A 144,179-nucleotide genomic window follows, 5' to 3' on the forward strand; every position below is an offset into this window, starting at 1 on the left:
TCGCTCTCCTTCACCCTCAACTAGTGATAACCTGATCGCAAATCAATCTTGGAGTAAACGCTTGATCCTTGAAGTTGATCGAATAGATCATCAATCCTGGTAAGGGGATACCGGTTCTTGATTGTCAACTTGTTTAGTTCACGATAATCGATACACATACGGAAAGATCTGTCTTTCCTCTTTACGAACAAAACGGGAGCGCCCCAAGGCGAAGAACTTGGTGGAATAAATCCACAGTCTAGAATTTGTAGTTGGCTCTGCAACTCTTGCATTTCGGTTGGTGCAAGTCGATAAGGTGCGTGAGCTACAGGTGCAGCTCCTGGCACTAGATCAATCTAGAATTCCACTGATCGCGGTGGGGGTAATCCCGGCAACTCTTCTGGAAAAAATTCGGGGAATTCGTTTACAATCGGTACATCCTTCACGCTTTTTTTCTCAGTTTCCAACTTCTTCACATGCGCCAAAATAGAAAAACGCTCTTTTCTCATGACCTTCTGTGCCTTCTTACAACTAATAAGATTCAGCTTTGGGCTATATCTCTCCCCGTAAACAATTAATGGCACACCATCTTCGTGAGGTATACGAATAATCTTCTCTCCACAGATAACTTCTGCTTTTACCTTGGGCAGCCAGTCCATGCCGAGTATCACATCAAAGCTCCCCAACTTAATGGGTATCAAATCAATCTCAAAATCCACACCAGCTAGGTCTATTATGCCTCCTCGGCCAATTTGGTCAACTTTCTCAAGTTTTCCATTGGCCACCTCAACAAGAATACTCTCATCCAAAGGAATTAATGACCAATCTATCTTAGAAAAAAATGTCTACATACATAACTCCTATCGGCACCAGTATCAAACAAGACAGAAGCTAATAGTTTATTAACAGTGAATGTACTTGTAACCAAGTCAGGATCCTCGCGGGCATCTCTGGCGTTCAAGTTGAAGACTCTTCCACGTGCAAGCCCACCATCCTTCTTCTTGTTAGGACACTCATTTGTAAAATGACCCTGTTGGCCGCACTTGAAGCACTTCCTTGGCGCATTCGAATTTGATCTCATAGCCGGAGTGTTGATCCTACAATCCTTGCTGATGTGTCCCGTCCTCTTACATTTCTCACACACCACATTGCAGTACCCAGTATGATACTTATAGCATCTCTTGCACTGAGGAAGGCTACCTTTGTAGTTTGGATTAGGGTTCCTCCAGTCATTGTTTCCCTTAAAGTTCTCGTGCCTCTTGGCTGGATAACCTGATCCATCAAGGTGTGCACCATGCGCATAGCTTCCAGGATATTCGCTGGTTTTGAAGAAGTGACATTCCCTTGGATGTCTTTGGGAAGTCCCCACAGATACCGCTCCATCCGTTTGTACTCAGGAGTAACCATTGTGGGGCACATTAAGGCTAACTCCAAGTATCTGCGATTATAACCATCAATATCAGTTCCTACAAGTTTCAATACCCAAAATTCCGCCTCCATCTTCTGAATTTCGGTTCTAGGGCAGTACTCCTCTATCATCGCCCTCTTGAACTCTTCCCATGGTGTTGCATATGCTTCGTCAATTTCCTGAGCCTGGGCGAGCGTATTCCACCATGTCAGAGCACCATCTGACAGTGTGCAGGATGCGAACTTGGTTTTGATCGCGTCATAGCAGTTGCTAACACGAAATACCAATTCACGAAATACCGATTCTAACTTTACAAATTATCTTGTTAACCCAACCTGCCCTTCCGTTCCACCGAAATTGTGTGGTTTGCAACTCTGAAAATTCTTTGTAAGTGAACCCATTCTGAACATTTTGATTAGCCGGCGAAGTTTGTGCAGGGCTGGCATTCACCATAGCTATGGCCACTCGAGCAGCTATCATTTCCTCAATTTGCGATGCTGTGGGTGTTCCTCTCGTCATCGATCTTCCAAACAAAAATTTTGAATTAAGTCAAAATGCATTATTCAATAATTAATAATTTCATAGTGTATAGTAATCAATATGGAATCAACATGATACATGTTAACTAAGTATAGCAACTAGTTACAGATATCACAAAAACCATAATACAATATCTTAAAGAAAACGTCGTACATTAATTCAAACAACATTAAGTTCCATTCATAATAAGAAAAAGTTGCATACAACTTCATACGTTTTCGTACAATACTCTAATGAAAACATGAAGCCACTAATGAAAATACATAAAGAAATCTAATACGAAGGTCCTATGGTGATGGAAGGTAAATGATGTCCATTATGTGGGACACTTGGTCCTCAAGCTCAGTCACCCGGGCACGTAGGGCACGGACTTCCCTCATCTGCTCCTCAATGGTGTGAGGTGCCAGTGGGGCAGGTGGTGCAAATGATACAGATGGTCCAGGTGGTGCAGATGTAGCACTAAAAGTAGATGGCACAGTACGAGCGACTTTACGCATAAATGGATCAGCAGGTATTGGCACAACCCGCTTAAGAGCGGTAATCCTAACCAACTTTCCTTGTACGTTCACGAACGGCTTGCCTCTATTTACCCCTGGAATAATGGTACCATCGTAGTGTTAACGCTTCTTCGGCGGGGTAGAAGGTGGCGGTACAGGCTCCTCCTCGGAGTCCTCCTCAGAATCCTCCTCGGGATCCTCCTCACTAATCTCGTCTGGAGATGAACTGTCTGAGTCGTCTGAAGGTGGTGCAGGTACATCACGTGCGCGAGAATGTTTCTGGCCGGTGGTCATGATCCGATGTCTGCCAGGTGGAACCGGAACAACCCACCCGTCGGCGGTGTGTCTGACCCAATGTTCACGCTCGTTAAGATATAGACGGGCACCGTTTACCCAGGGGTCACGGTACCATTGGAATGATACTGTGGCCCTGGGAGCCTAGGGCTGGGTAGAGCTGGAATCTCCTCGAGATCCTCATTACTGTTAGAGATGACCATCAGGTCCGGCGAGTGACTACTATCCCCAGAAGACGAGTCGCCAGAGCCATCAGAGGGTAGTGGTGACGGAATAGGTGAGTCAGCAACAACAGTTGGCGAAATAGCGGACGAGTCCGAATCACCCTCCAAGTCAATGATCATAGGCGGTATGTCCGACATCTGAACAAGGAAAGATAAATTTTTCCATGTCAGTAAGACATATAGCAAGCATGTAATCAGGTATAATAACAACATCAGCCTAGATCATCTACAGCAGCACATAGCATGGCAACAATAGTATCATAAAAACAAAAGCATATATTAGTAATATGCAGTAGCGGGAATAAACAGTAGCATAAAGCTGATAGTGCTCCAAATGATCATATATTTAGTCGTAATATCCTTCCAATATGTAAAGTTTTTAATTATAATTTCCTTATTTTTAAGTGTAATCGTTTAAATAAATAAGTGTGAAGACGAAAGACGAAGATCGCTCGAAAATGAAGATTTAAAGACGAAAATGAGGATTTGAAAGACGAAAACGTCGAAAATGCTCAAACGTACAAGTTACACTCCAAGTGATTTAAATTATCGATGAATAACGTCTAAAAATTGACAAGAGTACAAGTCGCGAAACGCAAAGTACAAGTATTTAAATCACACGAAAAGACGTTCGAGAAATCGGAATCGAGACATAAACCGGACGTAAATGTAAAAGTCAACGGAGCTAAAATTACAAGTCAACTATGCACAAGAATATAATATAATATATATAAAATTAATAATAATAATAATAATAATAATAATAATAATAATAATAATAATAATAATAATAATAATATAATAATAATAATAAAACTATAATAACAAAATCATTCACCGTGTGAATGAATTGCAAAAGATGGAATCAATTAGTCAACAAATTTCGGCCAGCTAAAAAGTTGCAATAGTATTCCAAATATGCCTATAAATACAGAGCTTCATTCACTGATTAAAGATGCAGCATATCAATATCTCTCTACTCCCTCTGTAATATAATATATATATATATATATATATATATATATATATATATATATATATATATATATATATATATATATATAATATATACATACATATACATATATATACATACATACATACATACATATATATATATATATATATATATATATATATATATATATATATATATATATATATATAATAGTTTAGTTTTATATTAGGTTAGCTTGGGTACTGTAAATGTTATTTTACTGGTTTTGAAGTCGAAGTTCTGTCCGTGTAACACTACGCGATAAATAATCATTGTAAGTTATGTTCTCCTTTTTAAATTAATGTCTCGTAACTAAGTTATTATTATGCTTATTTGAGCCGAAGTAATCGTGATGTTGGACTAAATATTAAGATGGGTTTATTGGACTTTGGACCATAATTAGGGTTTGGACAAAACACCGACGCTTGTGGAAATTGGACCATAGGCTATTAATGGACTTTATATTTGATTAATATAGAGATTTACAATTTGACGTATCTATAAATAACCATATACGCTTGATCGGGTATGGTGGGCGGGATATTTATAAATACTAATAATTGTTCATTTGACCGAAAATGGGGATGGATTAATAGTCAATGGACTCACTAAAACAGGGGTGGATTATATTCAAGGGTAATTGGTGTAATTGTTAACAAAGTAATAAAACCTTGGATTACACGCAGCCGATAACCTGGTGTAATTATTAACAAAGTATTAAAACCTTGTTACAGTTTGAATCCCTAATTAGTTTAAATATTTGACTTCAGGAATAAGGTTAATTTGATGATCATTTTATAATTATGACCGATGGACTATTATGGGCAAAAACCAGATAGGTATCAAATAAATCCAGGACAAAGGACAATTAATCCAGGGTAATAAATTAAAATCAAAATGTCAAACATTATGATTACTGAAGTTTAAATAATGATAAGGCTAAAAAGGAACATATATTTCATAGCAAAATCCCCCAAGAAAGACAAGATTTTAGTTGCAATTGTTCCATTTTCGAGTAATATTCGTTTATTTTAAATAAGTGCGAAGACAAAAGGCGAAAACGAAGATTTGAAGACGCAAAGGTCCAAAAAGCTCAAAAGTACAAGATACAATCAAAAAGGTTCAAATTATTGATGAAGAACATCTAAAAATGACAAGAGTACAAGTTACAAAACGCAAAGTACACGATATAAAATTGTACGAAAGGACGTTCGAAAATCCGGAACCAGGACATGAACCAACTCTCAACGCTCGACGCAACGGTGTAAAAATTACGAGTCAACTATGCACAAGAATAAAATATAATATTTAAATAATTCATAATAAGAATAATATTAAATAATAAAAAGTTGTTAATTGAGCATAGTTCAGGGGTCGTAAATGAAAATTCAATTTCTAATTTCGCCTATAAAAGGCTATGTAATGATCAATTGAAATATACATTTTTTCTATCCTAAATCTATATATCGATCCATCTATCTATTATCAATATCTATATTCTATATCTCTATCATAATGTTAACTTAATAAGATATAACAATAATCTTAATTTTAATTTTAAATTATGATAATAATAAGATTTATGATAGAGATCGTTTGAGTGTGTAAGTCGAAATTCTGTCCGTGTAACGCTACGCTATTTTTAATCATTGTAAGTTATGTTCAACCTTTTTATATTAATGTCTCGTAGCTAAGTTATTATTATGCTTATTTAAAACGAAGTAATCATGATGTTGGGCTAATTACTAAAATTGGGTAATTGGGCTTTGTACCATAATTAAGTTTTGGGCAAAAGACCGACACTTGTGGAAATTAGACTATTGACTATTAATAGATGGGGGGTATTGTCTAATTGAGTGACAACTCATTGGAGTCTGTCGAACCTATCTTCAAATTAATTATCCTAATAATTAATAATGATTATGGTTGTCCTATTTAGTGACGTTCATATGGAATCTATTATAATCATTTGATTAATTATTCGGGTTGGGTAATTGATTATTCAAACTGATCAAGTGGGTAAATTAATATTCATATCTAATCAAAACAGGGGTAGATTACATACAGTGATAACTGGTGTAATTGTTGACAGAAGTGATAACTGCGTCACAGTTTAAATCCTTAATTAGTTGGAATATTTGACTTCGGGTATAAGGGTAATTTGACGAGGACACTCGCACTTTATATTTATGACCGATGGACTATTATGGATAAAAACCAGATAGGTATCAAATAAACCATGACAAAGGACAATTAACCCGAGTAACAATTAATTAAAATCAAAACGTCAAACATCATGATTACGGAAGTTTAAATAAGCATAATCCTTTTATTTCATATTCTATAGCAATTTTATTTATTGTTATTTTATTTATCGTCATTTATTTATTTTACGCACTTTAATTATTGTCATTTATCTTTACGCTTAAAAATATAAAATCGACAAACCGGTCATTAAACGGTAAAAACCCCCCTTTTATAATAATATTACTACTTATATATATATATATATATTTACATAAATATAGTTTTATAAAAATATAGTACGTAATCACTAGCTCCCTGTGGAACGAACCGGACTTACTAAAAACTACACTACTCTACGATTAGGTACACTGCCTATAGTGTTGTAGCAAAGTTTAGGTATATCCCATCCGTAAATTAATAAAACTTGTGTCATATTTTGTAGTATTTCCTAGTAAAAATAATTCTATTTCGTACCCTCACGCTACATCAAGTTTTTGGCGCCGCTGCCGGGGAGCGCTAAAACGCTATATTTTTAATTATAATAATAATTTAATAAATATAATAATATAATAATATTGAAATAAAATATAATAATATAATAATATTGAAATATAATATAATAATATAATAATATTTTAGAATATATTTTGAATCGTAAAAGTTTTAAAAAGTCGTATTTATTAAATACTTCAGGGGTATATTTAATTTCTATCATGTCGCTTTCATGTGAATAGTAAATTAATTAATTTCTTTTCATTTACTATTCATGAATAGTAAATGAATTAAAAAAAAGTTTTGAAAAAAAAATAATAATTATAAAAAAAGTATTAATTTGTAAAAAAAAATTCATTTTTTTTAAAAAAAAAAAAAATTGTAAAAAAAACGTTTTTTTTTAAGAAAAAAAAAATTCGTTTTAAAAAAAAAAAAAAATTTAAAAAAAAAAAAAAATTGTAAAAAAAAAAAAACGTTTTTTTTAAGAAAAAAAAATTCGTTTTTTAAAAAAATTAAAAAAAAATTAAAAAATTTTTTTTTTTTTTAAAATATAATAAATTATAATTTTTTTTTAAGTTTTATTAACTTTATATTTTTAGACTATAGTTACAATTTTTAGTATTAAGTTTAGTTTTGCCATAGTTATTTTTATTTCTAGAATTTTTAGGCTTTGCCGTAAAATCCCTTAAGTGCTTATTCCTTAGACTAAGATTTAGGTGCTTTAGAATTTTGCGACGCCGTATTTCGCACTACTTTCTTATTTTTATTTTTCGACGCCTATTTTTCGACCTTTTTATTTTTCGACACTTTTCGACGCGCAATCTTTTTCTCTCTTATTTCTCGCCATTCTAGTTTTTAGGACATAGAATTTTTTCTACTTCTTCTCTAAATTTCTTAAAATTACGAAAATTTATTTTAAGTGGTTAAATTGATAGACATCAAAATTTTCTGGTTCGTAGTAATAGTTGGATTTGTACGTGGACCGGGTTATTGGAGCCAAACAGTACTCAATTATATTGAGACCAAACGAATCCTGCCCCTCTGCTGCATCTTTTGGCTATTCGAAACGTGGGCAAAATCAGAAAAGTCTATTGATTGGATAACTTATTATAATTTTTCTTTCTTTTTAAAAACTAATAGGATATTCAGTGAATGCACCGAGCAAGACGTTCACCACCTTTTGTACGTTCACCACCTGTAACTAGATCAAGACATTTAGCAAATATAACCGCCGTTGATTTTTCTTTAGAATCGTCATCTAGTCGACCAAGTACTCCAATTCAAATTTTCGATAATCCATCTTTTGAACCCGATTTCACAACTAAGAACCCGGAAGATATTCAAGGACAATTCCAAGATCCTGAACCCCAAACCGTTAAATCAGAATCGACTAGTGATTCGGATACAACAAATCCAATCATGGAAAATCTAGAACCTCTAAGTATGGAAGATCGAATGAGGGCTAAACGCACGAGCCAAGGTCACGCCATTATTAAGCCAGAAGTTAATGCGCCAGATTATGAAATCAAAGGACAAATTCTACACATGGTAACTAACCAATGCCAATTCAGTGGTGCACCGAATGAAGATCCTAACGAACACCTTCGTACGTTTAAAAGAATTTGTACACTATTCAAAATCCGAGAAGTGGAAGATGAGCAGATCTATCTCATGTTGTTTCCCTGGACTTTAAAGGGAGAAGCCAAAGATTGGTTAGAATCGTTACCTGAAGGGGCGATTGATACATGGGATGTTTTAGTTGAAAAATTTCTTAAACAATTCTTTCCGGCATCTAAAGCCGTGAGACTTCAAGGAGAAATTGTTACGTTCGCGCAAAAGCCAAATGAAACATTATTTGAGGCGTGGACAAGATTCGGAAGGATGTTGAGAGGATGTCCTCAACACGGATTAGATACTTTTCAAATAGTACAAATCTTCTATAAAGGCGTAGACATCGCCACACGAAAAGACATCGACATAACAGCTGGTGGTTCCATTATGAAGAAAACCGCAACTGAAGCTTACAAAATTATTGATAACACAGCCTCCCACTCACATGAGTGGCATCAAGAAAAAGATATCTTTCGATCATCTAAAGCGGCTAGAGCCGATTCTAGCCATGACTTTGACTCCGTTTCCGCAAAAATAGATGCTTTCGAAAGACGAATGGAAAAGATGAATAAAGATATTCACGCAATACGAATCATTTGTGAGCAATGCGGTGGACCACACTTATTGAAAGATTGTCACATTTTACTAACGATGGAACAACGAGAGAATGTTTCCTATATGAACCAAAGGCCTGGAAATAATTATCAAAATAATTATCAACCGCCAAAGCTAAACTTCAATCGAAATCAAAACATTCTTTACAATCCAAAAGGACCCGAAAATAACTGGTATAACCAACAAGGTCCGAATAACCAACCAACTCAAAACAACACTTTCAATCAACAAAGACCTGGCTTATATAAACCACAACAACAAACCGAAGAGAAAAAGTCAAATATGGAAGACGTGGTATTCAAGCTAGTTGAATCTCAAACACAATTTATTGAAACTCAAACCCAAACGAACGAGAGATTTGATCAGTCATTAAGAACTCAACAAGCTTCCATTTTGAATCTAGAAAAACACGTAGGTACTCTTGCTAGCATGATGAGTGAGAGGGAACAAGGAAAGCTACCGAGTAATACTGAAGTAAATCCTCGGAATGAGAATGTTAATATGGTTTCAACGAATTCTGAAAAACCAGCACCAGAAGATGGGAAGGTTTTAGATGAGAGTAACAATGAAGAAGTTACACCACCACCACCAGAGTATGTAAAGCCAGTGGTAGCACCATATAAACCACCCATCCCGTTTCCAAGAAAAGGAGTTGAGTATGAGCAAGTGATAGGTAATAAAGATTGTGATACCTCTGGAAAGAAGAAGAAGAAAAAGAATAAGAAAGTGCAAGAAACAAAAGCCGTAAATATAAACCCGGTGAATACAGTTCCACCAAAACCTCCACCTAGGGTAGGTGATCCGGGTGAATTTATTGTTCCTTGTCTACTTAGTGATTGTGTCATGTATGATGCACTAGCAGATTTAGGTGCAAGTGTAAGTGTTATGCCTCTTTCCTTATATAAGAGATTAGGTGTAGGTAAGTTAAGTCCAACGGATATGAGTGTTCGACTCTTTGATCAAACCATTAAGCACCCAGTTGGAATTGCTGACAACCTACCCGTTCAAGTAGGTAATTTAACCTTTCTAGTCGAATTTATTGTCATTGATATAGAAGAGGACCCAAACGTTCCTCTAATTTTAGGTCGACCATTCTTTGCGTCCACCGGGGCGTTATTTGATGTAGGAAATGGAAGAATGACACTTAGCAGTGGTGACAAATCGATCACCTTTATGATTCGAAAGTCTAAATCTCCACCAGCCAAAACCGTTGAACCAGCAAAAGCGATTGGTAAGAACCATGTTGTTTTACCAACTCCAACGGTAATACTTAGCAATAATGAAACGCCTAAGTGTGGGGAAAATGAAGTAACACCTAATGATGACATGATAACAAAGAACCCCGTTGTTGATACGAAATTAAATGATCCCGTTATTAATAGTTCAATGAAGAAACTTATTAAACGGATTCGCGATGCTAGAACCAAGGGGAACTTTAAGTTATGTAACCGGTTAGTATCCAATCTATCACCTAAAGAAAAGGAGAAACTAGTTGAAATTGTGGATATTACACAGGAATCCGACCAATGGCTTAAAGAAAAAGTCACGGATATGCAAGTTGATTATGGACCAAGAGAAATTAACGATGAAGTTAATCACAATTTTGACACCACAGCTACCTAAGTGTGGGGAGATTCAAATGTTCTAAAAAGAAAATGCTATCTAGAGTTAGTTGTTCTGTTCTCGTGTAGTTCCGAGAATGGAATCAGATTGGTCTTTTCCGCTAGCAGACACTAAAGAACTAGTTTTCTCCCTCCATTCTGAATTTTTGTCTTGTAGGTTTTATATAAATTTTTATGCTTTTTAAATTTAAGTTTTGTGTGTTTTTAAAATAAAATTTTACTTTATTTCTTTAAGTTGAAAAAAAAAAAGATTTCTAAAATTCGTCGTGAGTTAAAGACTAGGTCGTTGAGCCGAAATTGCTTTACCTGAGGACGGGGCGACAAATTTTGTTATCATTATTTTTAATTTTATTGATTTAAAGTATGCCAAAAATATTATATTTTATAAATTTTTGAACGTGGGGTAATATACCAAACTTCAAAAATATGTATATATGTTTGTATTGTATCATGAACATTTCAGGGTAAAACAGCGCATTTTCAAAGACTAGCATTAAGTTCAGCAAAAGCTACTAATTTTGACGACAAGACGCAAAATATCAAATGTGATATGACAACAACATGTTTGCAAACTCGGTATTTTTAATCACTTTTCTACACTAATCACCCTCGTGAATTTATAATTAGAGTCTGATTTCATGCAAATGAGGGCATTGCATGATCTTAAGTGTGGGGAAGGGTTATAAATTCTCTCGGGTTTATACTTGGTTTATTTGCCAAATTTTGCGAAAATTTGAAAAATTTTCAATTAAATGAAGTCAAAATCATGTTTATACATATTTATGAACGGTGAAAACTAGGTGTTAATACCGAAATTATCGTTACCTCGGAAAGGACATAAATTGAGAAACAACCTAAAACGCTTGAATTCATTTAAAATGGAATAGAAGAGAATAAAAAGGCAAAGAAAGAAACTAAGTGTGGGGAGAATATACCAAGTTATTCAATTAAAAACTATCTATCACATGTTTCTGTAAAGTTATTGCAGGTACTTTTGTTTTGAACGAAACTAATCAGTTTTACCCGATTTATTGTAATACTTTTGAATGAAAGATGGATCTACACGATGAATCAATTCCATCATTTAAAAGGAAGTAAAGTCTTCCGAAAAAGACACGCGCTTCTTGATTTAGGTCATGAAGTTGTCGTCCAGACCAGCTGTAGGTTGACGAAAAATCTAGAAAAGTCATCTCTAAAATCAGCAGGAAATCCACGGACCTCAGCATCAAACAGGGTTGCCAAGTGGTCATATTTATCCTAACCATGAGAAGGATTTATCTCGTACAATGGGGAGGCACCGTGCAAATTAGCTTGATAAGACTAATGAATCAGATCCCCAGAAAAGGATAATCTCCTTAAAGATTAAAAATCAGCTTTTAAGACTGATAATACTCAATCCTAGAGATTGACCTTAAAGATTGAGAATTCAAACTCATGGAATTCGATGATATCTAAACTCGAGCATGAACGAGAAAATATTTTGATCAAAAATACAAACCGATTTGTTTTCTGAAAAACCATTTTCAATGCGTTCATTACCATTGAACGTAAAATCCTAAGAAATTCACCTTGAATTCATTAGGTCACCTGAACAAAATCGGGTGTCAACCGTAAGAACGGTGGTTGCATAGCATGGTCGGAGACAGGACCTTGTGCCAGACCGAAAAATTATAGGATGATCTTTACTATCGCTCCTACCAAGGATAGTTCTAGCATCCGACACGTTAATAAGACCATAATCATCTGCATGTCACGGGACATTTCCTTAACAGTTTCTTGTTCATCGCTTTCCTTTACAACCGGACGGTAGTTTACCGAAAGGTAATATACGGAACAAGTAAATTGGATGTGTGCTTTCCGATACCGGGATAGCAGTGGATTACACGAACCTAAAAGTTTTAGCCAAAATATTGATCCATCAACACCGATAGTGGGTCAAATCAGAAAACTTGTCTAGGGTAAAATCTAGCTTGAATTTTCAAAAGATCAAATGTTTTCATAAAGATCCAATTTCTTTACGGATCTAAATTTTCATAAGTCATGTGGGACTGTAAACCGCCTTTCAAATGTGCACTTTGCTTTGGAAACCGAAAGTAAATCGGCTATTTGATTGCAAGTGTCGTTGACCTAAACCCAAGGCAACTGTGGATGGCACAACCACCTTTAACCATGGTTCTATTGTTAATATCATTGTTTATACCGCTCTATCAAAATCACTGATGTACAAAGTGTGAAGAATAAAGAAGTGATTCGTGTGATGTATTATATTATTTCAAGACTGTATTGCTTGAGGACAAGCAACGCTCAAGTGTGGGGATATTGATAAGGCTAAAAAGGAACATATATTTCATAGCAAAATCCCCCAAGAAAGACAAGATTTTAGTTGCAATTGTTCCATTTTCGAGTAATATTCGTTTATTTTAAATAAGTGCGAAGACAAAAGGCGAAAACGAAGATTTGAAGACGCAAAGGTCCAAAAAGCTCAAAAGTACAAGATACAATCAAAAAGGTTCAAATTATTGATGAAGAACATCTAAAAATGACAAGAGTACAAGTTACAAAACGCAAAGTACACGATATAAAATTGTACGAAAGGACGTTCGAAAATCCGGAACCAGGACATGAACCAACTCTCAACGCTCGACGCAACGGTGTAAAAATTACGAGTCAACTATGCACAAGAATAAAATATAATATTTAAATAATTCATAATAAGAATAATATTAAATAATAAAAAGTTGTTAATTGAGCATAGTTCAGGGGTCGTAAATGAAAATTCAATTTCTAATTTCGCCTATAAAAGGCTATGTAACGATCAATTGAAATATACATTTTTTCTATCCTAAATCTATATATCGATCCATCTATCTATTATCAATATCTATATTCTATATCTCTATCATAATGTTAACTTAATAAGATATAACAATAATCTTAATTTTAATTTTAAATTATGATAATAATAAGATTTATGATAGAGATCGTTTGAGTGTGTAAGTCGAAATTCTGTCCGTGTAACGCTACGCTATTTTTAATCATTGTAAGTTATGTTCAACCTTTTTATATTAGTGTCTCGTAGCTAAGTTATTATTATGCTTATTTAAAACGAAGTAATCATGATGTTGGGCTAATTACTAAAATTGGGTAATTGGGCTTTGTACCATAATTAAGTTTTGGGCAAAAGACCGACACTTGTGGAAATTAGACTATTGACTATTAATAGATGGGGGGTATTGTCTAATTGAGTGACAACTCATTGGAGTCTGTCGAACCTATCTTCAAATTAATTATCCTAATAATTAATAATGATTATGGTTGTCCTATTTAGTGACGTTCATATGGAATCTATTATAATCATTTGATTAATTATTCGGGTTGGGTAATTGATTATTCAAACTGATCAAGTGGGTAAATTAATATTCATATCTAATCAAAACAGGGGTAGATTACATACAGTGATAACTGGTGTAATTGTTGACAGAAGTGATAACTGCGTCACAGTTTAAATCCTTAATTAGTTGGAATATTTGACTTCGGGTATAAGGGTAATTTGACGAGGACACTCGCACTTTATATTTATGACCGATGGACTATTATGGATAAAAACCAGATAGGTATCAAATAAACCATGACAAAGGACAATTAACCCGAGTAACAATTAATTAAAATCAAAACGTCAAACATCATGATTACGGAAGTTTAAATAAGCATAATCCTTTTATTTCATATTCTATCGCAATTTTATTTATTGTTATTTTATTTATCGTCATTTATTTATTTTACGCACTTTAATTATTGTCATTTATCTTTACGCTTAAAAATATAAAATCGACAAACCGGTCATTAAACGGTAAAAACCCCCCTTTTATAATAATATTACTACTTATATATATATATATTTACATAAATATAGTTTTATAAAAATATAGTACGTAATCACTAGCTCCCTGTGGAACGAACCGGACTTACTAAAAACTACACTACTCTACGATTAGGTACACTGCCTATAGTGTTGTAGCAAAGTTTAGGTATATCCCATCCGTAAATTAATAAAACTTGTGTCATATTTTGTAGTATTTCCTAGTAAAAATAATTCTATTTCGTACCCTCACGCTACATCATCAAATAAGCATAATTATTTTATTTTATTTCTTATAGCAATTTTATATATCGTTAATTAAATATCGTTATTTAATTTACGCATTTTAATTATCTACATTTATCTTTATGCTTAAAATATAAAATCGACAAACCAGTCATTAAACGGTAAAACCCCCCTTTTATAATAATAATAATTATAATATATATATTTTGTACAAATATAGTTATATAAAAATATAGTGTAAAATAAATCGTCTCCCTGTGGAACGACCCGGACTTACTAAAAACTATACTACTCTACGATTAGGTACACTGCCTATAGTGTTGTAGCAGGGTTTAGGTATATCCCATTTGTAAATAAATAATTAAAACTTGTATAATTTGTATCATATTTCCTAACAAAAATATATAGTATTTCGTATACCTCCGCTGCACACATCAACAGCAATAACATATAGCAGTGATAGTAAGTAGTAGCATACAGTAATTCTGCAGAAACAAGTAAATGATCAAGTTGTAGATTAGTCCTATTAGTGAATCCTAATCGACTCGGTCAAGACGCACTAATGCAACCTAATTCCCTACAACCGATGCTCTGATACCAAATGTGATGCCCCAACCAAAACCATCGTGGTACGGATCATCAACCACAGGTCCATTACACGGTATAACACTATATGCTGTTTTAAAACAAAGTTTTGCATTCATAAAAAGATAACGTTTTTACCAACGTCGAATGTTTTACAAAAGATAATGTGCTTCTACAAATAGAAGTCATTAACATACGTACATGACGCTAAGGTCATTACAAAACCATAGTTCGAAAATAACATAAGTAACGAATGCAAAGTAAAAAGTTCCATGATTGAGACATCTCTAACAATGCAGCGGAAGTCTAACACAGCAAGTCTATAACAGCGGAAGCAACAAACGTCTAAGCACCTGAGAAATAACATGCTTTAAAAGTCAACACGAATGTTGGTGAGCTATAGTTTTATTGTAAACAACAATGTAATGTAGACCACGAGATTTTGTATTCAAAACAGTATGAAAAGTATATGCTTAACCGTGGGCACTTGGTAACTAACTTAACGTAAAATAATATATCATCCCCTAAAAGTACACTTGGCGAGTGCGTTAAAACAGACGAAGTATTGGGGATGTCAAACCCTATGGATCCATATCTAAGATTCGTGTTCACCGGTTCATAAACCAATGACTAACGTTACCGAGCTAAGGGGAAAATTTGTGCCGTTATGTCACCCACACATATATAAAGTTTAAGTACTCGTGTCTAGTATGTAAAACATAAAAAGCGCATGTATTCTCAGTCTAAAAAATAGTTAAAGTAAAAAGGGAGCTATAACTCACAGTGAATGTGCGGTAAAGTCGATACAAAAATGTAAGCAAGTAGTAAGTTGGTCCAAAAGGTCCTCAACCTAAGTCAAAGGTTACTAAGTCAGTAAATTGTCCCAAAAGTTATTAAAAGTAAATAGGTTAAGTCCTAAGCATCATCATTATCATCATACGTAAAAGAAAAAGTAAATTTTCAACAAGAATAAAGGTCTAAACGAAAGGCTGAATTCGATCAGTTTCTACGACCTCTGTACAAAATGAAATAATGCACAGTCAGTGGCCAAGGCTTCGTTTGTGAGTCCTCTTACGGCTTTCCAATTTTCAGATCCTAACTCGATGTCGTTTGATCGTGGCGACAGTTCAAGCGCGAGTAGGTCAGAAATTTCAGCACGTCGTTACGAAGGCGTAGTGATTCTCGAAAGGCTATAAATCCTAAACCGTATATCGGATTTAGGCGAGTCTTAAACAAAAAGTCATCTAATCGAACTGAACTCTCTGGAAATAAACTTTTCAGAAGTCCCAGGAGTCTGATCAGACTCTGAAAAACAGAAACAAATGCTCCGGTGGGTTTCTTGGTGCTTGATGCTTATCACGGTTCTCATCCTTGATGCGTATAAGCCTCAAGTGTACAACTCTTTGATGTTTTAGCATCATTTTGACCAAGTTTTAACCATCAACACATAATGTCAAGACTAAGAAAAGAAATACAACTCATTTAAGAGTTTGAGCAAGATGATGAATCAAAGTTACATCAAGTTCTTAGTTTCAACACAAGTACAAGTTCTATTAAGCTATAAACTTTGATTTAAACTAAACAAGCAAGACCTTAAGCTATAGAACTTAGATCTTAGCTGAATATTGAAGACCTTAGACTAGAAAATCTAGATCTTATGTTTTAGGTGAAACCCTAAGTTATAGAACTTAGACTTTCAACCTACAAAATCTTAAGTTATAAAACTTAGATTCTTACAAAGCAAAATGAATGTAAGCTTATGAGCTTTTGTTTAAACAAGTTACATGATCATAAGTTACATAACTTAGATCAAACCAAATAATGAAACCCTAAGCTAGAAATCTTGGATTCTGATATTGCTCTAAACATACATATTATTCGACGCAATATCACTTATATTTCATAGGTTTTTATCATCTACAAAGACATTCAATGCGCATTTCACGAGAAAAACGACAAAAGTGGATAAGAGCTTGCTATTTGAAGATTCGACCATAAAACGATAGTTTTAACCAGATTTATATCAAGAAACGTTTATCCGAATGAAAGTACAAGATAGATGAAGAAAAGAGTTCAAATGTAAAGTGCCAAGTCAGTACACGTCAATACGAGGTCATCAAAGAACAAACGAAAAAAGAAAAGTAAAGAAAACTGCTTTTACTCTTACACGAATAGTGTAGGTCTACACGAATAGTGTAGAATGTTTGTTCTTACACGAATAGTGTAGGTCTACACGAATCGTGTAGAATATTTGTTCTTACACGAATAGTGTAGCCATACACGAATCGTGTAATGTTAGGCCGAATTAATCATTTTGTCAGACATGGGCGGCTGGCTTTTGAAGTTTTAAAACAATTCTTTTCATAGTGCTGTAGCAAATGGATAGCACTTTTGACTCAACAACTACTTCACAATATCAATGTTAAATACGGAGTACGTTCAGAAGATTAGAGAGAGACACATATATTACACACAGAGAATACACAAGTTTACATAATAATTACTATAGTTAAAATATATTGTCAATTTTATTACGCTGTAAAAATAGTTTCAACTATTAAGGGGGTATTGTACGTGATTAAGGGTGTTATTGTACGCGTGAAAGGGGTGTTATTATTGTAATTTTTCTACCGTTTGAAGTTAATGCAAGTGAAGATATTTTAGTAAGTTTACTCTATTAAAATTAGCGTTGTTATTATGTTTGCATATCTATATTTTTATGTCTACCCTAGTGTAATGAATAGCTAAATTTCCCTAGTGTTTGCTTAAATGTAGAGCCCCTAGTGAAATGGATTGTTACCATCTGTAAAAGTTAAAATGTAACTTTAGTATTTTTAATATTGAGCCTAGTTAAAAAGAACCATTTTTATGTAATTAGGTATTTAACCCTTGCCACTTAATTTATTAAATTCAAATAACGAAAGTTATTTTTATTTACATAAATTAAGCTTCAACATTAAAAGTGATCTAGACGAATTTATGGATAATTTATTAACACCAATTTAGAAATAAACTTCGGTGGTTTGGGTGATATCAATAAATTACATGACAGTGAAATTATAAAAAGGGAAACCGTTATAATTTGGGTATTGGCGAAGGTCAAAACTAGGCTAGGTCTCAATTTAAATACTTGGGGAATAGTAGCTTTCTAAAAAGAATCCGATGAAAATTAGATTTTATTTAGTTAAGTTGTAACCTTATGTTTATTCGAGAGAAAAATGTAAAGTTTGATACTAGAACATTTTAATAGGGCGTAAAACTTAAAACAATCCATGGACCTAGGGGTGACACAATTAAGTAAACACTCCCATTTATCTTATTTATATTTCTTATAAAAGTATTATCATTATTATTTACGAATTATCTTTTTAAAATAAAAAAATACATAAAAACAATTATTTTTCGTAACAGTAATCTGTCACATATTTTTACACGTACACGAATCGTGTATCATCACACGAATCGTGTAAGGCTAAAACGCGGCTACAGTACAGCTAGGTTAAAATTAGGGTTTTTGTTATTTAATTATATTTATATTTAGGTTATTAGTTATTTTAGTTATTTTAATTAAGTTAATTAGTTAAAGTTATTTAAAATACTTAAAATACATGTTTTAATCCTAAAATTAGTATTACTTATTATAGGTTTATAAATTGTAATTAGTTTATAATTAGTAAATTAATTAAATTCCTTTTAATTTGTATTAGTTTTACTAAAAATGCATTTTAGTTAATTTAAATAAGTTTCTATTGTAATTGCTCAAAACAAAATTCTAAATATATAGTTTCATTAAAAATTACTATTTTACTAATTACCATTTAGTAACATAATTAATGCATCATAATTAGTTTATTTTCATTTAGTTCCTTTTTAAGTTAATTTTTGTAATCTTGTAATTTTATTTAGTAAATTAGTTTTAGTTATTTTCTTTTACTGTTATTTTACAATTGCCTAATCCAAAACCCCCTTTAATTAAGTTTGACATCAAAGACTATTAAAAACCATTAAACACTCCATCTCCCTGTGGAACGAATCGGATTTACCAACAAACTAAACTACACGGATAGGACTAGTTGCCTATATATATGTGTGAAATCAACCTGAAATCAATAAAATACCACATATACAATAAATCAATTCGTGTAACAAAACAACTCAAATCCGTTCATAAATAAAGGTTACGTTTCAGCACATCAACTTTTTGGCGCCGCTGCCGGGGAATTGGCAGTAAATAAATAGATAATTTTTCTGGTTCGTAGTAATAGTTGGATTTTTACGTGGAACGGGTTGTTGGATCACCAATTTTATTGGTCTTTGAAGGATCCTGCCCCTCTGCTGCATCTTTTGGCTATTCAAAACGTGGGCAAAATCAGAAGAAAAATCTGTTGTTTAAGGGTTTTTATCATTGTTTTTATGTTATTCGATCCTCTCGAGGAAATTCATTTCCAAGAAAGTTCAAAGTTTTTGAATAAATCCTTTAATTCTTTGTACAATTTCCCAAATTGTATGATCCGTTCAATCCTAAACTCGTTAAACTTAATCCGGAACCTCAAAGAATTAATAAAGGACAAAAACAACAAAAAGAAATAGGAAGTACTAGTAATTTTAAAACACCGAAAAACACTAAAAAAAAAAAAGAGAAACAAGTAGGTAACCCTAGATAAACCTTTAGTGAAGTGATCTCATAATAGAAATTAATGTATGAACTTACGTTCCTCCAACGCTGAATTAACTCCCTCACATCCTGAACCCGAAAGAAAATTCCACGAACGCTTAAGAGCTCAAGAAGTAGAATCTCTTGCTAAAAATTTAGAGTCACTTTTCTTAGAATCCGACTCTGAACCAATAATTCAACCAATCATAGAGCCGATTATTAAAGAAGAAGAAGAAATGGCTGATACAAATCAAACGATGGAAGCATTAATGAAGGCCACAAGAAAAGGTCAAGGCCACGCAATCATTCAACCCACGATGAGTGATGGCTTTGAAATAAAAGGTCAATTTTTACACATGGTAACTAATACATGTCAATTCGGTGGAGCCCCAAATGAGGATGCTAACGAGCATCTTCGTAAGTTTGTAAGCATTTGCAAGCTTTTCAAAATCAAAGATGTCACCGATGAAGTTGCATGTTTAAAAAACTTTCCATGGTCATTAAAAGATGAAGCTAGAGATTGGCTAGACTCATTACCTGAAGGCTATATTGAAGACTGGAATGATATGATGGACAAGTTTTTGTCAGAATTCTTTCCTGCTTCAAAAGCAGCAAAATTACAAAGTGATATAAATCACTTTAAACAAAAACCTAATGAAACTCTTTATGAAGCTTGGACTCGATTCAATAAAATGCTTCAAATATGTCCTCAACACGGGTTGAGTACATTCCAAAAAGTCTGTGTATTTTATAAAGGAGTCAATGTTGCAACTCGAAAAGATATAGATGTTGCAGCCGGAGGTTCAGTTATGAAGAAAACACCTGAAGACGCTCATACAATCATTGCTGATTTAGCGTCCCATTCTCATAACTGGCATCAAGAAATAGAATTTTCTAGATCATCAAATGTTGCTAGTATTGAAAGCAATGATGAAATTGCCTCTTTAAAAGTTCAAATAGCAAATCAAGCAAGGCAAATCGAGAAAGTAACCAAGGAAATGCATGCCATCAGAGTAGGATGTGAACTATGCCAAGGTCCTCATCTTACTAGAGATTGTGATCAAAGTACAATGGAAGAGCAAGCAAATTTCTTAGGTTATTTACGAAAAGGTGAAATGAACTTTAGCGATTTTCCAGCCATAGAAGCAAACAACCGAAAATATCCTCCTATAAACAGCTATCAAGTAGGAGGACCTTCAGGATCAAATAATAATAACTATCAAAATAACAATAACTATCAAGTAGGAAATCCAGGTTACCAAAACAACCGGAATTTCCCAAATCAAAATCAAAGAAATCCGCCACCAGGTTATAATAACCGAAATCAACCTCAACGAAATTATCAAAATAATTTCCAACATAATCAACCACAACCTCTAGCACTTATGCAACCACAACCATTAGCAATTATGCAACCTCAACCCGAGAGGAAATCTGGTTTAGAAGATCTCTTAAGAGATTTTATGGTTAAGCATGAGCAAAATGCAGAGCTCCAAACTCAGCAAATTCGAAATTAACAAGCCACGATTCAGATTTTAGAAAGAGATGTTGGAAGGATCTCACAGTTACTAGCAGAGAGACCACCAATTGCAAGTAACCCTCCGTTTATACTAAAGAAGAATGATCCTCAAGCCCCAGCATATTCACAAATGAATGCTATTTATAGTTTCTGTGAGGATGAAGCAAGTTTCAAAACACCGGAGCATAGTCCTATTTTTACTCTTGGGTGTGAAGATGATGATGAAGAGTGTGATGAGTTTATATTTTCTGATTTATCCAATATGGCGGATTACACTCCTTATCAAGAGATGGATGATACCCGAGTTGAAAGTGTGAAAAGTATAACATGTGAAGATGAAGAGATCCGAGTTGGTGACATAACTCCCGAGTATGGTGATTATTTGATGAGGTTGATGTCGGGAAATCATGCGGAAGTGCAGAAAATTGAAACCACCGAGCCTTCCGAATTTAGGGTTGATGATGATTTGAAGATGATCAAAGAAGAAGCGGAAGATACGGTGAAGCAAGCACCTAAAGTGGAAGACTATAAAGAACCCATTCCATACCCACAAGCACTTGCATCCGAAAAACCAAAGGAGAATCATTGTAAGCCTTTAAATACGGATAATATCTGTGTAAATGTACCTTTGGTTGATGTTGTTGCAGGTATGCCAAACTATGGGAAATTCTTGAATGATTTGATGGCAAAAGAAGGAGTGTGTGAGCAGGCATCATCTGCGTTTCTTAAAGCAGAATGTGCTGCTATTGTGAAAAAGAATGAATTGCCACCTAAGTTAGGTGATCCTGGACCGTTCATAGTACCTTGTAAGCTTAATGAATCTGAAATTCTTAGATCATTAGCTGACTCAGGTGCAAGTATAAATCTCATGCCTTATTCCATTTACTCGCATTTGAACTTAGGTGAACTTAAACCCACCAATTCAGGCATTAGATTCATTGATCAGTCGGTTAATAAACCTATAGGGATTGCTGAAAACTTAGTAGTAAAAACAGGTGAACTTGAGTTTCTAGCTGACTTTGTAGTTGTAGACATGAAGAAAGATAAGTTTGTACCTATTATTTTAGGTAGACCATTCTTAGCAACTGCATGTGCTTTAACAGATTGGAAAACAGGAAAACTAGTTTTGAAGGATAGAGGCAAGAGTGCAACCTATCAAACTGAGTTTAGTATGAACCCACCACCCACACCGATAGTTTCAGTGAATATTGTTGACAATGTCAAACCCATTAGTCAACAAGCTAAGTGTGGGGAGGGTGATGAGGAGAAACTAGATAGTAAACCGCCCAATGATAGTGTTGTTGAGAAAACCATGAAGAAGTTATATGGTAGGATTAGAAATGCTATGTCGAAAAAAGATAAACATTTGAGAGAGAGATTGATTTCAAACCTATCAAAACTTGAGAAATATAAGTTGAAAAAACTGGTTGAAGAGTCAAGATTTTCGGACTCTTGGTTATTATCAAAAATTAGTGGTAAGAATGGTTGCAGTAATGGTTCTATTGGAGTAAAGAAGGGTGATGTTTATCACCCCGACGTTAGTTAAAATTAGGGTGGAGTAAGGTGAACGACTCGCTAATAAACTTCACAAATTGTAAATAGTCCCATTCGTGTGTCTCGTTTTTATTTTAAATTCCTTTTTATTTGTATTTCTCATATACTTGTTTTAAAATTTAAAAATGTTAATCTTTTTAACACAAAAATAGAGTGTTTTTATTTTATTTTAAATTTGTTTTCGAAAAATATTAAAACTTTAACTTTTAATGAATTGAATTTTATAAATTGAATTTAAAAATTTATAAACGGATTAAGATCAGGTATAACAACCGAATTTCCGTTACAAATATAAATTTATAAAAGATATTTTAAATTTAATTGATTATAAGTTATATAAAAAAATATAAAATGAAAAAAGTAAAAAAAAATTTTTTTTTTTAGTTTGTAATAACATAATTTTTTGGTGTGTATTGAAACTTATTATGTTTTTATTTTTTATATTAGCAAGAAAATATAGTGTGGGGTAAAAAAATGTGTTGTACGATTGAATTAAAACCCCATATTTTGTGTGTTTTTAACATGGTTTTGACAGGTACAGACGAAAATGCAATTAGACGAAACGAAACATCAAATTACATTGTGATACAAACATTGGATATGATCATAGGTAAAACAATTTGAAAATCCAAATCGGTTAACAAAGGAAGTTCCAAATACTCTACACTTTTTGTCCTCTCAAATTTATACATTATTATCTGATTTTATGTAATGAGGGCATTACATAATCTTAAGTGTGGGGTGGGAATATATAAATTCTCGAGAACTAATAAGTTATTGGTTTTTATGAAAATTTGAAAATTTTTAAACAAATGTATCTAATCAATTTTTAAGGTAACTACGAGCAATTAAAGATCAGGTGTAAAAACCGAAATTGTTGTCTCCATACATTAAAAATACATAAGTTTATTTGTTTAAAACCTAAAAAAAAAAAAAAAAAAAAAAAAAAATTATAACAAGAATTTATAAATCCTTATGTTAAGAACCATTTATCACATGTTTCTTTGAAGTTTATTGCAGATATCATTGCTACAGAATGTATAAACCTGAATATTCCATTATCACGAGTAATAGAGGATGAATCAAATCCATCCCGTAAGGAAGTAAAGTCTTCCGAATTGACACACTTGCTAATTTATGTTAGAAGATGTAGTCCAGAACAGCTGTAGGTTGACGAAAAATCTTGAAAAGTCATCCCTAAAATCAGCTGGAAATCCACCTAACCTCAGCATCAAACAGGGTTTTTGGTGGTCAGACTTATCCTAACCATGAGATGGATCTGTCTCGTACAATGGGGGGGCACATTACAAATTAGCTTTTAAGACTAATGAATCTAATCCCCAGATGGATAATCTCCGTAAAGATCAACTGCATCTATGTTTGACCGCGGTCAACATACATATGCCATAACAAATTGAGGTGTGCAAACTCATGGTTCACCGATGATATTTGGACACGATATAATTTTGTTCTAAAACTTATGCTATTTTATGAATTATATTTGTGTAAAACTATTTTTGGACATTTGGCTTCAAGTTCCATGATACTACAATCATGGGGGCGAATAGCTTGCTAATCGCCGACTGAGACTTCGGTTTTCAGTTACCCTCAACCGGAATTTGAGGTTAAAACCGGAAAACGTGTCTAGTGTAAAAACTAGCATGACATTTTATAAAATCATAAAACGTTTTCATAAGGTCCAATTTTCCCTAAGGATCCAAATTTTTAAACCCTAATCACGAGTTTCATGTTTGTTTCTGTTGTCAGAATTTCATTTCGTGTGGTGTACGTGTGATCCAATAAATACTGTGTTGTGTAATATATTTCATATAGCGTGTGTTTCATTTCGTGTAGTGTGTGTTGTGTGATCTAAATGTTCGATAAAGAAAAATATATAATGTTCTAACTCTGTTAAAAGATGTAATTGCTTGAGGACAAGCAACGTTCTAGTGTGGGGCATTTTGATATTGCTCTAAACATACATATTATTCGACGCAATATCACTTATATTTCATAGGTTTTTATCATCTACAAAGACATTCAATGCGCATTTCACGAGAAAAACGACAAAAGTGGATAAGAGCTTGCTATTTGAAGATTCGACGATAAAACGATAGTTTTAACCAGATTTATATCAAGAAACGTTTATCCGAATGAAAGTACAAGATAGATGAAGAAAAGAGTTCAAATGTAAAGTGCCAAGTCAGTACACGTCAATACGAGGTCATCAAAGAACAAACGAAAAAAGAAAAGTAAAGAAAACTGCTTTTACTCTTACACGAATAGTGTAGGTCTACACGAATAGTGTAGAATATTTGTTCTTACACGAATAGTGTAGGTCTACACGAATCGTGTAGAATATTTGTTCTTACACGAATAGTGTAGCCATACACGAATCGTGTAATGTTAGGCCGAATTAATCATTTTGTCAGACATGGGCGGCTGGCTTTTGAAGTTTTAAAACAATTCTTTTCATAGTGCTGTAGCAAATGGATAGCACTTTTGACTCAACAACTACTTCACAATATCAATGTTAAATACGGAGTACGTTCAGAAGATTAGAGAGAGACACATATATTACACACAGAGAATACACAAGTTTACATAATAATTACTATAGTTAAAATATATTGTCAATTTTATTACGCTGTAAAAATAGTTTCAACTATTAAGGGGGTATTGTTCGTGATTAAGGGTGTTATTGTACGCGTGAAAGGGGTGTTATTATTGTAATTTTTCTACCGTTTGAAGTTAATGCAAGTGAAGATATTTTAGTAAGTTTACTCTGTTAAAATTAGCGTTGTTATTATGTTTTCATATCTATATTTTTATGTCTACCCTAGTGTAATGAATAGCTAAATTTCCCTAGTGTTTGCTTAAATGTAGAGCCCCTAGTGAAATGGATTGTTACCATCTGTAAAAGTTAAAATGTAACTTTAGTATTTTTAATATTGAGCCTAGTTAAAAAGAACCATTTTTATGTAATTAGGTATTTAACCCTTGCCACTTAATTTATTAAATTCAAATAACGAAAGTTATTTTTATTTACATAAATTAAGCTTCAACATTAAAAGTGATCTAGACGAATTTATGGATAATTTATTAACACCAATTTAGAAATAAACTTCGGTGGTTTGGGTGATATCAATAAATTACATGACAGTGAAATTATAAAAAGGGAAACCGTTATAATTTGGGTATTGGCGAAGGTCAAAACTAGGCTAGGTCTCAATTTAAATACTTGGGGAATAGTAGCTTTCTAAAAAGAATCCGATGAAAATTAGATTTTATTTAGTTAAGTTGTAACCTTATGTTTATTCGAGAGAAAAATGTAAAGTTTGATACTAGAACATTTTAATAGGGCGTAAAACTTAAAACAATCCATGGACCTAGGGGTGACACAATTAAGTAAACACTCCCATTTATCTTATTTATATTTCTTATAAAAGTATTATCATTATTATTTACGAATTATCTTTTTAAAATAAAAAAATACATAAAAGCAATTATTTTTCGTAACAGTAATCTGTCACATATTTTTACACGTACACGAATCGTGTATCATCACACGAATCGTGTAAGGCTAAAACGCGGCTACAGTACAGCTAGGTTAAAATTAGGGTTTTTGTTATTTAATTATATTTATATTTAGGTTATTAGTTATTTTAGTTATTTTAATTAAGTTAATTAGTTAAAGTTATTTAAAATACTTAAAATACATGTTTTAATCCTAAAATTAGTATTACTTATTATAGGTTTATAAATTGTAATTAGTTTATAATTAGTAAATTAATTAAATTCCTTTTAATTTGTATTAGTTTTACTAAAAATGCATTTTAGTTAATTTAAATAAGTTTCTATTGTAATTGCTCAAAACAAAATTCTAAATATATAGTTTCATTAAAAATTACTATTTTACTAATTACCATTTAGTAACATAATTAATGCATCATAATTAGTTTATTTTCATTTAGTTCCTTTTTAAGTTAATTTTTGTAATCTTGTAATTTTATTTAGTAAATTAGTTTTAGTTATTTTCTTTTACTGTTATTTTACAATTGCCTAATCCAAAACCCCCTTTAATTAAGTTTGACATCAAAGACTATTAAAAACCATTAAACACTCCATCTCCCTGTGGAACGAATCGGATTTACCAACAAACTAAACTACACGGATAGGACTAGTTGCCTATATATATGTGTGAAATCAACCTGAAATCAATAAAATACCACATATACAATAAATCAATTCGTGTAACAAAACAACTCAAATCCGTTCATAAATAAAGGTTACGTTTCCGCACATCAGATTCCTTAACATTACTTATGAGATTTCAAGCTAGAAAGCTTGTATCTTTGTTTAATGAAAACTAAAGTAACAAAATTAAAGTACAACAAATTAAAGAAGATCATAAGTTAATAAACTTGATCTTAAAATAATCTTTTTGTAGAAACCTCAAGCTAGAAAGCTTGGATTTCTAATGTTCTTGAAAATCTTTAAAGCAAAAAGTTAGATCTTCAAGTTACATGAAGATCATAAACATAGGTTTTGATCCTTTAACATAAATAATGAGATCTTAAGCTATAAAACTTAGATCTAACAAAGTAATGAAGATTCAAAGTTACAAAACTTGAATCTTTGATCATGATGATGATGATTTACGAATTAAGGAAAGAAAAGAAAGAAAAAAGAAGCCAAGATCTTACAAGTTCTTCAAAGTTTTAGTGTGAGAAAACTTGAGAGAAAACTTAGAGAAAAGTGTGTGTGTTTTGAGAGAAATGATAGTGAAGTAAAAAAAATGAAATGGTGGTGATGGTGTACATATGGTCGACGGTTTCGAGGCAAGCATGGGGGACCATTTGCTTTGTATGGGTGGTGGTACAAGGTGATGCTAGCATGTTGGGTGGCATGGTGTATGGAGTTAAAATGTTTAAGTAGTAGTACATAAGCATGCTTAATCCTTGTCTTAATACTAAATGGGTTTTGTCTTATGTTACATGGGCTAACTAATCCATTAACTAGCCCACTACAACTAGTTCATTAACTTGAGTAGGGTGGGCCTTTAATAAGCTAAGTCCAATAAGGTGTTAAGTCCATTATGACTAACTAGTGTGCATTAGTAAAACACTAAGCGTAATTAAGGAACCAACAAGCCAAGTAATTGTCATTAAGAAATAACAATTAATATTAAGTAATCATAACGCTCCAATTATGACAAAAGTTTAACGTGTACTAAGTACATAGCTTGTTTTAAATGACAAGTGACACTAACGATCGTAAAAGCATTCGAGGATCAAGTTAAGTGATTACGCACTTAATAGCACGTTGTAAGATATTAACGAAAGTAATTAACATGAATGAATATCCCAGAATATAATATAGCTCAGTACACACAAATACGCAGTTTCGTGAAAGTAATAAGTATAAATATAAGTCGAAAAAGTCATGTCGTTACAAAAGAGATGTTCAGGGATTCTTTGATCGTCCAAAGCAAATCAGCGGGACGAAGCGAGAATCTTTCGAATTCGCTCAAAAGTTGACATTCACGTTTTTGAAGATCATCGATATTGTCCATAAATTTAACGAATGCCCTTCTAACCTTTTTGATGTTCGAGATTCCATTCCTTGGTCCGTCGTCTTTGAAATTCAGATCGTTCAGAAGTTTGAACACTACCAGTTTGAAATTCATAGTCTTCCTCAGGATCTCCAATAGTGAGTTTGAAAGTTTTGGATATTTTTTTGGATAAGTGATTGCTGAGGGGTAGTAATTGGAAATTTCAACGTAGTCAAGATTCTCACGAATTCGGAACAGATTCCCTTTCTCTTTTCAAAGAAATTCGCCTCTATTGTTTCTTTGGTTGAATCCGAAAATACTTGCATCAATTTTTGAATAAGGAATGACGCGGGATAAAAGTAGAAATAGTCTCGATCTCCATATTTTGAAATGGGGTTAGGAACTTTCTTTTCAGTCCAATACTCTAATTCCACGACCATCATTGCAACATATCGATTGAGACGAATCGGTGAAAATTCTTCATCTTCGATATACGACAAGCAGTCCAAGAATATTTCGAGGTCATCTTTTGTGTCGATTTCTTCATTACGATACTTGAAAAAGATTTCTTCCCCACATTCTTTTAAGAGATTGTGGAGGGAACGGACATGATTACGTAGATTATGCATTTCTTGCATTTGGCGTTTAGAAAATGGAAAATCTGAAATGTAAAGATGTCTGACCAAATTGCGGTAAACATCTAGTCTTCATTTAGGATTTCGCAGATTTTTGATGAAGGGGGCGTTTGGATTATCTATGTAACGTCCTTTTTCGGAGTCACACTTTATCAAGAACGAATATTGAAAAAAGGTTGGATATTCTTCCCGTATTTTATCTTCCAAGTGTAGGAGTTCATTGAGACTGAACCCTCCTTTTGGATCGTGAAAAGGGTCGAATCCTGGTTCGTTTGAATAAAATTTCTCTAATAGAAATGAAAACTTCGGGTTAGACGAAGTTTTTCGACCTCTTGGGTTACAAGAATCAGAAACTGGAGGCTTCTGACGAGACTCATTAGGGTTTAGGTCCATTATTGTTGAAACTGTTATTATCTTTTGGATTTTATAGACGATACCTTCTCCGGTTTCCAAAGTTAAAGTAGGATAAATATATTCCAAATCTTCTTCGTAGTCGGTTAAGTTCCTCATGGATTCTACTAGAAAATAATAATAATAGTATTATCAATTTAGGTTTTTTATATTTTAGATAATTAGGGTTTCTCTAAAGGTGACTAATAATCCTATACCATCAAACTTTATGATTGTTAAGCATGAGTGTTTTAGTCAATCTATCTTTGAAACGAGTGGCCAGGATGACTACGGAGAGGCAAGATCCTTTTGTCCCAATATAATTGGAGACTATTTGGAAAATCCAACAACCAAGTTCGTGTAATAGTCATGTTTCTAGAAACCACTCAAGAATCTCATATGTCTTGATAGAATCACAGATTACCTTAGCAAACAGAAAATTTGATCCCCGACAACGGCACCAAAAACTTTAACTACCTACTGATATATGCCTAAAATGGACGATTTAATTTATGCGGTGTCGTTAGGTCGCATGAACATCTATTCAGGTACCAACAGGAGCTAATGGTTCTATGATTTATATATAGCTGGGGTTCCTAGCCATAATCCACATACTTGCTTCTTTCTATAACTAGTAAAGGATAAGTAAAACATAGGTTCGTATTTGTGTACGTTTGATAGTAACGTGGGATCGTAGTACGTCTAAAGATAACCCTATAGCAAGTGAGGTGTATTTAATAAACTACAGATAGATATGCTACAAATAAGATAAAAGACAGATAAAGTAAAGGGTTGAATGTAATATTTAGAGCTATAGGAAAACTACCTATAGAGTTCTACTTCCTAGAATGAGCACTAGACCTTAATCAAAAGGAGGTAACCTAATTGACTTGTCACTAAGAGACTAGACTTTAAAGATTCTGGTCAGTACAGCATATCCTACTCCCAACGCTAATCTAAAAGATTGAAGCGACCTTCCTTGGACGGAGTCCTAGGTTCATGAACAGAGTGATATACCTAAGAAAGGTTCTGACTTTTCTTAATCCTAGTTGGTATTACTACTATACGAATCTACCACTTAATACTATAGCTATGCCTTAACATTAACAGATGTGCAATCTTAGATATTCTAAGGTACTGCTAATTGGATTGGAAGTCCCTCCTTTGCAATCAATTACTCAACCCCGGATCATTAGACAACATCACTAGGACACTGCTTCTGACGCGAATCATGCATTTGACTAGATCAGTATTCATAAGAATCCTATAATCCTAACCTAATCACAATCTTAAGGCGGGCGGCTCTTCTCTGATAGATAGTTACCTTATCAATACGTAGGTACTAAACCCTATTGTGACTTTAAGCACATATAACTACTTACCATGTATCCTAGGATTGATCAGTTCCTAACACTAGGTTATAGCCACGTGGGTAATTAGAAAGGGTGGTCCGTAAATTAGACTGATGTGTCAAAAGTGTGTGCAGTAGTGCTTAATCTTTTATTTCAAATTTCAAATTTATAAAATCTTTATTTTACTTTTAACACCCTAACGAGCAACAAGACCCGATCAGATGTAGTATTTAGGTTATCGTCCCAAGAGAGCGTAGATGTGGATAAGAGTTGTTTATTATATAGCTTAGCTCTTATTAAAGAACTAAAGATAGATTTTTATGTGTTTTATAAGATAGATTCTTATCTCTTAGGAAATAGACGATTTTAAAGATAAACAAAATAATAAAACAAAACAAGAAATTGAAGATTCAAAATAAACAGATATAAATAAAAGCAATAACATGAACGAATAACTCATACGGGAATCATATTAGGCAAGTTTCATAACTTATATTAACACAAAGCAAAATAATAATCATAAACCAACTATTATCCCTTAATAGGCTAAGCTAAGTGTTGCATATCATTCAATAGGTAGGACTTAAAGCATATGCTAGATGCGTGATGATACATATTAATCTTGTGATGAGGATCAACATGCAAATAGACTAACAAATTATATAAGCTATTAAACACCAAGTAGATCAACTCAAGTTACTAGTTGAAAGTCAATTACTACTAAGTTCTCCTGCAATCATTAATGAAATAAATCCAAACAAAGGATCTTCGATTAAGCCTAACAATATCAAACTCTATTATATAAGCGTAATTCAAATTAAACAACTCTATTTTAGAATCATACCTTAAAAAGGTAGACGAAAAGAACTTGAATAATTAACTTGAATGATTCTTGATTACAATGGAAAATAAACGTAATCTAAGGGTTTTAGAGAAAACCTTAAAAGAAAAAAGGAACTAAACAGAATTGTATTGAGTTGTACATTGAAAACTGCCCTCTATTTATACTGTTTAAAATCAGCGGCAAAGCCGGCGGCTTCAGATGGAAGCCGGCGGCTTCAGAGGGAAGTCGGCATCTTCAGAGGGTCGGTGACTCCTTTGCAAGTTAACCTTGATCCGCAAGGACAAAATGCGTAACCATCATAATTAAGCTGGCGGCTTTGATGGCAGGCCGGCGGCTTCAGTGATCCAGCAATCTTTTTGATTTTGTTTTCATTATTACTTGAACTTGGTCGACAAGTCGAGAAATCGTGTCCGTTAGGCCGGCGGCTTCAGTGTGAAGCAGGCGACTTTAATTGTATTTTACTTAATCAACATGTTCATCCAATTCTGCGAGCAATTCTAGAATACTCTGACACATTCACTCCAAAGCCGGCAGCTACCTTGAATCCTGGTCGGCGGCTTCATAGCCTTTTCTGCAGTTTTCTTTGTTTTTGATCCTGTTTGATACATAACTTTGATAAAATCATTAGAATTACCTTTTTTCCATTTTACCCATTTTAGTGTGTTTTAGGATTAAAATGTTTTTAAAATACTAAGATAACTCCTTAAAATGTTATCAAAAAACTGTATAATTTAGAAGTTATCAAATTCTCCACACTTAAACCTTCACTTGTCCTCAAGTAAACCTTATAAATCATATTACTTTTAATGGGTATAAAGCTTGAAATAAAATACAAATTCAAAAATATGTCTTAATAAGAAGTTAGTTTTTATTATTTGTAAGAACTAGTCTGAACCAGACCAAGGATTACAAGTAGTCCTAATGTTTATTAAGTAAAATTTATACAAGTTGGTCATCTTTGGACTCTTTTGTTTTCTAACTCGAGCTTTTATAAATGTATGGTTCTCATTGGAACTCCTTTTTTTTGTTGGCCTTCATTGGGCTCTTTTACTTTTTTCATTTCTTTTGCTTTCATGCTTAGCATTTGCTTTACACTTAGCAATTTTTTTAAATTGGCCCTTATTTGGACTCTTTTGCTGCCTCAGTGGTCCATGCTTATTATGCCATATGGTAGTGGCTATAAGTTTTCAATCATTTCACAATTTTTGGCTTTTCTTTCATATCTTAAACAAGTAATCAGATCTCAAAATTGAGAGTAGTTCTATTATTACTTTAAAATTAAATTAAAAAGACATAAGTTTGACAAAGAATTTATACTTCCTAAAAAAAATTAATTTGTACCCATTTTTCAAATTTTTCGAAATAATTAGTATCTTTCAATAAATTTAAGTGAGTAATCACTTCCCTCCCCACACTTAGATTTTGCAATGTCCTCATTGCATTTATCATAAAAGATAAAAATAAATGAAAGACATAATTGAGAATAAGGGAAAGAGTGATATTACTTGATTGTAGGATCATAGAATGATTGCGGAACACTTTACGGACTTCTTGTGATTTGAATATAAATAACCTAACAAGATTTTATTAAACAATGCAAAATATAACACAAACATAATATTTTATTAATAACTTTCATCACTTAAACAATGTAACACTTAGGAGCTATATTGCTCTTACATCTATAATTGAATAAATAACCAAATAAGAAAACACTTAGAGAACATAATCCTAATAAATATATATAAGGATAGGTAGGGTTGATTATGAAGTCGGTTGCGTGACTCATTCTTCTGACGGGATCACTCCTTAGGCTTATTTTCCCCAAACCTATTCTTCTCATACTCATTTAACATCTTAATTTGTTACAAAAAATTCAATGTGTTGTCAAGACCCCTACGAAACGACATTTCAAATTTAACATTTAACTCATGGATTTTCTTTCTCACTTCGGTGCTAAGCTTGTATTGTTCTTTTATGAATTTGGTCACTATTTTATCAACGGTGAAATCATCATCATCTTCCTTCTCAGTTTTAACCATTTTCACATTTGAGCGAGGAACTTTAGATCTCGGAACTAACGGAATAGATTCAAATATGGCAGCATAACGAATGATTAAAGTATTATTAGCATAGTTAATGGTGGTACGAGCAGTAGCTAGAAACGGAGATCCTAGGATTAAAGGAGTTATCGGTGTAAAGACCCGTCCTAATCCATAAGGATGAATACAATAACATATGGTTACATTGCGAGGTTTTGACCTCTATATGATACATTTTACAAACATTGCATTCGTTTTCAAAAGACAACCTTTCATTACATTGAAAGTTGACAGGTATGCCTACCACTTCATAATATCCGAACTATAAATGACCTAATCTGTCACTTACTTAATAATAATCTTTATTGAACTCAACGACTTGAATGCAACGTCTTTTGAAATATGAAATGAATGACTCCAAATAATATCTCTAAAATGAGCAAATGCACAGCAGAAAATTTCTTTAATAGTTGATGATAAACATGTTTTCAAGTGTCAACCAAAAGGTTGGTGAGTTCATTAGTTTATCGTAATCAATCATTTCCATAATTTTAATAGACCACAAGATTTCATTTATCATAAACATCATTCTCATATTTGGCATTTCGCAAACTGCATAGAGATAAAAAATATTCAAATAGATTGAACACCTAGTAATCGACATTCACAAGATGCATATAGAATATCCCCATCATTCCGGGACAACCTTCGGACATGATAATTTCGAAGTACTAAAGCATCCGATACTTTGGATGGGGCTCGTTGGGCCCGATAGATCTATCTTTAGCATTCGCATCAATTAGGGTGTTTGTTCCCTAATTCTTAGATTACCAGACTAAAAGGGGCATATTCGATTTCGATCATTCAACCATATAATGTAGTTTCAATTACTTGTGTCTATTTCGTCAAACATTTATAAAAGCAGCGCATGTATTCTCAGTCCCAAAAAAATATATTGCAAAAGCATTTAAAAAGGGAGCAAATGAAACTCACAAAACTGTATTTCATAGCAATAATGCATATGACGGCACTGAACAAGTGCAAGATTGGCCTTGGATTCACGAACCTATATTAATTTAATTATATATATTTATATGTTGGTCAAAATTTGTCTAACAATTTAGGTTAAACCGTAGTGTATCACAATCCTAATGCTCGAGAGTAATATGCAAAAGTCAACAAAAGTCAACTTGACCCAAAATGACTTCCAAAAATCTATACATGATTATTATATATAGTCGCTTTATATATTTAATATATTTACATATTTTATTAGAGTAAATAATATAATTCATTTATTAATAAATAAAATTTATTATTAAAATATACTTTTATATATCTTAACTAGTAAAATTTATAAAGTTCATTTAATATCATAAAAATATAATGATAGGTATTATTAATGTAATTAAATTACATGTAGTAAAATATCTTTGTACCACATATTTATTTGATAAAATAATATCGATAATAAAAATAATAAGTAAAAGTTGTATTATTTTGTAATAATTATTATTATTTTACTAATAATAGTAATAACAATATTTATTTACTAATGATGATATTAATTATAAAATGATAATTTTTAATAATAATAATACTAAAATGATAATAATAATGACATTTTATAATAACAATGATATATCTATTAAAAATGATAATTTTAGTAAAAATGATAGTTTTAATATTAATAATACTTTTAATAATAATAATAATAACAATAATGATAAAAATACTGAAAACGATATTTTTATCTAAATCAATATCCTACAATATTTTAATTTCATCATGATACTCATACTCATTATTTCCTAATCGATTTGTTTAATAGTTTTTAGTTTCCTTTTATATCGCATTCATAATAATGATAAAAAATATTAATCACAATAATTAGTTGATACTAATATCGGTTTTTATGATAATGGTACTAATTATAATAATACTAATGATAATACTAATAATTATTTTAATGATAATAATAATAATAATAACAATAATAATAATAATTATTATTATTATTAGATAATAATAATAATAACGACGATAATAACGACGATAGTAATAATAATAATCATTTTTAATATAAAAATTCAGTTGACCATATCTTTTAATCCGTTCATCGAAATCACACGAGTTCTAAATGAAAAGTTCTTAATTTTTTGTCAGCTTTCTAATGACATGCATATCATATACCTTACCTCAATTGCATATGTATAAAATTCATGATTTATTATAACTATCTAACGACAAAAATTAAACATACAAGCATGCATAATCCTATACACTAATATGTAAAAGTTAAGTTATGAGTGCTCACGTATCAATATTGAGATTCAATATTGCAGGAAAGTACGTAGACGCAACGGAGACGATAAACACTAGAATGACCTCACGAGCATACCCACGAACTATACCCATAACCTCCATAGTTATAACCCATAATTTTCTTAGTCCTATCCCACTCGAAAAACCCGTCTTGAAATAATTCGCTCATGACCTTGTCGTAGTATTTTATGTATAATACTACTAATAATATTACTCTTAGTGATAATAATTAGATTAATAAAAATATTAATCTTACTAATAATATTTATAATATAAATATATGTGTGTATATCGTGAGAGATAGATAGAGTGAACACTGGAACCAGGATAGGGTTGATTTTATAGATGTATGCTACCACCGACACTCATGCGATCGCATGAGTGTCTAGTATCATATTCATGCGAGCGCATGACACAACAAATACTGGCACACGGTTTTGTTTTTCAATAACAACGTGTTTTATTAATTAATATAATATAAATATTATTTAATCTATAGAATTAATTAAATATTATATTATATTCTCGTGCATAGTTGATTTATAATTTTAGCACCGATGCATTGTTCGTTGACGCTCGACTTACGTGCCAGTTTCGGTTTTTCTAACGTCCTTTCGTACGCTTAGAAAACTGATACTTTATGTTTTGTGTAATGTATCCTTATACATAACTAGACCTATTTTACTGAAAAACTATTCCACTCAAAATATAACTTATTCATTTGAGTGTTTTGGTCATTTGCTTCTATAATTCAAGATCTCGTTATTTATCAAAGTATGTTTAATAATTTTATTTTAAATCCAAATCGTTTTATGACCAAGTTAATATTATATTTCATCTTTTCGTAAAATATAAATATATTTTCATATAATTTATACATAATATATATGTTTGAAATATTTATCTAATAATATAATTTTTAGTTTTCCCAAAATAATTATATTTCAGAGATTATTACATATAATAGAATTTATTATGTCGTATTACGTTTACGTTTTTGAAACACTATAATATAAAGCTTAAGTTCTTCTAATTCTATATATTCAATTTATCTTTATAAAATAATAGATTACAATAACACAGTTTTTGAAATCGTTTTCTTAAGTTTGAAAATAGATCAGTCGAATATTATGAAATCCAATTTTCCACTATCTTTTGTCTAACGTTCGTCAATTGACACATTTGTTCTTACATGTAAATCACTTTACCAAATATTCCGAATACCGTTAAAAAGAAAAGGTTTCCTAAATCAAAGTGAACCTCTCAACAGAGACTCGCCATCATAAAATATATCTGACAAATCAATCATTTGATATCATCTTCTAATTCCATCGATAAACGTATTGAAACAAATACGTTCATGTAAAGTATTATACATTTAATACTTTGTTAATATTCTTAAGTTATAATATATACATATATATTTATAATCATATCCACTTACATAATGGTTCGTGAATCGTCAGAATTTGGTCGAGGTTAAATGAATGTATGAACATAGTTTAAATTCTTGAGATTTAACTTAACAAACTTTGCTTATCGTGTCGGAAACATATAAAGCTCAAAGTTTAAATTTGGTCAGAAATTTCTGGGTTGTCACAATCAGATCTTCTTTCATGTCCATAACCACAAAATCAATTCTATAGAAAGCATAACCGACGATAACTTAAACTTCTTTAACAACCCCCAATGGTTCATGTAAGCAACTATCAGCAAAGCACACATTCCCTTTGATAGGTTCCAACGATGGCAATCCTAAGCGATTGTGGATAGAGAATGGCATAACATTAATGCTAGAACCAGTATTGGCTAATCCAATAATAGGAATGGGACCATGAATTAAGCAAGGAACTTGGAATTCCCCTGGACCAGTACGCATAACAGGTTTTTTAGGTGATGCATATGGGTCGACGGGATCAATTGTGAATGAATAAAGAGGGCGGAAACCTTCTTTTCTTCTTTCTTCCAACTGTTTCATAGTATCAGCTAGTCAATCATCTTTATTTACACACTCCGATTTTTCAGAATTTTCACTAGTAACTTCATCACTTTCATCAGCCTTTTTATCAACCTGTTCTTCCTTCTCATCAAATAACTCATGCATAAAGATTACCTCATCACGATCAAGACCTCGAACTTTAGCATCTTTTGACTTATCTTCTTCATTAACAGTCAACATCTTAATTTCTTGATCATATTCTTATTCTACCATTTCAAACTCCCATAAGTACCTTAAACCAGGTTCATAAATATCAACCTTATTCACTTCTATAATCATTTTTACCTTTTCAAAACGAACTTCCTTAGAAACTTCAGATTCAGCAGGAACTTTACCCTCGACAAGTTTGAACAACTTAGTAACATTGCGTTCTAAGCTTTGGATGGACACTTGATGATTATTTTGCACTAGGGAAAGTTGAGGCTTTATGTTATCATTAGCTTCATTTTGATTCTTGATGAAAGTTAGGATGCTTTCTTCAAGATTAGACTTCTTTTCAGATTGAACATTAGGAGACGAATTCGGAATGAAGGGTGCTCTAATAGGAAAGAAACCAGGTGGATTTTTATTATTAGTAGGATAAGGTGTAGTATAATTATTATGGTAGTTTGGGTTTCCTTGAAATTGATTCACATAAGAGACGTTCTCAACTTGCTCCTTAGTAAGACTAGCAACACAATCTTTTGTAGCATGAGGACCTTAGCATTTTTCACAACCTACCTTAATCATATGCATTTCTTTGGTAAGCTTTTCAATTTTCCTTCCTAAATTACCCAACTGCACATTCATACCCTTAACCATATCTTCAGAATCATAACTAACAGATATTACCGAACGAGAAATGTCTAAGATGCCATTCGTGGGAATGAGCAGCTAACTTATTGATTAATGTTTCAGCTTCTTCGTAGTTTTACTCATGATATTTCCTCCAACAGAAGTATCAATCTCTCTTCTCGTAGCTATATCATAACTTTATAGAAAGTAATTCCTTTTTTAAACTTATCCAAACCATGTTGTGGACAACCCCTAAGCATTTGACCAAATCGAACCCAAGCAGAATAAAGAGACTCATTAGTTTTCTGATGAAAATTAGCAATTTTTGTTTGAAGGGTGACAGTTTTGGATGCGAAAAAGAAACGAGTTAGAAATTTTTCAATCGCAATATCCCAACTAGTAATATCTCCTTCGGGCAACGAATTTAACCATTCTTTGGCTTCATCTTTTAATGACCATCGAAACAAACGAAGATAGATGACATTACTCTCCACATTATTAATGTTAAACATATTATAAATGTCTTTAAAATTCTGAATGTGAGCATTAGCATCTTCTTTTTCAGTACCCCTAAATTGGTTATCCTTAAGTAAGTGAAATATAGGACCCTTAATATCAACGTTTTCTTTTATAACTGGCTGAGTAATAGTGTGATCTAATCCTTCCCGACCTGCTTCCATTAACGCTTCCATTGAATTTTCAGTAGTCATTTCAGTTTCTGAACCAAAAAGAGATCTCAAATTAGAATCAGGACTAGACGGTGGACTAGATAATGAGTTATTATTAGAAGTAGTTCCTTCATCGAAATTTGATTTCTTGACAATATTCGGCTCTTTAGAAGATTTAAATAATATATCGGGATTTGGTAACATGTCTTGTAAGACTGGTTTCTTGGATCGAGTATTCATGTGAGCTAAAATCATAAAAAGAAATATTTTAGTAGAAAATGTTTTAGACCTACAAGGACATATGTTGGTTGAATGTTGGTTAATGAATTAAACGACAAAGTTAAGCATTATGATTAACCAAAGAATATGTTTTGATGATGACACATACATATGCATAAGTGATGACTGACATCTTAACAAAAAACACTCAAGGTCACTAATCCATACTTTATCTTGCAAATGACCAAGCTAAATGTTGCTCAAAGAATGAGATTAAAGATCAGAAAAATACACGGTCAAGGTACGATCGACTGTACACCTAGCCGTAGAACCCCAAACTGAATTATAGCGCAGTTTTATGAAAACAAGTTGCACGGTCGCCACCACGGTCAACCGTAGTGCGATCGCAGTTTTCTCTGTCACCAATTTTGAACAAATTAAGTTTGACTAGTTCCCAACATCTATAATTCATGAAACCTTTCTCGACATGCTTAGAAAAGATGCCCTCTCCATACTCAATCGAGTTTTGGTCATAAAAACACTAATCGTAGTTAATTACACCTAATGATGTCTTAATGACAAATTAACCAAGATTAGGCATAACACATAAGTGTTAAACAATAACTTGTGATCTTAAATCTTATCTAGACATCCTTAGTATGATCATCAAGTACCAATACACTTAAGCTAATATCACTAGAACAATAATTATTATCAAAGATGACTTAGCGATTAATTAAGGCTAAATAAAGAACAATGCTTTCAAGTGTAACTAGTAAAGACTTGTAATCCTAAAATACACTTAGATACATTTAGGATGGTCACCAAGTCCCAACTAGAGATTTCTCTTCCCTTGTGCATGTGTTGGACATTAATGTGTGCTTACACATTAATCATGCAATATGTTATATTGCAAGTAAGCTTGCTAAAAGCTTAAATTATAAGTTGTGCAAATTTCTATATGATTGATCTTAGTGTAACTATCTCTTGCTATGTGTGAGTATTACTTGCTACTTGCTAATATGTTTAATACTCATAAATTTGTCAACTTAATTAATATGCATGCTATGTGCTTACTAGTTAGGATTCAAGTAATTAGCCTACTCCAATAAATTAAGTGTAAAATTGTTCACAATGAAATTATGGTCAATTGTTTATTTGGTCTTGTCTAAGTAACAAATTGTGATTGCTTGTTCAAGTATGAGTTAACCTTAATGTCTCTACATACTTAATGATTATCTTAGAAAGACATCATTCAATTAATCTCTACCTAAACTTACAATGAACATGACTTGTGATTAACTGGAACTAGGAAGTTAATGACATATTGACTAGTCTTTAGAATTGAACTAAATGCATTAAAGTGACTAACTAAGTCTTGACCAAACTAAGATTTCCCAAAATATCAATCAAGACACTTCTCCAAGAATGTTGGGTTTACAACTATTGGAGTGTTATGTCACTCTCACACAATAAGACCAAATCTCACATACTTAATTGAAAGGACCCGTTCATATACATTATAAACGATTCACAATAGTTGATTACATCGCGAGGTATTTGACCTCTATATGATACATTTTACAAACATTGCATTCGTTTTTAAAAGACAAACTTTCTTTACAACGAAAGTTAACGGCATGCACACCATTTCATAATACATCCAACTATAATTGGCTTAATAATAATCTTGATGAACTCAATAACTCGAATGCAACGTCTTTCAAAATATGCCATAAATGACTCCAAGTAATATCCTTAAAATGAGCTAATGCACAGCGGAAGATTTCTTTAATACCTGAGAATAAACATGCTTTAAAGTGTCAACCAAAAGGTTGGTGAGTTCATAGGTTTATCATAACAATCATTTCAATATATTAATAGACCACAAGATTTCCGTTTATAAATATATGTACACTCGCAAGTGTATAAAAGTATTCTATAAGTTGTAGGCACCCGGTAACAAGCCTTAACGTTCATGTTTTACCCTCTGAAGTACACCAGATCAGGTGTGTTTAAAATAACCTCGAAGTACTAAAGCATCCCATAGTCAGGATGGGGTTTGTCAGGCCTAATAGATCTATCTTTAGGATTCGCGCCTACCGTACATAGACAAGTAGTTTAATGTTACCAAGCTAAGGGTATATTTCTGGTTTAAACCCACGTAGAATTAGTTTTAGTACTTGTGCCTATTTCGTAAAACATTTATAAAAACAGCGCATGTATTCTCAGTCCCAAAAATATATATAAAAAGGGAGCAAATGAAACTCACAATACTGTATTTCGCAGTAAAAATACATATAACGTCATTTAACAAGTGCAAGGTTGGCCTCGGATTCACGAACGTATCAATATTGAGATTCAATATTGCAGGAAAGTACGTAGACGCAACGGAGATGATAAACACTAGATTGACCTCACGAGCATACTCATGAACCATACCCATCACCTCCATAGCTATAACCCATAATTTCCTTAGCTTCGACTCATTCAAAAAAACTATTTTGAAATCACTCGGACAGTACTCCGTCGTAATATTTTATGTATACTAATAATATTTTGAAATAATACAGAGCAAATATATATATATATATATATATATATATATATATATATATATATATATATAAATCGATTGAGAGAGTTTAGAGAAATATATTTTCAAGTTTCTATGAAATAATGAAACCTATTGAATTCTATTTATAATAGATTTTTAAATTATTAAAGTGAATTATTAAAGTATGAATTATTAAAGTGAATTATTAAAGTATGAATTATTAAAGTGAATTATTAAAGTATGAATTATTAAAGTGAATTATTAAAGTATTAATTATTAAAGTGAATTATTAAAGTATAAATTATTAAAGTGAATTATTAAAGTATGAATTATTAAAGTGAATTATTAAAGTGAATTATTAAAGTATGAATTATTAAAGTGAATTATTAAAGTATGAATTATTAAAGTGAATTATTAAAGTTAAAGTAAAGTAAAAGTAAAAGTAAAGTAAATGTATAGTTAAAGTATAGTAAAAGTATAAAAACTATGTATGTATAATACGCATATAAATATATATAATATTAATTTAAATCGTTATATATATTTAATGAAATAAAATATAAATATCGTTATATTTATTATACTGGTTAAGTAATGAGTTGTCAAAAGTGATTCTAGATATTTATAAAAGTTATATACGTTTTAATAATAAAGTTCTTTTTAAACTGAAAACGTCTTTGTACGTTTAAAAATAGATTAATAGAATATTATGGAAACCAATTCTCCACTAACTTTTGTTTAACTTTCGTAAATGACACTTTTTGTTTTTATTTATAAATATCTTTACAAATTATTCTGAATATCGTTAAGAGGAATAGATTTTCTCAAATCATAGTGGACCTCTCAACAGAGACTTGTAATCATAATTCAATGTTTCTGATAATTCAATCATTTAATATATATATATATATATATATATATATATATATATATATATATATATATATATATATATATATATATATATATTTTAATTTCGTGGAAAATCATATTGAAACAAATACGTTCGTGTAAAGTATTATACGTTTAATACTTTATTAATATTCTCAAGTTATAATATATATTTACATAACATATCTATTTATATATAACGGTTTGTGAATCGTCGGAATTTGGTCGAGGTTATAATGAATGTATGAACACAGTTTAAAATTCTTGAGATTTAACTTAACAAACTTTGCTTATCGTGTCGGAATAATATAAAGATTAAAGTTTAAATTTGGTCGGAAATTTCCGGGTCGTCACAATACCTACCCGTTAAAGAAATTTCGTCCCCGAAATTTGATAGAGGTCATCATGACTAACAATGAGAATGTTATTATAACGATTATAGAGTTTTATCATGTTCAAGAAGAATGGATAAAATAATTCGATTACTCGAAGCGTGTGAGTGAAGTTATCGTGAATGAAATAAGATAATAGTGATTCGTTGTATCTTTTAACGTCATCACGATTGATCTCCGAAAAGAAAATCTTTGTAATCTATATTGGATTTGATTATTCGGCGATTAAGGAAATTATGATCCTCTTCGAATTAATGCGATAATCTATTTTGATTTCTCTGTCGGATATTTCACTATAAATCCACCTCATTTGTTTTCTTACAAATCACACCTTCTCAACTCATATTTTAAAGTATTTGTCAATATGCTTCATCCAGTGCTGATTCTTGATATACTCCTCACTTTCATATCTGTCGCTCTTCTTTTTCATCTGCCTCCGGAAGAATCTATTTACTTCTACTATACTCTTGGTTTTATAGTGTTTTTAGTTCTCCCGTGTCTTTATATTGCTATATGCATTGATATATACGGTTTGTGATTTCTGGGTTGTTGTTGGGTTTTATATCTTCCCTTATATTTCAAAGTCCTTACTTCTTCTATAATCATTGTCATCCACAGTTAATGCTCTCTTCTATTTGCTATGATTTATACTCCCATTTCTAGTTCGGAGCTTTGTCCTTTCGTTTCTTCTTCTTGCGATTAAGCACCATTTTTAATGGTCCAGAATTCGCAGATATAAATTTCGGAATGAACATTGTTAATGTTCTAGGAAGGAAATTGTAATGACACGATCTTGACTTGTCAAATTACCAGAATACCTCGGAAAAGGCCGAATTATCAAGAAATATTTTCTTGATATATAGAGATCAAAGAGAATACAAGAGTCGTGTAACATAGCACATGATGACGTTATGATCTGTGAATCATCATGTTCCATTTAGAAACTCAGCATGAATTACTGTAATATAATCACGTTGATCAAGTGTCATTATATTATACTAACTCAGGCTTCAGCTCCCAACACTTCTTCAAGAATATTCCTATTTTAAACTCGAATGTTTCAGAATTTAGAAACTAAAATAGTTTCTTTTATGATATAATACAGATAGCGCAAAGAGGTAAATGATTTCAGATAAGAATAATTATAAAAATATCTTCAGAAGTATGGATGATATTTATAATGAAAGATATGATGATATCTTAGAATGTCTAATATCAGAGGATGATGAAGGATATTATTCGCAGGGATTTAGAGTCAGGAGCAAGGTATTCGTTAATGACTTCAGCAAGTACTGAATCATTTGGATTCTTTGAAGGCAGGTTCAGCCTTTGTGATTTGTCCACAGCCTCCTTCATACTTTGCTTAATCCGTTTTCCAGTTCCAAAGCTTCTCTTTTTCTGAGCTTTGCCAATATACTATCCTTTATCATCCAACTTTTTACTGTTAAGGTCGTTTACAGTTTTTGATGCTTCATCAGCATTTTTCAAAATTTCGAGAACTGGTTCGCAGTTTAGGGTGTTTTCAGAAATTTCTCATTCAAAGAATGTAAGTCTTGGAGGTAGACGTTGTGTGTATATGTAATTGTTGATGTAGACATGCTGCGTGGTTTCAAAATACTGATTGCTGATTCTTAATAATTGGTATGGCAATTCTTGTTATAATGTACGAATGAGTATATGATAGGGTTTCGATAATTATAATGATTTTTTTTTTAAAGTCAAAGATCAGTGAAGTTGTTGGTAAGTTTATTGCTAATGTGGTGAATATAAACGATTCCCCGGTAACGTTGGCGAAAGGGCAACGTATCTATTGAGGTTATAATAAGACTGTTTTGATTGAGAAGTCAAAGTTGACTTGCTGGAGATGTGACAAAACTGTCTATTTTGAAACGGAATTGAAAAGTTATTTTAGCTAGTAAATGCCAAAGGGTCTAACACGGATACGTGTCGAATTATGACTTGGGTTTTGAGAGTTTTTCAGGTGTATAACTGTGGGTAACATGTGGTTGGATCATCATCTCGATTGTTCCTTAGTTGAAGTGTCTTCAGGAATTTCGAAGGGTTTGAGCACATATTGTAATCGTTAATACATATGATGTTCTAACACAGTTTTGAAGTCAAAGTATAGCTTTGAAAGATATAGGAATCTAAGAGTGATGATACTGGTTATATTTCGAATTGAATTATGCGATTTCAAAATCAGAATATGTAATTGAATTTGAATGAGTATGATTGTTTTGATTTATATGAAAGAATGGATATTGTTGTGAAAGTAGGGAGTATAGTTGATGATTGCTGAATCAGTTTCAAAAAATGTAATATATTAATTGTGAATTTATATATCTCTCGGGTATTACCTACCCGTTAAAAAATTTTCACAATTAATATTTTGTACAAAAGAAGTTTATTACAGTCTTTATGAAAATATATGTGTATATTTTCTTTAGATGTAATATAGATTTAATGAGTTAATATTAAATTAAACTCATTTGTTTTATGGTTGGAACTAGAATTGAGTAATCCCTAAAACTTTATAAATTGCATAAGTATTTCTTCAATAATATTGAAATTATGAGTCATTACTTTGTTATTTGTTAGTTTTCGTGAAATTCTTGTGAACTTCGCAAGGTACGAATGATGTTATTTGAAAAGTTTCTAGTACATCGATGATGAAAGTGTAAAATCAAACATATATTCGAATAATACACTTGATTTATTATGAATTGGATTTTTATTGAATTGAGACAGAGATTGTAATTAACGATGGTTAAGGTGCGAACGAAGGACGTACATCATTGCATATTTGTAATATGAATTAACTGAGTAGTTAAGATTCACACATAATAGCTTAGTACGGGAAGATTTATTATGGTTTAAAAATTTATACATATAAAATATACATATAAATCTTTCGATTGGAAATGAGTTAATACTTCATAACTCGTTGATACAATATATTTATTGTTGATTCGTAATGATGTCCACAATGATTCTTGAACTGACAGAGTTTGTGATGTTACAGGTGCTGTTGATTCTGACGATACTGACGGCACTGACTGTGTTGATGATGCTACAGTCCTGTTGATGATGTTGGTAAAACAAATCTAGCTTGTAAATCGTACACCATTTTCGATCAAAGTTTCTACTCTACCATCTCCGTTCATTCATCCGATTTACGGATTTTGGAGATTACATAACTGCCGCAGAGATATCTCTTCAATGAAGTTTATGAATTAATACTTCATCGTTTGTTGTTGTTGATATTCCTGGATATTTACAGGGGGTATGACGTTGATGTTTGAGATACAGATTGTGATGTTGCGGTGTGGGATGTGGATGTTGTTATTGGTGGTGGTGATGGTACTGTTGGTGTTGCTGATGGTGGTACTGTTTATGCTGCTGGTGCTGCTGCTGGTGTTTGTAACCTTTGCACCATATTCTCCAAAGCCACTACCCGAGCGCGAAGCTCGTTCACTTCTTCTATTACACCGGGGTGATTTTCGGTTCGGACGAGCGGATAAATAAAATCTAGAATTTGGTGTAGTATGTAATCGTGAAGAGATACTCTAGAAATAAGAGAGAAAATGGTGTTTCGGATAGGTTCGTCGGTAAGTGCTTCAAGTTCTTCGCCAAGAGGGCAATGTGGTGGATGGAAGGGATCACCTTCTTCTTGTCTCCAATGATTAAGGAGGCTACGAACCCATCCTCAATTCATCCAGAATAGATGATGACTAATTGGTTGATCCATTCCGGTCACACTGCTTTTGGAACTTAAGTGGGATTCCATTTCGGAATCCGAGGGACTTGAACTAATGACGAATTCCATTTCGTACGATTGAATAAAGAATTTTTCGATATGAAATGATTTTCCGGCTATCGGGTGGTATTCTAATTATATAGAGCAAAAGGTTTCGTAGATTACGGAGGAATTTACGGAATATGTCAGGCAAAGTTTACAGTAATAGATACGCTAAGATATGAATTAGCAAAGACGCTAAGATATGAATTTTGTCTATACACTATTCATGCAATCAATGCAATAAGATGTGTCTGGACTAAGAATGATAAGCAGGTAATTTTCGACAAGAATGATGAGCAAAACTTTTGAAATGCAGGCACGGTCGAAGTCCAGACTCACTAATGCATCCTAACAACTATCAGTTAGACACACTAATGCAGACCTGGTTCGCTAAGACCACCGCTCTGATACCAACTGAAAGGACCCGTTCATATACATTATAAACGATTCACAATAGTTGATTACATCGCGAGGTATTTGACCTCTATATGATACATTTTACAAATATTGCATTCGTTTTTAAAAGACAAACTTTCTTTACAACGAAAGTTAACGGCATGCACACCATTTCATAATACATCCAACTATAATTGGCTTAATAATAATCTTGATGAACTCAATAACTCGAATGCAACGTCTTTCAAAATATGCCATAAATGACTCCAAGTAATATCCTTAAAATGAGCTAATGCACAGCGGAAGATTTCTTTAATACCTGAGAATAAACATGCTTTAAAGTGTCAACCAAAAGGTTGGTGAGTTCATAGGTTTATCATAACAATCATTTCAATATATTAATAGACCACAAGATTTCCGTTTATAAATATATGTACACTCGCAAGTGTATAAAAGTATTCTATAAGTTGTAGGCACCCGGTAACAAGCCTTAACGTTCATGTTTTACCCTCTGAAGTACACCAGATCAGGTGTGTTTAAAATAACCTCGAAGTACTAAAGCATCCCATAGTCAGGATGGGGTTTGTCAGGCCCAATAGATCTATCTTTAGGATTCGCGCCTACCGTACATAGACAAGTAGTTTAATGTTACCAAGCTAAGGGTATATTTCTGGTTTAAACCCACGTAGAATTAGTTTTAGTACTTGTGCCTATTTCGTAAAACATTTATAAAAACAGCGCATGTATTCTCAGTCCCAAAAATATATATATAAAAGGGAGCAAATGAAACTCACAATACTGTATTTCGCAGTAAAAATACATATAACGTCATTTAACAAGTGCAAGGTTGGCCTCGGATTCACGAACGTATCAATATTGAGATTCAATATTGCAGGAAAGTACGTAGACGCAACGGAGATGATAAACACTAGATTGACCTCACGAGCATACTCATGAACCATACCCATCACCTCCATAGCTATAACCCATAATTTCCTTAGCTTCGACTCATTCAAAAAAACTATTTTGAAATCACTCGGACAGTACTCCGTCGTAATATTTTATGTATACTAATAATATTTTGAAATAATACAGAGCAATATATATATATATATATATATATATATATATATATATATATATATATATATATATATATATATATATATATATATATATATATATATATATATATATATATATATATATATATATATATATATATATATGTATATATATATATATAAATCGATTGAGAGAGTTTAGAGAAATATATTTTCAAGTTTCTATGAAATAATGAAACTATTGAATTCTATTTATAATAGATTTTTAAATTATTAAAGTGAATTATTAAAGTATGAATTATTAAAGTGAATTATTAAAGTATGAATTATTAAAGTGAATTATTAAAGTATGAATTATTAAAGTGAATTATTAAAGTATTAATTATTAAAGTGAATTATTAAAGTATAAATTATTAAAGTGAATTATTAAAGTATGAATTATTAAAGTGAATTATTAAAGTGAATTATTAAAGTATGAATTATTAAAGTGAATTATTAAAGTATGAATTATTAAAGTGAATTATTAAAGTTAAAATAAAGTAAAAGTAAAAGTAAAGTAAATGTATAGTTAAAGTATAGTAAAAGTATAAAAACTATGTATGTATAATACGCGTATAAATATATATAATATTAATTTAAATCGTTATATATATTTAATGAAATAAAATATAAATATCGTTATATTTATTATACTGGTTAAGTAATGAGTTGTCAAAAGTGATTCTAGATATTTATAAAAGTTATATACGTTTTAATAATAAAGTTCTTTTTAAACTGAAAACGTCTTTGTACGTTTGAAAATAGATTAATAGAATATTATGGAAACCAATTCTCCACTAACTTTTGTCTAACTTTCGTAAATGACACTTTTTGTTTTTATTTATAAATATCTTTACAAATTATTCTGAATATCGTTAAGAGGAATAGATTTTCTCAAATCATAGTGGACCTCTCAACAGAGACTTGTAATCATAATTCAATGTTTCTGATAATTCAATCATTTAATATATATATATATATATATATATATATATATATATATATATATATATATATATATATTTTTAATTTCGTGGAAAATCATATTGAAACAAATACGTTCGTGTAAAGTATTATACGTTTAATACTTTATTAATATTCTCAAGTTATAATATATATATACATAACATATCTATTTATATATAACGGTTTGTGAATCGTCGGAATTTGGTCGAGGTTATAATGAATGTATGAACACAGTTTAAAATTCTTGAGATTTAACTTAACAAACTTTGCTTATCGTGTCGGAATAATATAAAGATTAAAGTTTAAATTTGGTCGGAAATTTCCGGGTCGTCACATTAATGCATATAGTACTTGTATGCAATGATTGGTTTCTTTTGCAGGTGCTAAAAGGAGTAAAGGTGCCAGAATGTGGTGTTCAAATTTGAGTCAAACGGCTATACAATGGATACCAATTTTGGACTGGAGCACGCACGATCGAACCACGGTCGACCGTGCTGGCAACCGTGTGTCAACGACTATTTTTTGAATCCTACTATTAAAGGCAAGCATTGAAGATCATTTGAAGCTGACCCTCTTGCATATTTCAAAGGCTTATTTCCAGAGATCACAAGGGCTTTAATTACTACTCAAATGTGATTAAGCAAGAGAAGATCCTATGATCTTATAGATATAGAATTTGGTTGTTGTAAACTTACTAATCAAAATCATTAATCTTGTGAGTTTACTTAGTGTAATGTATGTCTTAGTATTGTCTTAGGATCATCATTTCAAAGTGTATAAGTCTTGTAACTTCAATTAGTGGAAGCATAGGCTAGCTTAGTGATCTACTTCCTTAAAGGGACTTAGGAAGTTGATTAATCTTATTTGGAGATTAATACTTGTCCAAGGTGAAGACAAGTTGATCTAGGTTGGAGTTGATATTTCAAAGGGATAGAAAGATTAGGTTTGTTGTCTACCAAAGAAGTTGAAGACTTGTAAATCGGATCTCCACCGGGTTTGGAGAAAAGTGCTTAGTGAAGCAACAAATCCCGATTAGTGTAATCGGGGAGTAGATTAAGGTGGATTAGTTAACATCCACCCGAATCACTATAAATCCTTGTATCTATGTTCTTTACATTACTTTATTCATCATTTTGAACATATACACTACACACATCAAGTTTGAGTTGAATTGGTTGATCATAGTTAATCGAATTTGGTGATCAATCGAAAAAGTGTTAAAAACGTATTAAGTAACTATTCAACCCCCCTATAGTTGCTTACAATTGGTATCAGAGCGGTTGCCCAAATCATTGCTCTATAAACGTTTTTGAAAGTGTCAAAATTCGTTTTGTGCATAAACTTGAGTCAACGATTCTCGGATCAACTCAAACGATGGGATACTTGGAAAAATTGGTGAAAGAAGCACCAATCTTTGATAAGGTAGATATTGATGTGTGAAAATTGAGATTTGAGACTTATCTCAAATCCAAAGATTACTACTTGTGGAGAATAATCAAAGTAGAAGACTTTGTTCCACAAGCAAGTTCAAGACTAGTGAAGTCAACACTTCAAAACAATGATGTTTTGAAACAATTTGATGCAATTTCACTAGTTCATGGAGTTCTTCCTAATAAAGAAAGAACAAAGATAATTTCATGTGAAAGTGCAAAGGAATGTTGGGATTCACTATGCTCACAAGAAGAAGAAAACTCTAGGAGTTTAAAGGGTAAAGGAGTAAGGAAGAATTTGGAGAAGCTTGAAGATTTTCAAGAAAAAGGTTTGGATGGAAATGAAGATTTTTGCTTCATAAGTTCTTGGGATGATCTAAATCAAGATGGTCAAAGTGAAGAAGTGGTTGAATCTCCCTTCAAAGAAGATGATGTATCAAGCATGGATTGCAATGAGGTACATGTATTCTATCCTTCTAATTATGAAGAATTGTTAGATGATTACAAAACTATTAAATTTGTGTATGATAGTAGTCGTGACAAAGTAAAACTTTTAAAGAAAGAATTACACAATGTTAGATAACTTAACAATGTTTTAATTGATGAAAACAATGCTTTGAAAAGAAAACTTGAAAGAATGATTATTTATGATTCATCAAAAGACAAACATGAAATAAATGTGTGTCACGACTCTAGCAAACACAAATCATGTAATCAAAGTCCATTGTCTATTATTAGAAGAATTGAAAACATGGGGAAAATGGATCAAGCTAGAAATTCAATGGTAGGGATAAGTCAAGGATAGGGTAATCTTAAAATCAATCAAAACCAATGATCAAAATGCTAATGAGAATAACCTTCTCAAAAAGACTTTGAATTAATGAAAGTTTTTTTTCTTACAAATGCAAAATTCTTTTTGAAAAAATGATTTTAAAAATTTATTGTAGGAAGATTACTTTTATTAGGATTGTGTGTTTGTGTGAAACTATGAATTGCATGATAAGTACAAGATTGATGCGTTTTGTGTACAACCCCTAAGCATTTGACCAAATCGAACCCAAGCAGAATAAAGAGACTCATTAGTTTTCTGATGAAAATTAGCAATTTTTGTTTGAAGGGTGACAGTTTTGGATGCGAAAAAGAAACGAGTTAGAAAATTTTCAATCGCAATATCCCAACTAGTAATATCTCCTTCGGGCAACGAATTTAACCATTCTTTGGCTTCATCTTTTAATGACCATGGAAACAAACGAAGATAGATGACATTACTCTCCACATTATTAATGTTAAACATATTATAAATGTCTTTAAAATTCTGAATGTGAGCATTAGCATCTTCTTTTTCAGTACCCCTAAATTGGTTATCCTTAAGTAAGTGAAATATAGGACCCTTAATATCAAAGTTTTCTTTTATAACTGGCTGAGTAATAGTGTGATCTAATCCTTCCCGACCTGCTTCCATTAACGCTTCCATTGAATTTTCAGTAGTCATTTCAGTTTCTGAACCAAAAAGAGATCTCAAATTAGAATCAGGACTAGACGGTGGACTAGATACTGAGTTATTATTAGAAGTAGTTCCTTCATCAAAATTTGATTTCTTGACAATATTCGGCTCTTTAGAAGATTTAAATAATATATCGGGATTTGGTAACATGTCTTGTAAGACTGGTTTCTTGGATCGAGTATTCATGTGAGCTAAAATCATAAAAAGAAATATTTTAGTAGAAAATGTTTTAGACCTAAAAGGACATATGTTGGTTGAATGTTGGTTAATGAACTAAACGACAAAGTTAAGCATTATGATTAACCAAAGAATATGTTTTGATGATGACACATACATATGCATAAGTGATGACTGACATCTTAACATAAAACACTCAAGGTCACTAATCCATACTTTATCTTGCAAATGACCAAGCTAAACATTGCTCAAAGAATGAGATTAAAGATCAGCAAAATACACGGTCAAGGTACGATCGACTGTACACCTAGCCGTAGAACCCCAAACTGAATTATAGCGCAGTTTTATGAAAACAAGTTGCACGGTCGCCACCACGGTCAACCGTAGTGCGATCGCAGTTTTCTCTGTCACCAATTTTGAACAAATTAAGTTTGACTAGTTCCCAACATCTATAATTCATGAAACCTTTCTCGACATGCTTAGAAAAGATGCCCTCTCCATACTCAATCGAGTTTTGGTCATAAAAACTCTAATCGTAGTTAATTACACTTAATGATGTCTTAATGACAAATTAACCAAGATTAGGCATAACACATAAGTGTTAAACAATAATTTGTGATCTTAAATCTTATCTAGACATCCTTAGTATGATCATCAAGTACCAATACACTTAAGCTAATATCACTAGAACAATAATTATTATCAAAGATGACTTAGCGATTAATTAAGGCTAAATAAAGAACAATGCTTTCAAGTGTAACTAGTAAAGACTTGTAATCCTAAAATACACTTAGATACATTTAGGATGGTCACCAAGTCCCAACTAGAGATTTCTCTTCCCTTGTGCATGTGTTGGACATTAATGTGTGCTTACACATTAATCATGCAATATGTTATATTGCAAGTAAGCTTGCTAAAAGCTTAAATTATAAGTTGTGCAAATTTCTATATGATTGATCTTAGTGTAACTATCTCTTGCTATGTGTGAGTATTACTTGCTACTTGCTAATATGTTTAATACTCATAAATTTGTCAACTTAATTAATATGCATGCTATGTGCTTACTAGTTAGGATTCAAGTAATTAGCCTACTCCAATAAATTAAGTGTAAAATTGTTCACAATGAAATTATGGTCAATTGTTTATTTGGTCTTGTCTAAGTAACAAATTGTGATTGCTTGTTCAAGTATGAGTTAACCTTAATGTCTCTACATACTTAATGATTATCTTAGAAAGACATCATTCAATTAATCTCTACCTAAACTTACAATGAACATGACTTGTGATTAACTGGAACTAGGAAGTTAATGACATATTGACTAGTCTTTAGAATTGAACTAAATGCATTAAAGTGACTAACTAAGTCTTGACCAAACTAAGATTTCCCAAAATATCAATCAAGACACTTCTCCAAGAATGTTGGGTTTACCACTATTGGAGTGTTATGTCACTTTCACACAATAAGACCAAATCTCACATACTTAATGCATATAGTACTTGTATGCAATGCTTGGTTTCTTTTGCGGGTGCTAAAAGGAGTAAAGGTGCCAGAATGTGGTGTTCAAATTTGAGTCAAACAGCTATACAATGGATACCAATTTTGGACTGGAGCACGCACGGTCGAACCACGGTCGACCGTGCTGGCAACCGTGTGTCAACGACTATTTTTTAAATCCTACTATTAAAGGCAAGCATTGAAGATCATTTGATGCTGACCCTCTTGCATATTTCAAAGGCTTATTTCCAGAGATCACAAGGGCTTTAATTACTACTCAAATGTGATTAAGCAAGAGAAGATCCTATGATCTTATAGATATAGAATTTGGTTGTTGTAAACTTACTAATCAAAATCATTAATCTTGTGAGTTTACTTAGTGTAATGTATGTCTTAGTATTGTCTTAGGATCATCATTTCAAAGTGTATAAGTCTTGTAACTTCAATTAGTGGAAGCATAGGCTAGCTTAGTGATCTACTTCCTTAAAGGGACTTAGGAAGTTGATTAATCTTATTTGGAGATTAATACTTGTCCAAGGTGAAGACAAGTTGATCTAGGTTGGAGTTGATATTTCAAAGGGATAGAAAGATTAGGTTTGTTGTCTACCAAAGAAGTTGAAGACTTGTAAATCGGATCTCCACCGGGTTTGGAGAAAAGTGCTTAGTGAAGCAACAAATCCCGATTAGTGTAATCGGGGAGTAGATTAAGGTGGATTAGTTAACATCCACCCAAATTACTATAAATCCTTGTATCTATGTTCTTTACATTACTTTATTCATCATTTTGAACATATACACTACACACATCAAGTTTGAGTTGAATTGGTTGATCATAGTTAATCGAATTTGGTGATCAATCGAAAAAGTGTTAAAAACGTATTAAGTAACTATTCAAACCCCCTATAGTTACTTACAATTGGTATCAGAGCGGTTGCCCAAATCATTGCTCTATAAACGTTTTTGAAAGTGTCAAAATTCGTTTTGTGCATAAACTTGAGTCAACGATTCTCGGATTAACTCAAACGATGGGATACTTGGAAAAATTGGTGAAAGAAGCACCAATCTTTGATAAGGTAGATATTGATGTGTGAAAATTGAGATTTGAGACTTATCTCAAATCCAAAGATTACTACTTGTGGAGAATAATCAAAGTAGAAGACTTTGTTCCACAAGCAAGTTCAAGACTAGTGAAGTCAACACTTCAAAACAATGATGTTTTGAAACAATTTGATGCAATTTCACTATTTCATGGAGTTCTTCCTAATAAAGAAAGAACAAAGATAATTTCATGTGAAAGTGCAAAGGAATGTTGGGATTCACTATGCTCACAAGAAGAAGAAAACTCTAGGAGTTTAAAGGGTAAAGGAGTAAGGAAGAATTTGGAGAAGCTTGAAGATTTTCAAGAAAAAGGTTTGGATGGAAATGAAGATTTTTGCTTCATAAGTTCTTGGGATGATCTAAATCAAGATGGTCAAACTGAAGAAGAGGTTGAATCTCCCTTCAAAGAAGATGATGTATCAAGCATGGATTGCAATGAGGTACATGTATTCTATCCTTCTAATTATGAAGAATTGTTAGATGATTACAAAACTATTAAATTTGTGTATGATAGTAGTCGTGACAAAGTAAAACTTTTAAAGAAAGAATTACACAATGTTAGATAACTTAACAATGTTTTAATTGATGAAAACAACGCTTTGAAAAGAAAACTTGAAAGAATGATTATTTATGATTCATCAAAAGACAAACATGAAATAAATGTGTGTCACGACTCTAGCAAACACAAATCATGTAATCAAAGTCCATTGTCTATTATTAGAAGAATTGAAAACATGGGGAAAATGGATCAAGCTAGAAATTCAATGGTAGGGATAAGTCAAGGATAGGGTAATCTTAAAATCAATCAAAACCAATGATCAAAATGCTAATGAGAATAACCTTCTCAAAAAGACATTGAATTAATGAAAGTTTTTTTCTTACAAATGCAAAATTGTTTTTGAAAAAATGATTTTAAAAATTTATTGTAGGAAGATTACTTTTATTAGGATTGTGTGTTTGTGTGAAACTATGAATTGCATGATAAGTACAAGATTGATGCGTTTTGTGTATATTATGTGTATAATTGAATATATATATATATATATATATATATATATATATATATATATATATATATATATATATATATATATATATATATATATATATATATATATATATAGTATATTACGTGTCATTGATGATTAAACATCGGGAGGATGTGATCATTCAATGTTAGGAAAAGAAAACTTGTCCTCAAGTATTCTATAGAACCTAAGTCGTCAAAATGCGCTCAAAAGAAGAAGAAGTGAAGAAATTGGTGATCAGAAGAATCCACGGCTGAATCACGGCTGACCGTACACACGACCGCAGATTCCTGTTTTGTACGTCTGGAAATTTCTTCACGGCTAACACCATGGTCGACCGTGCTTCGACCATGCGTGGTCTGATTCTATTTTAAATTAAATAAAACCCTCACTTTTATTTCATTCAAACCCACTTCAAAACACACACACATTGCACACGGCTAAGGAGATCGACCGCACGAAGAAGAACACGCATTCCTTCCATCTCAATTCCTACTTTTGGTATGATTAATCCTTGCTTTCCTAGCATTCAATTGTGTTTGTATGATGAATTAGGGCCATGAAGAAACCCTAAGTAGAATAAATCAAAACTTAAATTGATGCAAACAATCAAAATTGTTCTTGAAGAACAACTTAGAAACGATTGTAGTAGTCTATCTATGCATTGATTTAACCTTGAACAATTCTAGGAATCATTATACATCTAGGTTAGATTTTCATAAAATCATTGTTCATATGATATAAATGACATTGTTGCAAATTGAGTGTAATAATGTTAGATGTCAAAACATGTGTTAATGATGATCTCAAAAGTCTAGAACACATATGAACTTTGTGAAAATCTTAATCTTGTTGCAAACTCATTGACACTAATGAAGAGTAAAAATGTGAAGAACATTAACATCAAAACATCTAAGTATTGATGGTAATAAAAGTTTGCAAAATATGTTGCCCACAATTGAACTATACATACACTTTGAATTAATTTGAAGTGTCAATGTGCAGAAAATGGCCAATCAAGGAGAAAGCTCATCTAACTTTTGTCCACACCAATCAACGTTCAACAGAGAAAAAGTGAGAAATTGTAAAATAGCAGAAGGAAGAAGAATTGAAGCAGAAGATTTTCCTGATATGGTAGCAGCTTTCTCAGATTTAAATTGGGATGTATTTCTTGATTTAAACGGACCAATTTATCCATCACTCATTCGAGACTTTTACTCTAGCTTCGTCTATACCAATGGATTAGTTACCTTTAGGCTGAAAGTAACAAGAACAATGATAACACTTCAAGAATTCGGAAAACTCTTAGGAGTTCCAGCAAGTGGACAAAGGTTCTTCCACACAGGACACAGTCTGACCTATCTTCCAGAATTCATCAATAAAGATGTTGTTATTTGAACACTGTGTGAAGACAACACTCCAAGAGAAGAAATTCTCAGTCGAGGAGTATTGGGCAAACACCTGCGAAAGAAGTTCTGCACATGGAACACAGTGATCAACTACAATGTTTACTGTAAAATGGGAAATCATTCACATATTCACGCTGTTCAGATGGCTCTCCTTTGGTGTCTAGAAATGCAAGAACCAGTGAACATTGCTTATATTATGGCCATACGAATGAGGAATTTACCAAAGGACTCAACAAGAGCTCTTCCTTATGGAATGCATCTTAAAAAGTTATTAGGAAAATTAAGAATAACAGATGACATTCATATAAATCCAACCAATCAAATATTTAATCGCCATACATTAACATTGATGGGATGCGATGATGAAGATGACTCTGATGAGATTGAAAGGGTGTATGAAGCCATGACCAACTCACAAATCAACTTGGAAGATATATCTAACAGTGATGAAGAACTGTTTCCGGATGAAGCTAATGATCTTTTTTATGGCATGGATCGTGATTCAAAAGCTGAACGAATCTACCTGAATCAAGCTAAGATAAAGAAGTATCAATCCAAGATTCGACTGCAGTTGAAGAAAGCGAAAAGGGCCTTCTCGTGTCGAAGTAGCAGCGATGTGAGAAGTAGAGGTGAAGGAAGTGGGAGAAGATGAATTTACTATAATGTTGGCTGAATAATGTGTTTTGTAATAATTGAATGTGTGACTATTTAAATATTTCTTGGATAATATCTGTTTAAATGAATTAAATTGGGCTGTTAAATTAACACAGATTTTTGTCAAATCTCACACGGCCAACCACACGGTCGACCGTAGAATTGACCGTGTACTAGTCTGACATTATTTCTTCTCTCTCCTTGAAAAATAAATGCACATTGAATCTTTCAAAACTAAATGGATCTGTTTTCAAAGCATCATTCACAAATTAGCATACTTGAATATGATTCAATTTCTCAAAAGATTCAATTACTCCAAAAGGGAATGAAAGATTAAATGAAGGTTCATCTTCCTCCCTTTAAATTGAGAAGATCTTGATGCAAAACTCACTACACCACTTCACTCAAAATGAGTCAAACAAACAACTCCCCTAACAATCCTTTTGTAAATGACATATCCTCTTCCGTTTCTGACTCCTTTGACAATCACTTTCCTAACTCCCAAGAAGAACGGGACATTATCAATCACAACCGAAAAATGGTTAGCACCAGACCAATTGTCGAAGGTTGTATGGTCACTATTAAGCACTTTCCCGAGGAGCTTCTCGAGAATTTTTCTCACATAAAGTGGGATTCATTCTTAACCTTAAAAGGTCCCATTCACTCCACCCTTGTTCGTGAATTCTATGCTAACTATGAATTCACTCCCCCAAACAACGTCAAATTCAGATTGTTTGATAAAGGGTTTTCCATGTCTCTCAAAGACTTCAGAAAGTTTATGCATGTTCCTGACAAAGGTGTGGAATTTTTCACCTATAGTCCATACCTCCTCTGTCTTCCCGAATTTGTCACAAAAGGTGACATTATCAACACCTTCTGTCAAAGGCCCATCAATCACATTGAAATCCAAAACGATGGTCTTAAAGCAAATCATCTTGCACCGAAGTTTGACCTTTGGCTCAAGGTCATAAATCAAAACATCTACTGCAAGGTGGAAAAACTCTCCACAAATGTCCATACCTGTGAAGTCTCCTTACTCTGGTGTCTTCAACACCGAATTCAAGTCAAGATGGCACTGTTCATGGCAAAGAGGATGAGTGGATTGGTGTACAATGAATCACTCTCCCTTCCTTATGGGGCACACCTAACGAAGCTCTTCACACAACTGTGTATTCGAGATTTACATCCTGTTGGTCTAACCACCCTCCCAATCAATTACGATTCGGTTAGACCTTTTAATGAAGAAACAGAAGGTGAGAACACACCTATCTGGAGTGTTACGGGATCTGATGATAGTGTTGAGGATGATCAGTTCATTGCAATATTATCTTCCACTCAAATATCCATCCTTCATTGTCAGAATCGTCGAACTCACAAGATCCTGCAATGTTTTCTGAACAATCTTGTTTGTGGAAAATGCTCATCTCAGTCAAGCACCTCTCGCCACATGTAGAACGAACCTAGGATTGATCTATTGTATTTTCCATGCATATTTTCATATATGCATTACTATGTTTCGTGGTTACTTCGAATAAAATGTGTGCTTGTTATGTTTTAATAAATATTTTCCAACGTGCACAATTTAAGAGGGAGCTTTGCTCTAAGGGCGAGCTTAGTTCTAGGGAGAGCTAACGTTTTTGCTTTGACAAAAGGGGGAGAAAGATGGATACAAGTGATTGTTAACACTTGCGTATTTTTAGCTAAATGTCCCTCATCACTTGTATGTTTGTCATCATCAAAAAGGGGGAGAATGTTGGTTGAATGTTGTTAATGAACTAAACGATAAAGTTAAGCATGATGGTTAACCAAAGAATATGTTTTGATGATGACACATACATATGCATAAGTGATTACTGACATCTTAACATAAAACACGCAAGATCACTAATCCATACTTTATCTTGCAAATGACCAAGCTAAACATTGCTCAAAGAATGAGATTAAAGATCAGTAAAATACACGGTCAAGGTACGGTCGACTGTACACCTAGCCGTAGAACCCCAAACTGAATTGCAACGCAGTTTTATGAAAACAAGTTGCACGGTCGCCACCACGATCAACCGTAGTGCGACCGCAGTTTTCTCTGTCACCAATTTTGACCAAATTAAGTTTTACTAGTTCCCGACATATATAATTCAAGAAACATTTCTCAACATGCCTAGAATAGATACCCTCTCCATACTCAATCGAGTTTTGGTCATAAAAACACTAATCGTGGTTAATTACACATAATGACGTCTTAATGACAAATTAACCAAGATTAGGCATAACATATAAGTGTTAAACAATAACTTGTGATCTTAAATCTTATCTAGACATCCTTAGTATGATCATCAAGTACCAACACACTTAAGCTAATATCACTAGAACAATAATTATTATCAAAGATGACTTAATGATTAATTAAGGCTAAATGAAGAACAATGCTTTCAAGTGTAACTAGTAAAGACTTGTAATCCTAAAATACACTTAGATACATTTAAGATGGTCACCAAGTCCCAACTAGATATTGCACTTCCCTTGTGCATGTGTTGGACATTAATGTGTACTTACACATTAATTATGCAATATGTTATATTTCAAGTAAGCTTGCTAAAAGCTTAAATTATAAGTTGTGCAAATATCTATATGATTGATATTAGTGTAACTATCTCTTGCTATGTGTGAGCATTACTTGCTACTTGCTAATATGTTTAATACTCATAAATTTCTCAATTTGATTAATATGCTTGCTATGTGCTTACTAGTTAGGATTCAAGTAACTAGCCTACTCTAATAAATTAAGTGTAAAATGGTTCACAATGAAATTATGGTCAATTATTTATTTGGTCTTGTCTAAGTAACAAATTGTGATTGTTTGTTCAAGTATGACTAAACTTTAATGTCTCTACATACGTAATGATTAACTTAGAAAGACATCATTCAACTAATCTCTACCTAAACTTACAATGAACATGACTTGTGATTAATTGGAACTAGAAAGTTAATGACATATTGTCTAGTCTTTAGAATTGAACCAAATGCATTAAAGTGACTAACTAAGTCTTGACCAAACTGAGATTTCCCAAAATATCAATCAAGACACTTCTCCAAGAATGTTGGGTTTACCACTATTGGAGTGTTATGTCACTTTCACACAATAAGACCAAATCTCACACATTAAATGCATATAGTACTTGTATAGGATGTTTGGTTTCTTTTGTAGGTGCTAGAAGGAGTAAAGGTGCCAAAATGTGGTGTTCAAATTTGAGTCAAACGACTATACAACGGATGCCAATTTTGGACTGGAGCACGCACGATCGAACTACGGTTGACTGTCCTGGCAACCGTGTGTCAACGGCTATTTTTTAAATCCTACTATAAAAGGCAAGCATTGAATAGCATTTGAAGCTGACCCTCTTGCATATTTCAAAGGCTTATTTCCAGAGATCACAAGGGCTCTAATTACTACTCTAATGTGATCAAGCAAGAGAAGATTCTATGATCTTATAGATATAGAATTTGGTTGTTGTAAACTTACTAATCAAAATCATTAATCTTGTGAGTTTACTTAGTGTAATGTATGTCCTAGTATTGTCTTAGGATCATCATTGCAAAGTATATGTCTTGTAACTTCAATTAGTTGAAGCATAGGCTAGCTTAGTTATCTACTTCCTTAAAAGGACTTAGGAAGTTGATTAATATTATTTGGAGATTAATACTTGTCTTAGGAAGTTTGTTGTCTACCAAAGAAGTTGAAGACTTGTAAATCGGATCTCCACCGGGTTTGGAGAAAAGTGCTTAGTGAAGCAACAAATCCCGATTAGTGTAATCGGGGAGTGGATTAAGGTGGATTAGTTAACATCCACCCGAACCACTATAAATCCTTGTGTCTATGTTCTTTACATTACTTTATTCATCATTTTGAACATATACACTACACACATCAAGTTTAAGTTGAATTGGTTGATCATAGTTAATCTAATTTGGTGATCAATCGAAAAAGTGTTAAAAACGTATTAAGTAACTATTCACACACACCCCCCTCTCGTTACTTACAACATAGTTAAATTAATTTTAAATTTATAATAATTCCTTTTCTGATTATGGATTTCATGTTTATGGGGATATTTAGGAAATATGTTAATATATTAATAAAATTTAAATTGATAAATATAATAATTAATATTAATGACATAATTAATAATATAAGAATTAAATAACAACTTTTATCGCATAACAACGAATAATCAAACATACACGGTCTATTGAATCTTTCAATACTTATGTGACCTGTCAGCGTCTAGGTTCAGGCAAAGCCCTTTAAATTGTAGTGACCCGTCCTAATCCATCTGGACGAATACATTACATTTGGTTACATCGCGAGGTACTTGACCTCTATATGATACATTTTACAAACATTGCATTCGTTTTTAAAAGACAAACTTTCATTACATTGAAAGTTGACGGCATGCATACCATTTCATAATATATCCAACTATTATTGACTTAGTAATAATATTGATGAACTCAACGACTCGAATGCAACGTCTTTTGAAATATGTCATGAATGACTCCAAGTATTATCTCTAATATGAGCAAATGCAAAGCGGAAGATTTCTTTCATACCTGAGAATAAACATGCTTTAAAGTGTCAACCAAAAGGTTGGTGAGTTCATTAGTTTATCATAATCGATCATTTCCATCATTTTAATAGACCACAAGATTTTCATTTTCATTTCTCATAAATATACATCCCATACATAGAGACAAAAATCATTCATATGGATTGAACACCTGGTAACCGATGTAACGACCCGGATTTTTCCAATCATTTTATACTTATGAGATTAATATTTACATAAATTAAACCTTACCAACATGATAAGCAATCCAAATTGTTGAGACTTGTGTTTTTGAAAAGAGTTTTACACAATGTTTGACCGTCCAATTTGACCGATGATATCACGAACTATATAACATACGATAATTATACGTTTGTGTATATATATGTATCTATATATAATTAACATGATCTAAGGATGGTTTAACATCTCATTGTGTACTAATGACAATGAGTTATAAGTATATTTTGAAACTACTAACTTAAGTTTTCAAAACGATAACTATACATAACATTCTTTGATATATATACTTATAACCTATAATGCTTATACATGTATCATATATATAATGTATTTAATCACTTTTTTTAAGGACTTAAATACATAAAACAATATAAGTATATTCACAAAAGATAGACATATTTGAATTCTCATTCCGTTTCCTCAAGATTTCTATACGTATATCTAGGGTATATGTACCCGTATCATACCCAGCTTCTATACATATTTACTATTGGTATATACACATCAAATCAACATCCTAATCAACATTATTAATGCCCTAGATATGAGGTAACTAGGATTTTTCAAGTAGCGTAAATTATTAGTAAGAAAACAAAATTAGGAATCCTTTTCTTTCTTTATAAACTAAAAACGTTTTTATGAATGAACACCATTTCTTCACTCCATTTTCTCATACCTACACCCTCATTTCTCTCTCAAAATACTCCTAACTTCATACTTGATCATCTCCAAGCATTTTGCCCATCATTTAGCTTCAATTACAAGCCTTAAACACCATAAGAAAACTCTTTCAAGAACATATCAAAATAACCACCCATTTGAAGAAGTATACTTCCAACCTTTTGATCTAACTCCACCACTCTTTGATTCCAAGATTTTTTTCTTATCTCTTACAGTAACTTTGTCCAAGTAACTTGAGGTAGTAACCTTTTTCATAATCTTGTTCGATCCATAATTATATAGCTATCTTATTTTATGTTGTAAAATTTTAACAACAAGAACATAGTTTGAATGATTTCAAACTTGTTTGCAAACTAAATAGATCCTTCTAACTTAACTTTTAAAATACTTCAAGACCTGTAATATATCATAATGATATGCTAACTTAACAAGATATAACTTGGTTTTACAAAGAACACCTTAAAAACTGAATCTACGTCGTCGGAGTGCAACCGGGGGCTGTTTTGGGTTGGATAATTAAAAACCATCTTGAACTTTGAATTGGAAGTTCATGTTCTGGAAAAATGATAATTCTTATGAATATGTTAACACATAAAAATTTCATGGTTTAACTCAAAGTGTAAGTATTTTTAGAAAAATGATCATTAAATGTTGTTTTTATGGTGGAAAATGATCACTTTCATAAGTTTCACCAAAGTTTGACCTATAACCTGTGATTTCGAACACAAAATAAGGTATTTTCAGTTCATATTCTTAAAATTTAACTCGATCCAAGGAGGTGGCAAGTTGAACCAACAAAAACAGAGTTGTAATGAAGAAACTACGACTAAAACAAGATTGGGTATCCGAAGCTAGTTTAGCTACGAAAATATTTGGAGAAAAAGTAAATTAATCATATCTTTTCTAATTAATATGATATTTTATATATAAATACTTATGATTTAATTTTATATATTTCAGGACCACCCATAAACAACACGAGAAGATTAATCATAAGACCTCATGATTGTACGCAACACGTCATTTGACAACACGGTACTTTATGTACGCAACACGTCATTTGACAACATGGTACCATGGGTCGAGATTAATTCTGATCAATACGAATACGATGGGGTCTTTATTTATTTTATTGAGCAACTAATTGTGGACCACTAACATCGGACTGCTAACTACGGACTAAGAAAATATTAAAAGTATTAAAAGTATATATATATATATATATATATATATATATATATATATATATATATATATATATATATATATATATATATATATATACGATTACTTAAAAACAAAATATGTTGATATATTATATATATGGTTAGGTTCGTGATATCTATCGGAGACCAAGTCGAGTTAAATATCTTCAAGGCAAAAGTGAGTATATAGTCCCACTTTTAAACTCTAAATATTTCGGGATGAGAATACATTCATTTTATGATTTACGTTATGGACACAAGTTATTAAAAATATATATTCTACGTTGAGTTGTACCACTGGCATACTTCCCTGTAACTTGGTAACTACTATTTACATGAGGTATTGTAAACGCGAATCCTGTTGATAGATCTATCGGGCCTGACAACCCCAACCGGACTGGATGACCAGTATTCAACAGTTGCACAGTACTTCGTTTCGGTGACTACACTTGGTACGGTGTAGTAAGATTTCATAATAAAGGGAATATGCGACGTTGATTAAATGTTAAGTATGGTTATCAAGTGCTCAACAACTTAGAATATCTTTATTAAAACGTTTATATATGAAATCTTGTGGTCTATATTTATAACGCTGCCGGAATTAACCTATATCTCACCAACTTTATGTTGACGTTTTAAGCATGTTTATTCTCAGGTGATAACTAAAAGCTTTCGCTGCAACATGTTGAATTTAAGCAAGATCTTGAGTATGCATATTTGCGTCAAAAATAAAACTGCATATTGGAGAATTTGTAATGGAAATTGTGTTGTTATCATCACATGTAAAGTTTGTAAGGCTAAGATTATCGCTAAACGATAATCATTATTATGTTGTTTAAACCTTGTGTTTGTAATAAAAGCTATGGTTTGTATTGTAAAAACGAATGCAGTTTTTGAAAAACGTCGCATATAGAGGTCAATACCTCGCGATGAAATCATATGTTATTGTATTCGTCCTTATGGTTAAGGTCGGGTTATGACAACCGACATTAACAAGATGCATATAAGAATATCCCCATCATTCCGGGACATCCATCGGACATGATAAAAAAACATCGAAGTACTAAAGCATCCACAACCATGGATGGGGTTTGTTAGGCCCAATAGATCTATCTTTAGGATTCGCGTCAATTAGTTGATCGGTTTACTAATTCTTAGGCTATCAAGCAAAAAGGGGCATATTCGGCTTCGATCATTCAACCATAGAATGTAGTTTCAATTACTTGTGTCTATTTCGTCAAACATTTATAAAAGCGCATGTATTCTCAGTCCCAAAAATATATATTGCAAAAGCATTTAAAAAGAGAGTAATGAAACTCACAATACGATATTTTGTAGTAAAAATCTTCATACGACGATACTGAACAATGCAGGGTTGGCCTCAGATTCACGAACTTATATCATTTGTATATATATTAAAATAAATAATCATAATTAAACAAATGTATACATATTATTTTATGTATTAAGATTATTATTCTTATATATATGATTTTATTAATACTCATATTACATTATGATACTTATTTGATTTTTAATTAATGTTATTAGTTAAAAATGAAATTTTAAGTAGTATTAGTATACTTTATATATAATATATATATATATATATATATATATATATATATATATATATATATATATATATATATATATATATATATATATATATATATATATATATATATATATCTTTTGTTTTGTAAAATTATTACTTGTAACAATACTAGTTTAAAGATAATAATAATACTGATAATAGTAATTTTAATAAAAATGCTAATTTAACTAATAATGATAAAGCAAAAATAATACTTTTAGCAAAATTAATTGAAATGGTAAGTTTAATAATAATTATCATTTTAATAGAAATTTTAATGATCATATAATTAATAATACTAAAATTAATGTTAAATGGTATTTATAATAGTAATATTAATGATAATGATACTTAATGATAGTAATGACAATAATAATTATACATGTGATAATAACGCTAATATTAATGATAATAATAACATAACAATAACAATAATACTAATACTGATAACAATAATAACTTTAATAATTTTATTGCTAATGATAATAGTGATAATGATAATACTAATAATAATAATAATATTGTTAAGAATGATATTTATGTTAATAATAATAATAATACTAATAATGATAATAATAATAATAATAATAATAATAATAATAATAATAATAATAATAATAATAATAATAATATTATTATTATTATTAGTGATAATATCAATTATATTACTAGTCTTAGTATATATAATAATAATTACTAATAATAAGAATAAAAATAACAATAATAATAACAATAGCAATAACAATAATAATAATAATAATAATAATAATAATAATAATAATAATAATAATAATAATAATAATAATAATAATAATAATAATAATAATAATAATAATAATAATAATAATAATAGAGTCACTACCTCACTAAAATAGGATTTAAAAAGAATAGGTGCCATCGCCCGGGCTCGAATCCGCGACCTCTCGCTCACCCGTAACACCATCTACCACTCATATGATTAAGTTTTCCTGTATCTAATCATAACCTAAACATACTTAAACATGTTCCTTCTGTTTCTATTTCTCCTTCTTCTTCTAATAAAAAAAATATGCCACAGACCAGGATTGAACCTGTGACCTCTTGATAACCCAACGCTCACTCAGACCACTCCTCTAACTATTTCATTTCTAGATTAATTCACAGACCAGTTTCATTTAACCCATATATTCGTCCGACTTCTACTTCTCCTTCATTAATTCGATCAGACAATCATCATCATCATTTTTCTTAACTCTCGGCCCAACTTCTGTAGTGACCCGAACTTTTCCAAGTTTATATATATATTAAATGAAATTGATATTTACATGATTAAGTGTTTCCAACATGTTAAGCAATCAAACTTGTTAAGACTTGATTAATTGAAATAGGTTTCATATAGACAATTGACCACCCAAGTTGACCGGTGATTCACGAACGTTAAAACTTGTAAAAACTATATGATGACATATATATGATTATATATATAGTTAACATGATATTATGATAATTAATTATCTCATTAGGTATTTTAACAATGAGTTATATACATAAAATTGAGTTTATTAAATTAAAAAAACCGAAAACGATATATATAACGATTATCGTTATAACAACGTCTTACTAGGTACATATGAATCATATTAAGATATTGATACACTTGGTTAATTATGTTAAATTATAAATAAATATATTATTAAGTGTATTAACAATGAACTAGATATGTAAAAATAAGACTACTAACTTAATGCTTTCGAAACGAGACATATATGTAACGATTATCGTTGTAACGATATTTAACTGTATATATATCATACTAAGATATATTATTTATCATAATATCATGATAATGTAACAATTTAACATCTCATTTGATATAATAAACAATGGGTTAACAACATTTAACAAGACCGTTAACCTAAAGGTTTCAAAACAACATTTACATGTAACGACTAACGATGACTTAACGACTCAGTTAAAATGTATATACATGTAGTGTTTTAATATGTATTCATACACTTTTGATAGAATTCAAGACACTTATCAAAATACTTCTACTTAAAAAAATGTTTACAATTACATCCTCGTTCAGTTTCATCAACAATTCTACTCGTATGCACCCGTATTCGTACTTGTACAATACACAACTTTTAGATGTATGTAATATTGGTATATACATTCCAATGATCAGCTCTTAGTAGCCCATGTGAGTCACCTAACACATGTGGGAACCATCATTTGGCAACTAGCATGAAATATCTCATAAAATTACAAAAATATGAGTAATCATTCATGACTTATTTACATGAAAACAAAATTACATATCCTTTATATCTAATCCATACACCAATGACCAAAAACACCTACAAACACTTTCATTCTTCAAATTTCTTCATCTAATTGATCTCTCTCAAGTTCTATCTTCAAGTTCTAAGTGTTCTTCATAAATTCTACAAGTTCTAGTTTCATAAAATCAAGAATACTTCCAAGTTTGCAAGTCTACTTCCAAGCTTTCTAATCCATTCCAAGTAATCATCTAAGATCAAGGAACCTTTGTTATTTATAGTAGTTTATCTTTCTAATTCAAGGTAATATTCATATTCAAACTTTGATTCAATTTCTACAACTATAACAATCTTATTTCGAGTGAAAATCTTATTTGAACTGTTTTCGTGTCATGATTCTGCTTCAAGAACTTTCAAGCCATCCAAGATCCTTTGAAGCTAGATCATTTCTTGTCACTTCCAGTAGGTTTACCTACTAAACTTGAGGTAGTAATAATGTTCATAACATCATTCGATTCATACATATAAAACTATCTTATTCGAAGATTTGAACATGTAATCACTAGAACATAGTTTAGTTAATTCTAAACTTGTTCGTAAACAAAAGTTAATCCTTCTAACTTGACTTCTAAAATCAACTTAACACATGTTCTATATCTATATGATATGCTAACTTAATGATTTAAAACCTAAAAACACGAAAAACACCGTAAAACCGGATATACGCCGTCGTAGTAACACCGCGGGCTGTTTTGGGTTAGTTAATTAAAAACTATGATAAACTTTGATTTAAAAGTTGTTATTCTAGAAAAATTATTTTTCTTATGAACATGAAACTATATCCAAAAATTATGGTTATACTCAAAGTGGAAGTATGTTTTCCAAAATGGTCATCTAGACGTCGTTCTTTCGACTAAAATGACTACCTTTAAAAAAATGACTTGTAACTTATATTTCCAACTATAAACCTATACTTATTCTGTGTAGATTCATAAAATAGATTTCAATATGAAACCATAGCAATTTGATTCACTCAAAACAGATTTAAAACGAATAAGTTATGGGTAAAACAAGATTGGATATTTTTTCTTGTTGTAGCTACGTGAAAATTGGTAACAAATCTATATTAATCATATCCTAGCTAACTTATATTGTATTATACATGTATTCTAATATATTATGTAATCTTGGGATACCATAGACACGTATGCAAATGTTTTGACATATCATATCGACCCATGTGTATATATTATTTGAAACAACCATAGACACTCTATATGCAGTAATGTGGGAGTTAGCTATACAGGGTTGAGGTTGATTCCAAAAATATATATACTTTGAGTTGTGATCTAGCCTGAGACGTGTATACACTGGGTCGTGGATTGATTCAAGATAATATATATCGATTTATTTCTGTACATCTAATTGTGGACAACTAGTTATAGGTTACTAACGAGGACAGCTGACTTAATAAATTTAAAACAGTAAAACGTATTAAAAATGTTGTAATTATATTTTGAACATACTTTGATATATATGTACATATTTGTTATAGGTTCGTGAATCGACCAGTGGCCAAGTCTTACTTCCCGACGAAGTAAAAATCTGTGAAAGTGAGTTATAGTCCCACTTTTAAAATCTAATATTTTCGAATGAGAATACATGCAGTTTTATAAATGTTTTACGAAATAGACACAAGTAAATAAAACTACATTATATGGGTGAATGATCGAAGCCGAATATGCCCCTTTTGCTTGGTAGCCTAAGAATTAGTAAACCGATCTACTAATTGACGCGAATCCTAAAGATAGATCTATTGGGCCTAACGAACCCCATCCAAAGTACCGGATGCTTTAGTACTTCGAATTCATTTTTATCATGTCCAAAGGATTTCCCAGAATGATAGGGGATATTCTTATATGCATCTTGTTAATGTCGGTTACCAGGTGTTCACCATATGAATGAATTTTATCTCTATGTATGGGATGTATATTGAAATATGAAATCTTGTGGTCTATTATTATGATTTGATAATATATAGGATAAACCTATAACTCACCAACATTTTTGTTGACGTTTTAAGCATGTTTATTCTCAGGTGATTATTAAGAGCTTCCGCTTTTGCATACTAAAATAAGGACAAGATTTGGAGTCTATGCTTGTATGTTATTATGTAAAAACTGCATTCAAGAAACTTATTTTTGATGTAATATGTTCTTATTGTAAACCATTATGTAATGGTCGTGTGTAAATGGTATATTTTAGATTATCATTATTTGATAATCTACGTAATACTTTTTAAACCTTTATCGATAAAATAAAGGTTATGGTTGTTTTAAAAATGAATGCAGTCTTTGAAAAACGTCTCATATAGAGGTCAAAACCTCTCGACGAAATCAATTAATATGGAACGTTTATAATCAATATGAACGGGACATTTCAGTTGGTATCCGATCGTTGGTCTTAGAGAACCAGAAAATTGCATTAGTGTGTCTTACCGAGTTTGTTAGGATGCATTAGTGAGTCTGGACTTCGACCGTGTTTTTCTTCAAAAACGATTGCTTAACATTTTTGTTGTTGGAAACTATATATTATTAACATGTAAATATTATGTGATATATTAATCTCATAACGTGTTTGATATTGTGTGATAGATGTCTACCTCTAGTACAAATCCCATTGATTCACCTAATAATAATGAAGAGTCATATATATTTTGGGAAGATTCACAAATTCCCGAAGAGGAACCGGAAGAGGAGGAACCGGAAGAAGATGAACCAGAAGAGGAGGAATCGGAAGAGGAGGAACCAGAAGAAGAAGAAGAGGTTCCGGAAGAAGAAATATTGATACCTATAGTAAATCGATTAAATAAAAGAAAATCCTCAACCAACGGACCAAAGTTAATAATGGTCAATGGTGTTTCCGCCGAGGAAGCAAAATATTGGGAAGATTACCAATTTTCCGATGAATCGGATCCCGATGAGGATTCCGATGATGTTATAGAAATTACCTCGACCCAATTTAATAAAGCGAAAGAAAATAATAAGGGAAAAGGTATAAAAATAGAGAAACCCGATTCCAACCCCGATGAACTTTATATGTATCGGCAACATCCGTATTTTCTAAAATGTAACAATGACCCGGGAACCTCTAAACCACCAGGTTTTTCTAAACCATTATGGAAAATGATGGCTCGTATTAGAGGAACACCATATATTCCTAGAAAATTAGGAAAACGAACCAAGTCCGAAGAAGAAGAAACCAGTGATTCAGATTAGAGGGTTGTAATCATGTTGTGTATTATATGTATTGTACTGTGCATGTACTTTTATGTTCTATGTAAAAATTTCTTGTATTGTTTGTTAATTATCTTTTACGAATCTAATCCTTGTCTATTTTACAGTATAAAAACAAAATGGACGTTAAGGGTAGATGACCGAATATTTTAGAAGACCTACCAGAGGATATGATTGAGGAAATCTTGTCTAGAGTCGGTCAGAATTCATCAGCACATTTAGTTATGGCAAAATTAACTTGTCAAACATTTGAAAGACTTTCTATAAATGCCTTAGTTTATAAAAGGCTTTCCTTTGATAGGTGGGGTATATCACATTGGGGAGACCGTAAGTTACGCCGTGTTTTCTTTTAAGCATTAAATGCGGGGAACCCAAATGCAATTTTACGCTACGAGTTAAGAACCTATTTTGACTCAACATATCCCAACATAGGATTTCGTGAATTAGAAAGAGCTTCTAACATGCAACATAAAGAAGCATGTTATGCTTACGGGTTAGTGATGTTCGCTTCTTACCAAAGTGAGAAAAAGAATATCGGATTGCAAATTTTAAATAAAACCTTCCCACAAGTGACGGATTCAGTAGTTGGGGTGAGAAACAATGTTTTTAGATTATTACGGGGCTGTTGGACATTACGAAACCCTCGTCCTTTTGGCGACGTTGCAACATGCTTCCTAGCCAATGGTCATAACGGTTATTTTCCACAAGACCAAGGATGGGAAGTTGTCTTAGTAAAACCAGAATTCATGACTTGTTTCTGGACTTATGAATTACGTGTCTTTATTTCCTTTGCTGAACAACTTGCGTATTAACTATATTTATCTTCAAAACTGTCCTGTATCATAGTGTACTATATTTCATGTTATATGTAATATAGCGAAGTTGTAAGTTTGAAGAATATTTGTATGTGATATATTATTATAATCAGTTTTTCATATGGAATTGTAGTAGTTGAATTGTATATTAGCTAATAAGTATGAACTTAACGGGTAGGTAGTACCCGAATTTAAACTTATAAAACGCTAATATGAAGAAAAAGCTTTTATAAATGAGTTCATATTATGCTACGAAATACTATTAACTACTCTTAATATTCTGTATGATTAACTCGATTCAGTTGTCTAGTTTGAAAGAAATGGCACCGACTACTCAACACACCATGAATATAAATCATCATCATATATATCTCTTTCGTTTTATGCCTGCATCAACATATAAATATCATATCGTCATCATCAAACTCGTTACTATTCATGTTCTTCTTCATGTTATCGTTTGAACAGTGAATAACAACAAAAAAAATAAATAAATAGCATTAGATTCAGTGATGGTTAGACGATGATTTGAATGTTTATTACGTGGTTGTCGTCTGGTAGAAACAAGGTGACGGTTTTGTGGCTACATGTGACTGGAACAGAATAGTATACACTTGTAGTAGTTTGTCAATTGATTGGGGTGGTTTGTGATTGAATGGTGGTGGTGTCTCGGAGAAGAAGCAAGAATTGGGTTCTCAGTGGTTTCATGGTGACAATCAAATGGTTGATAAAAGAAACCGATGGTTTGCGGTGTTGAAGAAGATCGTTGTAGGTTTCATCAAATAAGAGATGGTGGTGGTTCTTGGTTAAATGGTGATGATTCAAAGGGTGGTGGAAGCTCACGGTGGTTGATGATGGTGGTGATGGGTCTCGTGAAAGTAATGAGCAAATGATGGTTGAGTAACTGAATCCATATGCATAGATATGCATATAATATATATAAAATTTTTAATATATATGATATAATAATAAATATAATATAAAATAGTAAAAGTAATTCAATGATTCAGAGACTTAATCACTATGTTACAGTGAGCCATCGGACATATTTTGGATTCTAATTACCGACAGTTTTTCACGGAATGCTATATCGTACTCCGTTGTTACTCAGTGGCGGATAAAAAGTATTCGGAAAATTCCAAAATTTTAAATTAACTATATTTATTTATTTTGGTCATTATGGTATAAAATTCGATTATTAATTTATTAAATAAAAATTACGTCAACTATCCCTCTCATTTATGGGTAAAATATAAAAAGTGTTGAAATTTATTAATTAGCTTCTAAATATATTTTTAATAAACCTAAAATTTATATAGCTCATTTTCGGATCACCGTTTATTTTAAAATTACATAAGTTTGAATTTAACTTGCTTAATATCAATCGAAACATCAAACGAGTGTTACAATCATTTAATATTTATTTTTAATATACTTTATTTATATATAGAGATATATTTTAAATAATAATTATTATAATAGCCTATTTTTATTTTATTATTTTTTAATAACAACATCATATAATACTTCAAATTATATTTCAAATTATTATTATTTATATATATACACACATATCTAATTACAATTAATTGTTCGTGAATCGTCCAGAGCAGTCGAAGAACAATTGAATATATGAACATCGTTTCAAAATTTTCTAGACTCAGCATTACACACTTTGCTTATTGTATCGAAATCATATAAAGATTAAGTTTAAATGTAGTCGGAAATTCCCGGGTCGTCATAGTACCTACCCGTTAAATAAATTTCGTCCCGAAATTTGATTGAGGTCGTCATGGCTAACAATAAAAATGTTTTCCATGACGATTATGAGTTGATAACTAGAGTTTTATCACCATAGAGTAATAAGGATAAAATAATTCGAGTATTCGAAGAGTACGAATGAAGTTATCACAAAAGAGTGAAAATGAGTAAATGAAGATTTGACTTAACCGGTGACGTAGTCACGGTTGATTTCCGGAATTCAAGGAATTTAAAGAAAATCTTCGAAATCTAAAAGATTTGATTCTTCGGTGAATAAGGAAATTAAGATCTCTATAATTAAATACGGTGATCTGCCTCGATTACTCTGTTTGATATTTCCATTATAAATTAAACTTTTTCCGTTCCATTATCCTCACCATTTCTATACTTTCTTTCTTAGTTCATACATCCTAAAGACTGTGAAAATACTTAATCCCGTTCTAATCCTTGATATTTTCCTAATTATCATTTCTGTCATCCTTCTTTTAAGTCTTCCACCAGAAAAAATCTGTTTACTTCTACTATTACCTTGGGGTGATACTATTCTTAATTCTACCGTGTCTTTATATTGCTATTCGTATTAATATCCACAGTTTGTAACCTCTGTGTGGTTATTGGGCTTTATATTTTCTCTTATATTTTGGAGCTCTTTGCCTTTTTATTCTCTTCTCGACCTCTAGTAAAGCGAGTAATGGTCCAGAATTCGTAAGTATGGAGTTTCGAATGAACTTGACTAATGTTCTAAAAGAGAGATTGTAATAGCATGATCTTGATTGGTTACATCACCAGAATTCAAGAGAAAAGATAGAAATATCAGATATAAATGTTCTTGATATGTTTAGAGATTAGGTATAATGTAAGAGTCGTGTAACATGCCACATGATGACGTTATGATCTGTGAATCATCACGTTCCATTAGAAACTCAGCATGACTTACTGTAATATAATCACGTTGATCAAGTGTCATTATATTATACTAACTCATGCTTTAGTTCCCAACACTATTTCAATATCATTCATATTTTAAATTCGAATTTTTCAGAATTTAGAAACTAAATAGTTTCCTTTATGACGTAATACAGATAACGCGAAGAGATAAATGATTTCGAATAAGGATAGTTATGAAAATATCTTCAGAAATATCGAGGATATTTATAATGAAAGATACGATAATATCTTAGAATTTTAGAATCAAATTGTGATGAAGAAATTCATTCACGATGATTTAGAGCGAATAAAGAGCAAGGTATTCGCTAAAAATTTCATCAGAATCAAAATCAGCAGGATTCTTTATGTACAAGTTTAGTCCTTGTGATTTGTCCACAGTCTCCTTCATAATTTCGCATAATCCGCTTTTTGGTACTAAATTTTCTATTAAGCATTTCCAACACTCCATTCTTTATCATCAACCTTTAGATTGTTATGGTCGTTTACAGTTTTTGCTGCTTCATCAGAAATTTTTAAAATTTGGAGTATTGATTCGTAGACTGGGTGCTTTTCAGAATTTCAGAATTGAAGATCATAATTCTAGGAGATAGATGTTATGTGTATACCCATAACTATTGCCGTAGAAACGCTGCGAGATTCTAAATACTGATTGCTGATTCCCGGAAATTGGTATGGCAATTCTCGTTACAAGATACAGACGAATATATGATAAGGTTTTAATGAACAAATATAATGGTTCTTCGAATATACTTAAGCCAATGAGTAATGAAGTTGCTGGTAAGTTTATTGCTAATGTGGCGGAATATAAAAGGTTCCCCGGTAACGAAGGCGAAAAGATAATGTATATATCAAGGTTATAATAAGGCTAGTTCGACTGGAAAGTCAAAGTTGACTTCCTGTAGATGTGACAAAATTGGCTAATTTGGAAAGAGATTGCAAAGTTATTTTCGGCAATAATAACGCTAAAGGAATTAGCACAGCTACGTGTTAAACGTTTACTCAGTTTTCGAGAGTTTTTCAGGTGCATAATGTAACCACCCAACCCGTAATCCATACGATAAAATTTTTTTTATACAACACAATTACACGCCAAATAAATTTGTAACCCATTTCACGAGTTCCATTTAAAACGCACAATAATTAATTGTTTACAAAAGGCACGAGGGCCACGAATAAAGTTTAGTACAAGTTTGACCCATTACAGATGATAGTTTACAATCCAAACGACACTTCGAGCATGGTTTGGGACTAAACTATTCAAAACGTTAGGCCAACATCAAAACTCCAACAAAGCATCATCATGGGACAACTAATGTCCGATAATCCCCTTGCCCTTAACTGCGCCTGGATCTAAAAAGATAAACAACGAGAGGGTAAGCTAACGCTTAGTGAATGCAATAATTATACACATACATATATAACCTACTTACATGCAATCACATTCACAATTACCTCATACACGCTAGCAAATTAAAAGACATACAAACGCAAAGCATAACGCTAAATCTCCAAGACCACAAGCTAGCACAACGATAACATATATAACTCGAATAATGTGAAAACACCACACAACAAACACATAGCCATGGTTAACCAATAGTATAAGGAATGGTACTTCGAATTTCCCATTAGTGTTCCCAACAACCGTTAGTGCCCAATAAATTATAACACTAACCCCGGAGTGGTATCGATCGCCCGAACTTTAAACCCACCCGTCACGTGTAATGTGGTATCGAACGCCCGAACTTTAAACCCACACTACATGCCCACACACATATATGACATGGTATCGAACGCCCGAACTTAAACCCATATCATATATTGACCCGATGTGGTATCGACCGCCCGAACTTAAACCCACATCGAATCTCGTACAAGTATATACATTATATACACATATGCATAATCATTCCACTCACCTCAAGACTCTTGTGGAAGCTAACCGAGCTTGCAAACCTTCAATGTAACATACCTATTACATTATGCATTTTATTAACATACAATCTAGTTGAATTAAATGCCAACTTCTAACCCTTGAGCATTTAATGACCCGATTGCATTAAATGACTCAACTACCCAAAACTGCCAATTAATGACCATTCCTTGTCATAAATCACTAAAAGCTAGTGATTAGGGTCTATTAACATCAACTAACCTAAACTTGGTGTATTTCATAACCATTTCACCCGATTAGGTCAACTAGTGCTCTTTTGACTCTTTGACTCACAAACCAAGTCCAACTTACACATTAAAAATTCTTTCATCCTTTTAAAAGTGCATTAGTGACTAACAACATTACTTAGCACTTACAACCTCAAATCACAAGACCAAACCCTAGATAATAGCTATTTAGGGTTTCCTTTTAACAATCCAACCCAAAATCCACCCATTTAACCCTCAAATGGGTCACACAAGTTCCATATGAACCAAACCCTAGCTTAAACTAAATGAAACTCAAAACTTAGAGTTGAGACTTACGAAAACTATCCTCTTGTAGCTAATAACAAGGAGAGCAACTTTAATTCTTGCTTCTAGGATTGATTCACAAAACTTCACCTTCAAATCTTGAGTTTAATCTAAGTGGGTTTTAGGATTTAAGAGGAAAATGGAAAAGAAATAAGAAATGGAGAACAAGTGGCTGATATTAAAAGCTCCAAATAGATCTACACGCAAAAAGACCAAATTGCCCCTAAACGCTATTTAATTTGAGCAGAATTCAGAGTCTGATCTGCAGGAATGCCGCGGCGCGGCGCCATTCATCGCGGCGCGGTGGTATTCGTCGCGGCGCGATGAATCGAAGGAAAAATGATCACTCTTAACCCTCTTTCTGATCATGGTTTGCTTCAATGGTCGCGGCGCGGACCCGTTTATCGCGGTGCGGCGTTAGCCTAGGTATGGTCACTTCGACAATTTAACATGAATCAAGGGTTCAACAACTAGCACACCTCATTCGCCCTTCCTATGCACTTCTAAACTTCAACCTTAAGTCTCACACGACTCAACGCCATCACGTCACATTCATATACGCGTACACGCACGCATTCGAATATACCCATATATATATACACACATATAGATATATGCACTTACACCTAACTAACACTTTAGTTCATTTAATCACATAACGAATAAGTTAGATTAAACTCATTTAATCACATAACGAATAACTAACACTTTAGTTCATTTAACTATAACCATCTCGTTCCTCGTCATCATCAACAACGTCACAGATAACTCATCATCATATATATCTCTTTCGTTTTATACCTGCATCAACATATAAATATAATATCGTCATCATCAAACTCGTTACTATTCATGTTCTTCTTCATGTTATCGTTTGAACAGTGAATAACAACAAAAAATAAATAAATAAATAGCATTAGATTCAGTGATGGTTAGATGATGATTTGAATGTTTATTACGTGGTTGTCGTCTGCAATGGTAGAAACAAGGTGACGGTTTTGTGGCTACATGTGACTGGAACAGAATAGTATACACTTGTAGTAGTTTGTCAATTGATTGGGGTGGTTTTTGATTGAATGGTGGTGGTGTCTCGGAGAAGAAGCAAGAATTGGATTCTCAGTGGTTTCATGGTGACAATCAAATGGTTGATAAAAGAAACCGATGGTTTGCGGTGTTGAAGAAGATCGTTGTAGGTTTCATCAAATAAGAGATGGTGGTGGTTCTTTGTTAAATGGGTGATGATTTAAAGGGTGGTGGAAGCTCACGGTGGTTGATGATGGTGGTGATGGGTCTCGTGAAAGTAATGAGCAAATGATGGTTGAGTAACTGAATCCATATGCATAGATATGCATATAATATATATAAAAATTTTAATATATATGATATAATAATAAATATAATATAAAATAGTAAAAGTAATTCAATGATTCAGAGACTTAATCACTATGTTACAGTGAGCCATCGGACATATTTTGGATTCTAATTACCGACAGTTTTTCACGGAATGCTATATCGTACTCCGTTGTTACTCAGTGGCGGATAAAAAGTATTCGGAAAATTCCAAAATTTTAAATTAACTATATTTATTTATTTTGGTCATTATGGTATAAAATTCGATTATTAATTTATTAAATAAAAATTACGTCAACTATCCCTCTCATTTATGGGTAAAATATAAAAAGTGTTGATTTATTAATTAGCAACTAAATATATTTTTAATAAACCTAAAATTTATATAGCTCATTTTCGGATCACCGTTTATTTTAAAATTACATAAGTTTGAATTTAACTTGCTTAATATCAATCGAAACATCAAACGAGTGTTACAATCATTTAATATTTATTTTTAATATACTTTATTTATATATAGAGATATATTTTAAATAATAATTATTATAATAGCCTATTTTTATTTTATTATTTTTTAATAACAACATCATATAATACTTCAAATTATATTTCAAATTATTATTATTTATATATATATACACACATATCTAATTACAATTAATTGTTCGTGAATCGTCCAGAGCAGTCGAAGAACAATTGAATATATGAACATCGCTTCAAAATTTTCTAGACTCAGCATTACACACTTTGCTTATCGTATCGAAATCATATAAAGATTAAGTTTAAATGTAGTCGGAAATTCCCGGGTCGTCATAGTACCTACCCGTTAAATAAATTTCGTCCCGAAATTTGATTGAGGTCGTCATGGCTAACAATAAAAATGTTTTCCATGACGATTATGAGTTGATAACTAGAGTTTTATCACCATAGAGTAATAAGGATAAAATAATTCGAGTATTTGAAGAGTACGAATGAAGTTATCACAAAAGAGTGAAAATGAGTAAATGAAGATTTGACTTAACCGGTGACGTAGTCACGGTTGATTTCCGGAATTCAAGGAATTTAAAGAAAATCTTCGAAATCTAAAAGATTTGATTCTTCGGCGAATAAGGAAATTAAGATCTCTATAATTAAATACGGTGATCTGCCTCCATTACTCTGTTTGATATTTCCATTATAAATTAAACTTTTTCCGTTCCATTATCCTCACCATTTCTATACTTTCTTTCTTAGTTCATACATCCTAAAGATTGTGAAAATGCTTAATCCCTTTCTAATCCTTGATATTTTCCTAATTATCATTTCTGTCATCCTTCTTTTAAATCTTCCACCAGAAAAAATCTGTTTACTTCTACTATTACCTTGGGGTGATACTATTCTTAATTCTACCATGTCTTTATATTGCTATTCGTATTAATATCCACAGTTTGTAACCTCTTTGTGGTTATTGGGCTTTATATTTTCTCTTATATTTTGGAGCTCTTTGCCTTTTTATTCTCTTCTCGACCTCTAGTAAAGCGAGTAATGGTCCAGAATTCGTAAGTATGGAGTTTCGAATGAACTTGACTAATGTTCTAAAAGAGAGATTGTAATAGCACGATCTTGATTGGTAACATCACTAGAATTCAAGAGAAAAGATAGAAATATCAGATAGATATGTTCTTGATATGTTTAGAGATTAAGTATAATGTAAGAGTCGTGTAACATGGCACATGATGACGTTATGATCTGTGAATCATCACGTTCCATTAGAAACTCAGCATGACTTACTGTAATATAATCACGTTGATCAAGTGTCATTATATTATACTAACTCATGCTTTAGTTCCCAACACTACTTCAATATCATTCATATTTTAAATTCGAATTTTTCAGAATTTAGAAACTAAATAGTTTCCTTTATGACGTAATACAGATAACGCGAAGAGATAAATGATTTCGAATAAGGATAGTTATGAAAATATCTTCAGAAATATCGAGGATATTTATAATGAAAGATACGATAATATCTTAGAATTTTAGAATTAAATTATGATGAAGAAATTCATTCATGATGATTTAGAGCGAATAAAGAGCAAGGTATTCGCTAAAAATTTCATCAGAATCAGAATCAGCAGGATTCTTTATGTACAAGTTTAGTCCTTGTGATTTGTCCACAGTCTCCTTCATAATTTCGCATAATCCGCTTTTTGGTACTAAATTTTCTATTGAGCGTTTCCAACACTCCATTCTTTATCATCAACCTTTCGACTGTTATGGTCGTTTACAGTTTTTCCTGCTTCATCAGAAATTTTTAAAATTAGGAGTATTGATTCGTAGACTGGGTGCTTTTCAGAATTTCAGAATTGAAGATCATAATTCTAGGAGATAGATTTTATGTGTATACCCATAACTGTTGCCGTAGAAACGCTGCGAGATTCTAAATACTGATTGCTGATTCCCGGAAATTGGTATGGCAATTCTCGTTACAAGATACAGACGAATATATGATAAGGTTTTAATGAACAAATATAATGGTTCTTCGAAGATACTTAAGCCAATGAGTAATGAAGTTGCTGGTAAGTTTATTGCTAATGTGGCAGAATATAAAAGGTTCCCCGGTAACGAAGGCGAAAAGACAATGTATATATCAAGGTTATAATAAGGCTAGTTCGACTGGAAAGTCAAAGTTGACTTGCTGTAGATGTGACAAAATTGGCTAATTTGGAAAGAGATTGCAAAGTTATTTTCGGCAATAATAATGCTAAAGGAATTTGTACAGCTACGTGTTAAACGTTTACTCAGTTTTCGAGAGTTTTTCAGGTGCATAATGTAACCACCCAACCCGTAATCCATACGATAATTTTTTTTTTTTATACAACACAATTACACGCCAAATAAATATGTAACCCATTTCACGAGTTCCATTTAAAACGCATAACAATTAATTGTTTACAAAAGGCACGAGGGCCACGAATAAAGTTTAGTACAAGTTTGCCCATTACAAATGATAGTTTACAATCCAAACGACACTTCGAGCATGGTTTGGGACTAAACTATTCAAAACGTTAGGCCAACATCAAAACTCCAACAAAGCATCATCATGGGACAACTAATGTCCGATAATCCCCTTGCCCTTAACTGCGCCTGCATCTAAAAAGATAAACAACGAGAGGGTAAGCTAACGCTTAGTGAATGCAATAATTATACACATACATATATAACCTACTTACATGCAATCACATACACAATTACCTCATACACGCTAGCAAATTAAAAGACATACCAACGCAAGGCATAACGCTAAATCTCCAAGACCACAAGCTAGCACAACGATAACATATATAACTCGAATAATGTGAAAACACCACACAACAAACACATAGCCATGGTTAACCAATAGTACAAGGAATGGTACTTCGAATTTCCCATTGGTGTTTCCAACAACCGTTAGTGCCCAACAAATTATAACACTAACCCCTGAGTGGTATCAATCGCCCGAACTTTAAACCCACCCGTCACGTGTAATGTGGTATCGAACGCCCGAACTTTAAACCCACACTACATGCCCACACACATATATGACATGGTATCGAACGCCTGAACTTAAAACCATATCATATATTGACCCGATGTGGTATCGACCGCCCGAACTTAAACCCACATCGAATCTCGTACAAGTAAATACATTATATACACATATGCATAATCATTCCACTCACCTCAAGACTCTTGTGGAAGCTAACCGAGCTTGCAAACCTTCAATTTAACATACCTATTACATTATGCATTTTATTAACATACAATAGTTTGAATTAAATGCCAACTTCTAACCCTTGAGCATTTAATGACCCGATTGCATTAAATGACTCAACTACCTAAAACCGCCCATTAATGACCATTCCTTGTCATAAATCACTAAAAGCTAGTGATTAGGGTCTATTAACATCAACTAACCTAAACTTGGTGTATTTCATAACCATTTCACCCGATTAGGTCAACTAGTGCTCTTTTGACTCTTTAACTCACAAACCAAGTCCACCTTACACATTAAAAATTCTTTCATCCTTTTAAAAGTGCATTAGTGACTAACAACATTACTTAGCACTTACAACCTCAAATCACAAGACCAAACCCTAGATAATAGCTATTTAGGGTTTCCTTTTAACAATCCAACCCAAAATCCACCCATTTAACCCTCAAATGGGTCACACAAGTTCCATATGAACCAAACCCTAGCTTAAACTAAATGAAACTCAAAACTTAGAGTTGAGCCTTACCAAAACTATCCTCTTGTAGCTAATAACAAAGAGAGCAACTTTAATTCTTGCTTCTAGGATTGATTCACAAAACTTCACCTTCAAATATTGAGTTTAATCTAAGTGGGTTTTAGGATTTGAGAGGAAAATGTGAAAGAAAATGGAAAAGAAATAAGAAATGGAGAACAAGTGGCTGATATTAAAAGCTCCAAACAGATCTACATGCAAAAAGACTAAATTGCCCCTAAACCCTATTTAATTTGAGCAGAATTCGGAGTCTGATCTGCAGGGATGCCGCGGCGCGGCGCCATTTGTCGCGGCGCGGCGGCATTCGTCGCGGCGCAATGAACCGAAGGAAAAATGATCACTCTTAACCCTCTTTCTGATCATGGTTTGCTTCAATGGTCGCGGCGCGGAACCGTTTGTCGCGGCGTGGCGTTAGCCTAGGTCTGGTCACTTCGACAATTTAACATGAATCAAGGGTTCAACAACTAGCACACCTCATTCACCCTTCCTATGCACGTCTAAACTTCAACCTTAAGTCTCACACGACTCAACGCCATCACGTCACATTCATATACGCGTACACGCATGCATTCGAATATACCCATATATATATATACACACACATATACATATATGCACTTACACCTAAATAACACTTTAGTTCATTTAATCACATAATGAATAAGTTATAAGCATACTATTGAATAAGTACGTACCTTTAGACGCGCACGAAAAAATGGGGTGTTACAACTCTCCCCCACTTAAATCGGAGCGCGTCCTCGCGATCCAAGCCGCATGACACGAGGGAAGGTAAACCAACACGAATTTTTTGGGCTCCCAAGTAAACTCGGAACCTTTACTACGACGCCATTGGACCTTAAAGGTCCTCACCTCTTTGTTACGCAACATTTTTACCTTCTCATCGAGTATAGCAATCGGCTCTTCAACGTATTCTAACTTGTTGTTTAGCTCAATTTCGTCTAAAGGCATCCACGAAGAATCATCCGCAAGACACTTACGGAGGTGGGAAACATGAAATGTGTTATGGATCCCCGCAAGTTCTTCGGGTAATTCCAAACGATACGCGACTTCACCAACACGAGCTAAAACCTTAAACGGCCCAATAAACCGAGGAGCTAACTTTCCCCGTTTTCGAAACCGAATGATACCCTTCCATGGCGAAACCTTGAGCATCACCATATCACCTTCTTGGAATTCGATCAAACGTCTACGCTTATCGGCGTAAGACTTTTGCCTATCTTGCGCCTTTTTCAAATGTCCCCGAATCATATCGATTTTATCATTTGTCTCCAATACCAAGTCGGAGCTCCCGACTTCCCTTTGACCCACTTCGCCCCACCAAATCGGGGTTCGACACCTTCTACCATACAACATCTTATACGGTGGCATTCCAATACTAGAGCGAAAACTATTATTGTATGAGAATTCCACCAAAGGTAAATGTTCATCCCAACTACCACCGAAGTCAATGATACACGCACGTAACATATCCTCCAATGTTTGGTTCGTACGTTCGGTTTGACCATCCATTTGAGGATGGTACGCCGTACTCATATTTACCCTCGTACCCATATCTTCATGTTACTTCTTCCAAAATCGAGAAGTAAAACGCGTGTCCCGATCCGAAACGATAGACGCGGGAACGCCGTGTCTTGATATCACCTCCTTAATGAACATCTTCTCAAGTGCCTCCGATGTAATCGCTTCTTTTAATAGGAAGAAACAATGCACTTTTCGTCAATCTATCAACAATCACCCAAATAGTATCAAATTGGGTTCTTGCCGTTTTTGGTAACTTGGTAATAAAATCCATGGTAATATGCTCCCACTTCCACATCGGAATTTCTAGCGGTTTCAACTTACCATACGGCTTTTGGTGTTCGGCTTTAACTTGCAAACACGTGACGCATTGCTCAACATACTTAACAACGTCGCGTTTCATGCCCGGCCACCAATAATCTTTCTTCAAATCATGGTACATCTTCGTCTCACCCGGATGTATGGAATACTTAGACTTGTGTGCCTCATCAAGAAGCACCTTTCGGAAATCCCCCATCTTAGGCACCCACACTCTTTCTTGAAAAGACAATAAACCACGCGAACCCATCATAATGAATTCCAATTACCCCACAATTCGTTCCGCATGCTTGTTGTGAACGTAAGCCTCTATTTGAATCACACCAAGTTTTTTCAAGAAAATCGTTAGTAATAATCATACGTAACAATCCCAATTGTAAAGCCGGGTGGTGACTCTTTCAGCTTAACGCATCCGCGACCACATTCGCTTTGCCCGGATGATAAAGTATCTCACAATCATAATCCTTCACCACATCCATCCATCTACGCTGACGATAATTCAAATCCCGTTGATCAAAAAGATGTTTCAAACTCTTGTGATCCAAATAAATCGTACACTTGACACCATACAAGTAATGGCGCCAAATTTTCAAAGCATGGACCACCGCCGCTAATTCGAGATCATGAGTCGGGTATCTCTTTTCATGTTCCTTTAATTGGCGAGAGGCGTAAGCGATGACTTTACCTCGTTGCATTAGAACACACCCGAGCCCATTCAAAGAAGCATCACAATAGACCGTCATATCATCTACACCTTCCGGTAATACTAAGATCGGAGCTTTACACAATTTCTCTTTCAACAATTGAAAAGCGATTTCTTGCTCGTTCTCCCAATTGAATCTCGTATTCTTCCTTGTCAACTTAGTTAATGGCGAAGCAATCTTGGAAAAGTCTTGGATAAACCGACGATAGTAACCGGCCAATCCGAGAAAACTTCGAAGTCGGTCGTCCCCAATCCTTCACCGTCTCTATCTTCCCCGGATCCACTTGAATACCATCCTTGTTCACAATATGGCCAAGGAATTGAACCTCCCTTAGCCAAAATTCACATTTTGAGAATTTAGCATACAACTTCTCTTTTCTCAACATCTTCAATACTTCGCGCAAGTGGTGTTCATGTTCCGTCATGCTCTCAGAATAGACAAGAATATCGTCAATGAACACAATTACCGACTTGTCCAACATAGGTTGGCACAGTCGGTTCATAAGATCCATGAATGCCGCCGGTGCATTCGTAAGACCAAAAGGCATAACCACAAATTCAAAATGCCCGTAACGCGTTCGAAAGGCCGTTTTCTCAGTATCTTCCTCACGAACCCGCATTTGGTAATAGCCGGACCGTAGGTCAATTTTTGAGAAATACGTTGCACCTTGGAGTTGGTCAAACAAATCGTCAATCCTAGGCAATGGATAACGATTCTTGATCGTCACCTTGTTCAACTCCTGATAGTCGATACACATCCGCATACTTCCATCCTTCTTTTTCACGAATAAAACCGGAGCACCCCATGGCGAAGCACTAGGTCGAATGAAACCCTTATCAAGTAACTCTTGAATTTGATTCAACAATTCTTGCATTTCCGTCGGTGCTAAACGATAAGGAGTTTTAGCATTGGGAGTAGCTCCCGGAACCAACTCAATGCGAAAATCGACTTGTCTTTCCGCCGGAACACCCGGTAACTCATCCGGAAAAACATCTTCAAACTCACTTACCACCAGAATTTCACGAATGGGTGGTGGCTCATCACGAGTATCAACAACATGGGCAAGAAAAGCCATACCACCACTAACAAGGAAACGACGTGCCCGTGCAAAAGTGCATCCCGGTACAAGTCTTCTACGTTTATCACCATGAATAATTAACTCTCCCCCACTTGGGGTCTTCACACGAATAGATTTTTCATGGCACGTAATATCGGCTCTATTATGATCGAGCCAATCCATACCAACCACGATATCAAAATCACCCAACGTCATCGGAATGAGATCAATATTAAAGTTCTCGGAACCAAATACAACATTACAATTCTTACACACATCAACCACTAGCTCCGCCTTGCCATCCGCTATTTCGACTTCTACCGGACGACTTAACTTAGCTTACGGTTTATTAAGTTTAGACACAAATTTTGGAGACACAAACGATAAATTTGCACCACTATCAAATAAAATCCTTGCCGGATTAGAGTTAACAATGAAAGTACCTGAAACGACTTCATTGGATTGCTTGGCTTCGTCAATGGTCATCAAATAATTACGTCCCCTAGCCGACCCCGCCGCCTTCTCCATTCTCTTAACTTGATCATTTCGGAGTTCGGGGCACTCCGACTTTCGGTGCCCTTCTTGTTGACAATTGAAACATGTGATCACATTAGTACGCGGTTTTGGGCAATCACGAGAGTAGTAACCTTTTTGCCCACAATTGAAACAAGTGACCATGTGACCACTAGAAGCACCCTTCTTCACGCTACCGACACTTTCGGATGCTCCTTTACTCTTCTTATTCGAAAAATTAGAAGCTTCAAACTTTCGTTTACTTCGCGCATAACTAACCGGACTAGGAGCTTGCACTTCAAACCCCTTCGCCACCGCCAAAAGCTTAGCAAAGGTCTCAACATGGCAAATACTAATTTTACCCTTCAAATCATCTCTAAGGGTCGCATGAAAGTCTTCCATTAACAATTGATCATTCCCCACATACTCGGGGCAAAAACGCGCCTTAGCGAGAAAGTTGGTTTTAAAAGTGTTTAGTTCCAAAGACCCTTAACGCATGTTCCTTAACTCGTTGCGCAATTTGGAAAGATCCGCTTGCGTACGATATTCAAGGAAAAACTCCTTCTTGAAATCCCCCCAAGATAACCCCACAAAAGCCGCATCACCCACCATATCAATGTTGCCATCGAGCTAATCTTTAGCATGGCCCCTTAACAAACTAGTAGCAAGCCTTGTTTTCTTTTCTGGAGGGCACTCGGTCGTGCAAAAACAACCTTCAACATCGGAAATCCAAGCCGCACTCTTCATGGGGTCGGGATCTCCGTGAAAGTGAGGAGGCTTAGTCGCCAAGAAGTTCTTATAGCTAAACTCCAACTCACCCACATTTTGAGGTCTAGGAAACCTCCATTCAACTTCTTCTTTAACGGCATTAGTCATCCGTTCTTGAATCATATCGACAATTTGTTCCGAAACTGACTCTTCGAATATTTGTTTAACCCTTCGTGAGAAAACCGAAAAATAGTTTTCTAAAGCGGTCTCAATCTTGGTAGTCATCTCATCTTCCTCCTCATGAGAGGGACCACCATTGCCATTCGTATTCGTTCCGTTTCTCGTCTTCATTCTAAAGATTAAAAATGGATTAGACATCACCAACAATTTAATACACATATATACCTATGCATATGACCGCGCATACACCACATCTAGCTCGATACTTGTCGCACATCCTTGCTTGACTTGACTTGCAACCGTAATAGTGGCCGCGACTCACTGTTACGTTCACATGTCGTGCCATGATCAAACGTGTCACAACCATCCTGCTCGATGTTCAAAACAACAATACATGATTAGTAACATCATAACATAGCATTGTTGTCCACTTATGCATCAAAGAACTAATCAAACCGCGCACTGACCCGTAGTCCTACAAGTCCCGCATATAATTCCACAACACAAAAGTCTAAGTCTAGGCACCTATCTCAAGTCACCTAAATCCCTTAGACCATGCTCTGATACCACTTGTAACCACCCAACCCGTAATCCATACGATAATTTTTTTTATACAACATAATTACACGCCAAATAAATATGTAACCCATTTCACGAGTTCCATTTAAAACGCACAACAATTAATTGTTTACAAAAGGCACTAGGGCCACGAATAAAGTTTAGTACAAGTTTGACCCATTACAAATGATAGTTTACAATCCAAACGACACTTCGAGCATGGTTTTGGACTAAACTACCCAAAACGTTAGGCTAACATTAAAACTCCAACAAAGCATCATCATGGGACACCTAATGTCTGATAATCCCCTTGCCCTTAACTGCGCCTGCATCTAAAAAGATAAACAACGAGAGGGTAAGCTAACGCTTAGTGAATGCAATAATTATACACATACATATATAACCTACTTACATGCAATCACATACACAATTACCTCATACACGCTAGCAAATTAAAAGACACGCCAACGCAAGGCATAATGCTAAATCTCCAAGACCACAAGCTAGTACAACGATAACATATATAACTCGAATAATGTGCAAACACCGCACAACAAACACATAGCCATGGTTAACCAATAGTACAAGGAATGGTACTTCGAATTTCCCATTGGTGTTCCCAACAACCGTTAGTGCCCAACAAATTATAACACTAACCCCGGAGTGGTATCGATCGCATGAACTTTAAACCCACCTGTCACGTGTAATGTGGTATCGAACTCCTGAACTTTAAACCCACACTACATGCCCACACACATATATGACATGGTATCGAATGCCCGAACTTAAACCCATATCATATATTGACCCGATGTGGTATCGACCGCCCGAACTTAAACCCACATCGAATCTCGTACAAGTAAATACATTATATACACATATGCATAATCATTCCACTCACCTCAAGACTCTTGTGGAAGCTAACCGAGCTTGCAAACCTTCAATGTAACGTACCTATTACATTATGCATTTTATTAACATACAATCTAGTTGAATTAAATGCCAACTTCTAACCCTTGAGTATTTAATGACCCGATTGCATTAAATGACTCAACTACCCAAAAACGCCCATTAATGACCATTCCTTGTCATAAATCACTAAAAGCTAGTGATTATGGTGTATTAACATCAACTAACCTAAACTTGGTGTATTTCATAACCATTTCACCCGATTAGGTTAACTAGTGATCTTTTGACTCTTTGACTCACAAACCAAGTCCAACTTACACATTAAAAATTCTTTCATCCTTTTAAAAGTGCATTAGTGACTAACAACATTACTTAGCACTTACAACCTCAAATCACAAGACCAAACCCTAGATAATAGCTATTTAGGGTTTCCTTTTAACAATCCAACCCAAAATCCACCTATTTAACCCTCAAATGGGTCACACAAGTTCCATATGAACCAAACCCTAGCTTAAACTAAATGAAACTCAAAACTTAGGGTTGAGACTTACCAAAACTATCCTTTTGTAGCTAATAACAAGGAGAGAAACTTTAATTCTTGCTTCTAGGATTGATTTACAAAACTTCACCTTCAAATCTTGAGTTTAATCTAGGTGGGTTTTAGGATTTGAGAGGAAAATGTGAAAGAAAATGGAAAAGAAATAAGAAATGGAGAACAAGTGGCTGATATTAAAAGCTCCAAACAGATCTACACGCAAAAAGACTATATTGCCCCTAAACCCTATTTAATTTGAGCAGAATTCGGAGTCTGATCTGCAGTGATGCCGCGGCGCGGCGCCATTCGTTTGCGACGCGACGAATCGAAGGAAAAATGATCACTCTTAACCCTCTTTCTGATCCTGGTTTGCTTCAATGGTCGCGGCGCAGACCCCTTTTTCGCGGCGCGGCGTTAGCCTAGGTCTGGTCACTTCGACAATTTAACATGAATCAAGGGTTCAACAACTAGCACACCTCATTCACCCTTCCTATGCACGTCAAAACTTCAACCTTAAGTCTCACACGACTCAACGGCATCACGTCACATTCATATACGCGTACACGCACGCATTCGAATATACCCATATATATATATATACACACATATACATATATGCGCTTACACCTAACTAGCACTTTAGTTCATTTAATCACATAACGAATAAGTTATAAGCGTACTATTGATTAAGTACGTACCTTTAGACGCGCATGGGAAAACGGGGTGTTACACATAACTACATGCATAAATTTTTCCTTCCGTAGATGAAGTGTGGTTGGTTCATCCTCTCGATCGAGGTGTTTTCAAGAATCATGAAAGGTTTGAACGCAGATTGTAATCGTCAAGATACAAATGAGGTTTAGGATGAAATCAAGTGGCAAACTTGAAGAATTGTTTAGTTTCATATGTTATAATCAATATTTTAATTCATTTTTAATTGTCCAATGTTGGTAGTCCACAGTTAGTAATTCAATAATTCATATATAATATTCAAATTAATTAATACGTATCGTGACCCATTGTATACATGTCTCAGACTCGATCACAACTCAAAGTGTAAGACCCTAATATTTATTATACGGAAGTGTAATTATGCTACATAAAGTGCAGGAAGCATTGCGTAATTAAACAAAGCTCAGATTCTGCCCAGACATGTGTGCGCGCCGCGCACACCCATGGGTGCGCACCACGCACTAGCCCAACGACAGAATCCTGCTTTTTCTATTTTGAGTTTAATGAGGGGCTTTTTGGTCTTTTCACTTGAGGCCGGATGAGAGGCCATATCAGCTGGTTGGATTCAGTTTTGGATCACATTTCACATCCATAAACACTCTCAAACTATTCTAGAGAGAGGGGGAGAAATCTAGAGAGAGATTTGGGGTTTTGGTGAAGAAGGAGCTTGAATTGTTCAAAGTCTCGGGTGTTAAAGTTGTTCACCTCATTCCTAACTTCGTTTTGGTTGTTGTGGTATGTTCTAACTCCGAATTTCATTGTTTGATTTTGATATTCAAGTTAGGTTTTAAACTAAAATTGTTGATAAACCCATTTAAACTCATGAAGTGAGTTTAGTGTTGCTTGTAATCGGGTTTATTGTTATTGTTGGTGGATTTTGGGTTGGTGAACAAATTGGCTATGATTAGAACTTGAATTTGGGTTTAATCACTAGGTTTAGTGATTATGAAAGTGTTAGAACCCATTTTATGTATTTGAAAGACTAATTTTGGAATTGAGTCAAAATTAGGGTTTATGGGTAATTTTGAGATTGATAAGTGTTTAACACTTAAGATTGGGTTCATTTGGTTTATTAGGACCATTGTCACTAGTGTTAGTGATTATTGGTTAGTTTGGGCGCATTTTGTGCTTGGAAGTGCATTTGGGTCAAAATGGCACTAAGTGTCGAATTGGGTTGGTTTGTAAGTCAACCCTAATTGTGTATTGTTGTATTTGTGATAATGGAATAGGTACTTTCCATTGACGTGTCGCGGATTATTTGGAAGCATTCATCAATACGACAAGGTGAGTGTTAATATCCTATGTGCATATGTATGTGTAGGATGGGTGCGGGTCGGGTGAAGTGGTTCTCGGTTATAGAGCTCACTTCACATATAGGTGGATTTGATGGACTTGTGTATAGGTCCAATTGTCACGGTTGTGCGTTTTGGTTGACCACCTTTGGCGAGGTACACATTTTGTGTGTACGATATCACACGTGTTTGTGATGTGGAGTATATAACCCAAATGGTTAAGGGTTGATATTGTCGTGATGTGGATGACCCCGATGTAGTGGATTTTATAATCCCGTGATCGTGGGTTTTGAGTTGGAGAAGCGAATCTCGAGTAGTGCGGATTCATGATGACTCGGGTTGTTTAGTCATCTTGTGATGAGGTAGTGAATCTCGGGTTGTGAGAATTCACTAAGGCTCGGGAAGTTCGGCCAACCTCAGTTGTTGAATTGGTGAAGAAGTGAATATCGGGTTGTGCGAATTCACTAAGGCTCGGGTTGTTCGGCCAATCTTCATTGTGGTGTTTGGTATTCGGTAATGGGTTAAGGGGTTAAACTTATTCGTTTATATATTGTAATATATATATATATATATATTGTTGTATTGTCATGATGTAGCTAACCCTCTGGGTGTAGCTTCTTGGCGTTGTTCACGTCGTCGTTGGTGAACTTATGTTTGTTGATGCATATTTTGCTTGTTGCTTAGTGATCGTAGGGTATGCTTAGACTATCTTGCCTTTATGCTTGGATGCTTCGGTATGCGGTATTTGATTATTTGTGTGGCGTGTCCATTTTATGCATATATATGTATGTAGTATATTTTCACTCACTAAGCGTTAGCTTACCCTCTCGTTGTTTACATTTTTATAGATTTGCTTGGAGACGGTGGCTCGGGTAAGCGTGGGGACTAGTGGACTCACATATTTGCTTTAGAAGATCCGGCTTTTGGATTGATTAGGATTGGGTAGCGTATCCCCAATCGCCATGCTTGGCTTTATTTTGTATTAGAAGTCGTGTGGTCGAAAACTTTTATTTTCTACGAAAGTCTTAAAACGGCCGATGTGGGCCCGGTCCCGTAAAACTCATTTTATTATTGGAACGTGTTAGTTTTAACTAATATAAAATGTTGTGAAAAGCGTTTGGTCTAAATGTGTCGGGAAGTCGAAGATCTTTTCGCGTAAAACGGAATTTTTGGAGAGCGGGCTGCCAGGCCCTGTGCGCGCCGCGCACAGGTGAGTGTGCGCACCGCGCACCTCATCTGGTCCGCCCAGTTTTAATTTTTTTTTATGTTGCGTTTTTGGTTGGTAAACGGGTTGGGTTGTTACAAGTGGTATCAGAGCATGGTCTAAGGGATTTAGGTGACTTGAGATAGGTGCCTAGACTTAGACTTTTGTGTGTGCTTAATTTGTTGCGGGACTTGTAGGATTACGGGTCGAATGGGTTATGGTTAGTGCCTTGCTTGTAGGTGGACTAACGTTTATATTAGTAATGCAGATATTATTAATATATTATTTGTGTGATGGTGTAATTCTCGCGTGTGTTTGTATTGCGTAGAATTTTGTTTGTGTTGTTTCTATCATCGAGCGAGGCGGTCGTTGTACTAACGAGTTGATGCGGCGTGTGTGCGTAATAAGGACTTGCAAACCTTATTACGGGTGCAAATCGTGTCTAACAAGTGATGTACGACGAGTGTTTAGCAAGATGGGGCGGTGTGGTGCGTATGGTTTTATACGTTCATGGACTAATCGTTTTGCATTCTTTAGAATGGCGACGAGAAACGAGATCGAGACGAATGACGAGGAGTTTAATACTAGAGTTGCGGCCGCCGTTGCGGAGCAAATGGGTGCGTTGGAAGAAAGAATGGATAGGAGGTATTCCGAATTTCGTAGTAGCGGCGAAATGAAGCGTTGTCTTAAGAGCTTCATGAGGACTAAACCTCTGATGTACGATGGGAAACCGGATCCCTTGGTAAGCACCACTTGGATCTCGGATGTCGAAGGGTGTTTTCGTACGATCGAATGTCCTCCCGAGAAGAGGACAAGACTCGCTACTAGCTTGTTGCGGGGTAGAGCAAAGGATTGGTTGGATGGTAAGATTGATCTTGTCGGTGGTGAACTGTTTATGGCGTTATCATGGGATGAGTTTAAGAGGGAATTCTTCGAGGAGTTCCGGACTTCAGCTGATTTGTCGGAAATGCGAAATGAGTTGCGAAATTTGCAACAAGGGTCGATGGACTTGAATACTCTAAAGACGACCTTTATGTCAAAGGCTCGTTTTTGCCCGGAGTATATTGGGAATGATCGGATGTTGATGGAAGATTTCTATCGGACTTTGAATGATGAGTTGCAGGGCAAAATTAGCGTTGGCTAAGTGAACTCATTTGCGGAGTTATTTAACATGGCTAGGGGTTTCGAATCACATTCGCGATCGAAAGCTAGGGAGCTTTCAAGTAAGAGAAGGGTTGATTCGTATGGTGTTCCAAGTAAGAAAACTAAGGGCGCAAGTGCGAGTATGGGTAATGTGGAGAAAGGTTCGACGAGTTCTCGTGCGCCTAGATGTTTCAATTATGGTGTTAGGGGCCACAAGTTATGGGAATGCACAATGCCGAGAAGTAATGACGGAATGTGCTACTATTGTCATAAAGAGGGACATCGCAAGCCGAATTGTCCCGAGTTAGCGGCGGTGAATGCCGCAAGGAGACGTTGAGGTACGTTTCATTTTAATAAATATGTCCGTTGAATATTTATTTATGTGTCGATGCATTCGGGTTTGTGGGTTGCATAGTGTTTTGCATGTTATTGTTATGGGTGACGTTCCTAATGGAAGTACCCTATGGTGACGTTTTGATTAATGGGCGAAGGGCGTAAGACTTGGTGTAACCAGGCATACCTTAGTATTGAGAAATGTTCTAGCAAGCCTTGGGAATGGGCTTTGGTGTTCGGATGTTAGAGCGTGTTCGCTCTCGTGTTGAAATTGATGAATCATGAGGTTCGTCGGGTGGATTGAAACTCTTGAAATCGAGTGTTGATCTCGATGCATGTTGGTAAAGGAGTCTACGTGACGCGACATTAGGTGCCTTTTTATACCTACTAGAGTGGTGTTCGACTCCGATTGTGTTGCGGTTACATTGTACTTAGGGTACCGAAGTGAAACCCTTAGGTTCATGAGCGATCGGGTGAAATTCGACAAACTAAAGCAATTGGATGATTGCGAGTGTATAGTTCGTGTAATTTGTGGTACACTTTTTGTTCGAAGTGTTTAAGGATAGGTTAGGATCCTTGGTATGCTCAAAGTTGAAGCAAGACGTGGTGATGGGCCGTGTGAACCCAATTATTGGTAAAGTCTACCTTTGATAGCAATGTGCGGGTGTACGAGATGCGGTTATGAAACGTAGTTCCAAGTGGGGGAGTTACACTCCCGCACGAGGAGGTTTTAGTGTGAGATTTCGGACAATGCTTTTGGTAGATCCGAAACTTGTGTTGGGACCTAGTTTTGGTCGATTTGTGGTAGAGTACAATTTCAGTGAATTGTACTTCTGATTTTAGATTTGAAATTATCACCGAGGTGATAATGTGTAAATCTCGTTGAGAGATAATAGATGTGTTTGGCAAGCAAGGTGAAGTCCCTCGGTTAGGGGATGTGCGTGGTGGATTCTCTTGTAGAGAATTATTGTTTTGTGCCTATGTTAGATATAGGTGGTTCTCACTCGATTGTGTGGATGGCTAGTGGTATCTGTTAGGGTTCACTATAGTGTAGCAGAGCGCGATGTTGCACTACTCGTTGTTTGATGCCAAAAGTGCGTATGAGATTGGTGAAGCATGACCTTCGGGGTCCGCTGACTTCATCATGGTATTGTTGATTGGTGGAGCATGACCTTCGGGGTCCGCTAACTTCATCATGGGAGTAGTGTTATATCGGCATGGTATAACATTATCGGGAAATGCGAGTACCGGTGGGAAATGCGAGTACCATTCCTTGCGTGTTGTGTTGTGGGACGTGAATATCGGGTTGTTCGTATTCACAATATTTCGGGTAGTACGATTATCCCTGTTGGTTGGACTCATAGTTTGAGGTAGTGAAGGTCGAGTAGTTCGGATTCACTAAGGCTCGGGTTGTACGGCCATCCTCGGTTATACTATGTGGTGGAGGTAGTGGATATCGGTTTGCGCGTATTCACGATGACTCGGGTTGTGCGGTCATTTCGTTGTGGGAAATATGGATAGGGTTGGTGAATTTCGGGTTGTTGCGAATTCACTAAGGTTCGGGTTGTTTCGACCATCCTCCATATGTGTTTAGGCTCGGGTTGTTTCGGCCATGTTGTGTTGTGTGATCTATCGGTTGTTTTGTACACCGATGGTGGGGTCGTAAGGACCATGTGGTGTGAACTATCGGTTGTTTTATACGCCGATGGTGGGGTCGTGAGGACCGTGTTGTATGATTAGTGATGCGATAGCCGTGTTTCGCTCACGTGTTGTTACGGGTGTGACAATAATCGATTTTGTACACCTTGGGTTTAGCGTTGCCATAGTCGTTTCGGGCGCTATCAGTTTTAGTCGTTGTTATGATGTTACGGTAGTTGCATATTGGTCGTGTTGTGCACTACAAGGGATGTTTCGTGATTGGTGTTATCCTTAGGGTTTCTTTTGGTTCGGTCTTCATCGTTTCGGGTTGTTGACCTTAGGTTGAGACTTGGTTGCTTTTAGCATTGTACTCGGTAAGGGTACGCTAAGGGATTGATATCTCGATTCGAGATTGGTTGAGTTTTTCCCGATGTGAGGGATTGAGCATGGTTTTAGTGTTCGGATTGGTGGATTTGATAATTCGCGAGTGACGATTTTAGTTGTTAAGGCGATTCATTGGGAAGAGTTGCCTAGGAAAGTCGGTTTGGAACTTATGTTTGAGAACCGTGGAGTGTGATCCGTTTGGTTAAGTGACAAGGATCACGAGGACGTGATCGATTCTAAGTGGGGGAGAGTTGTAAGACCCTAATATTTATTATACGGAAGTGTAATTATGCTACATAAAGTGCAGGAAGCATTGCGTAATTAAACAAATTTCAGATTCTGCGCAGACATGGGTGCGCGCCACGCACTAGCCCAGCGACAGAATCTTGCTTTTTCTATTTTGAGTTTAATGAGGGGCTTTTTGGTCTTTTCACTTGAGGTCGGATGTGAGGCCATATCAGCTGGTTGGATTCAGTTTTGGATCACATTTCACATCCATAAACACTCTCAAACTATTCTAGAGAGAGAGGGAGAAATCTAGAGAGAGATTTGGGGTTTTGGTGAAGAAGGAGCTTGAATTGTTCAAAGTCTCGGATGTTAAAGTTGTTCACCTCGTTCCTAGCTTCGTTTTGGTTGTTGTGGTATGTTCTAACTCCGAATTTCATTGTTTGATTTTGATATTCAAGTTAGGGTTTGAACTTAAATTGTTGATAAACTCATTTAAACTCATGAAGTGAGTTTAGTGTTGCTTGTAATCGGGTTTATTGTTATTGTTGGTGGATTTTGGGTTGGTGAACAAATTGGCTATGATTAGAACTTGAATTTGGGTTTAATCACTAGGTTTAGTGATTATGAAAGTGTTAGAACCCGTTTTATGTATTTGAAAGGCTAATTTTGGAATTGAGTCAAAATTAGGGTTTATGGGTAATTTTGAGATTGATAAGTGTTTAACACTTAAGATTGGGTTCATTTGGTTTATTAGGACCATTGTCACTAGTGTTAGTGATTATTGGTTAGTTTGGGCGCGTTTTGTGCTTGGAAGTGCATTTGGGTCAAAATGGCACTAAGTGTCGAATTGGGTTGGTTTGTAAGTCAACCCAAATTGTGTATTGTTGTATTTGTGATAATGGAATAGGTACTTTCCATTGATGAGTCGCGGATTACTTTGAAGCATTCATCAAGGCGACAAGGTGAGTGTTAATATCCTTTGTGCATATGTATGTGTAGGATGGGTGCGGGTCGGGTGAAGTGGTTCTCAGTTATTGAGCTCACTTCACATATAGGTGGATTTGATGGACTTGTGTATAGGTCCAATTGTCACGGTTGTGCGTTTTGGTTGACCACCTTTGGCGAGGTACACATTTTGTGTGTACGATATCACACGTGTTTGTGATGTGGAGTATATAACCCAAATGGTTAAGGGTTGATATTGTCGTGATGTGGATGACCCCGATGTAGTGGATTTTATAATCCCGTGACCGTGGGTTTTGAGTTGGAGAAGCGAATCTCGAGTAGTGCGGATTCATGATGACTCGGGTTTTTTAGTCATCTTGTGATGAGGTAGTGAATCTCGGGTTGTGAGAATTCACTAAGGCTCGGGTAGTTCGGCCAACCTCGGTTGTTGAATTGGTGAAGAAGTGAATATCGGGTTGTGCGAATTCACTAAGGCTCGGGTTGTTCGGCCATTCTTCATTGTGGTGTTTGGTATTCGGTACTGGGTTAAGGGGTTAACCTTATTCGTTTATATATTGTAATATATATATATATATATATATATATATATATATATATATATATATATATATATATATATATATATATATATATATATATATATATATATATATATATATATATATATAAATATATATTTTTGTATTGTCATGATGTAGCTAACCCTCCGGGTGTAGCTTCTTGGCATTGTTCACGTCATCGTTGGTGAACTTATGTTTGTTGATGCATATTTTGCTTGTTGCTTAGTGATCGTACGGTATGCTTAGACTAGCTTGCCTTTATGCTTGGATGATTCGGTATGCGGTATTTGATTATTTGTGTGGCGTGTCCATTTTATGCATATATATGTATGTAGTATATTTTCACTCACTAAGTGTTAGCTTACCCTCTCGTTGTTTACATTTTTATAGATTTGCTTGGAGACGGTGGCTCGGGTAAGCGTGGGGACTAGTGGACTCGCATAGTTGCTTTAGAAGATCCGACTTTTGGATTGATTAGGATTGGGTAGCGTATCCCCAATCGCCATGCTCGGCTTTATTTTGTATTAGAAGTCGTGTGGTCGAAAACTTGTATTTTGTACGAAAGTCGTAAAACGGCCGATGTGGGCCCGGCCCCATAAAACTCATTTTATTATTGGAACATGTTAGTTTTAACTAATATAAAATGTTGTGAAAAGCGTTTGGTCTAAATGTGTCGGGAAGTCGAAGATCTTTTCGCGTAAAACGGAATTCTTGGACAGCGGGCTGCCAGGGCCTGTGCGCGCCGCACACAGGTGAGTGTGCGTGCCGCGCACCTCATCTGGTCAGCCCAGTTTTAATTTTTTTTTATGTTGCGTTTTTGGTTGGTAAACGGGTTGTGTTGTTACACAAAGTATATATATTATTGTAGAATCAACCTCAACCTTGTATAGCTAACTTAAGCATTACTGCATATAGAGTGTCTATGGTTATTCCAAATAATATATATAGATGCATCGATATTATATGTCAAAACCTTGTATACGTGTCCCGATATTTAAAGTGCGTAAAATAAATAACTGAAATTAAATGACAATAATTAAAATTACGAGAATATAAATTGCGATAATTAAATTGCGATAAATAAAATGTAATCAGTTAGCTAGGAACAGTTAGCTAGGATTCTTAACAAAATTTCTCATAGTTAATTTGTTTGTTTCTAACAAATTTTATTTTTGTCCAATGTTTTCTTCATTATGCCACTTGTTGGATTCTGATAGGTCAAAATCCAAATATGAAATTGAATGAAAATGGTTATTCTGCTGTGAACGGATTCGTATCTCTGTAGATGTAAGTAGGAGAGTAAATGAGTGTTGAATCAGATTTGAAGAATGTACAGTGTAACTTATTAATGTGAAATCTAAATATTTCTAGGGTATTACCTACCCGTTAAAATATTTTCACCATTAACAGTTTGTACAAAAGAATTTTTAATTACAATCTTTATGAAAATATACTTACATATATATTTTCCTTAGATGTAATCATGGATTTAATGAGTTAATATGATATTAACTAATCCGATTTACCATTAGAACAAGAATATATAATCTCTAAAACATTAGAGATTACATAATCGCCATGTCGAATGAAGATAAATGATGTAGAACGATATGTAGAATGATAATTATACTCAAGGTACAGAATGGGATGCTGAGGCGTGTGTTGTTGTAACAACCCAAACTAAACCACGAACAACCCACGTTAAATGTGAAATAAAAAAATTTTATGATGTTCAGTTGGTGGCGCGGCGCGCCAGGTATTCGCGCGGCGTGCAGAATCACCTGGACAGCCCGATGTCTCCGGAAGTCAATTACACGAAAATGTTTGACCTTTTCCCGACATAATTAGACAAAATGCTTTCAACCACATACTCATACATGTAAAACTAACACGTTCCATTAATAAAATTAGTTTTACGAAGTGGGGCCCACACGACCAAAATTACAAGTTTAATACATAACGCGAGTTTCGACCACAAAAAGTTTAAATGCCAAATGACACATAGAGCATGGTGTTTGGGGTTAAACTACCCAAGTCTCGGTCGAACTTCCAAAAAGATATAATCCCCGAGCCACTAATCCAAGCGAATACCTTTGCCCTTATCCAAGTCGGATCCTAAAAAGGTAAACAACGAGAGGGTAAGCTAACGCTTAGTGAATGCAATAATTATACACATACATATATAATACACCTACTTGCAAGCACTCATACAAATACCTCATACACGCTAGCAATTTACATAGCATACCATCGCAAGTATAACTCTAAACCCTTCAAGATCACAAGCTAGCACAACAATATCATATATATAACCCGAATAATATAATATACTACAATACAACGCGTAATTATGGTTAACCAATAATACATATGAATGGTACTTCGAATTTCCCATCGGTGTTCATAACAACCGTTAGTGTACAACGAAATATATCACTAACCCCCTATGCGACACGGACAACGAAATATCCATTCAAAGCAATCGTTAGTGTACAACGAAATATATCACTAACTCTTGGGCGATTTGGACAACGAAATATCCATCATTAGTGTACAACGAAATATATCACTAACTCTTGGTGGTATAGACAACATATACCCGGCCCCTTTCCCGCCCTACAAATAGATACATTATATACACACATGTATAATCATTCCACTCACCTTACGCCTTCGGTGAATCGATAAACCAAGCTTGAAACTTCAAGGTAACACACCTATTACAATGTACACATAATCAACATCCATTCAAGTTGGTCAAACTCGCAACATTCACCATCACTAGGTCATTTTGACCCATTTGGACACTTAACCCTAAAATTGGGTCAACTCACACCCAAAACCCTAACATTAGACAAGATAGGTTTAAAACACATTTCAACACAAGGTTTATGCATTAATCACAAACATTAACTAACTTAGGTCCATTTTGACCCATTTGACCAATTTAAGTTCAACACACCCATTTCGGGTCATCCACTAACCCACACATCACCCATTTACACATATATAGGTGTGCTAGTAATTTGACTAACCAATTTAAGCTCATAAACATAAATTAATACTTTGAAAACCCTAGTTAGTCAACTTTGAGTCTACATGACCCAAATTCACACAAAAACCCCAAATTTACTAACAAATGGGTTTTATGTGCAACACTACCCAAACCCTAACCCTTAATACAATTAAATTAACAAATTAGGTTTTATAACTTACCAACACAATCACCACGTAGCTAGCGACTAGATGAACGAATTTAGAACTCGCACTAAGACCCGATTCAACCTCCCTCTTCCTTTAATGGAGCTCTCTCACTCTAGAACTTCCTCTCTCTCTAGGATTTTATGGAAAGTGATAAGGTAGATGGAAATGGAGTAAATGAGACTCCAACAATGGATCCCAAGCCTTAAAGTCGGGTCCCATGTGAATTTACCAAAAAGCCCTTAAAATATCTAATTTAAAAGCAAGAGATGAGCTGTCAACCCGTAATGGCGCGGCGCGCCATAATTCTGCGCGGCGCGCAGATAGCCTGGGCAGAATTCTTTTCTCTTTTTAAAATATACAAAGAAAACCCCACAACTTGAATAACTTAATTACACATATGTACAATGAAATATTCGGGTCTTACAACTCTCCCCTACTTACATCGGAGCACGTCCTCGCGATCCAAGCCGCATGACAAGAGGAAAGATAAACCAACACAAATTCTTCGGGTTCCCATGTAAACTCGGAACCTTTACTACGAGGCCATTGAACCTTAAAGGTCCTCATCTCCTTGTTACGCAACATTTTCACTTTCTCATCAAGTTTAGCAATCGGCTCTTCAACATATTCTAACTTGTTGTTTAGTTCAATTTCATCTAATGGCATCCATGAGGAATTATCCGCAAGACACTTACGGAGATGGGAAACATGAAATGTGTTATGGATCCCCGCAAGTTCTTCGGGCAATTCCAATCGATATGCAACTTCACCAACACGAGCTAAAATCTTAAACGGCCCAATAAACCGAGGAGCTAACTTTACCCGTTTTCGAAATCGAATAATACCCTTCCACGGCGAAACCTTGAGCATCACCATGTCACCTTCTTGAAACTCGATCGGTCGCCTACGTTTATCGACATAAGATTTTTGCCTATCTTGCGCCGCCTTTAAACGAGCCCGAATCATATCGATTTTACTATTTGTCTCCAATACCAAGTTGGTGCTCCCGACTTCCCTTTGACCCACTTCGCCCCAACAAATCGGGGTCCGACACCTTCTACCATATAACATCTCATATGGCGGCATTCCAATACTAGTGTGAAAACTATTATTGTACGAGAATTCCACCAAAGGCAAATGTTCATCCCAACTACCACCGAAATCAATAATACACGAACGTAACATATCTTCCAACGTTTGATTTGTACGTTCGGTTTGACCGTCCGTTTGAGGATGGTACGCCGTGCTCATATTCACCCTCGTACCCATATCTTCATGAAACTTCTTCCAAAATTGAGAAGTAAAACGCGTGTCCTAATTCGAAACAATAGACGCGGGAACGCCGTGTCTCAATATCACCTCCTTAATGAACATCTTCGCGAGTGCCTCCGATGTAATTGCTTCTTTAATAGGAAGAAACAATGCACTCTTCGTCAATCTATCGACAATCACCCAAATAGTGTCAAATTGGGTTCTTGCCGTTTTCGGCAACTTGGTAATAAAATCCATGGTAATATGCTCCCACTTCCACATTGGAATTTCTAGCGGTTGCAACTTACCATACGGCTTTTGGTGTTCAGCTTTAACTTGCAAACACGTAACGCATTGCTCAACATACTTAACAACGTCGCGTTTCATGCCCGGCCACCAATAATCTTTCCTCAAATCATGGTACATCTTCGTCGCACCCGGATGTATGGAATACTTACACTTGTGTGCCTCATCAAGAAGCACCTTTCGGAAATCACCCATCTTAGGCACCCACACTCTTTCTTGAAAAGACAACAAACCACGCGAACCCATCGTAATGAATTCCGATTGCCCCACAGTTCGTTTCGCATGCTTATTGTGAACGTAAGCCTCTATTTGAATCACACCAAGTTTTTCAAGAAAATTGTTAGTAATAATCATACGTAACAATCCCAATCGTAATGCCGGATGTTAACTCTTTCGACTTAACGCACCCGGATGGTAAAGTATTTCACAATCATAATCTTTCACCACGTCCATCCACCTACGTTGACGATAATTCAAATCCCGTTGATCAAAAAGATGTTTCAAACTCTTGTGATCCGAATAAATCGTATACTTGACACCATACAAGTAGTGGCGCCAAATTTTCAAAGCATGAACCACCGCCGCTAATTCAAGATCATGAGTCGGGTATCTCTTTTCATGTTCCTTTAATTCACGAGAGGCGTAAGCAATGACTTTACCTCGTTGCATTAGAACACACCCGAGCCCATTCAAAGAAGTATCACAAAAAACCGTCATATCATCTACACCTTCCGGCAACACTAAGATCAGAGCTTGACACAATTTCTCTTTCAACAATTGAAAAGCGATTTCTTGCTCGTTCTCCCAATTGAACCTCGTATTCTTCCTTGTCAACTTAGTTAATGGAAAAGCAATCTTTGAAAAGTCTTGGATAAACCGACGATAATAACCGGCCAATCCGAGAAAACTTCGGATTTCTGTAGGCGTAGTCGGTTGTCCCCAACTCTTCACCGTCTCTATCTTCCCCGGATCTACTTGAATACCATCCTTGTTCACAATATGGCCAAGGAATTGAACTTCCCTTAGCCAAAATTCACATTTCGAGAACTTAGCATATAACTTCTCTTTTCTCAAAGTCTTCAACACCTCGCGTAAATGATGTTCGTGTTCCTTCATACCCTTAGAGTAGACAAGAATATCGTCAATGAACACAATTACCGACTTATCCAACATAGGTTGGCACACTCGGTTCATAAGATCCATGAATGCCGCCGGTGCATTCGTAAGACCAAAAGGCATAACTACAAACTCAAAATGCCCGTAACGTGTACGAAAAGCCGTTTTCGCAATATCTTCCTCACGGACCCGCACTTGGTGATAGCCGGACCGTAGGTCAATTTTAGAGAAATACGCCGCACCTTGGAGTTGATCAAATAAATCTTCAATCCTAGGCAATGGATAACGGTTCTTGATTGTCACTTTGTTCAACTCCCGATAATCAATGCACATACGCATACTTCCGTCTTTCTTTTTCACGAATAAAACCGGAGCGCCCCAAGCCGAAGCACTCGGTCGAATAAAACCCTTCTCAAGTAACTCTTGGGTTTGATTTAACAATTCTTGCATTTCCGTCGGCGCTAAACTATAAGGAGTTTTAGCAATGGGAGTAGCTCCCGGAACCAACTCAATGCGAAATTCAACTTGTCTTTCCGCCAGAACACCCGGTAACTCATCCGGAAAAACGTCTTCAAATTCACTTACCACCGGAATTTCACGAATAGGTGGTGGCTCATCATGAGTATCGACAACATGGGCAAGAAAAGCCATGCCACCACTAACAAGGACACGACATGCCCGTGTAAAAGTGCATACCGGTACAGGTCTTCTACGTTTATCGCCATGAATAATTAACTCTCCCCCACTTGGGGTCTTCACACGAATAGACTTTTCATGGCACATAATATCAGCTCTATTACGATCGAGCCAATCCATACCAACCACGATATCAAAATCACCCAAAGTCATCGGGATGAGCTCAATTTTAAAGTTCTCGGAACCAAACACAACATTACAATCCTTACACACATCATCCACTAGCACCGTCTTGCCATCCGCTATTTCGACTTCTACCGGATGACTTAACTTAGCTAACGGTTTATTAAGTTTAGGCACAAATTTTGGAGACACAAACGATAAATTTGCACCGCTATCAAATCGAATCCTTGCCGGATTAGAGTTAACCATGAAAGTACCTGAAACGACTTCATTGGATTGCTTGGCTTCATCGTTGGTCATCAAATAATTACGTCCCCTAGCCGACCCCGCCGCCTTCTCTATTCTCTTAACTTGATCATTTTGGAGTTCGGGGCACTCAGACTTTCGGTGCCCTTCTTGTTGACAATTGAAACATGTGATCACATTAGTACGCGGTTTTGGGCAATCACGAGAGTAGTGACCTTTTTGCCCACAATTGTAACATGTGGTCACGTGAACACTAGGAGCACCCTTCTTTACACTACCAACACTTTCGGATACTCCCTTACTCTTCTTGTTTAAAAAACTAGAAGCTTCAAACTTTGTTTTACTTGCCGCATAACTAACCGGACTCGGAGCTTGCGCTTCAAACCCCTTGGCCACCGCCAAGAGCTTAGGAAAAGTCTCAACACGACCAATACTAATTTTACTCTTCAAATCATCTCTAAGGGTCGCATGAAAGTCTTCCATTAACAATTGATCCTTCCCCACATACTCGGGGCAAAAACGCGCCTTGGCGAGAAAATTGGTTTTGTGAGTGTTTAGGTCCAAAGACCCTTGAAGCATGTTCCTTAACTCCTTGCGCAATTTGGAAAGATCCGCTTGAGTACGATATTCAAGGAAAAACTCCTTCTTGAACTCCGCCCAAGATAACCCTAAGAAAGCCGCATCACCCACCATATCAATCTTACCATCGAGCCAATCTTTAACATGGCCCCTTAGCAAACTAGTAGCAAGCCTTGTCTTTTTCTCGGGAGGGCACTCGGTCGTGTGAAAACAACCTTCAACATCAGAAATCCAAGTCGCACTTTTCATGGGGTCGGGATCCCCGTGAAAGTGATGAGGCTTAGTCGCCAAGAATTTCTTATAGCTAAACTCCAACTCGCCCATAATTTGAGGTCTAGGAAACCTCCTTCCAACTTCTTCTTTAATGGCATTGGTCATTTGTTCTTGAATCATATCGACAATTTGTTCCGAAACCGACTCTTCAAGAATTTGCTTAACCTTTCGAGAGAAAGCCGAAACATAGTTTTCTAGAGCGGCCTCTATTTTGGTGGTCATCTTGTCCGTTTCCTCCACATGAGAAGGACCACCGTTGCCATTCGTATCCATTCCGTTTCTCGTCTTCATTCTAAAGATTAAAGAATGGATTACACATCACCAATGAATTAATACACATAAATACCTATGCATATGACCGTACACACCCCACATCTAGCTCAATGCTTGTCGCACGTCCTTGCTTGACTTGACTTGCAACCGTGATAGTGGTCGCGACTCACTATTACGCTCACATGCCCTGCCATGCTCAAACGTATCACAACCATCTCGCTCGATGTTCAAAACAATAACACACGATTAGTAACATCATAGCATAGCATAGTTAGTCCACCTATGCATTAAGAACTAATAAAAGCCCGCACCGACCCGTAGTCCTACAAGTCCCGCATATAGTTCAACAACTCAAAAGTCTAAGTCTAGGCGCCTATCTCAAGTCACCTAAATCCCTTAGGCCATGCTCTGATACCAGTTGTAACAACCCAAACCAAACCACAAACAACCCGCATAAAATGTGAAATAAAATTTTTTTTCAGCTGTTCAGTTGGTGGCGCGGTGCGCAAGGTATTCACGCGGCGGACAGAATCACCTGGATAGCCCGCTGTCTCCGGAAGTCAATTACACGAAAATGTTTGACCTTTTCCCGACATAATTAGACAAAACGCTTTCAACCACATACTCATACATGTAAAACTAACATGTTCCATTAATAAAATTAGTTTTACGAAGCGGGGCCCACACAACCCAAATTACAAGTTTAATACATAACGCGAGTTTGGACCACAAAAAGTTTAAATGCCAAACGACATATCGAGCATGTTGTTTGGGGTTAAACTAGCCAAGTCTCGGTCGAACTTCCAAAAAGCTATAATCCTCGAGCCACTAATCCAAGCGAATACCTTTGCCCTTATCCAAGCCGGATCCTAAAAAGGTAAACAACGAGAGGGTAAGCTAACGCTTAGTGAATGCAATAATTATACACATACATATATAATACACCTACTTGCAAGCACTCATACAAATACCTCATACACGCTAGCAATTTACATAGCATACCATCGCAAGTATAACTCTAAACCCTTCAAGATCACAAGCTATCACAACAATATCATATATATAACCCGAATAATATAATATACTACAATACAACTTATAATTATGGTTAACCAATAATAAATGGAAATGGTACTTCGAATTTCCCATCGGTGTTCATAACAACCGTTAGTGTACAACGAAATATATCACTAACCCCCTAGGCGACACGGACAATAAAATATCCGTTCAAAGCAATCGTTAGTGTACAACGAAATATATCACTAACTCTTGGGCGATTTGGACAACGAAATATCCATCGTTAGTGTACAACGAAATATATCACTAACTCTTGGTGGTATACACAACATATACCCGGCCCCTTTCCTGCCCTACAAAGAGAAACATTATATACACACATGTATAATCATTCCACTCACCTTACGCCTTTGGTGAATCGATAAACCAAGCTTGAAACTTCAAGGTAACACACCTATTACAATGTACACATAATCAACATCCATTCAAGTTGGTCAAACTCGCAACATTCACCATCACTAGGTCATTTTGACCCATTTGGACACTTAACCCTAAAATTGGGTCAACTCACACCCAAAACCCTAACATTAGACAAGATAGGTTTAAAACACATTTCAACACAAGGTTTATGCATTAATCAAACATTAACTAACTTAGGTCCATTTTGACCCATTTGACCAATTTAAGGTCAACACACCCATTTCGGGTCATCCACTAACCCACACATCACCCACTTACACATATATAGGTGTGCTAGTAATTTAACTAACCAATTTAAGCTCATAAACATAAATTAATACTTTGAAAACCCTAGTTAGTCAACTTTGAGTCTACATGACCCAAATTCACCCAAAAACCCCTAATTCACTAACAAATGGGTTTTATGTGCAACACTACCCAAACCCTAACCCTTAATACAATTAAAGTAAGAAATTAGGTTTTATAACTTACCAACACAATCACCACGTAGCTAGCGACTAGATGAACGACTTTAGAACTCGCACTAAGACCCGATTCAACCTCCTTCTTCCTTTAATGGAGCACTCTCACTCTAGAACTTCCTCTCTCTCTAGGATTTAATGGAAAGTGATAAGGTAGATGGAAATGGAGTAAATGAGACTCCAATAACTGATCCCAAGACTTAAAGTCGGGTCCCATGTGAATTTACCAAAAAGCCCTTAAAATATCTAATTTAAAAGCAAGAGATGAGCTGTCAGCCCGTAATGGCGCGGCGCGCCATAATTCTGCGCGGCGCGCAGATAGCCTGGGCAGAATTCTTTTCTCTTTTTAAAATATACAAAGAAAACCCCACAAATTGAATAACTTAATTACACATATGTACAATGAAATATTCAGGTCTTACAGTTGTTGATGGTACGGGTGCTATTGCTGGTGGTCCTGTTGATGTCAGTGATGTTGCTGAAGCTGGTAAGTTTTACACCATATTTTCCAAAACTATTACTCGAGCATGAAGTTTGTTGACTTCTTGTATTACTTCAGGATGATTGTCGGTCGGAACGAGTGGATGAATAAGGTTTAGAATTGTGGATAGAATATAATTGTGACGAGATACTCTGGAAATGAGAGAGAAAATGGTGTCTCGAACAGGTTCGCCGGTAAGTGCTTCAGGTTCATCGTCAAGTGTGCAATGTGGTGGATGGAAGGGATCACCTTTTTCTTGTCTCCAATGACCAAGTAGATTACGAACTCATCCCCAATTCATCCAGAATAGATGATGGCTAATTAGTGATCCATTCCGGTCACACTGCTTTCGGATCTTGAGTGAAACTCCATATAAGAATCCGAGGGACTTGAACTAGTGGCGTATTCCATTTCGTACGATTGAACAAAGGATTTTTCAATATGAAATGATTTCTGGCTAACGAGTGGTATTCTAATTACATAGAATATCTATATATATAGAACAAAAGATTTCATAGATTACGGAGGAATTTACGGAATATACTAGGCAAAGTTTACAGTAACAGATACGCTAAGATATGAATTTTGTCTATACACTATTCATGCAATCAATGCAGTAAGATGTGTTTAGACTAAGAATGATAAGCAGGTAGTTTCCTAAGGATGATAAGTAGATAATTTTAGACACGAAATGATAAGCAAAACTTTTGACATGTAGACACAGTCGAAGTCCAGACCCACTAATGCATCTAAACAACTATCTGTTAGACACATTAATGCAAGACCTGGTTCGCTAAGACCACCGCTCTGATACCACTTGTAGTGACCCGTCCTAATCCATCTGGACGAATACATTACATTTGGTTACATCGCGAGGTACATTACCTCTATATGATACATTTTACAAACATTGCATTCATTTTTAAAAGACAAACTTTCATTACATTGAAAGTTGATGGCATTCATACCATTTCATAATATATCCAACTATTATTGACTTATTAATAATCTTGATGAACTCGATGACTCGAATACAACGTCTTTTGAAATATGTCATGAATGACTCCAAGTAATATCTCTAATATGAGCAAATACACAGCAGAAGATTTCTTTCATACCTGAGAATAAACATGCTTTAAAGTGTCAACCAAAAGGTTGGTGAGTTTATTAGTTTATCATAATCGATCATTTCCATCATTTTAATAGACCACAAGATTTTCATTTCCATTTCTCATAAATATACGTCCCATACATAGAGAAAAAAATCATTCATATGGATTGAACACCTGGTAACCGACATTAACAAGATGCATATAAGAATATCCCAATCATTCCGGGAAATCCATCGGACATGATAAAAAAACATCGAAGTACTTAAGCATCCGCAACCATGGATGGGGTTTGTTAGGCCCAAGAGATCTATCTTTAGGATTCGCGTCAATTAGTAGATCGGTTTACTAATTCTTAGGCTACCAAGCAAAAAGGGGCATATTCGGCTTCGATCATTCAACAATAGAATATAGTTTCAATTACTTTTGTCTATTTCATCAAACATTTATAAAAGCGCATGTATTTTCAGTCCCAAAAATATATATTGCAAAAGCATTTAAAAAGGGAGTAATGAAACTCACAATACGATATTTTGTAGTAAAAATATTCATACGACGATACTGAACAATGCAGGGTTGGCCTCAGATTCACGAACCTATATCATTTGTATATCTATTAAAATAAATAATCATAATTAAACAAATGTATACATATTATTTTATGTATTAAGATTTTTATTCTTATATATATGATTTTATTAATACTTATATTACATTATGATACTTATTTGATTTTTAATTAATGTTATTAGTTAAAAATGAAATTTTAAGTAGGGTATATATAATAATATATATATATATATATATATATATATATATATATATATATATATATATATATATATATATATATATATATATATATATATCTTTTGTTTTGTAAAATTATTACTTGTAATAATACTAGTTTAAAGATAATAATAATACTAATAATAGTAATTTTAATAAAAATGGTAATTTAACTAATAATGATAAAGTACAAATAATACTTTTAGCAAAATTAATTGAAATGGTAAGTTTAATAATAATTATCATTTTAATAGAAATTTTAATGATCATATAATTAATAATACTAAAATTAATGTTAAATGGTATTTGTAATACTAATATTAATGATAATGATACTTAATGATAGTAATGACAATAATAATTATACATGTGATAATAACGCTAATATTAATGATAATAATAACATAACAATAATATTAATACTGATAACAATAATAACTTTAATAATTTTACTGCTAATGATAATAGTGATAATGATAATACTAATAATAATAATAATATTGTTAAGAATGATATTTATGTTAATAATAATAATAATACTAATAATGATAATGATAATAATATTAGTGATAATATCAATTATATTACTAGCCTTAGTATATATAATAATAATTATTAATAATAACAATAATAATAACAATAATAATAACAATAGAAATAATAATAATAATAGAGTCACTACCTCACTAAAATAAGATTTAAAAAGAATAGGTGCCATCGCCCCGGGCTCGAATCCGCGACCTCTCACTCACCCGCAACACCCTCTACCACTCATCTGATTAAGTTTTCCTGTATTTAATCATAACCCAAACATACTTAAACATGTTCCTTCTGTTTCTATTTCTCCTTCTTTTTTTAATATAAAAAATATGCCACAGACCGGGATTGAACCTGTTACGACCCGGAAATTTCTGTCCAAATTTAAACTTAATCTTTATATTATTTCGACACGATAAGCAAAGTCTGTAATACTGAGTCTCAAAATTTTTGAAGTATTTTTGTACATTCATTTAACTTGCTACCTTGCACGATATTATTTTTCTATTTTAAAATTTCTTGCGAGTCCTTTCTTTTACTTGGTGGCCAACCATCAATAAACAAACATGCCCACTTGCATTTTCTTTATGTACTATAATGAGCACCACCCAAATATAAATCTAAGTGTCGGTGACATATTAAACAATGATGAAGACTTTCTTTTATTATCCCACTTGTAACAACCAATGCCATCGTGAACACCCAACAATCCACAAAACCCATTACCTTCGAACCCCCACCGTTGCTTCCTGTTTCTTTTTATCTGCTGCTCGAACAGCCATGAAATCTTGTACTTGCTGCAATCTTTTATTGTTTCCTTTCTTTTTACTCGATGTAATGAAACAAGAAAAGAGTGCATTTGTTGTTTGATTCGTGAACATACACATCAAGAGGAGAATGAAGCTGTACAACACTTTTATTTGGGGTTTTAACAACTTGAGAACATAGAATATTAGAGCACTTTATAAAATTTGTAACTGGAAGAAGTTGATTGTCATGGCCGACCATTAAGGGCTACATAAAATGACGTTAGGTATTTTGAATAATGATGATGTTATGCAATGATAAAGATGTGAAATGGTTGCTGTTTATAATCTTTTTTTTTCGGACAAACTTAGTTAGAAGAACAAACTGGCCGAATATATTTCTGTGGGCTTATTAAATCGCGATGTGGGATGCTATGATTCAGTTTTTCTGTTGTTGGGCCGAAACAAAACCGGGCCAGGAAATAATATTAAGAGAAACGAATAATACGGGTTAAGTATTTTGGGTCTGATGTAATTTCAGAAAAACTGAAACAGATCCACGATTTAGAGTGTTGACGGGTTTTCGAGAGGTCAAGGGTTCGAGTCCGGGTTATGGCACCTATTTTTTTTTTTAAATCCTATTCTAGTGAGGTAGTTTTTCTAACTATTATTTTATTATTATTATTGTTATTATTATTATTGTTATCATAAACATAAGTATTATTAATAAAGTTATCATTATTATTATTATTATTACTATGGTTATCTTTATTAGTAAAAAACACCATTTTTTTTAGTAAAATTATCATTAGTATTAAAGTTATTATCCTTATTACAATTATCATTTTCAAGAATTAACATTATCATTATTATTACTATTATTACCATCAATACTATCACTATCATTTTTATCATTATCAGTACTACTACAAATAGATATTTTTATATAAAAATATTTTACACTATATTTTTAATTATTGAAAAGATATAAATTAAGCTATATATAAAAGATATCAATTAAAATATAAATATATTTTTTATCATATATAAACCTTAATATACAATTTTATTATTATTATTAATGATGAATAATAGTTATGTAAAACTATATAAATAATAATCATTCTCAAATATATATACAAACTAAATAAATAATATATAAAGTTATAATATATGAAATTGTTCGATCACAAGTATATGTTTTAATATATATATATATATATATATATATATATATATATATATATATATATATATATATATATATATATATATATATATATATATATATATATATATATATATATATATATATATATGAATAATATAGGTTCGTGAATCCGAGGTCAACTCTGCATTGTTCAGTTTCGTCGTATGAATATTTTTACTACAAAATATTGGATAGTGAGTTTCATTTGCTCCCTTTTTAAATTCTTTTTCAATATATATTTTTGGGACTGAGAATACATGCGCTGCTTTTATAACTGTTTTACGAAATAGACACAAGTAATTGAAACTACATTCTATGGCTAGATTATTAAACCGAATATGCCCATTTTTAGTCTGATAATCTAAGAATTAGGGAACGAACACCCTAATTGACGCGAATCCTAAAGATAGATCTATCGGGCCCAACAAGACCCATCCAAAGTACCGGATGCTTTAGTACTTCGAATTTAGCATGTCCGAAGGGAGTCCCGGAGTGATAGGGATATTCTATATGCATTTGTTAAGGTCGGTTACCAGGTGTTCACCATATGAATGAATTTTTATCTCTATGCAGTTTGCGAAATGCCTGATATGAGATTATGTTTATGAGAAATTGAAATATGAAATCTTGTGGTCTATTAAAATATTGAAATGATTGATTACGATAAACCTATGAACTCACCAACCTTTTGGTTGACACTTTAAAGCATGTTTATTCTCAGGTATGAAAGAAATCTTCCGCTGTGCATTTGCTCATTTTAAAGATATTACTTGGAGTCATTCATGACATATTTCAAAAGACGTTGCATTCGAGTCATTGAGTTCATCAATATTATTATTAAGTCAATTATAGTTGGATATATTATGAAATGGTATGCATGCTGTCAACTTTCGATGTAATGAAAATTTGTCATTTAAAAATGAATGCGATGTTTATAAAATGTATCATATAGAGGTCAAGTACCTCGCGATGTAACCAAATGTAATGTATTAGTCCAGATGGATTAGGACGGGTCATGAAAGTTGGTATCAGAGCGGTGGTCTTAGTGAACCAGGTCTTACATTAGTGTGTCTAACTGATAGTTGTTTAGATGCATTAGTGAGTCTGGACTTCGACCGTGTCTGCATGTCAAAAGCTTTGCTTATCATTTAGTGTCAAAAATTATTTGCTTATCATCCTTAAAGTCTAGACACGTCTTACTAACTCTATTGCATAGACAGTGTATAGATAAATTCATATCTTAGCATATCTGTTATTGTTACCTTTGCCTGACAGCTTCCGTAGATTCCTCCGTAACTTATGGGATTTTAGTATTATATATGCATATGTAAATTATGTATTGCAGGGTACTAATCTACATCCTATAATCTATTTCTTATCGAAAATCCTTCATCTGATCGTACGAGATGAATCCCTTAACCAGTTCGAGTCCCTCAGATTCTGATAGCTATTTCGATAGTTATTCTGACAGCTATTCCGACATGGATATTCACCTAAGCTCTGAAAGCAGTGTAAATGAAATGGATCAAACAAACTAGTCATCTTCAATTCTGGATGAATTGGGGATGGGTTCATAGACGACTTAACTGATGGAGACGCGAAGAAGGCGATCCTTCCCATCCACCGACTTTTCCTCTTGCCAAAGAACCTGAAACACTTACCGGCGAACAAGTCCGAAACACCATTTTCACCCTCATTTCCCAAATACCTCACCACGATTATATTCTATCTAAAATTCTAAACCTTATTCATTCATTCATTCCGACCGACAATCATCTTAGAATAATAGAAGAAGTCAACGAACTTCGCGCTCGAGTAATCAATTTGGAGAATATGGTGCAAAATTTACCAGCCTCAACAACATCACCGACACCAACAGTACCATCAGTAACAGCACCAGTACCATCAACAATCCATGCCTCAACATCTCATTCTGTACCTCAAGTATAATCATCGTTCTACGTATCGTTCTACATCGATTATCTTCATTCTACATGACGATTATGTAAACTCTAATGTTTTAGAGATTATGTATCATAGTTCTAATCGTAAATCTGATGAGTTTAATATCACATTGACTCATTAAATCCATGATTACGTCTAAAGAAAATATATATGTATATATGTTTTCATAAAGATTGTAATTAAAATTCTTTTATACAAACTGTTAATGGTGAAAATATTTTAACGGGTAGGTAATGCCCGAGGAATATTTAGATTTCACATTAATAAGTTACACTGTACATTCTTTCAATCTGATTCAACAGTCATTTACTATCCTACTTACATCCATAGATATACGTATCCGTTCACCGTAGAATTACTATTTTCATTCAATTTCATATTTGGATTTTAACCTATCAGAATCCAACAAGTGGCATAATGAAGAAAACATTGGACAAAAATAAAATTTATTAGAAACAAACAAATTAACTATGAGAAATTTTGTTAAGAATTCACGCTAACAAAATCCTAGCTAACTGTTCCTAGCTAACTGTTAATTCCCTATTACATTATCGCAATTTTAATTATCGCAATTTAATTATCGCAATTTATTTATCGCAATTTATTATCGCAAATTTTATTCTCGCAATTTTATTTATTGTTATTTAATTTCTGTTATTTATTTTACGCACTTTAAATATCGGGACACGTATACAAGGTTTTGACATATCATATCGACGCATCTATATATATTATTTGAAATAACCATAGACACTCTATATGCGGTAATGCTGGAGTTAGCTATACAGGGTTGAGGTTGATTCTACAATAATATATAAATTTTGAGTTGTGATCGAGTTTGAGACATGTATATGTTGGGATTTAATAAGTCCATAATGTACTTAAGCATTTTAAGAATCAAATTAAAGCGGAAACATGTAAGTGTTACCATTTTAGAACATGTAAACCTTAACCATTTTAAAGTTAAATCCCAAGAAGGATCAAGCTTTGAAATATACTTACAAACTACAAGTGGGTTTAGAGATAATACCTCCTCAAGCTAGTTGAGGGTTAATCCAAAAGATGATGATGAAGATGAAGAAGAATGGAGCTCCAAAATGTATGAAACCTCAAGTTGTAATACCCTAAGCTAACCACCAACACCCTAGCTTTTGGTTAGGATTTAATGACACCTGAAATAACCTTGTAAAACAAAACTAAGAACTCCTTTGAGCTCTCCAAACCCCACGGTCAGAAACAGCAAAAGGGAGAGTTCTTGTGTAGTTTTTTTTTTTTGATGTGTTTGCTTGTAGTTTTGGTCTCCAACATGTCTTGGTACTTATGCCCCATGAGTATTGAAGTAACCACTCACATGGCTAGTCAAAGAGCATGCTTGTATGGACTCCAATGCCACTAACATTTTTATAAAATGGTTTTATAAAACTAGACATTTTTTAAAACTAGTTTTATAAAATACATTTTATAAACTTGTGCATTTATTTGTTATGTATACATTTTATATAAAACCAATTTTATAAAATGTAATATAACATAATTAATTATTTAATATAACATAATTAATTATTTAACCTATAAATAATTAAGTTTTAATTATATAAATTATTCCATAATTTATATACACATCAAGTAATATATTAGAAAACCATTTTTCTTAAAATTCAAGTGTCGCGTATTTGATCAATGATCTAATCGTTAAGATCAAATATGAATAAGGTGTCAGCAAGCTTGTTATTGGGTATGACCCGACTTGGATCAAAACATATTAGCCGCATTAATTTAATATGTTTCTAGGGCATACGAAATACCTTCAGTATACAATGGGTCACGAATACGTATTAATTAATTCGAATATTATATATTAAACTATATATAAATTATTGAATTACTAATTGTGGACTGCTAACTGTGGACTATCAACATTGGACAATTAAAATGAATTAAAATATTCATTATAACATATGAAACTAAAGAATTCTTCAAGTTTGCCACTTGATTTCATCTTAAACACTCATTTGTATCTTGACGATTACAATCTGCGTTCAAATCTTTCATGATTCTTGAAAACACCTCAATCGAGAGGATGAACCAACCGCACTTCATCTACGAAAGAAAAGATTGATGCATATAGTTATGCACCTGAAAACACTCGGAACCTGAGTAAATATTTAACACGTATCTGTGCTAGCTCCTTTGGCATTGCTATTACCAAAAAAAAACATTGCAATCCATTTCCAAAATAGAAAATTTTGTCACAGCTCCAGCAAATCAACTTCAAGTTTTCATTCAAATAAGTCTTATTACCACTTTGATATATAAGTATGCCTTTCATCATCGTTACCGAGGAATCATTTATATGCCACCACATTAGCAGTAAACTTACCAGCAAATTTGTTACTCATTGACTTGAGTTTCTCCGAAGAACCGTTATATTTGTTCATTAAAAACCTTATCATATATTCATCCGTATCTTATAACGAGAATTGCCATATTGATAGGTCAGATCATGTTGAGATTGAAAGAAATGATAAGATAAAGAGAGATTCGGTATGTAAGAATGAGACTCGGTATTAGAGAGAATCGGTAAAATTACATTCCACAGCTTCTAGAACTCGGTTACAATGCAATAGCTATCTAATTAGGACAACTTAGTTTCCTTTTATAGCCCTCTTCTAAGGAACCTTCATTTAAGCTTATTTCACATTAACACTATACAACTTCGGGGTCCTAACAATCTCCCCCTTAGTGTTAAATGTGAACTTTACAACATAATCCTATTTAAAACATCTAAAGGAACTTTGTTCCTCTGAAGTGAACTTTGGATTTGAAACCCTTGAGATTCTCATATCTTCGTATGTTCACTTTTGTTTTGAGACAACTTTTTAATCTAGTGAGAATGTATTTGACAATCTCAATATCTTCAGTTGAATAGCAGTTATTGATCAATCTCCATCTCATGTACTTGAAAGCATACATCAACGTTCCATCTGAGTATCTTCTGAAATCTGAGACTCTGATGAAGATCTTTGTATAGTGAGAATTGACAAATGCAAACCCATATGGATAGTCGCTCACTTCAAGTAAGGACATGTATCTTAGCTCTTCAATCACTTGATTTGGTGGTTTGATTCCGAGCTTTTTGTGTCCAGATTCCAATCCCAACTAAAAATCATGAACTGACATCCATCTCATCGAATCAAGAATAAATCTGTAGACTGCCTTCATTGCAGTAGCATGATAAATTATTGCAGATTCATTCAAGTTAATCAGATAGTTGTAAATGAAAATAATGTCATCCATCTTCAGTTTATCAAAATCCGCTTCTGAGAATTGGTAATCGTCATCATCCATTCTTGTAACTTGAAACAATGGCATCTTCACTCCATCCTTGTTAATCATTAAAACCTTATTTATGCTTTTAATCTCTGAACTCCGCTGAATTTGAAGTTTCTCTTCATTCTTCAATTTGAATTTGTCACGAACACTCAGATAAGCTTTGAGATATTCTGGTTTCTTATGATATTTCCATGCACCCAGAACACTCATTGATGTAGAAAGGACGAGATCAGAATCACCATAAATTCTATATGCTTGTTGTTCAATATGAATGGTGAACGAAGAATATCTTTCTCTTCATCCTCACTCAGTTGGTAATTAGCATCACGTTCAAGAACAATCTCTGCAATTTGAAAAGGAACATTCAAATCGGGAGGAGTCGTGGTATCTTCTTTGCCATTAGAGAAAATCTCCTTTTTGAAGTGTATTCCAAATTCGTCAGTTGGAGAAGTCAAATTAACAAATTGATGATCATTGAATTCATTGGCGACACTCGATGACCCCTTCAAAATATCTTCAATGTTGTCAAAGTTTTGATTGTCCTCTTGAGTTAACTTTTTCTCTGATTGATCAGCTGAATCCATAATCATTAACATCCCTGAGTCACCCTCTCTCTGACTTTCCGATTCATCCAGAAAACTTTCACACTGAATTTCTTCAATTTCATCACTGGAATCAGATATATCAACAACATCTTTATCCTTCTTTTGACTAGATGTACCAGCTTCATACGTTGATCTTTGAAAAACATTGGACCGATAACCACCTTGTCTATTCTCCCCCTCATGAAGATTTTCGGAATCGAAATCATCATGATCAGGCATGTGAATTGGTCCAGGTGACTTGCATGGAGATAAAGGATACACTATCCTTGCTTGCTCAAGATAAATCATCATAGTTTCGCGAACTTCATCAAGATCAGTTCATTTAGCAAACTCAGCAAGATAGAGGTCCTCCACCTCATTGTCAGAGAGATACTGTAATCCATATCTATTTGAACTTCGAGAAGGTGACCTAGTTGGTGAAACAACAGTGTAACCATGAACAAAAGTAGCATCAACAGCAACTGTTGAAGGCGATGTCGGTGGAAGTGTTTGAGTTGCCGTGAGGGCAGGTAAGGATGATTGTGCGGTATTATTCTTATATGTAGGGCTATACATACTACTAGTCAGATTCGTGATATCCCCTTCTGATGGATGTTGGGTAACAACCGGAGTTGTCACCGGCGAAGTTTCTTTCGAAGCATCCGCCTCCATGACTTTGGTCTCATGGGACTCTGACAGAGTAGTAGAACTACCCGTCTATTTATTTCTCGCAGAGATATTGCTATCCCCGACTCCTGAAATCATTGATATACCATGAGGTGGCACATCTCTTTCAATTAAAGACTCTTCCTCCAGACCCTAAGATTCAGAATTCGGAAGAGAAGTGGTTTGAACCAATGGATCACTTTCATGAACCAAGGGAACAGTCTGCTGGAAGTCTGATAAATATCCCGAAGGATTGTCATGTTGACTCATTTCCATGGGACGCGGCAGATCTTCCTCATCAAGATAAGCCGGACCTCGAGACCCTGTTGTACGTAGAGGCACAGGAGGATTTCCAGCCGATACGCAGGGTGCCTTTTCAAGATTTTTCGGCTCCCCTTCGGCCGTTCTGGACTTCAATGATTGAGTGTCCTCAATCGATTGAGTCAACACAGACTTTACTGCAGAGGAAGACTTTACTTCCTTAGATGCTGAAGCATCTTGCTTTGTGGGATTTATTCTTAAGTCCTGTTTAGATTGGATGGGCTTTGTGGTCTTTTTACCATCCGTGCGTTTAGATCTCTTGCCTACCGAAGCTTGCACTTCATTTAGTGTAGGGCTTACTGTTATTCTTGGATGTGATACGGAGATGGGTGAAGGTGACCTAATTGGCTCTAGGTCTTGGTCTGTATCACCAATGGTTGGAGTAACTGTTTGGCAGACGATGGGTGTCGAAGTCCTAGATCTAGTTACTCATTGGGTTGGTGGAGTCTGAATCATCTCATCAGGCATGTATCGAGTTCTCTTAGGAGAATGTTCAGGAGATGATTCAGATGCTGTTGCTGGAAGTGTCACTGCTTACTTCGGGTGTTGTGGAAAGGGTTGTTTTAATCCTAGTTGAACTAGGTTCCCCGATCCTCACAGGTTGAGCTTGGTGTGCTACCCTAGATCGTTTGAGGTTCACCCTAAGTGGAGGATTAGCTGGCCCGGGTGGTTGAACTACAGGTTCCTCTACAACCTCTGGGGTTGGAACCACGGCAGGTTCAACTTGTTCTTGTTGTACCGGGTTCGGAAGAGGTATTCCTACAACCTGAAAATAAGAATGCATACGAGCGTCTTGGGGTTCAGCTAGCCTCACTAGCCAATTTGGAATTGGCACAGTGAATTGATTATCAGACACCATAGGGGTGTTCATCTTCAGCTCTCCAAACCTTTTCATCTATAATCCATGTGTACCTGGTACAAATATATTTGCATTTCTGCAAGCATTTATAGCATCATGGATAAAGATACAGAAAAACCTTTCGCAAGGGATGTATGAACCCCTTGGCTTTTCAACCTGTGCCTGAACCAAATCCCATATAAGTTCTGCATAATCAGGATTCTCTACTTTTGTGAATGAGTAGAAAAGTTTGAGCATCGGCACAGTTAAGCTATCAGATCCACTTCTTGTCATCAACAAGCATCTGTTGATGATTGAGAATATCACATACCACCTGGAGTGCAGATACTTCTTTTGAAACTTAGCAGGTGGAACATTAGTTGCTCCAACATATCCAAGAGAAAAGATTGAAGACATCATCTACTGTGTGGCAGGAAAAGCAGGAGCATTCTGTACAAGAGGAAGTCTGAATATCCTCCTGAAGTTTGCTTTTGTCTTACTCCTGAATCTTTGTACTCCCCTCAGCCTAAATTCAAATCTGGCTGGTTCACCCTGTGGATTAGTAGCATTTGGTTGTGTGGCCTCCACAAATCTGATTGATCTGTTAAGAATATCCATGTCTGTTTCTGGCACACTAACTGTGGAGCTCAGAGCAGGCCATAAAGTATGCCTCTCTAGAATTGCAGTCCAATAATTGCAGGAAATGTTGGTTTCAGAATTGATAAAGTGATTATTCGCCATTTAGCTATATACATAAGAAATAGAAGACCACAAAATGTTATTATAAAGCACATTTCTCTATTCTTATTTCCTTTGAAATCCTTTTTATATTTTTCAAATTTTATAATTTTTATGACTTTTCTAAGATATAAAAATCATTTATTCCAAATATGAACAAATAACTGACAACCATGACATTCATATGATATTCATCTTAGTACAAAATCATCATGCAAAGTCAATTATATAACACAAGGAATCAGAACAACACTTAGTCAATTTTCAGCACAATTCAAGCAGATTCGGTATTTATGAAAACTTTAGATTCTGTAACCAAATAACCTTGAGTTTTCATATCTGAAAGATATAGAATAAACATGTTAAGTGTTTGAAGATAAAAATCAGAAAATTTCAAGGTACCAAATTTCATACTCGGTATCAAGAAAGAAAACCAGATTCGGTATCTTCAACAATTAACAGAAAGTCACTCAAACATGCATATTCTATCACATATCATGTAATTTCACAACCATGATCAATTAACCATTCAATTACAAGTATATTCACATGTTAATTGTATGAACAAACTCGGTATCAGGATAAGAACACATTCGATAGATACAGAATTCATCAAATAAGCAATTAAACATGTAATCAGGCTCGGTCAAATGATAGATCAGTCAATTTAACTCAGATTAGACAAGATTTCATGTTGATTTTCCAAATCAATTGAGTTTAATCAAAGATTAATTGAAATCGACTCAGACTCGGTATAATCAACAAGATTTCAAAAATTAAAGGTCATAATCCATTTATTTTTGATCTTTTCTGGTTGATAAAAACTTAATTATCTCAGATCTACAATTATATATATCTTAAACATTGATTAAAATGAACAATTACCAAGAATTTGAAGAAACAGAATGACGGACTTGGTAGAATTAGGCAGATTCGGTATAATCAACAGACTCGGTAGGTAATTAATAATAGTAAGAGAGTAATGTTTGACTTTGACTCTCCTTTTATGGATACCGAAGGTAAAATACCGAATGGGCCTAATATACCGAATACAGTCCAATTTTTTTAAAAATTTTAACAATTTAACTCCAAATCTTGACAAATTGATTTTTCCTCTTGAAATCCATTTCAATCTTTTCATGTAAAACAATTCTAAGACAATTTTTGAAAACTTTGAACTTACCGAATCTGTACTGTTGGTTGTCAGACTCGGTAAAATGCTAAAAATAGCATTTATTCAGTAAAATTTAAATATTTTTTGGATTTTATCTTTTCCAATTTTTATGAATTTTTCAAAATAAGATTTGTACTTAAAAGAACTTTGAATTTTATACAAAGTACAAATCTTCAGTGATACCAATTGTTGACACGGGTTGCATACTGAGATGTATACAAGCCATAGTGAATTATTTCAGATAAAAACAAAAAAAAAATTGAATTCACTTTTGAAAAACAATATTTTTGAATAATTTTCTCATTTTCTCCCTTTTTCTCCCCCTCAAAATGTGATATACAAGAAAGTAAATCAGCACTTTGATTATGTTCCCAAGAAAATGAATTAACTCCCCCTTGAAATAGGATATCAATGAGTTACCTCCCCCTTGCGTAACCATTGAAAAAATATATCTAGGAAGTTATCATTAATCTAAAGGCAGTCCCTTAAAGAAAAATTATCTAAAGCACTGAAACTTAGTTGCTCCCCCTAGAAAGTATCTACTCCCCCTAAACACAAGATCCCAAAAATAAGTCCCAACAGATCGAAGGAATATCAAGCACTATACTCTACCATGCCTATCTCTTTGATCAAGAATTTTAGCCTAAGTTCATCTAAAGGTTTAGTGAACATGTTAGCTAATTGCACTTTAGTAGGCATAAAGTATAACTCTACATCCCCTTTCTCTACATGGTCCTTAATGAAATGATAACGAATATCTATATGTTTAGTTTTAGAATGCTAAATCGGGTTGCTTGTTATTGCAATAGCACTTTGTGAATCACAATAGATCGGGGTCTTAGAAATCTTAAAGCCATAGTCCAAGAGTTGAGTTTGCATCCACAAAACTTGTGAACAACAGTGAGCTGCAGCAATGTACTCAGACTCAGCTGTTGATAAAGACACACAGTTCTGCTTTTTGGATGACCAACCAACTAGCCTATTCCCAAACATCTGAATTGATCCAGATGTGCTCTTTCTATCAACATGGCAACCACCATGATCCGCATCAGTATAAGCAGTGAGATTGAAATCGGATCTATGAGGATACCAGATCCCAAGGTTAGGTGTACCTTTAAGGTATTGAAAAATCCTAACAACCACTTTGGAGTGAGATTTCTTAGGGTTGGACTGAAAGCGGGCACAGACAGTTACGGCAAGTGTAATGTCTGGTCAACTTGCAGTCAGATACATTAAAGAACTAACCATGCTTCGATAAAGCGTAATATCAAAGGGTTCCCCATTAGTATCAGCATCCAGTAAAGTCCTCATTGGGGTTGTCATTGGTTTTAAAGCAGTCATTTTAAAACGTTTTAGCATATCATTGATATACTTTGTTTGACTGATAAAAATCCCATTTGGTAATTGTTTTACTTGTAACCCCAAGAAGAAAGTTAACTGGTCAAGCATGCTCATTTCGAATTTGCTGGCCATAAGGTCACCAAATTCTTTGCATAAGGCCGGGGACGTGGAACCAAAAATAATATCATCAACGTAAATTTGAACCAAGAGAATGTGACCGTGGTTTTTATGGATGAATAGCGTTGTATCAATCGTTCCACGAGAGAAGTCATTATCCAGCAAATACTTTGTTAAGGTCTCGTACCATGCACGCGGTGCTTGCTTCAGATCGTATAAAGCTTTCTCCAAGTAGTAAACATGGTTTGGATGAATGGGATCGACATAGACTTCCTCTTGAAGATAACCATTCAGAAAAGCAGTTTTGACTTCCATTTGAAACACCGTGAACTTCATATGAGAAGCAAATGGAAGGAAAAGACGAATTACCTCAATCCTAGCAACCGGAGCAAACGTTTCGTCATAATCAATTCCCTCTTGTTGTTGATATCCTTTGGCCACAAGACGTGCCTTATTTCGAACCACAATTCCATCAGAATCCTTCTTGTTCTTGAAAATCCACTCAACCCCTATTGGTCGTTGACCCGTTGGTCTTGGAACTAATCGCCATACTTTCAATCGTTCAAATTGATTGATCTCGTCTTGCATTGCAACTACCCAGTATGGATCTAGTAAAGCTTGAGCAACCATTGTTGGTTCAATCTTACTAAGAAAGGCTGTGAATAGACACATATTCTGAGTAGCCCTTCGAGTTGAAATTGGAGCAGATGCGTCACCAATAATAAGATCTATTGGATGACTTTTAGTCCATCGGGTGTGGGGAAGAGGTTGAACATCAATTGTATCCATCGGAACATCAACCGTTGTTGATGTTGAGCCTTGATCTGCTTGATCTGATGTAACATTATCTAATGAATTCAATAGAGTATCTGGAGAAACAGCTGGAGTTGTATCAAATGATGAATCTTGATCTTGTTCAAGATTATCAGTAACAGGAGGTTGGAGGGAGGATGAAGAAGCAAAAGGTGAATCAGTTGGTGTTGAATCTTCATCAAAAAGACTTTGAAGAGTATCCACAGTAGTTGACTGTGATGGTGTAACCGGTACGGCTTGAACATTTGAATCCCGTTGAGGAGTATAAAGACTATCAAACAAGATATCCAGTTCCTCTGATGTAACCGTAGGAACACCCTTCTTCGAGAAAATTGTGTTTTGCACGGAAGAAGTAGTAGCCAGGTTAGGATCGGGTTTTGAACTGAGTTGTTCAAAAGCCATTCCCAAAAATTCATCGAACTTGACGTTAATGCTCTCTTTAATCATCTTTGTCCGCTTATGATAAACACGATAAGCAACTTTGTTCGAGGAATAACCAAGAAATATGGCCTGATCGCCATGAGGATCAAACTTTCCGAGGCTGTCAAAATCGTTACGCACATAGCATATACAACCAAAAACACGGAAATATTTGACATTCGGGCGTCTACCATATAATAACTCATATGGAGTTTTATCAAAATGTTTGTTTACAATACAACGATTTTAGGTATAGCATGCAGTTGAAATGGCCTCCCCCCACATTTTTGGAGGTAATTTGGAGTAGGCATGCATCGTTCGTGCTGCTTCGCACAACGTACAATTACGTCGTTCGACTACTCCATTTTGTTGGGGGGTCCGAGCAGCAGAGAACTGATGTTCAATGCCTTGGTCTTTCAAATAACTATCAAACGGGTCATTCTTAAATTCCGTCCCATTATCAGTTCTGATGCTCTTAACATGTTTGTTAAAAGAGCGTTGAATCTTTTTAATGAACTCAATGATAATGGCGGGGGTTTCTGACTTAGTTCGCAAAAGAAAAATCCATGTAAATCGGGTATAGTCATCAACAATGACAAGCACATGTTTCTTGCCACCGAGGCTAGAAATATGCATGGGTCCACATAAGTCCATATGCAATAATTGCAAAGATGATGAAGTACTGGGGTTTTGCTTAAGTGGATGATTGGTCCGTTTCAGCTTACCCATCGCACATGTGGACACACATGATGCTTATCATATTGAAAGGTTGGAATACCATCAACTAAATCTTTAGAGACTAGTCGATTGATACCCTTATAATTCAGGTGTGACATCCGATGATGCCATAACCATGAATTTTCTTTGGTAGAACGAGTGGCCAAACACATGGTTGCATGTGATGGTGCATCATTGAGGTCAATAGTATATAGTGAAGCACAACGTTTACCAACAAGAAGATCATTCCCTTCGGTGGATTGCACCGAGCATTGTCGACGTTCAAACAAAACTTTGAGATCTCCATCGCAGGATTGGCTCACACTAAATAAACTGCACCCCAAACCCTCAACATATGAAACCCGTTTGATTGTTATGCCATTTTGCACAAAATCTCCGTAACCCGTTATTGCTGCAATCTCATTGTTTCCGAATGTAACCGTTCCTTGGAATTTGTCAATGAAGTTGACAAGCAAGGATTTATCGCCCGTCATGTGTCGAGAACAACCGGAATTGATATACCAAACACAGACATCGAAACCCTGTAAATGTGAATTTCCTAGAGTTTAGGTACCCAAAGTTTCTTGGGTCCTTTTCGGTTAGTACCAACAATAAACTTTGGATTAATAACAAACTTTGGATCAATGCTGAAATAATCACGTAAAGCATCATGCAGTTTAGACAATAAAGCATCATTTAAAACCACATTACATGAAGCATCATACGCAATATCAATCTTTACATCGTTATCAGAAGTCTTAACACACAATTTATTCCAAGTAGATGTTTTGTTTACAGACGAAAATTGAAAAATATGAGATGATTCCCTAGGCCGACTAGCAGATTGCTTTGGTTTGGTTGCTACTTTCTTAGTCGTGGACTTAGGTGTAGTGACCCGAACTTTTCCATGTTTATATATATTAATTGAGATTGATATTTACATGATTAAATGTTTCCAACATGTTAAGCAATCAAATTTGTTAAGACTTGATTAATTGAAATATGTTTCATATAGACAATTGACCACCCAAGTTAACCGGTGATTCACGAACATTAAAACTTGTAAAAACTATATGATGACATATATATGGATATATATATATATATATAGTTAACATGATACTATGATAAGTAAACATATCATTAATACTTAACAATGAACTACATATGTAAAAACAAGACTACTAACTTAATGATTTTTAAACGAGACATATATGTAACGATTATCGTTGTAAAGACATTTAATGTATATATATCATATTAAGAGATATTCATACATGATAATATCATGATAATATAATAATTTAAAATCTCTTTTGATATTATAAATATTGGGTTAACAACATTTAACAAGATCGTTAACCTAAAGGTTTCAAAACAACATTTACATGTAACGACTAACGATGACTTAACGACTCAGTTAAAATGTATATACATGTAGTGTTTTAATATGTATTCATACACTTTTTAAAGACTTCAAGACACTTATCAAAATACTTCTACTTAACAAAAATGCTTACAATTACATCCTCGTTCAGTTTCATCAACAATTCTACTCGTATGCACCCGTATTCGTACTCGTACAATACACAGATTTTAGATGTATGTACTATTGGTATATACACTCCAATGATCAGCTCTTAGCAGCCCATGTGAGTCACCTAACACATGTGGGAACCATCATTTGGCAACTAGCATGAAATATCTCATAAAATTACAAAAATAAGAGTAATCATTCATGACTTATTTATATGAAAACAAAATTACATATCCTTTATATCTAATCCATACACCAATGACCAAAAACACCTACAAACACTTTCATTCTTCAATTTTCTTCATCTAATTGATCTCTCTCAAGTTCTATCTTCAAGTTCTAAGTGTTCTTCATAAATTCCAAAAGTTCTAGTTTCATAAAATCAAGAATACTTTCAAGTTTGCTAGCTCACTTCCAATCTTGTAAGGTGATCATCCAACCTCAAGAAATCTTTGTTTCTTACAGTAGGTTATCATTCTAATACAAGGTAATAATCATATTCAAACTTTGGTTCAATTTCTATAACTATAACAATCTTATTTCAAGTGATGATCTTACTTGAACTTGTTTTCGTGTCATGATTCTGCTTCAAGAACTTCGAGCCATCCAAGGATCCATTGAAGCTAGATCCATTTTTCTCTTTTCCAGTAGGTTTATCCAAGGAACTTAAGGTAGTAATGATGTTCATAACATCATTCGATTCATACATATAAAGCTATCTTATTCGAAGGTTTAAACTTGTAATCACTAGAACATAGTTTAGTTAATTCTAAACTTGTTCGCAAACAAAAGTTAATCCTTCTAACTTGACTTTTAAAATCAACTAAACACATGTTCTATATCTATATGATATGCTAACTTAATGATTTAAAACCTGGAAACACGAAAAACACCGTAAAACTGGATTTACGCCGTCGTAGTAACACCGCGGGCTGTTTTGGGTTAGTTAATTAAAAACTATGATAAACTTTGATTTAAAAGTTGTTATTCTGAGAAAATTATTTTTATTATGAACATGAAACTATATCCAAAAATTATGGTTAAACTCAAAGTGGAAGTATGTTTTCTAAAATGGTCATCTAGACGTCGTTCTTTCGACTGAAATGACTACCTTTACAAAAATGACTTGTAACTTATTTTTCCGACTATAAACCTATACTTTTTCTATTTAGATTCATAAAATAGAGTTCAATATGAAACCATAGCAATTTGATTCACTCAAAACGGATTTAAAATGAAGAAGTTATGGGTAAAACAAGATTGGATAATTTTTCTCATTTTAGCTACGTGAAAATTGGTAACAAATCTATTCCAACCATAACTTAATCAACTTGTATTGTATATTATGTAATCTTGAGATACCATAGACACGTATACAATGTTTCGACCTATCATGTCGACACATCTATATATATTTCGGAACAACCATAGACACTCTATATGTGAATGTTGGAGTTAGCTATACAGGGTTGAGGTTGATTCCAAAATATATTTAGTTTGAGTTGTGATCAATACTGAGATACGTATACACTGGGTCGTGGATTGATTCAAGATAATATTTATCGATTTATTTATGTACATCTAACTGTGGACAACTAGTTGTAGGTTACTAACGAGGACAGCTGACTTAATAAACTTAAAACATCAAAATATATTAAAAGTGTTGTAAATATATTTTGAACATACTTTGATATATATGTATATATTGTTATAGGTTCGTGAATCAACCAGTGGCCAAGTCTTACTTCCCGACGAAGTAAAAATCTGTGAAAGTGAGTTATAGTCCCACTTTTAAAATCTAATATTTTTGGGATGAGAATACATGCAGGTTTTATAAATGATTTACAAAATAGACACAAGTACGTGAAACTACATTCTATGGTTGAATTATCGAAATCGAATATGCCCCTTTTTATTAAGTATGGTAATCTAAGAATTAGGGAACAGACACCCTAATTGACGTGAATCCTAAAGATAGATCTATTGGGCCTAACAAACCCCATCCAAAGTACCGGATGCTTTAGTACTTCGAAATTTATATCATATCCGAAGGGTGTCCCGGAATGATGGGGATATTCTTATATATGCATCTTGTTAATGTCGGTTACCAGGTGTTCACCATATGAATGATTTTTATCTCTATGTATGGGATGTGTATTGAAATATGAAATCTTGTGGTCTATTGTTACGATTTGATATATATAGGTTAAACCTATAACTCACCAACATGTTTGTTGACGTTTAAAGCATGTTTATTCTCAGGTGAATATTAAGAGCTTCCGCTGTTGCATACTAAAATAAGGACAAGATTTGGAGTCCATGTTTGTATGATATTGTGTAAAAACTGCATTCAAGAAACTGATTTCGATGTAACATATTTGTATTGTAAACCATTATGTAATGGTCGTGTGTAAACAGGATATTTTAGATTATCATTATTTGATAATCTACGTAAAGCTTTTTAAACCTTTATTTATGAAATAAAGGTTATGGTTTGTTTTAAAAATGAATGCAGTCTTTGAAAAACGTCTCATATAGAGGTCAAAACCTCGCAACGAAATCAATTAATATGGAACGTTTTTAATCAATAAGAACGGGACATTTCAGTTGGTATCCGAGCGTTGGTCTTAGAGAACCAGAATTTTTCATTAGTGTGTCTTATCGAGTTTGTTAGGATGCATTAGTGAGTCTGGACTTCGACCGTGTTTACTTGAAAAATGATTGCTTAACAAATTTTGTTGGAAACTATATATTTTTAACATGTGAATATTATGTGATATATTAATCTCTTAACGCGTTTGATATTATGTGATAGATGTCTACCTCTAGAACAAGTCCCATTGACTCACCTAATAATAATGAAGAGTCAAATGTAAATTGGAATGATTCGTGGACTGATTCACAAGTTCCCGAAGAGGAACCGGAAGAAGAGTCGGAACCGGAAGAAGAATCGTAACCGGAAGAAGAATCGGAACCGGATGAAGAAATAGAACCGGTGGGGGAAATAATAAAACGGTTAAGTAAAAGAAAATCCTTAACCAACCGACCAAGGTTAATTATGGTCAATGGTGTTTCCGCCAAGGAAGCAAAATATTGGGAGGATTACCAATTCTCCGATGAATCGGATTCCGACGAGAATTCCGATGATGTTATAGAAATTACCCCAACTGAATTTAAAAAGGCAAAAGAAAATAATAAGGGAAAGGGCATAAAAATAGAGAAATCTAATTCCAACCCCGATGAACTTTATATGTATCGTCAACGCCCGAAGTCCTTAAGTTGTAACAATGACCCGGGAACCTCTAAACCACCAGGTTTTTCTAAACCAATGTGGACAACGACGGCTCGTATTAGGGGAACATCATATATCCCTAGAAACTTGGTAAAACGAACCAAAACCGAAGAAGAAGAAACGAGCGAGTCGGAATAAGATAGTTGTATTCGTGTGGTGTAATATATGTAATATAGTGTTCTTATGCTTTATGATATATGTAAAAATTGCTTGTATTAATAAGTATTTTTTTATGAATCTAACTCTTGTCTATTTTACAGTTTAAAAACACAAAATGGATAGACAACCCAATATTTTAAGAGACCTACCCGGAGACATGATTGATGAAATCTTGTCTAGAGTCGGCCAGAATTCCTCGGCACAACTATTTAAGGCGAAATCAGTTTGTAAGACATTCGAAGAACGTTCCAAGAATGTCTTGGTTTATAAGAGACTTTCGTTTGAAAGATGGGGGATATCACATTGGGAAACCCATAAGTTACGATGTGTTTACTTTGACGCATATATTGCGGGGAACCCAAATGCTATTTTACGCAACGGGTTAAGAAATTATTTTGACTCAATATATCCAAATATTGGACTTCGTGATTTAGAAAAAGTGGCTAACATGCAACATAAAGAAGCATGTTATGCTTACGGATTAGTAATGTTCGCTTCTCACCAAAGTGAGAACAAGAACATCGGGCTACAACTATTAAACAAAACGTTTCCACAAGTGACGGAGTCGGTAATTGGGGTAAGAAATGAGGTTTTTAGATTATTACGGGACTGTTGGACATTACGTAACCCTCGTCCCTTTGACGACGTTACAACACGCTGTCTTATCAACGGCCATAACGGTTATGTTGCACAAGACCAAGGATGGGAAGTAGTCCTAGTAAAACCAGAATGCATGACTTGTTTCTGGACGTATGAATTACGTGTCTTTATTGCCTTTGCTGAACGACTTGTGTACTAGCTAGAATTATCTTCACAACTATCTTGTATCAAAGTTATTGTGTGCTATATTTCATGCTTTATGTAAAATAAGCGGTATTGTAAGTTTGTAAAATATTGTATAAAAGTTTGAACGCGAAATATTATTATAATCAGTTTTTCATATAGAATTGTAGTAGTTGAATTGTATATTAGCTACTAAGTATGAACTTAACGGGTAGGTACTACCCGAATTTAAACTTATAAAACGCTAATATGAAGAAAAAGCTTTTATAAATGAGTTCATATTATGCTACGAAATACTATTAACTACTCTTAATATTCTGTATGATTAACTTGTTCCATTTAACTATTTTGAAGGAAATGGCACCGACTACTCGACACACCGTGAATATGAATGAAGAGGAATTCCGTACTTTTCTAGCTTCAAACATAGCCGCAGTACAGGCTGCGCTACATACCAACAATAACCTTGGATCTAGCAGTACAGGAAATCGTGTAGGATGCACCTACAAAGAATTCACTGCCTGCAAACCTTTGGAATTTGATGGAACCGAAGGACCGATCGGATTGAAACGGTGGACCGAGAAGGTCGAATCGGTGTTTGCCATAAGTAAGTGTACTGAAGAGGACAAAGTAAAGTACGCTACGCATACCTTCACAGGTTCTGCGTTAACATGGTGGAATACCTATCTAGAGCAAGTGGGACAAGACGATGCGTACGCACTACCGTGGTCAGCATTCAAGCACTTGATGAACGAGAAGTACCGTCCCAGAACCGAGGTCAATAAGCTCAAGACAGAACTTAGAGGGTTACGAACCCAAGGATTTGATATTACCACGTACGAAAGACGATTCACAGAATTGTGCCTATTGTGTCCGGGAGCATTCGAAGATGAGGAAGAGAAGATCGACGCGTTTGTGAAAGGATTACCGGAAAGAATCCAAGAAGATATAAGTTCACACGAGCCCGCCTCCATACAACAGGCATGTAGAATGGCTCACAAACTAGTGAACCAGATTGAAGAAAGAATTAAAGAACAGACTGCTGAAGAGGCCAATGTGAAGCAAGTCAAAAGAAAGTGGGAGGAAAATGGTGATAAGAATCACCAATACAACAACAACAACAATCGCAACATCAATCGCAACTACAACAAACGGCTCAACAACAACAACAACAACAATAACAGCAACTACAACAATCATCCCAACAACAATAATAACCGCAACAACAACAACAATCAGAAACAGCTATGCCAAAGGTGTGAAAAGTATCACTCGGGGTTCTGCACCAAATTTTGCAACAAGTGTAAAAGAAATGGTCATAGCGCGGCGAAGTGTGAGGTCTACGGACCAGGGGTTAATAGAACAAAAGGAACAAATGGTGTCGGAATGAGTAATGGCGGAGCAAGTAGTGTCGGAGCAAGCTATGCCAATGTAGTTTGTTATAAATGTGGAAAACCGGGCCACATTATTAGAAATTGCCCGAACCAGGAGAACACGAATGGACAAGGCCACGGAAGAGTTTTCAATATTAATGTGGCAGAGGCAAAGGAAGACCCGGAGCTTGTTACGGGTACGTTTCTTATTGACAATAAATCTGCTTACGTTTTATTTGATTCGGGTGCGGATAGAAGCTATATGAGTAGAGATTTTTGTGCTAAATTAAGTTGTCCATTGACGCCTTTGGATAGTAAATTTTTACTCGAATTAGCAAATGGTAAATTAATTTCAGCAGATAATATATGTCGGAATCGAGAAATTAAACTGGTTAGCAAAACATTTAAGATTGATTTGATACCAGTAGAGTTAGAGAGTTTTGATGTGATAATCGGTATTGACTGGTTGAAAGAAGTGAAAGCGGAGATCGTTTGTTACAAAAATGCAATTCGCATTATACGAGAAAAAGGAAAACCCTTAATGGTGTACGGAGAAAAGGGCAACACGAAGCTACATCTTATTAGTAATATGAAGGCACAAAAACTAATAAGAAAAGGTTGCTATGCTGTTCTAGCACACGTCGAGAAAGTACAAACTGAAGAAAAGAGCATCAATGATGTTCCCGTTGCAAAAGAATTTCCCGATGTATTTCCGAAAGAATTACCGGGATTACCCCCACATCGATCCGTTGAATTTCAAATAGATCTTGTACCAGGAGCTGCACCAATAGCTCGTGCTCCTTACAGACTCGCACCCAGCGAGATGAAAGAACTGCAAAGCCAATTACAAGAAATTTTAGAGCGTGGTTTCATTCGACCAAGCACATCACCTTGGGGAGCTCCTGTTTTGTTTGTCAAGAAGAAAGATGGTACATTCAGGTTGTGTATCGACTACCGAGAGTTGAACAAACTTACCATCAAGAATCGCTACCCACTACCGAGAATCGACGACTTATTTGATCAACTACAAGGCTCGTCTGTTTATTCAAAGATTGACTTACGTTCCGGGTATCATCAAATGCGGGTGAAAGAAGATGATATTCTAAAGACTGCTTTCAGAACACGTTACGGTCATTACGAGTTTATGGTCATGCCGTTTGGTTTAACTAATGCACCAGCTGTGTTCATGGACCTTATGAACCGAGTGTGTGGACCATACCTTGACAAGTTTGTCATTGTTTTCATTGATGACATACTTATTTACTCAAAGAATGACCAAGAACACGGTGAACATTTGAGAAAGGTGTTAGAAGTATTGAGGAAGGAAGAATTGTACGCTAAGTTTTCAAAGTGTGCATTTTGGTTGGAAGAAGTTCAATTCCTCGGTCACATAGTGAACAAAGAAGGTATTAAGGTGGATCCGGAAAAGATAGAAACTGTTGAAAAGTGGGAAACCCCGAAAACTCCAAAACACATACGCCAGTTTTTAGGACTAGCTGGTTACTACAGAAGGGTCATCCAAGACTTTTCCAGAATAGCAAAACCCTTGACTGCATTAACGCATAAAGGGAAGAAATTTGAATGGAATGATGAACAAGAGAAAGCTTTTCAGTTATTGAAGAAAAAGCTAACTACGGCACCTATATTGTCATTGCCTGAAGGGAATGATGATTTTGTGATTTATTGTGACGCATCAAAGCAAGGTCTTGGTTGTGTATTAATGCAACGAACGAAGGTGATTGCTTATGCGTCTAGACAATTGAAGATTCACGAACAAAATTATACGACGCATGATTTGGAATTAGGCGCGGTTGTTTTTGCATTAAAGACTTGGAGGCACTACTTATATGGGGTCAAAAGTATTATATATACCGACCACAAAAGTCTTCAACACATATTTAATCAGAAACAACTGAATATGAGGCAGCGTAGGTGGATTGAATTATTGAATGATTACGACTTTGAGATTCGTTACCACCCGGGGAAGGCAAATGTGGTAGTCGATGCCTTGAGCAGGAAGGACAGAGAACCCATTCGAGTAAAATCTATGAATATAATGATTCATAATAACCTTACTACTCAAATAAAGGAGGCGCAACAAGGAGTTTTAAAAGAGGGAAATTTAAAGGATGAAATACCCAAAGGATCAGAGAAGCATCTTAATATTCGGGAAGACGGAACCAGGTATAGGGCTGAAAGGATTTGGGTACCAAAATTTGGAGATATGAGAGAAATGGTACTTAGAGAAGCTCATAAAACCAGATACTCAATACATCCTGGAACGGGGAAGATGTACAAGGATCTCAAGAAACATTTTTGGTGGCCGGGTATGAAAGCCGATGTTGCTAAATACGTAGGAGAATGTTTGACGTGTTCTAAGGTCAAAGCTGAGCATCAGAAACCATCAGGTCTACTTCAACAACCCGAAATCCCGGAATGGAAATGGGAAAACATTACCATGGATTTCATCACTAAATTGCCAAGGACTGCAAGTGGTTTTGATACTATTTGGGTAATAGTTGACCGTCTCACCAAATCAGCACACTTCTTGCCAATAAGAGAAGATGACAAGATGGAGAAGTTAGCACGACTGTATTTGAAGGAAGTCATCTCCAGACATGGAATACCAATCTCTATTATCTCTGATAGGGATGGCAGATTTATTTCAAGATTCTGGCAGACATTACAGCAAGCATTAGGAACTCGTCTAGACATGAGTACTGCCTATCATCCACAAACTGATGGGCAGAGCGAAAGGACGATACAAACGCTTGAAGACATGCTACGAGCATGTGTTATTGATTTCGGAAACAGTTGGGATCGACATCTACCGTTAGCAGAATTTTCCTACAACAACAGCTACCATTCAAGCATTGAGATGGCGCCGTTTGAAGCACTTTATGGTAGAAAGTGCAGGTCTCCGATTTATTGGAGTGAAGTGGGGGATAGACAGATTACGGGTCCGGAGATTATACAAGAAACTACCGAGAAGATCATCCAAATTCAACAACGGTTGAAAACCGCCCAAAGTCGACAAAAGAGCTACGCTGACATTAAAAGAAAAGATATAGAATTTGAAATTGGAGAGATGGTCATGCTTAAAGTTGCACCTTGGAAAGGCGTTGTTCGATTTGGTAAACGAGGGAAATTAAATCCAAGGTATATTGGACCATTCAAGATTATTGATCGTGTCGGACCAGTAGCTTACCGACTTGAGTTACCTCAACAACTCGCGACTGTACATAACACTTTCCACGTCTCGAATTTGAAGAAATGTTTTGCTAAAGAAGATCTCACTATTCCGTTAGATGAAATCCAAATCAACGAAAAACTTCAATTCATCGAAGAACCCGTCGAAATAATGGATCGTGAGGTTAAAAGACTTAAGCAAAACAAGATACCAATTGTTAAGGTTCGATGGAATGCTCGTAGAGGACCCGAGTTCACCTGGGAGCATGAAGATCAGATGAAGAAGAAATACCCGCATCTATTTCCAGAAGATTCGTCAACACCTTCAACAGCTTAAAATTTCGGGACGAAATATATTTAACGGGTAGGTACTGTAGTGACCCGAACTTTTCCATGTTTATATATATTAATTGAGATTGATATTTACATGATTAAATGTTTCCAACATGTTAAGCAATCAAATTTGTTAAGACTTGATTAATTGAAATATGTTTCATATAGACAATTGACCACCCAAGTTAACCGGTGATTCACGAACATTAAAACTTGTAAAAACTATATGATGACATGATAAGTAAACATATCATTAATACTTAACAATGAACTACATATGTAAAAACAAGACTACTAACTTAATGATTTTTAAACGAGACATATATGTAACGATTATCGTTGTAAATACATTTAATGTATATATATCATATTAAGAGATATTCATACATGATAATATCATGATAATATAATAATTTAAAATCTCTTTTGATATTATAAACATTGGGTTAACAACATTTAACAAGATCGTTAACCTAAAGGTTTCAAAACAACATTTACATGTAACGACTAACGATGACTTAACGACTCAGTTAAAATGTATATACATGTAGTGTTTTAATATGTATTCATACACTTTTGAAAGACTTCAAGACACTTATCAAAATACTTCTACTTAACAAAAATGCTTACAATTACATCCTCGTTCAGTTTCATCAACAATTCTACTCGTATGCACCCGTATTCGTACTCGTACAATACACAGCTTTTAGATGTATGTACTATTGGTATATACACTCCAATGATCAGCTCTTAGCAGCCCATGTGAGTCACCTAACACATGTGGGAACCATCATTTGGCAACTAGCATGAAATATCTCATAAAATTACAAAAATAAGAGTAATCATTCATGACTTATTTACATGAAAACAAAATTACATATCCTTTATATCTAATCCATACACCAACGACCAAAAACACCTACAAACACTTTCATTCTTCAATTTTCTTCATCTAATTGATCTCTCTCAAGTTCTATCTTCAAGTTCTAAGTGTTCTTCATAAATTCCAAAAGTTCTAGTTCATAAAATCAAGAATACTTTCAAGTTTGCTAGCTCACTTTCAATCTTGTAAGGTGATCATCCAACCTCAAGAAATCTTTGTTTCTTACAGTAGGTTATCATTCTAATACAAGGTAATAATCATATTCAAACTTTGGTTCAATTTCTATAACTATAACAATCTTATTTCAAGTGATGATCTTACTTGAACTTGTTTTCGTGTCATGATTCTGCTTCAAGAACTTCGAGCCATCCAAGGATCCATTGAAGCTAGATCCATTTTTCTCTTTTCCAGTAGGTTTATCCAAGGAACTTAAGGTAGTAATGATGTTCATAACATAATTCAATTCATACATATAAAGCTATCTTATTCGAAGGTTTAAACTTGTAATCACTAGAACATAGTTTAGTTAATTCTAAACTTGTTCGCAAACAAAAGTTAATCCTTCTAAATTTACTTTTAAAATCAACTAAACACATGTTCTATATCTATATGATATGCTAACTTAATGATTTAAAACCTGGAAACACGAAAAACACCGTAAAACCGGATTTACGCCGTCGTAGTAACACCGCGGGCTGTTTTGGGTTAGTTAATTAAAAACTATGATAAACTTTGATTTAAAAGTTGTTATTCTGAGAAAATTATTTTTATTATGAACATGAAACTATATCCAAAAATTATGGTTAAACTCAAAGTGGAAGTATGTTTTCTAAAATGGTCATCTAGACGTCGTTCTTTCGACTGAAATGACTACCTTTACAAAAATGACTTGTAACTTATTTTTCCGACTATAAACCTATACTTTTTCTATTTAGATTCATAAAATAGAGTTCAATATGAAACCATAGCAATTTGATTCACTCAAAACGGATTTAAAATGAAGAAGTTATGGGTAAAACAAGATTGGATAATTTTTCTCATTTTAGCTACGTGAAAATTGGTAACAAATCTATTCCAACCATAACTTAATCAACTTGTATTGTATATTATGTAATCTTGAGATACCATAGACACGTATACAATGTTTCGACCTATCATGTCGACACATCTATATATATTTCGGAACAACCATAGACACTCTATATGTGAATGTTGGAGTTAGCTATACAGGGTTGAGGTTGATTCCAAAATATATTTAGTTTGAGTTGTGATCAATACTGAGATACGTATACACTGGGTCGTGGATTGATTCAAGATAATATTTATCGATTTATTTATGTACATCTAACTGTGGACAACTAGTTGTAGGTTACTAACGAGGACAGCTGACTTAATAAACTTAAAACATCAAAATATATTAAAAGTGTTGTAAATATATTTTGAACATACTTTGATATATATGTATATATTGTTATAGGTTCGTGAATCAACCAGTGGCCAAGTCTTACTTCCCGACGAAGTAAAAATCTGTGAAAGTGAGTTATAGTCCCACTTTTAAAATCTAATATTTTTGGGATGAGAATACATGCAGGTTTTATAAATGATTTACAAAATAGACACAAGTACGTGAAACTACATTCTATGGTTGAATTATCGAAATCGAATATGCCCCTTTTTATTAAGTCTGGTAATCTAAGAATTAGGGAACAGACACCCTAATTGACGCGAATCCTAAAAATAGATCTATTGGGCCTAACAAACCCCATCCAAAGTACCGGAATGATGGGGATATTCTTATATATGCATCTTGTTAATGTCGGTTACCAGGTGTTCACCATATGAATGATTTTTATCTCTATGTATGGGATGTGTATTGAAATATGAAATCTTGTGGTCTATTGTTACGATTTGATATATATAGGTTAAACCTATAACTCACCAACATTTTTGTTGACGTTTAAAGAATGTTTATTCTCAGGTGAATATTAAGAGCTTCCGCTGTTGCATACTAAAATAAGGACAAGATTTGGAGTCCATGTTTGTATGATATTGTGTAAAAACTGCATTCAAGAAACTGATTTCGATGTAACATATTTGTATTGTAAACCATTATGTAATGGTCGTGTGTAAACAGGATATTTTAGATTATCATTATTTGATAATCTACGTAAAGCTTTTTAAACCTTTATTTATGAAATAAAGGTTATGGTTTGTTTTAAAAATGAATGCAGTCTTTGAAAAACGTCTCATATAGAGGTCAAAACCTCGCAACGAAATCAATTAATATGGAACGTTTTTAATCAATAAGAACGGGACATTTCATTAGGAACCCATACAGATTTGTAATTCAAGTTTGGATTATGACCTGTGACACGAAAAACACCTTTGTTATTTAGACGTCCAAACTGTTCAGTTGACACATGAGATGACTGATTTTGCAGAATTTCCAATTTGATTGTACGTTCTTTTGCATCATACTCACTTAAATCAGGTTTAGAACTTATGTGTGTTGTGGACTTAACTGATTTCTTTAAAAGACTCACTTTTGAAGTTTTTGTCATAGGAATCTTTTCGGTTAACACAGAACCATTTGGAGAATGAACCTTTTTAACAATATATTGAGTTGTAGAAACAACTTTCGAACCATGATTGCCAAATTGAGAACGTAGAGGATTTTTAAGAATAGTAATGGGTTTTATATCCTTAGATGTTGTTGTTCCCTTCCCCTTCTTAGTAATCCCACCAGTACATTCAAGCACATTGGTTGCAACATTAGACGTTTGCTTAAGTGTGTTAGCCTGTTTCAGTTGAATTATCTTTTTTTTTAAGCTTTTAATCTCAAGACATAATTCTTCAGCAGAAACTATCACTTCACCCTCCTTAAAAGCATAAGTACATTCTTTCTTAGGCAGTGAAGGCAATTTATCACACAAAGCAAGCATTTGTTCTAATGATTGGCACTTAAGTTGCAAGTCAATATTCTCCTGTTCAAGTTGAGCTACTATACGATTCAAATCACGTACAGCAGGCAAATGCAAGTAATAATCATGCAAAGGATCAAGTTGACTTTCAAAATCTATCAAAGGTTCAATGTTCGGTTCATTTTGAGGTTCTACTTTTTCATCTAAAGAATTTTAACCTAGAGAATCTGTCTCAAAGAAGACAGTTAGTTCATGTGCTAGGTCTTCACGGAAAACATCGTCTGGACATGCAGGTAAAGTTGGTAGAATTGGTTTCACATCAAAAATTGGTTCATCAAACACCTCATCTATTGCAGTAATGCTAGAACTAGGTTTGTTAAACACTTCATTCTCAAGCATTAAAATGTATTTCTCTAGCATGAGTGTTGGGATATAAACCATTCTACGCTTAGGCACATAATCTTCACGTTGCATGTTCTTTTCAGTTTCAACAAGATTTTTCAAGAAATCAGGATTCGATTTACCTATCTTAGCATTGATTTTTTCATACATTAAGCTAATTTGACGGTATTTCCTAGATTTACGATTCACAATAATATCATCAAAATCAGCATCAGAAGCATGTACAAAATGCGATGGTAAACCGGCTTGAAAATAATCAGAATAATATAATCCTGGAATCTTTTTGGAAGCATCCTCCAAAATTTTCGGATCTTCATAACCCAACCCCCACTTTTCACCATGAATCGTTTTTGGTCTATTCATGAAAATTGTTTGTTTTGAAAGTTCCATATCCATGATAGCTTTGGATTGCTCTGTTCGATAGAGTTTTTCCTCATATCGAGCAAGTTGTACTTTCATTTGAAAAGATTCTTTTGACAATAAAGAAATTTCAGTGTTCTTTTCAATTATAGTGTTTTCCAATTGAACGATTTTCTTGTTTAGTTTTGAAAGTGTGGGTTCATGTTGGTTTTTCAAATCAGAAAGATCTTTTTCTAAAAATTGAACTTTTTCTGCAAGTCGTTCCGATTTTAAACGATAATCAGTTCTTTCAACTTTAATCGGATGAATTGTCTTTTTCAGATCTTCCAACTCAGTTTCCGTAGAGTTAAGTTGGAGAGTCAATCGTTGCACATCCATTTGCAATTTGGATGAGGAAGGTCTGGTCTCATTCATTTTGATTTTATCGTTTAAAACCTTGTTTTCGGATTTTAAGCCTTTGACTTCTTTTGACATTGAGACCAGATTCTTCATCAAGTCATTTTGCATTTTTATAAAATCAGGTGAGAATTCAGTTGATTGTACCTCATCATCATCGGATGTTGAGTCAGAATTCTCCATTGCTTCCTTAGCTTTGATGAGCTTTGTCACCTTACAAACATTTGCATGTTCCACCTCTGAATCTGAATCGTCAGTCCAGTTAAACCAAGTATCATCAACCGGTTTTAGCTCTCCCCCAGTTTCCACAATCTTAGCCATCAACATTTTCTTCTTGTAGTAAGCTGCGTCCTTCTTCTTAGGCATCTTGCACTCAAGAGAATAATGACCAGCTTTGCCACAATTGAAACAAATTGAATCTTCCTTCTTGGAATCATCAGCACGTTGTTGTTTAGATTGATCAGCTTTCTTGTAGTACTAGGAAGATGATGAGTTTTTGCGTTGATTGCTTGATTTTCCTTTAAACTTATGTTTGTTCAAGGCTTTTGTGAACATGGCTGCCATCTTGACTAATTCAAGGTGAGAATCATCAACATCAGAAAGATTCAAATCTTCTGAATCAGTTGATTCTTCTACAAGCACTTTCTTGGACAAGCTTTTGGAAGACGTCAACGATTTGCTCTTCTTTTTGACAATTAGGGCAAGTGGATCGCCCGAAGAAGACTCTTTCCTTCCTTCTTGAAGTTTAGACACTTCAGGTTGGTAATGCATAAGAACTCCAACAAGCTCATGAATAGTCAACTTGTCAATCTCTTTAGTAGATCGAACAATGGTTCCATAAGGAAGCCAATCAGCATTGAGCTTTTTGATAAACTTCATGTTGACTTCAGCATTTACTTTTATGATCTTGCACCTTTTCAACTCATTGAGAACACCATTGAAATGACGATAGGTATCCTTGAGTGGTTCATCAGTTTCCTGCTTGAAATC

This window comes from Rutidosis leptorrhynchoides, chromosome 3 (assembly GCF_046630445.1).
Source record: "Rutidosis leptorrhynchoides isolate AG116_Rl617_1_P2 chromosome 3, CSIRO_AGI_Rlap_v1, whole genome shotgun sequence".
In the NCBI taxonomy this organism is placed as follows: Eukaryota; Viridiplantae; Streptophyta; class Magnoliopsida; order Asterales; family Asteraceae; genus Rutidosis; species Rutidosis leptorrhynchoides.